This window comes from Martes martes, assembly GCF_963455335.1.
Source record: "Martes martes genome assembly, chromosome: 10".
Classification (NCBI taxonomy): domain Eukaryota; kingdom Metazoa; phylum Chordata; class Mammalia; order Carnivora; family Mustelidae; genus Martes; species Martes martes.
In genome coordinates this window covers 10,229,308-10,369,235 of record NC_137898.1, presented here as the reverse complement: position 1 = coordinate 10,369,235, position 139,928 = coordinate 10,229,308, and the positions used below count along the sequence as shown (strand labels likewise).

The following is a 139,928-nucleotide window of genomic DNA, read 5'->3' as shown; positions in this document are numbered from 1 at the left end:
AGATCCGGGGTCTGCTGGAGGAGCCCGCCTCCCCACAGAGAGAGTTTGGTCGTAACGGCCCCCCGAGGATCTACTCATCACCCACCTCGCTTTGTTTTCTAATGAAAGCACCCTGTCATCCTTCACGTTTCCACTCAGGAAACGGCGACCACGGAACGGAAAAAAATCAAGATCCCATTTCCCTTGATGGATTCATTTCGATACAACTTCACTCAAGAGCTAGCCGCTTCCTGATTTCACATTTCACCATCAAAGACGAGGGCCAGGGCAGGGCCGGGGGAGCGGTCTTAGCGGCAGCATGCCAGGCTGCACGGCGGCTTTCCACCCGGAGAGGGTTTCTGGCAGCTTTGGACCCCAGCAGCCTACAGAAAAGACACACTCTGAAATGTCCCCACTTGAACCACTTGGTTGCTCCCACAGCCAACTGTGGCAACAGCAGACAGAACGAGACAAAGCCAGACTATCTGCACGGATGAAGGAGGCAAGGCCCAGAGAGGGTAGTCCTGTGACCACAGTCACACAGCAAGGCTCTAGCAGCCAGTCTCTTCACCCTGGCTTGGGCATGTCACCCCTGCAGCATGCACTGCTTCAGCCTACTTGATGTAGGGATGTCCCGACCCCTGTCCCCAAGGTGGGGACCAAGGGGTCACATCAGAGGCTCATGCAACCCCAGAACCAGGATTGTAACAAGGTGGTGATCTGCTATGACCCTGATGGACAAGAGGACATGCCCTCCACAGAGGAGGGGAGGGACAAGGATTGGGGGTGCTGGGTCCTCCCCAGAGGTTTTCCAGAGCAACTGCTTGGTCCTTGGTAGACGACCGTGCGTGGCTATGAGGCCGTCCACGGATGAGGTGACCATGCACCTCGAGTCCAGACCTGGCTAATGTCCACTGAAGAAGGAGGATTCATTCGTTTTTTGGGCAAACTTTGCGCCGGGCTCATGCCAGGCTCTGTGGATACAACGTTGAAAGCGACACTGTATCTAGGTCTTTGCATTGCTTAGAGCAAAATCATTGACACCAAATAAAATCAGTGTTCACCCACCGGAAAGCAACACAGCGACACGGTAGCACAAACCAGCGTGGAACTCAAAACCACGGATGAACTCCTCTGGTTCCACCGGCAGGACGCTCCAGCAGAGGCAAAGCTCATCGTTAGTGATGGAAGTCGGGACAGGGCTGTGCTCTTGGTGGGAGGGGGCTACGGTGGGCAAGAGGCACCGAGCAGCCTCCCAGGAGGGACGGAAACACTCCCGAGTGGGGCAGTGGGACCATGGATGCGTGTGCGTGTGCATGTGTGAGTTGTGTATGTGTGTGTTACGTCCCACTCTAAGCTTTCTTTAAAATCGTTAACAGTGTCTGTTCACCCATCTGTTTCAGAGCAAACCCTATATATGCTACATGCTTGATCAAAAGATGAAAAGGCTCAGCCAGAGACAGTTTGGCTGAGTCTGGGTCCTTCCTGTGAAACAGGGCACCAAGGACTCTGCAACCCCATTTGCGTGTCCCAGCGATCACCGCACACAGCTCTCCTGCGCCTGTGGCGGAGCAAGGCTGGCCATCTGGCCACAGAGACGCAGTGAACACAAGGCCACTTCCCATGGCTGATGCTCGGAACCTGCTTTCTGAGCTCCAGGGAGGTGACCAGAGCCTCGTGCGGCCCAGATGGCACCTGCTGGGAGCCGGGCCCCACGCGTCTTGGATCAATGACAGACACGGTGTGGAGGCCCCGGGCTCCAGACTGACCTAGTTCTGGAGCAAGCTGGGTCTGGCATGATTGTCCTCCAAACCTTTTTCCTCCATTCAGTGGGGGTGGAGGGAGCCCGAAATAGCAAAGCCCTCCACAACCCACGCAGAGACAGCAGGTGCCTGCGAAAGGAGAAGTGGTGGGTGGGAAGCGGCTCGTGGGCCAAGAAGGCTCCAGGTGGGACTTCGGGCTCTGGTCGGCGGGGCCGAGAAAGGCCGGGCCCCGACTTCACATGACCGCTTTCCCCGCCCCCCCGCATCCGCAGCGATGACAACAGTGTGTCCCCCCCATGGACCTCTTTGAGGCCCCAGACTCATATCCCCACTTCCCACTGCCCACTCGGCTACCCCACTTGGATGCTTCGCGGCATCTCAAGCATTGTAGGTCCGAAAGCAAACCCCAGAGAGGCCCCGTCTCGGGACAGGGCTCCTCTGGTCTTCTAGGAACCCTGGCCAAAAACCACAGTGTCATTCCTGGCTACTTCTTCTCTCACCTCCCACACACGAGCCACCCAGACATCCTGCTTCTTCCACGTTCAACAAGTAGCCAAACTCTGACCACTCCCATCACTGCCATGGCAACCGGGCTGGTCCGAGCCACCATCACGTCTCAGCTCCTAGCTGGGTCCCCGCTTCCTGCCCTTACTCCCTTCGGGGCATTTGCCGCATGGCTCCCCGAATGATCCTGTACCAAGGCCCCATTAAGTCTCCAATCTCACGCCTGCTCCACCCCTGCTCACACTGTTTCTACCACACTGCCTTCCTGCCATCAAACCCTAGATAACTGCTGCCTCAGTGCCTTTGCACTGCCCAATCCCTCTGCCTGGAAAGTTCTTCCCCCCAGGATCCACAGGACTCCCTCTCTCGTCTTAGGTGTGCCGCCCTCCCAATTCCGCTCTGCAGTATTCATCACCAACGGACACATAACGTTTTCATTTATTTTGTGTGTTGTCTGTCTCCCCAAATGAGAATGTTGGAAGCACGAGGGCAGGGGTGCCTTTGTTCCATTTTGTTCTTGGCTGTATCCCCAACCCCAACAATAGTGTCTAGCCCGCAGGAGGCACTCTTGTTGGAAAACTTGTTGGATAAATGAAGGAATCCAGGCTCGGCGACCTCCCTCTGGGGCCACAGCTTCGGCTGCAGGGGCTTCCCTTCCCCCTGGCCCCTCACTACCCACACTTGGGGCAGGGCGGTGGTGTGCTGTGTGTCTCCAGCAGGTTCCCGTGTCCCCTCGGGTCCCATGGCTCGCCCCACTGCCCTCATTCAACCTCCAAGATGCCCCTTGCCTCCTGGTGCCCCTCACATCTGTCCTGCCTTTTGCAAGTTACAAAGAGCTCTGGGTGTCAGCAGAACGCACGCATGAAGCCCGAGCGAGATTCCAGCATCCCTGTCGCTAGACCAGGAGGCCCAAGCAAAGAAGGCCCAACAACACACATCGGAGAAGGTAGGAGGACCCCTCATGCCGACCCCCAGCTGAGCCCTCACTCGGTCGCCCTGTCTGTGCCCCCTGCTTCCTCCAGAACAGCAAAGGCAAACAGCCGGGGAGACCAGAGGCCATGCAGGGCAGAGGACAGGCAAAGCAGCTCTGGCCACAGAACAAGTCAGCCAGAAACCTGCGAGGGGGTTCCAGAAGGAAGGAGGGGGCTCAAGCAGGCCTGGGGGACACCAGGGAACTGGTTTCCCCCCAACCTAAAGCAGACGCTGATCCAGGCATGGGAAGCCACACCCCGGCCTTTTTTTAAATGTGCATCCTTGTGACCCTATAACCCCACAGCTAGAGATTTGTCACAAGGCTGTCACCGGGTGGCTGTGTACAGGGTGTCCGTTCTAGCAGTGCTGGAAGGACCAAACAATGACCGTCTGGGTGTCGGTGGCAGGGGCCCGGGACCCATACATCAGGACTTCCCGGAAGCCATGTCCTAACTCGGGGAGGCGGCCGTGACATGAAGCTCGAAGCCATGTGCTGTGTGAGCCCATCCTTGTTGTCTCAAAGGGTGAGAACATCTGCACAGAAAAGTGTCTAGAAAGATCACAGTGGTGGTCCCTAGTTAGTGAGCCCAGGGGGAAACCTACTTTTTTAAAAAAAATTATTTTCCGTATCCTATGAATAATTTGCAATTAACATCTATCAATATTCTTAGTAAATAAGACATAAAACGTGCATCCATTTTAGGGAAAAAAACACTAAACACTCCGAAGGCTTTCCCAAGGGCCCAGCGTCGCCCCTGCCGCCCACCCCTCCAGAGTAATCAAGGCAGAGAGCCCCCGGCCCCCGGGCCCGGCCTCTCCTCCCCTGTGGCGTCAAGCCCCCGTGTGGGACTGGAGAGGGGGAAGCAGAGAGTGAAGAACCACTTCCTGCGGAGCTGGCGGGGGTGGCCGCTCGGGGGGAGGAGAGTGGCCCACCTTAGTGAGAACCAGAGGCTCGCTTAGCAAATGGGGGCCACCCTGATTATGGAGCAGCGCAGCCCTTGCGGGGGCCTGGGCCCGCCACAGGCCAGCCCGGTCACAGACCAGGTGGGCCAGACCGTACTCGGGGCCCTGTTGTAGGGAATACGGTCCGAAGTAAGAGTGAGCACCAGGCCACAGACCGTGGAATCCCCCACGGGTCTCCCGAGCCACTCCTACATCAGAGCCTCCGGTGGGATCCCATCCAGCTCCAAGGAACACCTGGGCTTGTCCCCAGCAGCCTCGGGGGGGAGCTGACCCCACCCTTACTTCTGCCACGAAGGGAAAGGTATTCATCCTGGTTGGATCAGAACTGGTGAATTTGACCGTGTTCTGCCCATCTCGGTAGCTGGGGTGCCCAACACAGGCCAGCGGCTTGGTGCGCGCTTATCAGCAAGAGTGTGAATGAAGGTATGAATGAAGGTATGAATGAATGGAGGGAGCCATTCACAAAGATAAGCCAGAGCACCGCTTTGAAAATCAACATCTCCGTTCATGAGCTTCTCCGGGTTGGAAGCGCATCTACATCCTGAGGGGAAAAAGCTGTTTTGAAAGACAGAGAGAAGTAAGAACCCAGACCTGGAGTCATGGGGCCCCCCAGTTACAGAGATGGGGCGGAGGACTTTACCTACCCCACTGTGGAGGGGGAGGGGGAGTCAACTTCTGGGAAGAAGTGGGGCCTCACCTGGGGCAGTCCCCCAGGAGGGAAGTGACAATGACAGGCTGGGCCTCAGCTTCCTGCCTTTTGCGGGCGAGGGCCAGTCCACACGGTGCAGGATAACTAGGCCCAGGCCTCCTTCTCCGTAGGCGTCCACCCACCCGATGAAGACTCCGGGCTCTTCAGCCCAGACTTGGGGGTGGGGGCTGTCAAGCTTCCTGGGGATCTTCGCCTGGGGTGGAAGGGGACATAAAGCCCAGGTGGTCTTTCCCTGCGGAGGCTCAGATGCCGGCGGGGGATCCAGAATGACCAGCTCTGGTGGCCCTTCTGCCCCGAGGGAGACGTGCCCAGGTCAGGATCCCCACCGGGATCAGCAGCTGGCACCCCAGAGCCTGTGGAGAGTTTTCTAGATAAAAGTCAGGGCTTCCCAAGAGGCCTGAGTCAGGGGCATGTGGGATCTGCTGGCCCGTGGGGGCAACTCCCACTAACACCCGTCCCTGCTCCCGTTGGCTCACAGCGTCTCTGCCTTCCCGGCCTGGAGGGAGGGTGCAGGGCTGCGGCCGCCTTGCACTGAGGGAGGATTGTGCCCTCAAGCCCCCAGGGCCCTGAGGGAGAGAGGATCAACCACAAGGCACCCATAGAGCCTTCCGGAATCCTCCTGGCTCCAACTCGCTGTGGGACTTTGGGCAGGTCCCTTCCCCTCTCTGGACCTTGTTTTCCTGTTCAACACGATCAAGAGTTGGGGCTTTGAGTTTTCTATCCAACCCTGACATGCTCTGCGTGGCCAAGCCTGGACACATTCTGACTAAGTCAAAGAAAAACAACCACTCGCAAGCTAGCTGGTTACCAAAAGAAGAGAGATGCCCCAAAATGGTGGGCAGAAATGGTGTCCGGAAATTTAGATACAGGAACCATTGCTAATCATTTCACCTGAAATTTCACTAAAGATAGTGAACATTTGTGCCACGGGCAAAACATTGCCAAGGATGTTGTCGTTGGCCTGTGGACAATGACGGCTCCCTCCAACTGCGTACTTATTTTTTATTCTTTTATTGACTTTTGTCCATGAATCTAGAACAATTAATTGGGACATCGGACCATAATTTCGTATACATGCTGAATCTCCCCTTACATGAAAAGCCCTTGGAGCATCAGGCTTTTGTCCCCTCTCTGTACCCCAGTACCCAGCACGGTGTTTCAGCTCCATAATGCCGGTATTACTGTTACTTTCAATTATAGAACCTAAAGGACACTTCACGTCTGATCCAGTCTTCTCTCTACAAATGAGGAAACTGAGGCCTGGTGTATAAATTTCACTTAATCTAACAACAGAGCCTCAGCTGGGCAAGTTGTACATTGTTATCACGCCAATTCTACTGCAAATCCATCTGTACATTCATTGAGATTTAATCCTAGTGGGATTTCAAGGGTGGGAGACTTGACAAATTTACCTGAAAATGAGTGAGAATAAAGAAATGTTTGAGAAGAAGAATAATGTCCTTCCACCTATCAAGAGAATAGTTAAGTCTACAGATTTATAGGAACTGAAACTGTGTGTATCATTTTGGGGAATAGGTTAATTTACGGGAAATAAGAAAGAATCAAAAAAAAAAAACCCTAAATTTATAAGGAAATTCAATAGTGTAGTAGTGTTTCTTTTTTTTTTTTTAAAGATTTTATTTATTTATTCAACAGAGAGAGATCACAAGTAGGCAGAGAGGCAGGCAGAGAGGCAGGCAGAGAGAGAGGGGGAAGCAGGCTCCCCGCTGAGCAGAGAGCCTGATGTGGGGCTCGATCCCAGAACCCCGAGATTGTGACCCAAGCCAAAGGCAGAGGCTTTAACCCACTGAGCCACCCAGGCGCCCCTGTGGTAGTGTTTCTAATCAGAAGGGGGGAAACATGCAGTTTTCAAATAGCAGTGTTGAAGCAAATGCTTTCCTTTGGGGAGAAAAAAAATTAAAATGTAAAAACTTTAAAGATAATTTTAAATAATTAAAATGGGCCACATCTCACACTCAGACTCAAAAACCAGGCAGGGGGGTTAAAGGTGTCTGTGTAATAAAACAAAATAGCAAAAGTACTAAGAGGAAATATAGAGGAAAGTTTCTATATTTTCAGTGTGAAAAAGCTCTTTCTAAGCCTGATATAAAAACCAGACACCGTAAAGAGAAAGAAAAAGGATTCTGATCACAGACAAATTTAAAACTTATGAATAGTGAAAGATACCATAAAAAGAAATTGTCGGAAACAAAAGAGCAGGCTGGGACAAAATACTTGCAACATGTGTAATAGACAAAGAATTCACATCCATTCCATGAAAGAGCTTCTATGAATCAATAAGGACGAGACAGACAATCCGGAAGAAAACCAGGCAAAGAATAGGTAAATAACCAATGAAGAAATATAAATGTCCACAAAGCATATGAAAAAGGGTTCACCTTCCCTGATAATTAAAGAAATTAAATTTAAAACACAATAAGATGTTTTACACTCATCATAGTGGTCAAAGGTGAAACTACCAACAGCACCCAGAATTGAGGACATCGGGGGCATGGAGAGTTCCTATCTGGACAGTGATCCTGTCCACCCGTTCAGCTGTCTTAGAAGAACCATTTGGCATCGCCTTCCAAAACTGTAAATGCTTCTGGGCACAAAGAAACACCACCTCTGGAAACACATCCTAAAAGATAACTAAACACACCTGCCTAAAGGCACATTTGCTGTGCTCTCCTTGTGACAAGGAACCAGATACATGTTGACAAAGAGAAGGATAAGAGAAATCATGGCACATTTGTATCGTGGGTGATGGGTAGGTGTTACAAAGAATGACATAATCCCTGTGTCCTGCCGTGAAAAGTCACAATTCACGGTGGGCGGGGGGGGGGGGGGGGGGGAGGGTAGCAATTTTAGAGTAAGAAGTAGATTATGATCCCATTTTGTAGAATAAATTTGTGTTGAGGCTCTTTGTTTCAGTGATACATGTGACTTTGTACATATGTATACTGTGTGTGTGTGTGAGAGAGAGAGAGAGAGAGAAAGAAATTAACAGCAAAACTGTACTCACAAGCACCCCACCTCTCCACACACTCAAAGTCGCTCTTAGTTTTATTTTAGAGATGAGAAAACAGCCCTGGGCTATGTCAATTGCGGGAGACACTCACATGCTCTGAATGTGGAGAAGGAACTCAGTCTCGCCTTGCCCAAACCAAAACCCAGGGAGGACCCTTCCCCACCGCAGCCCTCTAGTCCTGGACCAGAGCGTGGCCCCATGGCTGTGGGAGTCAATACTAGCACGTTGTAGCTGTATTTAATACTTAACATTTCTGATCGTTCATATACTGGAGTCAGTACTTGGTATAGAAATGCTAAGAAGCAGGAAATTAAAAAAAATACCGACCACCAGTAATTACTATTAATATTTTGGAGCATTTCTTCCAATATTTTCACCACCTTTTTAAAACTGAGTTGATGGGGTGCCTGGGTGGCTCCGTGGGTTAAAGCCTCTGCCTTTGGCTCAGGTCATGATCCCAGGGTCCTGGGGTCGAGCCCCGCATCGGGCTCTCTGCTCAGTGGGGAGCCTGCTTCCTCCTCTCTCTGCCTGCTTCTCTGCCTACTTGTGATCTCTGTCTGTCAAATAAATAAAATCTTTTAAAAATAAATAAATAAATAAAACGGAGTTGATCGTCCATTGTAGGTGTGATTTTTATCTTTCCTGGAAAATAACACTGTATCAGAAGCATTTTCTTATTCATTAACACCTTCACAAACATCACAATTTTAAAAACATATCGATGTTTTAAGTAGTGGTATTTTATTCATGATTCAATTTCACCCGGCTTACCTACGACCCCCCACCTAACCTAACCCACAGGCACCAAAGCGTCCCATCTGAGATAAAATGTATTGAACATATATTCTACCCTGGGCGCAGAGATGACTAAAACATGCCATACCACATAACACACAGCAAAATTATTCTGGGTGGATTAAAGAACTAAAGGGGAAAAAAAATCACAGAAAGACTCGAATAAACTTGATGAGAGAATTTATCAAACCTTTGTGAGGGGGAGGACTTTCTAAGCCTAAAGCGATGGGAGAAACCACAAAAGAGAAGATCACGAGATCTGGTTACCTAATTTTGATACTCTGTAAACAACATGAACACAAAAGTAAAGGTCAAGTAGCAACCTGGGGAAATTATCTGCAACAAATACAATAAGAGATTAATAGCTGTAATATAAGATTAAGAGCTGTACTATATAAAGAGCTCATACAAATCAATACAAAACACCCACTGAGACTGCGGAATATAATTGAGGAAAGGTTTAGACCTGTGCTATATCCAATATGGGAGCCAATAGCCACAAGTGGTCATTTAAATTTATATTTATAAATTTAGATTTAAATTAAATCCTTAAACAAAATTAAATCTATATTTAGATTAAGTTAAATTGAAAATTCAGTTTCTCAGTCAAGCTAGCCACATCTCAAGTCTCAAGAACCACATTTGGCTAGTGGCTACTCTATTGGACACTATAGATACAGATCATTTCTATCCTCATTAAAAGTTTGAGTGCAAAGCGCTTGAACAATTCACAAAAGAAGATATACAAGTGGCTAAAAAGCACATTTAAAAATTCAACTCCATTAGGAATAAAAGGAATGCAGATTAAACAAAAGACATAGTTTATATCCATCTATCCAGGAGTAAAGTGAACACTGCTAATTCAAGAACAGAGTTACCAGCCATTTGTAACATAATTGGGCATAGAAATTAAGATCAACAAAAACCCTCGGCCTGGTAATTGAGTTCCTGGAAATATATCCTAAAAAAAAAAAAAAATGAAATACAGAACAGTTTTATGCAGCAAGTTAATTATCTCTGGGCTCTATATAAATTCAGAAAAAGAACCCAACCTAAAAGTCCAGCCCCTGGGGAGTGGTTACACCCACTGAAGAACCCCCACTCGATGAACTGATCAATCACCAATAAAAATCAGCTTTTTCTGAGAGGGTCTGATGACTTGGGAACTACTTAAGATACAAGATTTAAAAAAAAAAATTCAAAACTAGTCAGGTAGGATAATATAGACTCTAAACATACGGGGATGATATATGCACAAAATGCTGACAGAGGTCAGAAATAAACATCACAGTTGCAATGAGGTCCTGCATATTTTTATGTTGTTCAGAAATTTCTGAATTGTCACTGATGATCATTTGCTGCTTTTCTATGAAACTAGAAACCTTATTAAAAATTCAGAGGAACAGGGCACCTGGATGGCTCAGTGAGTTAAAGCCTCTGCCTTCAGCTCAGGTCGTGATCTCAGGGTCCTGGGATCGAGCCCCGCATCGGGCTCTCTGCTCGGCGGGGAGCCTGCTTCCCTTCCTCTCTCTGCCTGCCTCTCCGCCTGCTTGTGATCTCTCTCTCTCTCTGTGTCAAGTAAATAAACAAATCTTAAAAAAAAAAAAAAAATCAGAGGAGGAGGCATAATGGAGTGATTAAGAACACGTACCTCGGGGCAGGAGGTCTCGCTCTCCAGCCTCAGACAAGGTCACCTCAGTTTCCTCCTCTGAAATGAACAACAACCCCTGTCTCAAAAGGTCACGAGAACACTAAGCGAGCTGTTGCCTGCAAAGGGCTGGGCAACATCAGCATACAATAGAGCGTACAAGCCGCTATTTTTATTAACATGGGAAATGGTTATTCACACTATTGCAGGACAGACCAGGACCCAGAATCCTTTATATAACACCCTCGCAACTGCAGAAACAGGCGCTTTTGGCATATGCTCTAAAAAATGTTTGAAAAGCTGATTAGGAGCAATTCTAAACGCAGTGATCACTTCAGGGTCGCGGGATTATGAGTTTCCTTTCTTTGCTAAAGAAACGAGAAAATCTCCTTTTTCCGTGCTTCCCCAATTTTCTTCAGTGAGCAAGCAAACTTTACAATAATACAAAAGCTTTCAAAACAAAGAGCTGACACTGAAATACGTTAAGTTTAACTGGCTGTGCCCGGGAGGTCAGATTTAAGCCTGTGTCTCCGGGTGATGGGGTTCAGGGAGGTGATTTAAATTCATGTGTCTACTGATTGGGTCTTAATTTTTCTTATCTCACACACACACACACACACACACACACACACACACACACACACACAAACACAAAAAGGTAATTAAAAAGAAAAGCAGGCTCCCTGACACCGACTGGGGAAGGAAACTGAGTCAGACAGAGACAGGAGCTGAGGGGGTGGCGCTGAGTGTTAGGAGGACAGGTCACAGGGGCTGCTGGGCCCCAGGCGGGGGCTGGACCCTGTCCTCCCATCTACCCTGGAACATAGCACAGCTGCAAACACACCCAGGAGATGAGGCCAGCTAACCAGGACTGGGAAGGGTCCCTTTTTTATCTCCCAACTCCCCACGAGACATCTGTGAGTTTTTTCACCACGGGAGCGAATAGGTAAAGAATGTATGTATCAGGGTCCATGTAGCTGATAAGAGATGATTTCATTTCTGTCCCTTAGCGTTGTTCCCCTAAGCTCCTGGGAGTGGCTGTCCCTACCCGGGCCCCGGGACCCCTCCAGAGCTCAGCCCAGTCATTCCAAGCCTGGCCAAACCCACAGGTCACAGAGAAGCAAAAAAACAAAAACAAAAAACAACAACCCCCCACCTTTTAACTTCTAAAAGGGCCATGATGGGAAGGGACATGAGCCCCTTGTCCCCCCATGGGGTTTGGCCCCCCCATCTCTACCAGGCAGAGCTCTGTTGTGTGATTCCAGCTCCCGATCCCCGAGCTCCCCCAGATCCCACAGGGCATCGGACAAGGTAGGGGAAGATTGTTTGTCAACCAGGAGCGCAGAGCGCTGGGCTCAGCCCCGGACCTGCTCAGTCTGCGCGCTGCTGAGGCACTGAAGGTAGAATTTTGCTTGAACAAGTGGGCTGCCCTTGGGTGTGTGAGAAGCCCGTGCTGGTGCAGGAGGAGGTCACAAAAATGCAAGGCAGCAGCTGGGTTTTGTGGGACTCTCAGGGGCTCCGGGGCCAGACAACAGCACCGAAGCCCGGTCATCGATCCATCCACACTGGGCAGGGACCACAAAGCAGAGACAAGATCCCAGGCTGCTTGCAGAGCTGTGGTGAGCAGCAAATGGATGGAAAGTACTAGTAAATACAAACTCCCTCGGCCCCCCCGGGTCTCTTGTTGCCATGGCGACGTGGAAGGCAGACAGGTTGGGAAATGTTGGAACGAAAGGACCCTGGACTCAGAAGAAGTCCCAGCCACCATTCCGGACAGGCGGGGGCCACCTGTGCTGGCCACCTGACCGTGGGGGCCTCAGTTTCCCTCTCTGTGCACCCGGGTTCATTTCACTTCCAGGCCCAGAACAGTGCTAAAGGCTCCTCGGGGCCAGATTCAGGGAGGGGACGGAAGTGCACGCGAGCTGAGCCGTAATCTGGGGCGGAACAACTGATGCCCCCAGAGCCCGGCAATAGAGACAAAAAGCACGAAGCCTGCGCCCCCGGCAGTGGTTTGCCAAGTGAGGAGAAGGCACATTGTCTGCGGCAAAACCCAGCAAACCAACAAAGCACGAAACCACACTTCCATAGTGCACGCCTGGTCCTGCACCAGAGACGCTGGGACCCCGTGAGGTGCGAGGGAGGCACGAAGGCCCAAGGGATGGCCCTTTCCCCTGGAAAAAAACAAAACAAAACAAAACAAAAACCACGCACGAATAACACCCATGACATTGGGCAGCTCGTGGAACCCTGAAGTGCAAACGTGGACCCAGTGGTCAGGACCCCCGCCCACCCTGGGCTCGGGGCACCCTAGACAATCTCCCCAGCCTGGGGCAGCCCCCCCCAAGAGGAGGCAGACACCAAGCTGGAGGCCGGGAAGCTCTCTGTGATGTGCAAAGCTGAGAGCTTCTTCTCCAGCTCTGGGCCCTGACCTCCCAGACTGGTTCATCCCTCTCCCAGGACCCCCAAACCCTGGGGCAGAAAAAGGGGGTTCCTCAGTTGGCCGCCCAAAACCCCCCTTTAGATTCTCTTACAACTAGAAATCAGTGGGTAACCGGACCCCCAAAAGCTCAGGCTGAAAGACCCCACCTGCAGAGACGGCAGCCCTGTGCCCTGCCCCATTTTAGACCTCGACACGATGGGGAAGCCCCTCTGATTCCTGGCACCCCCCTTCCTACCCCCCCAGCCTGCAGCCTCCCTCTTCAGGGACCCAGGCACCAGACACAGGAGGACACGCAGCTGACAATGGACCCCTTGGGAAAAATCCTTCATTCGTGTTTTAAATATGCCCTTGTCTCCACCTGCTAGGATCCGGATTTGACCCGGAACCCCGCAGTCCATCCTGCGGCCACACTGACTGTGTGTTTAGCAGAGCCTGGGGAGAAGTGAGCTCTCGGGCTCACAGATTTGTAGATGTTTGGCTTTTCTTTCCAGTCCCCTCATCAGAGAGGGGAAGTCGGAAGGGAGCTGAGAGGAGAGAAGCTGGAGGGTGATGAGGCAGGCCACACCTCGCTGCAGAAGGGAAACCAAGGAGGGCTTCCTGGGGGACGAAGCCTTGGCCCCAGGCCCGGCTGAAAGTGGGGACTTTCAGAGGGGAGAAGTGGGGGCAGGACCAGCTCCGACTTCCTTCCGCCCCCCACACTCCTTCCCACGCACCGCCCAGACCTCACCCCTGGGTGCACTGCCCCAGCACTGGGCCCAGCCCTACCTCCCCAGAGCCTGTCTCATCAGGCGCGTAGGCCCGCCCTGCACATCGATCAGTCCAACCTCACGGGGGCACAGAGGGCAGCCGTGCCCATGCCCGTCCTGAGCCGCCCTCCTTAGCGGGCTGGGCCTGGGGAGTGCTGGGGGCCAGGAGCCGGTCTGGCCTTGACTCATTTAATCCTCATGACAATCCAGAAAATACTTTTCTTTTTCTCAGCTTACTGAGTTTACTCTGCAGGCAGAACTTTCCAGGTAATAAAAAAGGGGCTCTAGAAGCTCGTTTAACCCCTACCCCCCACCAGACAGGCCACCCTAGACTCAATCTGTCTTAGGGTTCTCTGCTGACCCTCATGCCCCAGGCTTTCCACCCTGGCCCTATCCTGCAGGCGGTGGGATGCAGGAGCCTTGGACTCTCACCTGGCTGGACCCTTCTCATGCTGTGTCCCGAGGCATCCCCCCCACCTCACTGGGCCCCCACGTCACTGTGTTTCAGGCCCCAAGCCCCGGTGTGGGCTAGCTCCTAAAAGCAGGGCTCCCCTAGAGGACAAGGCCCAGTATAACAGAGAAGGGAGTGTCCCCCTGGGCCCTGAGTCCCCGTTGGCTCCTTCCGGGACCCTGTGACTCTGGGTGAGTCACTTTACCCCTCTGAAATACAGGGCAAACGCAACGTGCGCCGCCTTCTTCCCAGGGTGGTTATGAGATCCGACAACAATGAATGTGAAAGTTCAAGGCTCTGCTCAGTGAGGGCGGCAGGTAGGCGTTGTCGGTCCTGGTGACCACAGCCCTCCCGGGGAGGGGGCAGGGACCCCCCCCCCCATTTTGCAAATGAAATGAAGTCAGGCTCAAAGGAAGGTAGCTTCTCACTCCAAAAAGCCAGGGGCTTGGTTTGGTTTTAGATCCTTCTCAGAAAGCAATTGGAACCCTCTCCCCCCAGGCCACAGGGGTCTCCCTGGCCTCGTAAGCACCCCTCCCCCTCCACCGAGATGTACCAGGCCTCTGGGAGGAGGTACAGATAGCCAAGGATTTAGGGGCAGGAGGTCTGAGCTCAGGTCCGGGCTCTGTTTCCTTTTCCCCACGTGCTGGTGGAGTCACTTCATTTGGCCTCCCCTTCCTCATTTATAGCCCGGACACCAGACACCCGCCACCCGACAGGGCTGCGAGGCGCTGCTGGGAAAAGCGCTTCATAAAGTACAATGCCACAAGACAAGCAGCATGATGGTCCCAACCGCTCACCACGCTGGCCACCTCAAGGCCAGCCTGCGCTCCGGAAAACACCGGTTCTATAATTGTGGGTTTGTGTGTTTCACACCCTGCTTGGTCTCTGGCTACTTGGAGAAAGTCCTGTATACTGTGTGGTGTGCAGGTATCTGGGTGGGGCAGGACAGCTTCACACTTTGCACAACCCCAGTGACCGTCGCAGGAGAAGGGGTAAAATTGTGACCGCAGCAGGCCGTGGAATATTAGATGGCAAGGAAGAAGACCCAGCCCCCACCGTACGCCGTAACACGAATGAAATCTTCTGGCACGGTGTTGGCTAAAATAACGCCAGAGGCGAGAAAAAGTACAAACTGTGTGATACCAGTTAGATAAAGTTCAAGAAAGGGCAAAAGCAATCTGCGATGTTGGAAGTCCGGCTGGTGGCAACCTGGGGAACAGGTGGTGAGGGGCTGGGAGGATGCCCAGGAGAGGGGCTTCTGGGGGCTGGTTACATGGCTTTGTCCGATTTGTGAAGTCATGGAAGCTATACGTGCCCTTTTCTGTGTGTCTCCTTTATTTAAATAAAATATTTTCTAAATTTGGCATCAGGGGCCAAGATCCAGCTCTAGTATTTGCATATTGTGTGACCTCCAGCCAGTGAAACTCTCTCCACTCTGACTTCTGCAAAATGGGGATAACTGGTTTCTGCTTCTAAGGGTCCTAAATGTCAACTATTTAAATTCCACCTTCATATTGACCTTATCCCAGCACCAAGTATTAGTATTTTCCCTTTAAATCAACTTAACAGTGTTTGCTAAATAACGTAAAAATGAAATTTTATATTGCTCTCAAAAATCATTTTGGTATGGTAATTATCTACCTTCTAATATATTCAATTGACCTATGTTAAATACATAATTATTAAGATAAAAATGGTCATCTGTGGGCCACCTCAAATTATCCTCCACTTCAGTGATGGCTGCATATTCACACTGGGAAGAACCAAGATAATGAGTTACTCAGAGCTCCTAGCACTGTGAGGGCCCTTAGCAAGTGGTACCCATCATTACCACCATCATCACCATCATGACCAACATCACCAACACCATCCCCATCATCACCAACATCTTCATCATCATCACCATCATCATCACCCTCATCATTATCATCACCATCATCATCACCATCATCACCAACATCCTCACCATCATCACCAACATCACCAACACCATCCCCATCATACCAACATCTTCATCATCATCATCACCATCATCATCACCCTCATCATTATCATCACCATCATCATCCCCATCATCACCAACATCTTCACCATCATCACCAACATCACCAACTCCATCACCATCTTCACCATTATCACCATCATCATCACCCACCTCATCACCATCATCACCATCATCATCACCAATATCATGACCAATAACATCACCAGCATCATCACCAACATCACCAACTCTATCACCAACATCACCAATTCCATCACTGTCATCACCAGCATCACCAACATCATCACCAACATTATGACCATCATCATCTTCACCATTGTCATCATTGTTATTGACAGTATTACCACCATCATCATCATCACCATCACCATCATCATTATCACCACACACAGAATCAGTAAATACTTGTTTCCATCCATCTCATGGAGCCAACTCAACATGGCCCTGACCTCAGCAGAGCTTAAAGAACTCAGGACGGTTCTGGGACTGCTCAGATGGACACCCAGGTAAGGGCTCCATGTGGGTACACACTGGACAGAGAACACTAGGCTATACCCTCCCACTCTCTGTGCCAGGCCAGAGCCAGTCTCTCTCCAGAGGCCTGTGTTGGCCTGTCTCTTCCTGCAGGCCAAGGCTGACTGCACCTGGGCCTGACCCCTCATCCCTCAGAGCTTCACTCTCTCATCTCTACAACACGGCCAGGCCTCCCAACCTCCACCAGATGGGCCCAGATCATTAGACACACAGGAGTCATCATAGGAGAGCTCTGAACATTCAGTAAATCATAAAAAATGTGCCAATATTATTTGACATTCATCCTCTGGGGTGTGCCTGGGCTCTTCCTACAGACTGTTAGGAGGTACCAAGAGCGCCTACGTGCAGAGCAGGAAAACCCTACACCTGAAAGTGCTTGTCTACCTATCTGGTAGGGTGCGACCCCTGTTAATTAATGCAGTCAATGAGCATTTATTAGAACTAAGCTGGGGGTGAAGGGGGTCACTAATTCAATTTTATATGAAGGCTTTTGGTACTTAAAATGGCCATAATCAAAGGGAGGAAAAGTAAAACAAGATGAAATCAGAGAAGAAGACAAATCATAAGAGACTCTTAACTCTAGGAAACACACAGGGTTGCTGGAGGAGAGGCGGGTGGGGGATGGGCATTAAGGAGGGCATGTGATGTAATGAACGCTGGGCGTCGTATGCAACTGATGAACCACTGACTTCCAGCTCTGAAACTAATAATGTGCGATATGTGAATTAATGAAATTTAAACAAAATTAAATAAATAAATTAAATTAAATGTCTATAATCTTTGATTCAAATAATTCTACTTAAAGGAAGGAAGGAAGGAAGGATATTTTTTAAAGATGCTTGTTCAGGGGCGCCTGGGTGGCTCAGTGGGTTAAAGCCTCTGCTTTCAGCTCAGGTCATGATCCCGGGGTCCTGGGATTGAGCCCCACATCGGGTTCTCTGCTCAGAGGGGAGCCTGCTTCCCCCTCTCTCTCTGCCTGCCTCTCTGCCTACTTGTAATCTCTGTCAAATAAATAAATAAAATCTTTAAAAAACAAAAAAGATGCTTGTTCAGGGGTGCCTGGGTGGCTCAGTGGGTTAAAACTTCTGCTTTCAGCTCAGGTCATGATCCCAGGGTCCTGGGATCAAGCCCCACATCAGACTCTGTACTCAGCGGGGAGCCTGCTTCCCCCCCACCCGCCTGCCTCTCTGCCTACTTGTGATCTCTCTCTGTCAAATAAATTAATAAAATCTTTTAAAAAAAAAAAAGATGCTTGTGTAGAAATATTCATCATGGATTTATTTTTAATAATAGAAAAAAAAGTAAACAATACAAATGTCCAGTTAATAGGCATTAGTTAAACAAGCATCAGGACTTTTATACGTTGGCTATTATAGAACATTTTAAAAAATCAGGGTATATAAGTATATGACATGAGAAGACATTCAAAATATACTATAAGAGAAAAAAGCAGGTTACAAATATATACATATATTTGTGTATATATATGTATCTTATACATATATATCTTTGTGTGTATATATCTTAAAATATACCTATATACATCTTATATATATAAACTTTCATCATATATGTGATACTAATCTTAAAACAAAGTATATTTATTATAATTATAAACAGAAAAAATAATATAAATCTATGCTCTAGTACATTAACAGTGGTCATATTGAACAGTAAAATTTCAGGTGGTTTTATTTTTTTCTTTATACTCTATTTACCTGCTGATTTTTCCCAATAAACACACATTTTTATTCTTAAGGAAAACAGAAAATGATATTAAAATGTGATCTGTGATACATAACCACACATGGGACTTCATTCTTTAAAAACTTTTCTGCAAATCCCTTTTACATTATTTTTTTAATTTGTCATAAAATCGTAATATACATTCTTTGAAAACAGCTAAACAATACAGAAGTGCATAAAATAAAAACGAAAGCCCAGCCCAGCCTTTCCCCCATCTCTACCGAATCCCGTCCCCGACCATTAATTACTCCGTTATCATAATTTGGATGAACATCCTACAAAACATTTTCCTGTTCGTACAGAAACCTTTGTCCAGCTGTTCAGTTCACTTGTATTTTTATTTTATGAAAGTAAGATTGCAGTTTGCACATTGTGAGCCTTTTCCCTGAGCAGAAGGGCCATTTCTCCGAGTGGGTACACTGTGATCTACATCCTCTTCCTTGATGGCTGCATCCTACTCCAGAGTGGACTTGGAAGGAATTTACTTGCCCTCTGCCCTGCTTTCCCCTGTTTTCATTATCCCTAAGTGACCTAAACCCTCTTATGTATATTGCCTTCCCCCCAGGGGGAGAGAAAGGAGAGCTTTCTGAAAGTAACACTGTGTATGAGGGTTTGGAGTTTTTTTAATGTTGTGGCTTTTGATACTCTTTCCCCCAAAAAAAAGGCCGTATCGATTTTTTAGATTCCTTGAAATAAGATCTCAAGTCTTAACTCACAGATTAAGAAATCTTGGGGACCATCTGGTGCAGCGCCTTTATTTCATAAATAAATTGAGGCCTGGGGGAAACACTCCACCCCAGACACAGAGCCAGTGAGGGACTGAGTCAGGACTAACCCCCAGGCCCCCCCAACTTCTCAACTCTTCTCACTTGTAGTTACAGTTATTGTGCTAACATGACCCAGAAGCCTTTGCCCTCAGCCTGAAAAGCAGATCCTTTTGCCAAACTGGCAAACTCCGACTTGCCCTTCAGGCCTCATTCTGGATGTCACTCCCTCCAGGAAGCCTTCCTTGACTTTCCCAGAGGCTGAATTGGACCTATCTCCTCCTCCATGCGCCATCAGAAGGGAGTGTCTGAGAGCAGAGGCTGTGGGCCAAGGACACACAGCTGGCCTGTCGGTCCCCCACACCCCCACAATCTACTGTAACACAGTGAGACCCTCCAAAGCCAGGGGAGGTCCCAGCCCAAGATGCCAGAGAGGCTGTGCCTGGGAAGGGTGGCCCACAGCCCAGGAGACATGGGAGTCCAGGCCAAACCTCACTGCCAGTTGGCTGCGTGCCTTGGGGAATTCACCATGCCTCTCTGATCCTCAATTACTTCATCTGAAAAATGGGCTTGGTTAACACTTGTCCTACTCTCTCTGCTAGGCGGCCTTATTTTCTCAATCCGAACTCGTGCCCCACGATGCAACAAGTCCGGTCTTATTTTCAGGAGCAACGGAAGAGAAACCGTGAACGCTGAGTCCTTGACATATGTGATTCACACCCACCGTGGGCCAGGGGCTGGGGACGTGTTTCTTACACACCCGCCGTGGGGAAGCCTGCTGCAGGTCCGGGGGTGTGGGGCAGGGGCCGGGGTGAAAGCCCAGGTCAGTCCGTTCAAGGGCATCTGCTGGGCCTCCGTGCACACAGCCCCAGTGAGGAAGTGGGAAGAGGTCCTGGGGCTGGCTGGTGTAGACCTCAGCCGATGGGCCCTCACACTCAGGGACGTGCACCAGGGTTTATACACCCTTCCTGTCATTGTGATGGGAACCGGGGCTCATTCCCTACTCCTTCTTACAAAGGAAGTCTCCAAAAGGGAAAACAACTTGCCCAAGGTCACCAAGTCAGAGGGGAAAGCCAGCTTCCAAATCCCTAAACCCCTCAACTCCCCACCCCCTGAAATGTTCACCACAATATAATCAAGGTTCCCAGAAGCCTTCTTAGACATCAGGAGTGCGTTTTGCTCTTTACACATTTTATTCCGCTTCATCTTCAAAACATCACGATTTATAGATAAGGAGTCTCGGGAACTTGCTTGAGTCATGGCCCCAAGATTTCACCACCGGGGTGTGAGGCCAGTATTAGCAGAGAGCCCAACCGGGCTCCCAGGTGGGGCTGGGAGAGATGTGGGGTCGGTTAAGCATCTGCCTTCGGCCCGGGTCACAGTACCCGGGTCCTGGGATGGAGCCCCACATCGCGCTCCCTGCTCAGTGGAGAGCCTGCTTCTCCCTCTGCCTGCTGTCCCACCCACCCCCCACCCCGCTGCTTTGTGAGCTCACCCACGGCGCGCTCTCTCTCTCTCTCTGACAAATAAATGAATAAAATCTTAAAGAAAAAAAAAAAAAAAAGACTGGGGGAAAGGCGCCCTGACCTGTCCCTGCAGGCTGGACAGGGCCTTGAGGGCAGCCCCACCTACCTGGGACAGGGGGAAATGCACACACCGAGCCACCTCACAGAGCCAGCACACCCCTATCCGCACAACCTCCCGTCCTCAGCCCTCGGCCCTTTACCGAAAGCCCAGCACTTGACACCCTTTCACACAAAAGAAAGAGTCAGACCTTTCAGGTCCCAGAACAGAAAACGGACTGATGCAACCCCAGAGGGTTCCTACCATAAGAGAATGGGCCTTGGGATCATCCAACCCCATATTTTGCAGACAAGTCATCTAGAGGCCCTGAGCATCCACCTGGCCATCTGGGGCCAAGCTGGGGTTCATGTGCAGGTGCCTGCCTGGGCCAGAGCCCCTCCACCATGCCTGCGTGCCCCTCAACTGTCCATCCAGAACCAGAATCCTATCCTATCCTGTCCCACTTTCTCCCTCCTCCCCCCAGCCCACTCCCACCAATGATCTGATTGAGCGGGAACACAGCTGGGGGAAGGATGCACTTCCTGATATGGAGGGGGGGCGGGGTGCTTCTGCAAAGCTTGCTCCCCACAGCGGGCCCCCCTCTCCAAGGTTCTCAAGGATTCAGGTCACTGAGTCATTTAACAAATACTCACAGAGCGGAGGCCTCTCCTCCGGCCACCAGACCATCCCCCAGATTCATTCATTCATTCGACAAACACTGAGGACCTACTAGGCACCAGTCACATTTCTGGGCCTCCTTCCCCTCCTCCCTGCCTCCCAGTGCTCAACTCCTCCCCTTCCCCCTGCATCTGTCCCCGTGGCCCCTTAGCGCTGGCAAGAGGGCAACTTCTGGGGACGCTGGGGAGTCACAGAGCCCAGAGGGGCTGACTGACCAGCAGACAGATGCACGCACACCCCGGGGTTACCTGGTGTGGGCCCAGGGCAGCGCAGGCAGGTGCCTCTCTCACAGAGGCCAAGAAGGTACTGAGGCCCGGGCCCTGGGGGTGGCTCACCCCCTCCCTGCCCCCCACCTCTGGCCCCACGGCTGCTGGGCTGCTTGGAAAACCCAACCCCGGCCCAGCTGACTTCCTCTTGTGTCATGGAAAGTGTGGTGATGAGAACAGGAAACTCCGGCCTGGGATCCGGGGTCTGAGCTGGGGACAGCGAGCCTGGAGGTGGGAGGGGTAACTCAAGGGGGATGGGACCGGGAGGAAGGGCTGGATGAGGCCAAAGAGGGAGCCCACCAGGTCCGGGGAGTGGGGAAGCCCTGGGTGGAGGTGCCCTTCCAGTGGGAAGGGGCAGGGACCAAGCCCCCAGACCCTGAGCTGCCTTCAGTTTTCCAAAGACAAAAAGAAAGGATTGGAACCCCCACCCTTGCTGGTGAGAAAGACTCGAGATCACATAAAAAGCCAAATTTTCTGTTTGTTTTCTTTGCTTTGGGTTCGTGGGGGCGGGGGGAGTGGCAGGGAGAGAGAGTAACCTGCGTTCAAGTCTTCGTTTTGGCCTCCAGAGGCCCAGTGCATTGCTTTCTGAGCATCAGTGTCTTCATGGACATGGAAAACCACCCTCTGCCTGCCATGGTTGGGAAAAATAAAAGAGGCCACACCCCGGGCTCATCGAGGTGCTCGGTAAAACGCCTTCTCCCTTTCACAGCACAGCTCTCTAAACCAAGTGTGAACCGGGCCTGTGAAGGGCCACTTGCTACGTGGGGCTCGTGGGACCAATACACACTTGCTGAACACTGAGACTGTAAGAGAAAAATCATCCAGAGGGGTCCTTGGAGTGTAAGCAGAATGGGGCCCATGTCTGTCTTCATCTCAGCATCCCTGGCGGTTAGCATGGGGCAAAATTCCTTTGAATGAATGAATGAGTGAATTAATTTCTCTGGGATTCCAGGGTGCCTGGGTGGCTCAGTGGGTTAAGCGTTGGCCTCCTAATTGTGGCTCAGGTCGTAATCTCAGAGCTGGGCATGGAGCCTGCTCAAGATTCTCTCTCTCCCTCTCCCTCGTTCTGCCCCTCCTCACCCCTGTTCAAACGCATGTGTGCTCTCTCTAAAAAAAAAAAAAAAGAAAGAAAAAAAAAAGTTAAAGTCTGGGATTTTCAGGGTCTGAAGACAGGAGGACGGGTGTGAGGGCAAAGGGTCTGGAGGGCAGGCTGCTCTCTCTAAAAAAAAAAAAAAGAAAGAAAGAAAAAAAAAGTTAAAGTCTGGGATTTTCAGGGTCTGAAGACAGGAGGATGGGTGTGAGGGCAAAGGGTCTGGAGGGCGGGCTGATGCTAACGCTGTGTCCTGATCCTACGAGGTGGTCACTGCTCACTGCGCCCCTAATCACAGCTGTCACAAGGTCCTTGGTCTTTGATCCGGCCTCCAGTCTTGCATTCTGGTGAGCGGATGCAAGCACCTGGAGCCCCCCAAGGGAAGATGGGGTGGGGTGGAATGCTGGGGAGCCAGGTGCTCAGGGAAGGCTGGGCCCAGGAGCCAGAGCTGCTGCAGAGGGTCAGAAGGGTGTGGCTGGGAAGCCTTCACACTCGTTTCAGATTTCACACTTGCTCACAGTCAGCTCGGTGTCTCTGAACCATTGTGTGCCTCTTGGTGTGGCTCACATTATGAGAAGCCCCAAGGAGCCCAGGTCAGGGTCTGCCCCATCCTGGAGAGCAGAGGGACCAAACCTGGCCCGGGGCCCAGGGGCTGAAGCCCTTCCCCCGCGCTAGGTACCACCGCCCCCCAGCTAATTTGCAGAAACCCAGCCACCCTGCTCTTCCTCAACAGGCCAGAGGTTGACTCCAGCCCTTGCGGGAGCGACACTGCATGGAGATCACACATGCTGACATAGAAATCATGCAGACCGACAAGGAGATCACACACACACACACACACACACACACACACACACACACATGCCCAGCATTCATGGAGGAGCCCTCTTCCGTGCTCTATGGTAAAATACCACCACCTGGGGCTTCACCTCAAATTCCTACCTCATTCCCGCAAAAAGGAGACAGAGGGTTTCATCTGGTGTTTTCACCACTGTGCCTTTGGCAAGAACTGGTGTGGCACCCCCACGCCGACTTGTCCCCTGCTAGCACAGCTCAGTGCCATTTCAGTGAGACCCCTGCCTGGGGAGCTTGTCGCCTGCCCCCCGACCCCCTCAGAACCACCCTCAGGGAGGCCAGGTCTCCTCCCTCTCGGCAGCCGGGCCCAGAGCTGCCCCACGCTGCGGCGCCGTCCCAGCGTGGTGTGGTCGGGGCCACTGCCCCAGCCTGGGCACTTCAGGCAGGAAGCTGTCAGAGGCCAGGGCCGCCATTCGAACAGGAGCAGATGGTTTTACCGGGAGGAAGTTGACAGTTCAACTTCAAACACGGGTGACGCAGGTCTCGCACTGCCTGCTTCCCTGTCACACCCCTGCCCGCGCCTGCCCACCCCACCCCCTCCTCCCCGAGAGGGAGACCCAGGACGAGACGCCTTTCACCCACGGGTGCCGAGCTTGCCAGGGCTGAGGCAGGAGGAGGCCGCGCCCATGGGGTTCCAGCAGCCGTCGCCGGCCGCCCTGTACCTGCTGGGGGTGCTGGGTGAGTACCGAGGCACGTACCGAGCTCCTGGGACTCGGGGTGCAAGGGGGGAGATGCCAGTTCTTAACTTGGTCTGATGCAGGCGCACATGTCCCGTCTCTGGAGCATCAGGGAGGGTTGGGGCCACCTTGCCTGTCTCCCCACGATCCCTTTACCACCTGTCCCAGCTCAGCTTCATTCTTGCACTGTGGAGGGTCTTCCTGCACCCTTCCAGGTGGGACCCAGGCAAAATCAGACTCTCAGCCCCCATCCAGCCCCCCCTCGCCCACCTTGAGTGTCCGGACTTGACCTAGATACACCCAGACCCAGGGCACCCCTGGTCTCCTGGGCGGTTCTGATGGCACTCTGAGCACAGTGGGCCGCCGCAGGGTGGGGGCTGCCTCTGAGAAGGCAGCTGCGCGTGTGTCAAAGATGCTCCCCTAGTTCCAAGTCCCCCTGACTCTGTCCCAGAGGAGCCGCAGCCCGGTGGGCCAGCCAGGCTGTGAGCGCACAACTGGGTCTGCTCTCACTCCAGGCCCAGGGCAGGGGCTGCAGAACATGGGCCCTCTGAGAAGCTTGGCTGGGGGTCAGGCTACAGGTGGGCAAGCCTGGGGCCTCCTGTTTGCTGGGAGGGAGTCATGGGAAGCTGGCGGGCTCCCCACTTATGACATGCTGGGGGTGAACTGGATGAGGTCTGACCACTTCGCAAGGGTTTGGAGGGTACTGTGGGGCGAGAGAGATGCTGACCTCAGGCCAGGTGGGAACAGGGGGGCTATGGCTTCCTGGTTTGGAGGAAAAGGACCTGGGGGCCACTGGCTGCCTGATCAGAGAGCCTCAGTCCCTCCTAGACAGGTTGGTGAGTAGGGTGAGTAGGTACGAGCGTGTGTGTGTGTGTGTGTGTGTGTGTGTGTGAACGCAGGTTTGCCATCCACCGTGCCTCTGTGATGATGCCCAGGTGCACATGCGTTCACACAGCTCTTCTTGCATGAACCGCAAGACACACAAAATGCCTTCTGTCCCCAGAGCAGAGGCCCAGAGATGGGACCCTCCTGAGGAGGTGCTGCGGCCTCCTTGGCCCTGGGGATTCCTCAGACGGGGGCCTTGACGCCGCCGGGGCAGGGCGGCTGGCCAGGCTCCCAGCTGGGGATGGGCACGGGGTCCTGCTCCCTGGGCCTCCCATCTGAAGCCCATCATGGGCCAGGCTCCCCGCAGGATCGGGCAGCTCCCAGAGGCCAGCAGAGCCCAGGGTCAGGGAGACCGGGAGGCAGCACCTTCCCCGGGAGTGCGGGAACCATCTAGAACCCCAGGAGCTCATGCTTTCCGGTGCGTTTGTGTGAACTGGTGGATTGTAAACACTCCCATCGCTCTGTGGCCCCCAGCTTTCAAAATGCCTTTAAAGCCATTTTCTTCTGTAAGCTTCACAAGAGCCTAGGAGGGAGGCGGGCCCAGTGTCCCCCATTTTATAGTCGGGAAACCGGAGTTCTAGAAAAGCCGAGAAGCCAAGCTCAGGCTCTGCCGCTAGGGAGCACCAGGGTCGACCCCCGCCCAGCACCCCTGCTCTCTTGGAGGCCCCCTGTCACCCTAAGAGCTCAGACACACCAAAGCCATTCCCACAAGTAGGAAAAGGGCTTCGGGTCACAACTACCTTGTGCAGAAATGTCCCCACCAAGGGCAGGGGATGATGAGGGCAGGGGACGCTGAGGGCCAGGGCTGGGGCTGGGCGCCAACAGCACGCACACCCTTTGAGCCATTCCAGGAAGAGACACCTGGCCACTGGAGCCCCAGAGATGCTGTGTCTCCTGGCTGGCCATCAGGGCTGTGACTTGGGGACCTTTGGGGCACAAAGATGCTTATGATGCACCTGGGGTGGTAGTGACATCTGGTCCCCTCTGTCACTGCCTTTAGCCCCGACCTGCCTGGGACTCACCTGCCGGGGTGGGGGTTGGGGGGTACAGGCAGCCCTGAGGGTCATGCCCGTCCACCAGGACTGCAGAAACCAGCACTGGGGCAAAGCCATGGGCTCTGCGGTTTAGATTCTGGTCTGCCGCTTGCCAGCTGGGTGACCTTGGACCATTCTGTAAGGCTCAGTTTCCTCCTCTGCAAAATGGAAATAATAAGAGTACATATCTCGTAGGGTTATATATAGGCTCTGAGAAGGAATGTCAGTTCGAGTGCCCAGTAAACATCGATGGTCCCAGTTATTATTACCATCATTGTCACCAGGGTCCGGGTCAGCAGGGAACAAGTCGGGTAGGACGTGGTGGGGAGTCTAGCCAGATGCCAGCCTGGCCATCGAGCCTTCTCTTTCCCAGTCCTCTTCCCCGAGGGCCTCTCTGAGGTGGTGGCGTCTTTTGGGAGACACCGAGGCAGGAAGGAGCCAGGCAGAGAAAAGGGAGACGCGTCCCTTTGGCAAGGGCAAACGCAGCAGGTAGGACAGGGCCAAGAAGGGCTGGGCACCCACAGGAGACGGGGGCCTCGGGGGCCCTAGCTTCGGGCAGTCTACCCCGGCCCGCTGTCCCAGCATGCAGAAGCTGAGGCCCTTGCTGGCTCTAGGTGAAAAGAATCCAGCACCCAGCAGCCCAAGCTCCCCACACCCAGTGGGGAATAAAGGAACCTGGGGGCCCCGGGGCCAGCACTGGCCCTTCCGGGCACTCTGTCCAGCTCCAACACTCCAGCAGGGTGTTCCCCACAGAGACCAAGGAGGGGTTTCAACCCCCTGATGGAACTGATTGAACACTAGTCTGTATGTGTGCATGTGTGTGGGTACAGGTGTGAGCCCATGTGTGCATGCTGTGTGCGTGTGTGCCACGTGTCTGTGAGCCCGTGCATAGGGGCTGTGTGGGGCTTGGAGTCATGCAGACTGGGGCATGATTTCTGTAGGGCCCCTCACAAATGACAAGAATGCTTCTCAGAATCTCAGCCTTCTCATCTATAAAATGGGGATGACCAGGGCACTCAGTTTCAAGGTCAATGCAATTGTAAATCTGGTTCATTCGCGCATTCCAACAGCAAGCCTTTATTGAGCACCTACTATGTGCCAGCCACTATTCTAAGCGCTGGGGACACGACTGAACCTTCGAAATCCCCACCCTGGCAGATCCAACGTAAGAGTCTAGATGTGATGGGGAGACAGTGACGGCATGGGTGCTGGGAGGTCATGAGTGGGGTGGGGCTGGGGGGTTGGCAGTGTCAGGTGCCATGCTTACCCAGGGAGGGTGCAGGGGGTCTCACGAGAAGATAATGTTTGGGCATCGGCTTATAGGAAGGGAGCGAGCATGCCGTGTGGGCCCTGGCAGGACAGTAGATGGTCCCCTATACCTTTCCAGGTCCACACACCCTCATTCCGGATCTCGGGCAAGACGTGTTTGGGAATTTTCCAGTATGGGTCATACTGCACGTGTGCTATGTGCTCATCACCCACCAATGAGGTCTCCAGCAACACCCACTAACTGAACGCATTCCCAGTCAGTGGAATGTGAACTCACACCCTAAGAGAGACTCGTAAAGCCTGCAAACACCCTCCCAGCAAGTGCACTAGAAAAGATTTCTGGTTTGGGGTTCTGAGTGGCAGATGAGGAACTGTAGCCCCAGATCACTTCCTCGGTCCATACTACCATCACCATCATCACGTCCGGTTCCCACGGGAACCCTGAAACTCCCTTTTCCCTTGGGGCTCAGCTGGGACAGATGTGGTGGGAACAGGATAGGCAATTGGTGGTGATTGGCAGAAGCAAAAAGGGTTCTGGGCCCCCACAGACACCCATGGAGACACCCAGGGTGAGCCCTTCCCTCCTTGGCCTCAGTTTCCCCTATCTGTACCCTGGGGCGAGCTGGCTCCAGGGTCTCCCAGTGGCAGATTCCCTTAGGGCCCTGTAAAGTGATGGTGATGGGGTTTCGTGTCCTGACGCTACCATCAGCAAGCTGTGTGACCTTGGCCAAGTCACTCAGCCTCTCTGAACCTCAGTTTACTGATCTGAAAATGAGAATGAGCATGGGCCCTTCCTCACAGGGCTGTGGATGGAAAAAAAACTTTGGGATATGTGAAGTTCTGAACAAAACGGAGGGCTCGTCCCTGTCACAGTGGAGATACATATGTGGCATGAAATTCATGCAAATTCGATCGGACGCAGCAGGCCACCAGCGAGAGAGTGATCACAGCGTAGACTGTGACGGCCATCGTGCTTGTGATGGGCTCACATCCTCAGGTTGGCGTAGGCCCCGCAAACGGGATTAGAGGCCCGAATCTGCCATTCCTTCCGCAGGCGCCAGTCCCCAGGCTTCTCCCAGCATAAGCTCGGTGGGACTCTCTGTATGTCTTGCCCATAAAGAGACTCCTGACCAAAAACCAGCCTGTACCTCTGGTGCTCCACTGAGAAGCAGAATTTGGGGACTTCGTGATCTTTGTTTCCCTCAAGCTTGATACGGACGTGGGGTAGACCCCGCTCTGCTGACTGGTGTCGTTTCAGAAAAGGGGCTTTCTGATCTCCCAAGTCAGCCTCTCATCAGACGATGGAAGGAAGAAAAATCAGAACTCCCCCAAAAGGCAGTCCGATGTGGGGTGTTCGCTGTGAATTGATGAGACGTTTGCAGATTATTAGATGGACTTATTGTTGGAAAAATAGAACATCTGACTTCCAAACCAGGCTAAGTCCTTCTGTTTCCTGATCTGGGAGACTTGGGTGATGGCAGCCCCCTTCAGTAAGGCTGTCGGGAGTGGGGTCTCCCACACAGAAGGCTCGCCCTGGGGTCTGCACCAAATAGGAGTGCCGTGAGTGTTCACTCTCACTGTTCCCATCAGTCGCATCCCAGCTCCCGCCAGGACCCCGCCGCCTTGCCTCTGCTTCCCAGCACGTGGCCACTGCAAAGGATGTGCGCGGGTCCCAGCAGGGTCTGGGAGCGAGCCCGGGGCCGGCCAGCCTGGACCAAGCTCTAGCTCTACCGAGTCCCGCAAAGGGGAACCGCTAACAGGGAACATTCGCCAACAATTCCCAAACCCAAACGACGTCTGCGGATCTCTGGAAAACGCCTTTGGTGCAAATCCTGACCTGAACGAACAGCAGGCTATTTATAACCCCGCGCCTCCCACATCATGCGAAAATCCATATGTTCCGCTGCAGAATCCATCACAAGTTGGAAGCTGGAGCTCCAGACACGGGGGGACCGTGGGGTGCCTCAGAGGTGCTGGCCAGCTCTCCCGGGCTTTCTCAGCCCTGAACGCGGCCTGGGCTCGGCCACTCCAAGCCCGACATCAGGGGGCTCCAAAGGGGGGCGGGCAGGGGAGAAAAAGGCCCTTTGGAGGATTCGCATTCCTGGCCCCAGCTGCTCAGCTGCAGCCCTGGCTGGCGGATTAGGAAATGGCCAGGGCATCCGAGCCTCGCGTCCCTCATGGGCCCCGGGGTCTCCGGGCTTCTGTTGACAGCTCCGGTAGCCGCAGAGCCATGGGCCTCAGCCACACACGGGGCTGGCTAAGCCACAGCCCCGGACGGGCCCAGAGAGAACCTGAGCCTGTCTGCAGGGCTCCAGGGAAGGAGGCTACTGGTCACACCCCTGTGAGGAGCCTCTAAGAGAATGAAAATAGGTCTTGGACAATGAAAACCTGAGCATGTCTCTGTACGGACAGAAAGAAGAAGCGTCCAGAAGGCTCCGGGTCAGTCACACAGCTCACCGCCCACTTCTGTCCAGTCCCTGCCAGCCACTGAGATACATCAGGACCTGAAGGTTATAGATCAGAGAAGTCTGAATGGAGAGGAAGCCGAGGATGGTGGCATCTAACGTCCTCATTTTACAGATGAGGAAACCAAGCCCAGAGAGGTTGAGTGACTTGCCAAGATCACAGAGCAAGTTCGTGGAAAAGGCTCCCGATGGCATGTTTCACTAACGGAACGGAATTCCAAGTTCACTCCCGATCATCAGGTCCGTACGCCGTGAACATGCCAGGAGCTGGGGAAGGGACGGGAGGCAGCTTGACCCAGCAGTCACGAGCACAGAGTCGGGGACAGATGTCTTGGCTTTGAGTCCCAGCCCCAGCAGTGACCTGCTGCGTAGCAAGTTAGTTATTTTTCCGCCACTTCTTCAACTATAAAATGGAGATTAAAATAATAGTGCCTACTGGGGTGCCTGGGTGGTTCAGTCAGTTAAGTATCGGGCTCTCGGTTTCAGCCAGGTTGTGATGTCAGGGTCGGGTGTTGGAGCCCCACATCAGGCTCCGTGCTGGATAGGGAGTCTGCTTGAGGATTCTCTCTCCCTCTCCAGCTGCCCCTCCCCTCACTAGCACATGCTCTCTCCTCCCTCTCTAAAATAAATAAATCTTAAAAAAAACAACTATAGTACCAACTTCATAGAGCTGTGGTAAGGTTTGAGAGAGTTAACATATATAAATGCCTGGTAACTGTGAACTCTAACAGTGTTTCCGGTGGTGATGATGATGATGGTGAGGCTGATGGTGATGGTGATGGTGATGGGTGTGATGGTGATAGCGGTGTTGTTGTTGAAGGTTAACAGTCATCATGATGGTGGTGATGGTGAGGCTGATGGCGGTAGTGATGGTGATGGTGATGGTGACAGTGATGGTGATAGTGATGGTGATGATGGTGATGATGGTAAAGTTGATAGTGGTCGTGGTGATGGTAATGATGCCGATAGTAGTGACAGTGAGGCTGATGGAGGTAGTGATGGTGACAGTGATGGTGATAGTGATGATGATGGTGATGGTACTCATGGTGATTGTGGTGACAGTGACAGTGATGGTGAAGGAGGGACAATCCAGAAAATGCTGCTCTACCGAGAACATCAGGCACCCAGAGGGAGCCAAAGCCCTGGGATTCCTAGACTCCCTTCCTCAAAGAGCATTTTGGGGATATTACTTGGTTCTCCAGCTTGTTCAGTCTTTCCCAAGAATGTTCTCTGAAGGAGGCATAGGTCATCCTGTGTGAGATCTGCGAGAACAGTCTGGTCCAGTCCCTGTCCCCAAGGGCTCCAATGTCTGGGGGCTCAAGCCCCTCAGGGTCAGGGTCTAGGCTGTGTTCATCTCTGCACCCCCAACTTGGCACTCTGGAGGCACAACTAGGTGGCAGTGGCATGGTTTTGGAAGGCAGACTCACGGTTTGAATCCAGGCCCTGGCAGGTGCTCACAGTGCCCGCCTGACGGGGCATTCTCCCTCTCCCAACACCGACACCATGAATATATTCAACTCACATCATGGAGCCATGTGAAGAGTAACAATGATATCTGTTAGAAGCAACCCTGAGTGCTGAGTACACAGTAGGTGCTCAATTATTGGTAGCTGCTATTAAGAATGAATGCTGACTGGGGAATATGAAGGTCTCGAGTGGGAAGCAGGAGTGGTGAGCCCTCTTGTCTGGTTCTCCATGCACCTCAGGCCAGCAAAACTCCCTAACTATCCTCCCCGTGCCTGCCCCAGGCCCCAAGGGCTCCAGCACCCCCAGCTCTGAGCACCAGATGCGGAAACCTCACAGTGCGATGCGGGCGTTATTACCGGGAGCCTTGGCTGGGAGGAGAGGGCCAGCTGGCTGGGGCCTGTCTTCCCTTACAATTCTACCACCAGCTCCAGAACACTCAGGGAAAAACAGGCATTTTAAAACACACTTTTTTTTTTTTTTTTTAAACACACGGCAACAGTTTCTCCAAAGCTATTTCAAGGGAACCATTTACTTCCTAAAGTCGTCACCCTGACTGTTCCGGCTCTCAGCTACGAAGCCAGCCCAGGGGTCAGACAGAAGGAAATCAGAGGCCCGACTTTAAGGCTGACAGAGCTGAGCGGCAAACATGGAGGGGAGCTCTGAGGCCACACAAGTGCACCCCCCCAGGTCCACCCAAATCCAACCTCCGCCCCAGCCACAGATGAGCACTGTGCCGCCTGGCTGTGTTACCTCGGCGCCCCGCCCCCCCATCTCCGAGCTGACTTCCTCCTCCAGAAGCTGAGCCATTGAAGATACATTGCTGTCATGCCCATCCTGCCGCCAGGATGCTAGAAAATAGCAAATGATGCTGGGGGCTCCCATTCTCGGTCATTCCTCTGGTTCTCTCCAGCTGTGAAGTTCAAGCTCTCTTAGACTGAAAGCAGTGCTCACGAGGGTTTCACACTGCAGCCGGATGCACAGAAAGGGATCCCTTATCCTCACAACCAACCGTGTATTCTAACATTCTCTCTTCCTAGTCTATGCACCAGAGGAAAATCCATTTTACTGATGTTTATATAAAAAGTAAAGCTTTAAAATGGGGAAAACATGGATAGTTGCAACCCACTGAGCTGGTCTCATGACCCACCTAGGGGTTCTGATGTGTAGTATGGAACTCGGAACCCCATACCAGGGGGGTGCAGAAGAGGCCACTACTCAGGCTGTGGGCAGGTGTGAGGTGGGGTGGGGGGCAAGAGGGAGGCTCCACTTCCTGACCCTCCTTTCTCCTTTCCGCAGTCACTTCCTGCCTCGGGGGGCCCTACCGGGAGAACTCAGGTAAGGAAGAGCCATACAGAGGCCTGGACCAGGGACTGATGGGGGCAGCTATGATTCCATCGGGCTGTAGGGGCACCTGCCAGAGTGAACCCCACCCCCACAGAGCGAGAGAGCACCCCAGCACACACAGATATGGACACCCACACAAGCATACACATTTAGATGCCCGTGTGCCTACAGGTGCCCTCAATGGCCATAAAGTGCCACCTGAATGCTAGTTCTTGGGATAATCATTACTGGGACCCACTCATCATGCACAGAAAACATACTGACCCTCAACGCACCCTGCTCAGTCCTGTTTCCTACTTGGTCCTGCCAGATCTCCCCAATCAAAGGCATTTGCAGCTGACGCTGTGGAGAGGGGCTGCTCCAGACTGTAAAGTATGTGGAATGCCCTGCCTTCAAGGTCAGACTTGAAGAGGCTAGTGTTTCCCAAACAGGGCTCCTGGGATGCGCTGGATAAAAGCTAGGCGACACTGGAGACGTCCCTCACTGGAGAATGACTCCGTATGCCGGCCTGGAAAAGGCTCTGAGAAGTCCTGCAGTGAAAAAAACCTGTTCAGTACTTTTTAACTCAGCCGTTCTCAGACTCATTTCACCCCAGACCTCATTCTTTCACATCTCCTGAGATAACATCATGCTGAATGTGTTTTGGGAGACATGTGCTGGAGGGTCTCATGAAGCCACGTGCAACCAGAAGGAGCTGTAGAGGCCTTAGCAGGCCCCTGTCCAGGACCTGGAGCCCTGCGGTGGCATTCTAGCTCTGAGCTCTAGCAAGTGCTTTGTCCATTCTAAGCCCCAATTTCCCCACCTATAAAATGGGGAGAACATCCGCTCCCTGGGGAGAATTCGGTGAGTCTGCTCCCTGGGGGAAAGGGGCAGAACATCCTGCCAATGTCAGGAGTTGGACAAGCCCCCTTTGTCTCAAACTAGTCCAGTGACCTTGCCAAGCCCTAGCCCTGTGCTCTGGGCTCAAGCCCAGAAAAAGGTAGCCTGCCTAGAAGTTTCCAACCAGGGAAAAACCTCCACCTCCCAATCACTTGGAAAAACCTTTTACATTAAAAGAAAGAAAGAAAGAAAGGGAGGAAGGAAGGAAGGAAGGAAGGAAGGAAGAAAAAAAGAAAGAAAGAAATCAATCATAAACAGGTAATACAGCTGCCTGGCCCAAATCTTTAAAAATATAAAAAGACCTGCAGTGACACATCTCATTTCCATTTCTGTCCCCCATCAGCCCAGTCCTTCCCCACCCTAACACCCCAGGTAACAACCACATGGATTCCTATCTTTTCTCTCCTCCTAGAATCTATGCAGGTGCAAATATATATATCCTTCTTTTTTATTTCACGGAGCTTTATAAAATCACCCTAGTCCCATTCCTACCCACAATCCAATAATTCCACTCCTCGGTATTTACCCAAGAGAAATGGAACACGTGCCCACACAGACAGACATCGGCTCAGGAACGTCCCACACGGCTTTGTTCACAGCAGCCGAACAGTGGCTAGATAAACAAATCGTGGCACAGCCACACAGCGAGACCTCATTCTGCAACAAGAGGGAACGTGGTGGGTGCAACGATGCAGAGAAACTCCGGATGCCGAAGGAAGGGGGTCCGACGAGAAAAACAGGACAACAGAAACACAAACACGCTGCACGATTTGCGTGATTCCCCGTACATAACATTGGAGAGGAGGCAAAACGCGTCTCTAGTGACAGAAAGCAGATCCGTGGGCGCCTGAGGCTAGATGCAGGGGAATCGGCCACACCTGGGCACGAGGGAACATTCCAGGTGACAGACATGTCTACCTCTCGAGTGTGGCAGTAGTTCCAGACGTGCATGCGTTCGTCAAGTTCCCCTGAACAACTCTCACGTGCACACATTTCACTGGGTCTAAATCGTACTTCAACGACAGCCGTTTGAGAAATCAGAGAGAGAAAAATAGAACAGGCACCAGGCCCTATTTCTAATGAAGCAGAGTTTGCAGCGTGGGGCGATCCTGTTGGACAGTGGGGTCCTGAGTAACCCCTTGCCCGCTGCTCTGAGTTCCCCTCTGCTCTGAGGTCTCCAGTCCCAGCCCCAGCCCCAGGGGACCAGCTTTGGGGGACTGCTTGGGTGTCTGGGAAGCCCCCACTCCTCGCCGTGTCCCCACGGACAAAGCTCTCGGGAGCCAGGCAGGCGGCCCCCGGGATGGAAGGCAGCCTGGCTGGGTAGGAGCCTGGTGGGGAGAGGGCAGAGGAGGGTTCCCACGGAGGGGACCCCCCAAACACACACCTCTTTGACCCCCAGGAACCATGGTGAGACTGACAGGCTCCAACTCGCCGTGCCAGGGCCAGCTGGAGGTCTTCCTCAGGTCCGCATGGCGCACAGTGTCTCGGTGGAGCTGGAACCAGGGTACGAACCGCAGGGAGGACTACATGCAGGCCTCAGAACTCTGCCGGAGCCTGGCTTGCGGGAAGGCCTTGGTCTTGGACCACCTCCCTGACTTCAACAATCCCCAGTACCTGGTCACCTGCTACGGACGCCTGGGGTCCTTCTCCAACTGCAGCCACAGTGAGGCCAGCCAGAGGAGCTCTCTGAGCCTGATCTGCCAAGGTGGGTGACTAGCGGGCCACACGGGTCCCCTGGGCCTGAGCACCAGCCCTGGGGGAGGCTGCCCAGGGCCTGGGATCTGGGGCCCAAGCCGGCAGGTGGAAGGGGGGTCCTAATGTACAACAACGACCCCCCCAGACACATAAACTGGTGGGAAACTGGAGGGGAAAGGCTGAGCGGGGGCTGGAAGAGATCGAAAACCTGGTTCTGCCATTGCTAACGTTAGCGCCTCCTCTTAACCCTTACTTGCCAGCGGTAAAATGAGCCGGCACTGCGCCCCCCCCACAGGATGCTTAGAGACAACGTGTGGGTCAAGTGGGCCTAATGGGGCAAGTGGCACTTACATCATGAGTTCTAGGTCTTTCTCCAAATCATCCAGTACCCCCAGCCCTCCCCAGACCCCACCTTCTTTCCCTCCAACTTCCAGTCCTCCCTCCTGGGGCTCCTGCCCCTCCCTCATCGGAGTATCTGTTGCAGAGCCTCAGAAGACACCACCTCCACCCACGAGCCCCCCACCCACCACCACTCCAGAGCCCACAGGTAAGAGAATTCGGAGGTTCCCGGGGGCAGGGTGCGGGATTTAGCCAATAAGAACATGGGATGCCCCGTTGCATTGGAATTTCAGGTGAACGTGACAAAGTTTAGTGTAAGTAGGTCCTGGGCAACATTTGGGAGCTCACCACCCCCCACAGAGGTCGGCCAGTCTCTCCTTCGACCTCGTGTTGGAGCTGAAAAGCCAGCAGCAAGCAAGCCCCCCCATCCCCACAGCCGGCTGGGCGACACTCAGACCCGCTCCCCGCTTCGTCCCTCCACAGCTCCTCCCAGGCTGCAGCTGGTGGCCGGGCCCCGGGGCCTGCGGTGCGCCGGCGTGGTGGAGTTCTACTACGGCAGCCTGGGGGGGGCCGTCAGCTACCAGGAGCAGGACCAGGACCGGACCCAGGACCTGAAGAACCGCATCTGCGCCGCCCTCCACTGTGGCTCCTTCCTGAAGCACCTGCCAGAGGCCGAGACAACCAGGACCCAAGATCCGGGGGAGAGCAAGGCCTTGCCGATTCGATGGGAGATCCAGAACGCCAGCTGTGTGTCCCTGGAGCAGTGCTTCAGGAAAGTCCCGCCCTATGAGGGTGGCCAAGCTCTGGCCCTTGTCTGTTCTGGTGAGTGAGACCCCGTGAGGACCCAAGGGGCACCCCAGATCGTCCATCATCACCTGTTCCCGGAAACCCCTGCATGGAGCACAGGGCACTGGGCACCGAGGAGAACGGGAGGGAAAGAGAGGGCGAGGCTACGCTCCCACCCAATGCCCTGGAAATCTCCGCAGAGTAACACAGAACGAGCTCAAACGCACAGGTTGCCGCTCGGGAAGGTGGGATCAGCCAGGACTTCCAGGACGAGGCAAGGTCTCCTCGGGGGTTTGGAAGGAGGAGAGGAGCAGGGGTTTGTTTGCTGGAACAGAGGAGAGAAGGCTTTTTAGGTGGGAATTGTGACTCGTGCCAAGGATCGAAGCAGATGGTGCACTGAGAGGGGACCAGCCTTCCAGGAGGGGAGTTTGTAAATCCCAGAGACAGATGGGGCCGGAGCAGGGGTGACAAATAGATCTCCCCAGCACAGCAGGCAGAAGGAGCCCAGAGCAGGTCCCCACAGAGCTCCCCGCAGACGCTCCTGCACAATGACAAGAAGACTGATGAATCTGGGTGTGGCTGAGGGGAGGAGACCCAAAAGGATGGTCTTAGGGACCCCAAAACCAGGATCGCTGGGAAAACAGAGGAGGAAAAGGCCACAGATCAGAGTAAGAACAATCATAGCATGCCTTGGGAGGGAGTGGGTCCCCATCACCAGTCCGGACTATAAGAAGTCAGACTTCCCGAGCACTTCCTTGGTGCTAGAGACCTTCCCAGGACGGCCGTTCATTTTCACAACAACCTGAGGAGGCGGGTGCTATTATTATCCCCACTTTACAGATAGGGAAGCTGAGGCTCAGAGAGGTTAAATTTCTTGCCCAATATCACAGAGCATTAGCAGGGATTTCCACTCGAGCAGCGTCACTCCCGAGCCTGCTGTCCAAGCCTCCGCTACCAAAAGCACCAGCTATGTCAGCCTGGTTAGGAATGCAGGTGCTCAGGCCCTGAATCCGATTTGCATCTCGGCAAGGTCCTAGGGGGGTGTGTGCACATTTCTGGAAGCCTTGCTCTGGACCACTGGGCTTTCCCGCTAGCACACCGGTCCTCACTCCTCAACCCCGCCCAGCCCCTGGATACCTGGTGTGGATTAGGGAGACACCGAGACACCGGCCCCTCCAGGTAGAATCAGGCCCCCAGGGTCTCTCCCCCTGACCCACCTTGCCCTCCTGCCATCTACAACCTGCAAAACCAGATGGGGAGGTCTTGCCTATGAAATTCTGTTCTAAGTAGAACATTTACTAGGGCCTTTTAGACGGATGTTGCTATGGAAACTGGCCAAGCTGGTGTGAGCACGGCTCACTCTAACCTGAGCACAGGTGTGCCTCAGCTCTGGAGCCCAGGCCCCACCCCGACAAACAGAAATGGATTCAGTCCTTTCATGAAAGCCACCCCGGAGGCTGGACAGAAGGATTCCTGGGTTCTGTCCCACCCCTGAACTGCCAGGACCCAGAGGAGGAAGTGTTTCCCATCCCTGGGCCTCAGTTTCTCCTTTCTGAAAAGCCCTCCCGTCTCCCAAGCAGCAGCAGGAGAAGGAGAGGACAGTTCTCAGAGGGACGTGGACCCAGGGGCAGCCTGCTTCTCATTGCTCTTCTCTTACCCTCCCCTGCCTGGAGGCCAACTCCCTCCCGTGGCTGCCACGGGCATCGCCACTCGGCCAGCTTCTTCCCTGAAAGCACCCATGATGTCACATCTCAGGATAGCTACCAGCAGCTGCCCACACATACCAGGGAAAGAGCTTCTGGGGGGAAATGCTAGAAGATGTGAGAAGGAGGGAAGAACAGAAAGGAAGGTGATCCCAGCACCCCCCCCCCCACTAGCTGGGCTCTGCCAGGGCCCCCTCTTGGCCAGCGACACATGGCTCCAGTGGTCAGGCACATAGACTAGGGACCAAGGGAGCTCCTTCCAAACCTGCCACCTGCCCTCCTTTGCTTCTCCTCTCCAGATTTCCAGCCCAAGGTGCAGAGCCGCCTGGTGGGGGGCAGCAGTCTGTGTGAGGGCACCGTGCAGGTGCGCCAGGGCAAGCAATGGGAAGTCCTGTGTGACGTCCCCTGGGCCAAGGGCACCGCACGGTGGGAAGAGGTGTGCCAGGAGCAGCAGTGCGGCAAAGTCAAGTCCTACCGGGTGCTGGATGCCGCCGAGAAGACCTCCCATGGCCTCTCCTGTCCCCAGGAGAAGCTGTCCCAGTGCCACCAGCTTCAAGAGAAAAAAACCCGCTGCAGGAGGGTGTTTGTCACATGTGAGTTGGCCACAGCCCCGGGGGCAGAGGGACATTCTGGATTTTCCCTCTAGGACCTAATCAGTGAACGTGTTTCTGAAGGACAGGCTCAAGGACTAGACAGAGAGCTGCGGAGCCTTAGAAAAGGAAGGAAAGGTGGCAAACTGGGGGGTGGGGGCGACGGGGCTGGCAATGGTGCTCAGACAGCAATGAACATGAGCCATAAAGAGGAGACTGGCCGTAATGGATGAGAGAGCTCTCAGTCTATCTTCTAGTCTTCCAGGATGTTAGATAGAAAAGCAAGAGAGAAATGGTAATGGAATAGCGCATAAAAGAGGGATGGATGGACAGACGGACGGATGGATGGCTATTAGCATATGATGGCAAGGTGATCGCTTATAAGCAACTGGCAAAGGGTAGAACGTTAAATAGTTGTAACAAGAGTGGCCAGTGACAGCTGGGTGATGAATTGTTGGATGACAGGTAGTAGACAGATGGATGGGTAGCAGAGAATTGGAGAGAGGCGTGGAGAGGCGGGTGTATGACTGCCTTCTGCCCACGCTGGTGAATGACTGCAAGGAGCGGGGAGGAGGAGGGGAACAGGGGAAGCCAGGCAGCCGGCCAGCAGCCTCCCTCTGAGCAGGCAGTTCCGATGCCCCGGGCAGGACCGCCCTGACCTCTCTGCCTCCCCCAGGCCAGGACCCAAACCCGGCAGGCCTGGGCGCAGGCACCGTGGTGAGCATCGTCCTGGCCCTTGTGCTCCTGGCAGTGCTGCTGGTGGTGTGCGGCCCTCACGCCTACAGGAAGCTGGTGAAGAAATGTAGGTGCGGGTGCCCCAAACCCTCTGCCTTTCAAGCCCTTGGAAGGGGACCCGGGAGGGGCGGAGGAGGGCACCTCTGCTTTGCCACCCGGCCCCGCCCCTCTCCCGCCCTCACGAAACGAAAGAGAAAGTCAGGAACATGGTAAGCGCTGATTGGTCCACACGACGCACCCCCCGCCCCCGGCCAAGGAGAGGGCGTGGCCATTTTCAACCAGGGGCCCTCCCCCAGCCTCCGGACCTGGCTCCACCCCCTAGCAACTGCGCAAGATGCTGATGGAGCCACATCCTTTCTGAGCCTCTGTTTCTTCATCTGCTTAATGGGCGATTGCACACCTTGTGAATATAAGGGGCTGGTATCCTTGCCTTGCAGAACTCTGGAAAGAACTATTCAGAGACAGGAGTGGATTAGAGGGGCTGAAAAGAGAAGGCCTGGAGATGGGCAGCGTCGGCCAGGTCCCTAGCGCTAGGCTCTATTCTAATGCCCCGTGGTCATTTCTTCTGAAGAGGCAGCCCCCTCAACACGCTCCTTTAGCTCTAGGTGGGTCCAGTTACCCTCTGAGCAAATCAGAAAACTGAGACCCCGAAAGGCTTCAGGGGGTGAAGTCCAGCAGTCCCTCCTTCAGCTGCACCTGCCGCCTCCTGCCTCCTTTCCCCCAGCATCTCCCCATCCTTCCCTCCCATGATGGCTGCCCACTCTCGTCCTCATGCGCCTTTCCTGTCTCCTAGTCCGCCAGAAGAAACAGCGCCAGTGGATTGGCCCCACAGGAATGAACCAGAACAGTAAGTGTCCTGGGAGGCAAGGTCCTCCCTCAGCTGCAACTACTTGAGGCCTCTAACCACCCCATACTCATCTAAGGTGGGACTGTGGTCAACAGATGTTAACAGGTGGTATCCATGGTCACATAGATTTAGAAATCAGTGAGTTAAGCAACATTAGACTTGGTTCTGTATTTCAGGACTTATTGGAACCTCAATGGGCATTTTTGCAAGATGCGTCCCACTTCCCACTCCACATTCTTCCTTTCCTTTTGCTAGGCAGGATGTGTTATGAGGTCTCTTACAATATAAAGCCCCTTAGCTCCAGGAGAGGAGGGATGATATCGCCCTATCACTTGTGTGCCAGTCCCCTGCTTCATAAATGCTTGATGAATGACTGATCGGCGGGAAGACCACCCCACCAGACTGCTAGCCAACCCCAAGCTGCTCTAAAAGTCTGGCCCCTGCAAGAATGAACCTTCCCAGGGAGAAAGGAGTAGAGGGACGCATTGAAGAAGCTGTGGGTGCCCTTGCCTCTCCCCTATCCCACGGTGGGAAATTCTAAGCCCCTACCAGGAAGGAGGAGGAGGAACAGACCAGGGAGGCTAACGACACTGTCCCCTGCCTCTGCTCAGTGTCCTTCCATCGCAACCACACGGCGACCGTCCGGTCCCAGGTTGAGAACGCCACCGTCTCGCATGTGGAGAATGAATACAGTCAGCCGCCCAGGAACTCCCAGGTCTCTGCTTATGCAGGTAAGCAGCTATCTCCCTTTGCTTCCGGGGAGGAGGCCAGCTGCAGCACAGGTCACGTGATCACTGGAGAAGGGATGCCTTGGGGGAGAAGGAGCTCTCACTGCCCTTTGACAGCTGTCCCAGAGGGGTATGGAAGGGATCCAGCCTTCACCGTCCTGGGCTTGCCTCCCCCACCCCCAACCCCGAGACTGTTAGTCACTCAGCTCGGGAGAAGCGTACGCTGGGACACCATTAGCCACACCACTGTTGCGACCTAACAGGCCAGTGTCTCCGCAGGGCCCTGTGGGCCGGATGGTAAATGAGGCCCCTTGGAGTCCTTCCAGGCAGCACAGAGCTGGCGGGGGCCTGCGGAAGCCCTGTACTGAGTGCTCCCTATCTGGCACGAACAGTTAAGCCCCAGGGAGCCTGGAGTTCGGTATCATTAGTGAACACCACTGATTTGATCAGAACAGATACCAGACTATCAAGCCATCAGCTGGTAAAGCCCCTGTGATCTGCAGGCCCCCTGGGCTCTGAGGGGCTCTCTCTGGATCGCCTGGTGGGGTACGCCTGCTGCAAAAGCTCTCTTTCCTTTCTGCAGCTCTGGAAGGGGCCCTGCGTCGTGTTTCCACCCAGCCCGATAACTCGTCCGACAGTGACTACGACCTGCACGGGACTCAGAGGCTGTGAAAGGTGAGCCCGGCTGCCTGGCCCCCGGGACCCCTGAACGGCCCTGCGGAGAAGCACCAGCTCCTTGGGTCCTCGCCTCCTGCCCAACCAGAGGCTCGAGGCCGATCCCCCACCTCCGTGGACCATCTCCGGGGTGTGAGGCTTCCTCCTCTGACCTGTTTCCTTCTCTCCCCACAGAACCAGGCACCAGGCACGAAACATCAAGAGCCAGACCTATCTCCTGAGGACAGTCTGCATCCGCTGCCTGGAAATGATTTCTGCCCCAGCTAGAACATGGACAGAGACAAGGGAACCTTCAGATATGTCCCCTGTCCCTGCCGCTGCGGGTGTCAGATCCCAGCCCAGGGAAGACTCCCAACACAGCTGGGCTGTCCCTCCCCATGTGGGAGCCATGACAGGGACAGCCCAGAAACAAGACCTTCCCCAAGCAGACATGTGGGGGGCAGCACCCGGAGGACCTGGCTCTCTCCTCAGACTCTGATCCCAGCAAGCAAGGAAGCTCCGCTGTGGGGTGTGGGGTGGGGCGGGCAGGGGGGGCTCAGTTCTCCAGGGTTTTTTTTAATATGTTCTTTGTAAATAACACTTTTTCTACTTCCTGTGAGCTAAAGGGCCTCCTCTCCTCAGTCCAGGGTCCAGCGCCGGGACCCCTCTCGGGACAGCGGGACAGCTGTCGTAGTCAGGGGGGCTGCACACCTCAGACAGAGCACCTCAACCTGGCAGGCAGCTGCCACCTGACATGGAGCCCCATTTTCACCCTCCGTGAGCCCCCCAGCCCCTCGCCCCAAGACGCCTTCCCAAGCAGAGAGCACTAGATCTCCGGGACCACTGGCTGCCAAGCCCAAGGGTGCCGTGCCAGCCCAGGGCCTGGAGAGGGCACCTCGTAAATCCCAGCCCAGGTGGGGTTTTGTTTCACACAGCAGTTTAAAATTCAAAGCTAAAGAGGTTTCAGCCCATCACAGCTAACTTCTAAGCTGAGAGTCAGAGACCGGGGCTGGACGTTTCTGGAAGTTAAATCATTCACTCCCTCAACGGAAGCAGTCTCTGCTGGTCAGAGCGTCCAGACACACACGACAGCCCGAGGTGCCCGGGTTTCCTTAGCGAGGAGAGGAGAACGAGCAAGAGGGATACATCTCTCTGGGGGCTTGAAGATCTAGAACAGACTGAGGCCGGGCCAGGCCCCACTAAGCCCCCGGGCACCAGTCCTAGGGAGGCATCTTGGGTCTGGGGCTTCCTCCACACACTCTGCCACTGTTTCCACCGGGAGCAACCGCTCTTCACAGCCCGAGTCACAGAAGCCAACATGGGAAGTTACTAGAAGGATGTGGGGGAGAATCAGGGGATCCGGGGGCACAATATTGCCCAAAGGTTCTGGTCAGCCCTCCGCCCACACCTTCCAACCAGGTCTCAGGTCTGCCCTGACCATGCTAGGGATCCAGAAACAGGGGCACCCGTTCACCTTCCTACACTTCGCAGGGGTGAGGGGTTCCTCAAAAGGGAACTAAGAAGTGGCTTTTAGGGAGAGTTGTCAGGGAGCAAGAATTCTGGTCCCCTCAGAGGTCCTTCGAGCTGGACTGAGAATCACGGTGATGTGAGACAGAGTCACAGGAGAAAACCGAATTTAGTAGGAGCGCGGATGGGGAATCCACACAGACACGGAAACTGCAAAGACAGGCCGAATGAGGTCTGTGCGTCGTTTTTGAACAAAGGAGAAGGGGTAGGGCTGTGGGACTGCAAAGGAAAGGAATGTTCCTCACGGGACCATAAGAAGACCAGATGTTTGGTAATTAGATGTTTGCCCTGCCGCACAGATGGGCCACTCAGATAAAATTTATCTCTGGCAATAACACTTATTCTGGAAAGACCTCCAATTTAGATTCTTCTATGCAGTTAAAGGAGGGGCAACAGTTTCTCATGAGCCCTCAGACTCTTGTTTGCCCTCTGCTCAGACGAGCCGGCCAGCCAAGCGGCCCATCTTGGCAAGGCACAACCTCGGTTCCTACAGGGCAGACGCCCAACATCGCCTACCAGCACCTTTCTCCATAAAAGCTCTCTGCTCTCCAGCTCGGTCACCGTGCACGGTCTCAACACAACCATGACCTACTTAACTCCCCCTCCCAAAAAGGAGCTGCGCTGGGGTGTAAGTCCCTTTAGAAAACTGTTTTCCAAGCCGTGGCAGGCCTGGGTGGGGCACCCCACAAAGATGCGTTTGGTTAACAGTTGAGTAAGAACCGTCTCGGCCTTGGAGTTGCCTTTGGTCAGGCTCAGGCCTTGGCGGGAAGACTCAGCCCAGAGGCCCCGGGAGGGGGCTGCTCCCCCAGCGAGCCACTCACAGGCTGCCTCCCTCCCTGCAGAGGAGGCTGTGCTGGGGCCTGGGCCCCCTCAGGTCCACCCTCTTGCCTTCCAGCAGAGCGGGGGCCGGCCGCCCCTGAGCCGGAGATGGTAGAGCTCACTGTGTGCCCCCCCACGCTGGCCCGTTTGCCTGCATTACGTGACCTGCCCGACCGTCAGGGGCATGTGAGCGTGCAGCCTGATTTAGGCGCATTCTCCTGCTGAGTTAAGGAGACCGAGGACCCAGAGGGGAAGCTCGCTCTGAGTAACCAGGGACAAGCCTAGCTTTGAAGTCGTCATGCTGCTCGGATCTGGAAATCCTGAATGGGACCAACATGACAGCCAAAGGGACATCTCCAGCGGCCTCACCCCAGCTAACTTGGCAAAGTGTCCTTCCCACTAAGCTAGGAACGTGAACTTGGCGCTTGGGGCACGTCCTTGGGCAGCTGGCTCCACAGCAAGGGGCCCACTGCGGTCTGGGGGAAGGTGCCCAGTGACCTCATGTGGCAGATGCAAGGCAGGGAGAGGTATGGGGAGGGCCTGGGGAGAGGGGAGAGCAAGGCGCAGCAGGGGTGCCCATGCACGGGTGACCAGCCAAAGCCCTCTCCATCAAGCCCTCTCGGAGAAAGTGCTTCTTCTCACCAGCCCCTCCGTGCCCCCTGCCCCGCTGCCATCACTCTGTGACCGGAGGCGAAGCCAGGGACTAGTCTGTGTTGCCGGAGTGCGATTTTTCAGCTTCCTCCGACAAAGCCAAACCGGCTTCTAACTCTCCCTGGTGTCCTGTTTCCTTAACCCAGACGCATGCCAGGGGCCACCAGAGTTCAGGAGGGGGCACAAGGCGGTAAAAATGTGACTAAAGCCCAGGGATTCTCAACACGGGCTTAGATTCCGCAAGCTTTCTTCAGGGCCGTGGCCTCTTCTGACACCACAAAGGCCTGGCGGGGTGGTGGAGCAGGTGGGACAGCCACAGGGGCCGGACCCGCCCCCACCCCAGGCTGTGCGACCGGGTCCCTGACCCCGCAATCCTGCCGTCTCCTCCCTGCTTAAAGCTGGGGATCAAAAGGCTATGGAAAGGCCCCAGTGAGATGCTGCATGCACGTCGGCGATCCCCTCACATGTTCAGTACTGGCAGTCCACAGGCAGCCTGTCCCTGTCACCTTGCCAGGGAGGAATGGCAGAAGGGCTGGCTGGAGGGTCCATCAGAAGCCCCGTCTCCCGACAGCCCCAAAGCTGCCCTTCCCGCCGAAAGCAGAAGACGCCCTCCCAAACCTCATGGTAGAACCAGCTGAGCTCAGGGTGGGCTGGGGAGGGGGCAGGTTGGGCAGCGGCCATAGAGCACTTGGCTCACACCCGGCTTCGTGGCCCACTGCCCCTCTCTGGCCCTTTAGACCGGCTGACGGCAGGTGGCAGGAATGCAGCGCCGCCCCAGCTAGGCTGGGCCCCGCACGCCCCCTGGTGGCGGCCTGGGGCCTGGCAGGGCCCAAGCTTGGCCCAGGAAGAGGCAAATCCGCAGGGCGGGGGGGGGGGGGGGGGGGGGGGGCTAAGATGGAAAACCAAAGTGTGGGAGAAGAAAGGAAAAGGCCACGGAGAGCCCCGCCCCGGGGCAGAGGGGTAGGGCCGGCAGCCACTCAAGAGAGGATATCCAGGTAGATGAGGCTTTGTAGACATGACCGAAGAGGCCTTTCAGCAGAGCCTGATCCTGACTCCCACCACCCCCCACCAGCACCCACTCCGGTCCCCCAACCCTCCCCCACCCCAGCAGCCACAGCTGCACTTCGCAAGCCCACCGGAGCGGCCACACCATGTGTAACTCATCAAAGTTTATTATGGCAATGAATTCTACAAACACCAGCGATCGTTCACCCGGTCTGGAAGATCTCGAACCAGCAGAGTCCATTAGTGATTTCTCTTTATAAATAACTTACGAGAAGCAAGCACAATTGGCAAGCAACCGAGGGCGCGGGCGGAGCGTGTCCTGGAGGACGCCCGCTGATGGCTCGAGGCCGGGGGCAGGGCCAGGGGCAGGCACCAGAAGGTCGAGTTTCCCCGCAGGCCCCCAGCACCCCGGGCCCGCCAGACGCTGGGTCCTCAAGTAGTGGACATTGCAAGGCACGTGTGACTTCCTAGCTGATAGCAGCTCCGGAGTCTGCCCTTGAGACCCGGTTCATATCCGGAACAATCAAGTTAATGCTTCGTTCATCACATCCCTTTGGTCTACTGCCTTCATTATTACTGAACGTGCTTAAAACCCCCAGCTGCCGGGGGCCGCGAGTGGCACGGAGTCACAGTCCCTGCCCTGTACATTCCGAAGACAAGAGAAAAGCCAAGAAACGGACTCCGTCCGACAGAGCGATGATGTCTGAGAAAGCACCAGGTGGGAAGTCACTGTTGGGCGTCCTCTGATGTCTGTCTGAGGAGGGGTGCTGGGGCAGGGGGAGCGATGCCAGGGAGCCAGAGGATGGAGATGAATGGGGGCAGGGGGGGAGATGGGGGGCTGCTGTGGATGAGATTCAAGGCACTAGAGGAGTGGATGGCTGGGAGGCAGGGAATCCCAGGAGTCAACCCGAAGTGGAGGGCCCCAGAGAAGAGGGTGACCGGGAGGTGACCCGACCCTCCATTCCTAAATGAGTCCGGCATGACCACTATCTCCTGGGCCAGAGCTGCTCCCTCCCATCCAGGCAAGGCGACCCCTTGGATTCTCCAACCAGTGCGAGCAAGGTCTGGGGTCCGCCTTCACAATCCCCAGCGTTCTCGCTGCCCTGGCTCCACCGCCACCGTTCAGACGAGCTCACAGGACACGCTTCTCTGACACGGGCCTAGCAGAGTTCAATTATGGCTTTATGGGACTTAAAAGTCAGCAAGTCCTCTTCCTAACTGCACTCTCCCCCAATCCAACCCCAAACATGGTCCGTGGGGCAGGCCATCCTTGAAAGGACCAGTAGACACAGAGTGGCATCCCAGGCCGTGGGCACCGGGCTGAACCTGCCAAATCCCAGGAGAGAGGGAGGGGGCGAGCAGGGGCCAGAGACCAGCCCCCGCCTCACTGAGATCACCGCATTTGGTTCCAGTGTCCGCAAGCGCAGGCACAAGTATGTGTCCTCAAACACGTGCTCCTACTCGCTCACACGGACACTCAAGAAGAGGTACCGAACTCCCCGCCCGGCTAGCACCAGAAGACCTAAGCCAGTCACTAAAAGGAGGCGCTCCCTTCCCCCAACCCCTGCCCCCCGCCCTGGGAGGCCAGGGCACCGGGGCAGCCGAGCCAGTCACACTGCCTGATGTTTTCCAGGCCTTCACGCTCCCAACCAGGTCCCCCCAAGGCCCCCGTGTGCTGACACAAGTCCTCTTCCAATTTAACCTCGAATCTCAGTGGCGGGTGGGCCGAAGGCTGTGGGACGGGTCAGAGGAGAGAAGGGCCAAGGGCCAGAATGCTGTCTAATACCCAGGCCAGGTAGGACCCTGAGGTGGTGGAAACCCATAGGGAGGTGCAGGCCCAGGGGGGTAGGGTGGCTGAGGGGGGCCTGAGGGCTGGGGCTGACCTGGGAAGCTCGGGAGCGGGGGCTGCGTTGGGTAGGGAGGTCTTCCTCCTGGTGAGAGGTAGGGGGCCTGTTGAGGATAACCAGGACTGGGGGCCCGGCTCCCTGCCAAGGGGTACCCGGGGCCAGAGGCAGCAGTGGGGGCCACGGGATAGCCTGGCCGGGGAGGTGTGCTCCGCTGTGGGGACCAGGAGTAGCCCGCGGCACCCCGGGGTCCCGGGTGGGCTGCCGGGTAAGGGGGACCCAAAGGCCCCCCGTAGGGAAAGGAGGGCTGGGACACCACAGGGAAGGGGGCTGGCTGGAGCGGGCCCTGGGCGGTGGGGCCCGTGGGAATGCCAGGGGACGGGCTGTAGGGCAAAGGGTAAGGAGGCACTACTGAAGGTGGCGGGGACGGCTCTTTGGCCACAGGGGGTGTTGCCGGAGGGGCCGGGCGAGGCGGGGGCGGCGGGCGTGGAGGAGGGGCGTCACCAGCCGGCTCCTGGGAAACTCTGGGCTTCCTCATCACATCCTGGAGCTTCTCCACGCGCACCCTTCGCAGATGGGACAGCATCCTCATGGAGGAAAAGTTCTCCAAAAATGTTTCCAAGGGCACCTCGCCCTCCAGGAACTTCTCGGCCATGGCCTAGAAGATAGAAGGTCTGGTGACAATAGGGGACTGCCTGGGATCCGGGCTGCCCGTGCTCAGCCCTCCCCCTCAGCCCGCTGCAGGGGCTCCCCTGCCTTCTCTGGTCCCCACCGGGGACTTTCTCCTTATGTCCCTTCTCACCGCTGACACGTTCTACCTGCACTCGCTGGGGTCTTCCGTCTCCCTCACCAGAACGGCCACTCCTGGAGGACAGGGGCTGTGCTGGCCACTGCTGTCCCCCACCCCGGCACCGTGCCAGGCTCACGGCGGCTCCCACATGTCCGAATAAATGGACGAACACTAGCTCCTCGGCTGCTCGTGCAGGGGGGCCCCGCACTGGAAGGCCCTGGCGGCTTCTTCCACCCAGAGCGCGGAGAACTGGAGGGAGCCCGTCCACCCGCAGACTGAAGACATGGCCAGAGGGAGGCAGCCGGGGCGGGGCTGGGGGCCGAGAGGGCCTCCCCCGGACTAATGGTGTCACCCACCTCTGCCATCGGCTAACTCCCCTCGTCCCAGCTCGGCAGACATCCAGGGCTCCTTCCAAAGGGCTCCCGCTCCAGGGCCTGACCCCACCCACGGAAGAAGGCGCAACCACGGCTGCCTTACCTCAGACTCTTCTTCGATCTTCATGCCTTCGATCTGCAGGAGGTCTAACAAGGTCTCTGGCTGCAGCGCCGAAGAAAATTTCTCTGGAAGGGAGGCAGAAAGATCGACATCCTACAAGCGCCTTTCGATTCCACGTTAGGGGCTGAGCTTCCGGCAAAGGCCCTCGGAGCGTCCTCTGTGTGCTCAGAGGCCGAGCCATGGCTCCAGGGGGGTCTGGTGCGGAGCCCCGTGGAGCCCAGTTCTCTGAGGTCACCTTCCTGAGCAGAGAGGGGCTCTCTCTCTCTCTCTCTCTCTCCCCCAGACCTCGGCCAGCCAGCCTTCCCAATGCCAGCAGGATGAAGGACTCGCGCGTCCGAGCCCACCAAGCAGCCCCAACCCTGTGCTGCCGCGCAGCGGGGGAGGCGAGGCTCCCGCACTGTCTCTTCGGGGCAGAGACCACGACAGCGCTCCCCGCTGCCGCCCCCAGCACTTCACAGACAGCAGGTCCCAGGACACAGAGAGCCCAGGCAGCGCCTCAGGGCACAGAGGCCGAGCTGGCGGTGTCGCCCAGCGACAGCACGGGAGGCAGGCTCACGCCGCCAATCCCAAATCTAGCCCCGGAAGCCTGGCCTCGTTCCTCTCTCTGAGCCTCATTCTTCTCATCTATGAACCGAGAAAAACAGGACCCTCCCTTCCGGGCTGTTGCGAAAAAACGAACGTAAAGCACTCAGCACGGGGCCAGCACGGGCTCTCCCTCACGGCTGGTGGCCCTCTCCTGTCCCCGGGAAGGGAGAGGGAACCCATCCTTCCGCACCATTCCGGGAGCTCTTCCCAGGCCAACCTCGAACGGGGCCCCCAAGTTAACAGAGGAGCGCCCCAGACCAGACTCCCAGGCCGCCCCTACCCAGCTTCGCCTTCTGCTCCTGACACCGCTCCACGAGCTTCCGGAGCTCCTGGTACTTGTCCGAGAGGTTGGAGCGGCTGATCTCCAGGGGGCCTTGGAACTCCAGGTTCCGCTCCGCCAGGCTCCGGTTGGTGGCCAGTGCCATCTCCCGCTCCAGCTGCAGGTCCTGGACCTGGAAGAACAGGACACTGACCGTGAGAACCGTCACCACTGTCACCCCCACCCCACGCAGCAGGCTACACCCAGGGCCTCTGGGACTCATTGACCCCGATGGGAGAAGAGGGTAATACCCGCAACTAGGGCCCGAGGGACCTGGGTTCAAACCCTGAGCCACACGCTCTGAGCCGGGCGACTCACTGAACCCCTAACCCAACACCCCAGGCCATGGACACGGCCGGGACGCGGCTGAAGGTCAGCAGCTTGCCCAAGGTCACGGGAGGAGGAGTCAGGCCCACCGCAGCCCTGCAGAGCTCCAGCAAGCCGGGGGACCACTAATGTGAACGACTCAGAGGCTTTCCAGGAAGGAAGGGACCAAAATCCCAAACTACTTATCCCCGAGATTCTGAGGCGAGAGGCCTACTCTGACGTGCACTGAGATGGCCTGAGTCAGAGCACAACGCTGAGTCCGGGGAGACTTGTCCTTGCTTCGTAGGCCACACGTAGGTCCTGCAGAGAAGCTGCGCAGGTGAGCTAACAGCAGGGCCCCCAAGAACTGGAGGAGCGTCACAGCCAGCAGGAGGCCCCCACCAACACGGGCGACTTGAAGCCCGTATGCCAACCTCTGCCCCTGGCCGTGTCCCCCGAGAGCATGTCCCCAGGCAAAGCAGCACCTTCCCCTCAGTCAGGTCCCTTGCGACCATTAGCAGGTGAGGTGATAGCCCCAGGAGCCCTCCCCAGACCTGCTCCGGCCTGCAGCTCCAACCTCGTGCCCAGGAGTCGTCTACCGAGGGGGGTGGACAGTCGGACCTACCACCCCGAGACCGTGACTATGCACCACCGAGAGCCCCATGTGGCACAAGAAGAGAGCGCTCAGCGCCCAGAAGAGGCTGAGGGCACGGCCACGCACGAGCACCTGCCAGGCTAGGGCCGCCATGGTCAGCACGTGATGAAGGGACCGGCTCAGCCCCCCCACCCCCGGCCAGGGGTGTCCCCATAGCCTGCCCTCCTGCTGCTCCCTAGCCATGGAGCCTCGAGCTCCGAGCTCTGGGGCAGGCCTGGAGCCTGCTCGTCTTGCTCCATACCTCCCTCCCCTCCACAGGGCGCCTGCTGGGGCCCAGGGATCGGGGTGGGGGGGGCCCAGCGGCCCTCCTGGGTGTCCACCGTCTTCTCCCTGGGTCTCAACCAATAACTCAAGCTGTGTCACTCAGCCCTGTGTCTTGCCTTGCACATTCCTGCCTGTTCTCCCACATCCTCCCCCAGAACCCTCTCCGTCGGGGTTCACTATGACGCCCTCCACCAGTCCCTGAGGTGAGGGCAATACTTAGACAGTTCCGCTACCCCGCCCAAAAGAGCTCGCCGGCCTGCCTGGACCCCCCACCCAGTCACTGCCCTCTGTGGAGAGAGGCCCCCTACCAGCCAGCTTTCTTTTCTCCAAGCACGTCCACACCGCACACTGACCAGCTCCCCTCTCTCTGCACGGCCGCGTGGCGATGTATAAAACTGGCTTCCACACACCATGGTGGAAACCTCACCCGCGGGGATTTGCAAATCTAAGGAGCTCGCCCTACTTTGCTTCCCCTCGATCCCAGGGGTGTTCTTGCCCTCCAAGAACTCCAATCGACTGGTCGGGCTGGCTGCACGCCACAAAATTCGAGTCGCCTTCAGCCCCAGGGGTTGTCTGCGCTTAGGTTTCCGGCCATCCCGTGCTTTGGCATCAAGTCTACAGCCGCTCGGCTTGGAAGTCAATTAATTACACTTATGTCAAGGCTCACTTCGCCAAGTTACACGTCCTTCAGAGCAGGCCTTGGAATTCCCAGAACGCCATGCTCACGGCAGAGTCAAGAAACACTCGGTGCTTCATTCACGACAGACAAACGGAGGATGACGGAGTCCAGCTCGGTGCTGGCTGGGCCAGACCGTGGCCGGGTCACGGACTGAATGACCACTGAGGCAGGCTTGGGGCTCAACCAGCTCGGGCTTGGCTTCCGGTCCTCGCTGAGCGAGGCTCAAGGCAGCAGAATGTGCCACACCGAGTCCCCCGACCTGTCCTCCCAGCTTGCCCCCTACTTCATCCCTGCCCCCTACTCTACCCCCCTTCCCCCCCAGCAAAGATTGCTCACTTGGTTAGTGGGGCAGCTGGGGGCAGCCAGAGCACAAGGTAGGAAGGGGCAAGGGAACACAGCCTCACGGGGCATCCCTTACAGAAAGCAGGGAGAAGCCGGAGGGGGTGGCTTCCCTTGTGTTGAGAACACACCATGAACCCCCAGCAGAGACACACCACACCTGTTCATCAGTGAAAATAAAAATCTATTCCGAACGCTAATCCGATGAGCTTGGCATCGCTTGTGCTTATGTCTGTCCCCAGCATGAGGGGCACCAGGGCTGGCTTCCAGAGCTGGGGACAGACAGCAATTACTGAAGGCGGGACTGTGGGTATACCCAGCTCTTGGCCACATCCAGCCATCTGACCTCGCAGGGGTCACAGGGTCAAGGAGACAGGAAGGCAGGGAAGGCCTTTATGAAGCATAAAGCTCTACACACTCAGGGTTATTTTATTCCCATGGGGACTGGGATGGGCTGAGACGGTCAGGTGCCAGTGATTACAGGAAATGGGATCAAAGAGGAGATGAGCCCATACCCCAGGCCCAGGACGGCTCCTCCCAGAGATGAAGGGCCAGACAAGGCCCCTGGGGAAAGGCAGCCACAAAACAGTACTGGTACTTTCAGAAACCACCTCAGGGTCAGGCTGGAACAATAGTGGGGACTCACAGAGGGGCCCTGGACACCCCAGAACTTCTGGAAAGCCCAGAAACTGGATTCAGATCTCGGGGACTTCTCTGGCTTGGTCCAAACCGGGGGAAGGACACAGAACAGGTAGGAGAACACGGCCCCAACTCCCACTGCGCCGGTGTCCTGAAGCAGGGCCGCAGTCCCTCGGGCCCCGTGACAGCCTTGCTCTACCTCGGGGGCCTCCTGGGCAAGCCGGTTAATGGCCTCCGGGTCATTCTGCATCTCCTCCAGCTCCTCCAAGGTCTTGTCTTTCAGAGTCTCCATCTTCCCTGTGAACACAGAACGGAGGGAGAGACCACACTGCAGTTTCCCATGATGCTTCCCCTCAGCAGGAAGCCTCAGGGAGGGGCGAGGGTCCCACCAAGCACATCCCGGCCACCGGGCCATCCCCTGTCCCCGGGAGACCAAGGAGCCACTCCTTCTACCAAACCAAGAGCAGCAGGATAGGGGAAAGCCCTCGGCAGCCAGAGGCAACACCATGACTCCTTGGGGTACTAGATAAAGCTGTCCAAGGAGCACCCAGGAAAGGGCAGGAGGAGAAGCCAGGCCATCGGAGACAGAGACCAAGTTGGGTCCAGGGCCGCCTGTGGGCCCCGATGCCAGCAGGCCCTCTTGGAAGCGTCTATTTCTTTTTTTTTTTTTTAACATTTTATTTATTTATTAGATAGAGAGAGAGAGATCACAAGTAGGCAGAGAGAGAGGTGGAAGCAGGTTCCCCACTGAGCAGAGAGCCCGATGTAGGGCTCGATCCCAGGACCCTAGGATCATGACCTGAGCCGAAGGCAGAGGCTTAACCCACTGAGCCACCCAGGTGCCCCGGACGCGTCTATTTCTGCCTGAAACACACCCGGACCCTCACGCGCGGGGGCTGTGCGGCTTTAGCATCCCAGGCTCAAGGGCATCGCTGCCTGTTCTGCTTCGTGCCCCAACCCCCTGGGCTTTCCCTTGACTGTGCTCGGTGACCGCCGTCCTCTCCACACGGCAAAGAAAACCGACCGATCCCAACAGAACAGCCACTGTGACAGAAGAGCTGGTTTCAGCGGCCCTCCCCCCTCCTCTGTCACTCTGCCAAGAGGGACATCAACAGTCTGTGTGACAGACAGAGGGGTCACAGCCGAGCCCTGGGAGGGAGCCCCGGGGACGAAGGGAAAGCAGCACAGATACGCCGAGGCCACTCTTCCTTTCTGCTGACTGGATCTTCTGCCATCTTCGTCCTTATAGCCCTGATGTCGATCTTCCTCATTTACAAGAGTGATGTTCATTTTCAAAAGATTCCAGGTTCCAAAGAGACCGAGACCAGGAGGCCCCCGTCCTCCCTGGCACCGGTGCTCAGCCTGCAGGAGCCCACGCTGCCCGGCACTCTGGAATCAAGGACCAACGTGACACCTGTGTGGCCAGAGGGGACCTCCGGGTCCTAGCTTCCCCATCTGGAACGGAAGGCGATGGCCTCTCCGAGGTCATCGGAAAGAGGAAAGGAGAAACTGACCAACAGTGACAGCCTCCCGTTGGCCAACCAAGTGCTGGTTTACTTCTCTCCTGCAGGCATAGCTGTGAACGGTGCCCCCTTCTCATGCTCAAAACTAGTTTCGACAACAAATTATAAGGTCACCCCACTGAGAAAGGGCTAGCCAAACAGAGCGGCCACCACCATCTCTGATCTCCTAAAGGCTCCATGTGGTCCCCAAGCCCTAAGGCAAGGCATGGTGAATTTTGCTCACGCGGTCTCTCCTAATCGCGGGGGGAGGGGACAGGCAACTGTACCTTTACAGGTGGGCATCAGAAAGGTTAGTAAGCGGCAGAGTGAAAATCCAGACCTCCTTTCTGTCCCCATCTTACCCTGCTGCTCCAAAAACCCTTGGTCTGAAAGCTAGAGCAGGGGAACGGCCGGCTGAACAGGCCCCGGGAAGGAGAACTCTGGGGGCACACTGCTTCCCACCCTGCAGACCGAGGGAGTCCGCCAGGAACCAGACCAGCAGGGCAAAAGTGGACAAGTGGAGCAGCACTCTGGAGACAGGCCTGGTCCGAGTCCCGGCCCTGCCCTTCCTAGCCAAGGGTCTGCCTACAGCTGGGACCTCCCTGAGCCTCGGGTTCTCCATCAGCAAAATGGGCTGGCGTAAGGTTCGCAGACACTGTGCGGGCTTAGAACAAACGCTGGTGGAGGACTCCGACACCACAGAAATCACGTGTCACTACGGCCGACGGTGTGGCCCGGATCCCACGCCAATCCAGGCTCCATCACAGAACCCGGTGTCCACGGGCTCCCACAGTCGGGGCTGAGTGCAGACAGCTCAGAAGCTCAGGCCCGGGCAGCTGGCTGACCACACACACCCCGAGCGGTCGGCAGGGTGTCTATGGAGGCCCCGGCAGGTGCACTCCGACACACAGAGCACCTGTCCCCTAGCCTCCTCCCACAGTGGGTGTCACCGTCCGGGCTCGGTAAGTCCCACACAAGGAAGCAGAGCCTCAAGCGGCAGATCACACACGTTCTGGTCTCAGGACACTTTTCACCCCTAACAGTACTGAGGAAGCCGCAGAGGTTTCCCTCTTGCGGATTTTAGTATTAGTAGTGGCCGTCTTAAATACTAAAAGTGAAAAATTTTTTAAATTTATTTTGAGTGTCCCTAGCAGCTTTCACTGGACTAGCCTGGAACTGGAAACAACCCAAATGATCTCCAATTAGCCAAGAGACTTTTAAGGGGCGCTCTGGCTGTACAGTAACACGCGGCTCTCCGGTAAAAAGGGAGAAATCGATGTCTGTGACTTGAATGGATCTCAAGGGACTTTTTCTGAGTGAAAAGTCATTTATAGAACATTCTGCTTATATAACATAGGATTCTTTTTATACAACCTTCTTAAGATGAGAAGGTTTTCAAGATGGAAAACATGCTCGTGGTTGCCAGGGGGAAAAATTGTTAAAATACAAGACCACGCAAGCACCCATATGCCGGAAGCCACCAGAAGGATGACATGATCGCATTCCGTGTCCCCTCTGAAAACCACTGTATATTCATGCAGGAGACACAGTAAAAAGCAAAATAATGCCTTAGGTTATGAGAATCATTCTGATCTCACAGACAGCCTGAAAGGGTCTCAAAGAACCCTCCCCAAGGGCCCCCCAGGAACACACTTTGAGAACCGCTGGCCTCAAGGTTAGGAGAATGAACTCTGCAGCCAGACGGCCTGGGTCTGAATCCCTCCCTGTCATTTATTGTTTGACCTCTTCGTGCCTGGGTTCCTCTGTCAGAACCGCCGTGGCTGGAAGGCAGCGAGCACCGAGTAAGTACCTGCATCACAAGGACCCTCGCCACCAGCTTATGTGGCGAGTACTGCCACCGTGACCTGACCTCGCGGAGGCCTGGACAGGGGAAGTCCCTTGCCCGAGGTCATGCAGCTGGGCAGTGGCAGGGCCCTCCCCGTGGGGGCTTCGCACCATGCCCCTCGAAATTGCCAGAGTCCCGAGTCCTCCTCCAGACCCAGAACTCTCCAGGACTCCTTGTGTGACTTTTAACTAAGTTTTCATTTTAACTAAGCTACCCAGGGCCAAACTCATGTGGCATCTGTGGCCTTTCCTTCCCCTTTGTCCAGCACTCTGACAGAGGAAAAGCGAAGACGGCGGAGAGGAAGGGGTCCGTCGAGCAGTCCGTGCAGAGGAAGGATGCAAAGGCAGGGCTCGATCCCGTGTTGTCTCTCCGGAGCGACCTCTGTCGGGACCCTGGACACACGTCCCTCGGGTGCTTGTGCCTTGCCTCGTGTAGGCAGAGTGTGACCGGGCATGGGATGGAACTGAAGCTCCAGATTTGCAACCCCATAGCAGGGGGCCAGGCAAGGCAGTGTAGACACCGCAGCGTCAGACCAACCAGCAGAACGTCGAGGCTACAGCTCCTGAGAAGACACCCCAAGCTCTGGCCAGTTCCGTGGGGAGCTCCGTAGAGAGCACGCCTGCGACACTGTGAGGCTTCTATAGGCCAGGAGACCCACGCTCCCCAGGACCCAAGTCAGGGGAAGTCCAAGGGGAGGGTCTGTACTGGGCTTGAGGCCCAGGGGGCACTGGGGGCACTGGGGGCACTGGGAGCTGCCTGACCAGAAGGCAGTGACGCAGAACCCACCCTTCAGCCAACCGAGAAGACTGGCTTCCTTGACAGGCTCATCCTTCCCCAGCCACTTTCTTTCTCTTTCCCCCCAGAAAAGGGAAATACTTTCATTAGAGGAAAGTCACCAGAACAAAAACTTTGTAAAACATTCAAGCATTCTGTACCACTCTGAACTATTTCCTCACTGGGGCTTCCCGAGGCTGTCACTGGCATCTCTGTGAGCCAGCGTGTGTGTCCATCCTGGGACCAGCAGGGCGGGTGCATGTGCGCGTGCAATGGACGTCTGTGGAAGCAAGTCCCCTCCCCAGGTCACACGAAGAGGGGCCCAATGTCACTAGAACTGGCGTGGGGCTGCCGCTGCTTTCACGAGGGGTGGGATGGCAACAGCACCAAGCATGTAACTTAAAAGCAAAGCTTGGCAGTAAGTGACTGCAGACATTTAGCTAGAAAGGGGACTTCGCTGGGTTAAAGAATGGTGGCCAATCAAGAAATGAGAGATAATTCTGGGGCACACTGAAGTGTGAAGCCCCTCCACCCACCACCCCAAATGACAGTCTTCCTCTCCAGTCTAAAGCCCCACGCCTGGTTCTGTTTGATGACCTTGAAATCCCAGAGACACGAAAACCCTGGAACTTCCAGCTTATGATCCGAATAATCACTGTCTTTCAGCCGGCGAGAATTCTTCCCAAAGTGGCAACAGATGAAGCACACAGCTCTCCTCCTGAGATCTTCCTCTCCCACCACACGTCCCTGGTCGGGGAATCCCATCCCCAGCGGCATGCTCCGAGCTGAGGTCACCCCTGCTTGCACTTGGAAGATCAAAGGGATGGGAGAATGTTCTAGCTCCTGTCTGTGATGACTCTCTCTGCCACTCCCTGACTGGGAAAAGATGACTGCCCCCACATGCAGAAAAGAAACATCTCCTGTGATAATCCCCATTCACAGCAGACTTCACAACAGGCCACACACAGTTTAAATGCCTGGAGAACTTCAGGTCTGAAACACCTCCATTTCACCATAGGTCAATCCCCGTTAGCTGGAACTCCCAAGGGCAGCCTGGGTCTTCTGGCATCCCAGAGGCGACAGGAAGTGAGCCTCGGCACACGGCAAGCAGGAGCAGCCGCAGCGGCACAGGGGCCACGGCACTTCCAACTCCACCTTCTCTGGTCCCTAACTCAACATCCCGACATCCCTCCCGCTTCTACCATGCCCATTCCACAGGTGGTGACACTGAGGCCAAGTGGCATATAGCTTGCCTGTGCTCACAGAAGAAGGGACACCTGGCCTGGGAGCCTGACCCTGGCCTGCTGCTCCTTCCACCAGGCTCCCCACCTCCCCTGTGCCCGGGCCTCCTCACACCACCTCAAGGTCACAGCAGGCACGTGTAAGAGCCACGCATCCCCACTTCTTCCAGAAGAAGCTGTGTGCTCGGGAGTCCACACCCAAATGTGCCACACATTGCTTTCAGGGACTGGACTTTCCTTACCTGTGAAATGGGTATAAACAGTCCCTGCCAGTCACATGGCTCCTTTCTTCTGAGATCAAAGCCCTTTGCAAACCCCCCCATTAATTTATATAATTGCTCCAGGAACTAAAGCAAACAGAAGGCTTAATTACCTCTATCTCAGAGATGAAATGAAACCCAGAAACAAATAATAAGGGTATTGCCCAAGGTCCTGTAAGCTGCTGGGGTCAGACCACTGGAGGTCCAAGTCCCCTTCCGTGTTTTAACAGCATGGGTGTCTTTGCCCCACCGGCTCTGCCCATCGCAGGAGAGCCATGAAGACAGTTTATTTACAAGGTTGTCCAAACTGCAGAGCTTCCAATCCCGCGCAAGCCCACTGATCACCCAGGTCCATCTTTGGTCCCTGCCTACAGGACGGAGGTGGCTCACATCCTCACCCTCTGACAACAGTTCCGGGCCTGGGCTTTACTGGGGCATCGCCCAACCCTGGAAGTGACCGATGTCTTTCCTTCCAAAGTCACAGAAACCTCTCCTGATCCTCAGGGACTCCCAGTGAGGCTGAACGCAGCACACCCCTCCCTGAGTTTGTAATTCAGAAAAGGAGGGAGAGCACAGGACACTCTGCCCGAGGCCCACAGAGCAGGCACCCCTGAAGCCTGGGCACCCGCTGCCAGCAGTGTCCGCCTCCCAGTCACCCGATGTGCCAGAAAAATCCAAACCAGCACTTCTCAAAATGGCCACAACTGCCAGGGATGTCACCATACAGAGAACTGAGACATGACTGAGAAGTTACCTGGGGACCCACGGCCCAGGGGCTCTGTCTCTGGAGGGATTGACAAGTACAGTGACCAGGCCCCTCAGCACCCCAGGCCCTGACTTGGACCCCCTTCTGCTCACCCATGTGCCCAGGAGGATGCTGCGTACTTCTCAGGTGCTGTCTGGAAACCGCTGCTTGGGGAAGGGGACAGGAGAGAAGACAACAAGCCCCTTGGAGGCAGGGAGATCGTCTTGGTCCCCTCTGTCCTCCCAGTACCTGGCCCAGCCTCTGGCACGCTGACAGCTCAAAGCAGTGCTTGCAGGAAGATGGACCGAGGCAAGGAGGGACCGAGGCGGGAAGGGAGACCAAGGCAGGGAGGGAGAAAACAGGTCCGTCGGCTGGCAGACCGGTCAGGCGCAGCGCGAGGCCGCAGGAACAGGGCTCCTCCCCCTTCTTCACGCCGTCCTCCATTTCTCCATGCCTTCCCGGAGCCTTACTGCATGCCAAGAAGTGCACCAGACCCCATCAAAGCAGGCAGGATGCAGGCGGGCGGAGGGCTGTGAATAAACGCCAAGTTCTCACGGCGCGCCAGGCACAAGCCGAACATGTAAACACTGATGCTAAGTCCCCCAACTCAATTCCGTGCTAAACTCCAAAAACATCACCAGCACTCACAGCGAGGGCAGGTGCGAAGGGATGGGACACAGGTGGGGGCCGGAGGAGCAAGGAGCAGGGTGGCAGAGGTTCTGAGGGCTGGGGCATGAGAAGCCTGCCAGGCCTCCCTGGAGGCCCGGGGGGTACGGGGGAGCGGGGCGCTGCTGCTCCTGCAGGGACAGGAGTCACGGGCCACGGGCAGGTGACAGCAGGACCCCAGGAGGAGCGGCTGCAGACCCACACGGCCTGGAGATGGGGAGCGGGAGGCCACTGAGGCAGGCAGGCGGCTACACAGCCCTCACGGGTACAGCGAGACAACTCCTCTTCTGGGGGGTGATACCATCGACGCAAAGGAGAGCAGACAGGGAACAAAGTGGGAAAGGCGACGCGTGCGCTAATCTGTGTTCCCTCCGCAGGAAGAGAAAATCGCAGTTTCCCTGCCAACAAGCCAGGAAGGAAAACAACTTTCTTCTTCTTCGGGCTCCTCTGCAGCTTTCCCTACAGCAGAGGTCATGAACCCGGCCATCTACAAGGGCCAGGCCGGCCAAGGCGAAGGCCAAGCCACTAGGTAGGGAGGGTGTCCCTCTGGAAAGCTGGGGGGCGGCTCAGCCCAGCTCAGGCACTCCCTAGGGGCAGGAGGGCAGCCGGGCTTGGCCAGACCTGCCGGGTCTCCCAGGGAAGCGAAAACTCCAGATCCAGGTGACACCTCTCCACTTTTAAATTTCAGTAGCCAATTAAAACATTGTAAAACAACAGCAACAGGCAGGGTGTGGCTTGTCAACACCGCTCCCTCCAGGACAGACACGTGCCTGCCCCAGGACAGATTCCATAGGAAAGAAGTGGGGTCCGGGGCGAGGTGACAAAGACCCTTCCCAGGCATGCTGGAGCCCACCTCCTGCCACCACGCTCTGCGTCTGGGGGCTGACCAAGCCGGAGCAACACCAAGCAGAACCAAAGGCAGCCTTGGGGGTGCGGTCCCTGGGCCTCTCGGGCGCGTGCTTCCACAGAGAGGGAAGTCCCAGGCCACTGGCCCTGCAGCTCACGGTCTCAACTTCCTTCTGTCACTTGCTATCTTGACTCAGTCCATCTCACATGCCTGGAGCGTGGGGAACAGGATCGAGTGAGGAGAGCAGACCCAAAGGCGATCCACTACACCCCAGGGGCCTTAGGCCAGAGGCAGTGCCCTTTCCCACCACTCCCTGGGGTGGGCCGGGGGGGACCAAGAATGGAGCTGTGGACGGGGGATGCTGGGAAGGGTTCAAACTTTGGGCCTCCTTCCAGATCTGTCTTTAATGGGGAGGGAGGAGGGGAAAGTAAGGTCTGGATGGCGCCTGCCCAATGTGGGTCTTTGCCAGGGCTGTTTAGCTCAAAAACAAACAGCTTCAATGGGTATTAGTTCCTTTACAAGGATAAACTTAAAAAGTGAAGACAGAAAGCAAAATGCAGACTTTTCTAAGCTCAGATCCGAATAAAGTGTGTCAGCCTTGGAGATGGCTGGCGATGCCCAGGGCCCCTTGCCTCTGTCTGAACGACCAATGCCAGCTCTCCCCCGACAGGACGTAGAGAGAAGCACGGAATGTGGACTGATGCCCAGGGTTTGTGCTTTGGCTCCACAACCCTTTAGCTGTGTGACCTTGACCAGGTCTCTTTACCTCAGTTTCCTTATCTGGAAAATGGGCACCACGACGGTAATCCCACCTTAGGGGTTGTGCACCTCAGAAGAGCAAACTGCCCTGGAGAGGGCTTGGCAACCTCCTGAGCACTGAACAAATATTAATTACTCTGCCTCTTGGGGGTCATGCAATGATCAGGGGTAACTCTTGATACCCTTAGGGCTCGATATTGAGTCAAGCAAATGTGACCGCTACTACTGATTCAGAAGATGGAACTGGGACTGAGCAGGGTGCCTCTGTTTCCCCAGCTCCCCCGGCAGACAAAGCACAGTACCAATCACTCCTCTCCTCACCGTTAGGAGACCGTGCTGACCCGCCAGCTACTCCAAGCCCAAAATCACACAGGGAGAGTTGCAAAGGCTTTGGGCTTCTTGTAAATTTCCCACATCCACTTACGGCAGCATAAACAGTTCCCATAGCAACCCGCACAGTTCAGTATGCCTGAGTTATAGAGACCTGGCCTCATCCCACCCCTCCTGTCCAAAACACCTGCGGTTCCCTTAGAAACCTTCCTATTCCTGCTGCTTAATGAGGACAGATTTGTTGACCTGATCTAGTTTTCTTTCTCTGGAATGATTCTAGCCGTGCACCCAAGTATCAGACCAGCCGTTCAGTCACCTGACTTCCCACGGAAGTTAATAAAAACAAATCAAACCGTCATGGACTGCTCAGCTGGTCCAAAGCACCATGAACCTGACCTTCCCTTTAATTTGAAAAGTTGCCATGTAAGCACCAGAAGGGAGCTTTCTTAAGTTTTCTCTCTAGGGAATTTCTGGGATTGGGGCAGGGAACTCCTCCCCACCCGCCAATGCTGAACAGTTAAGACAGCAGGAAAGGAAGCGGAAGGAGTTCAGGGCCTAAGAGACAAATATTCCTGGATGGAATCCCAGCTTGACCTTTTACTAGCTCTGTGACCTTGGGCAAATTATTCCATCCTTCTTACTCTGTTTCTCACTGGTAAAATGGAGCTAACACTACCAAGGTCATGGGCTGTCGTAAGGACTTAAAGAGAAGTAAGCGAGATAACCTCTAGAGGGGCTAGAAAAACCACCAAGCGGGCACTAGGTAGCATTAATCCACACACTCACATCTTACCACCATTGCAAAATGCTGCCCGACACCCCGGCCAGGGACCCAGCTAGGCTCGGGAGGGAGGGCAGGTCCTCAGGACAGCAAAGCGTGTGGCTTTCCGAAACAGGCTCCAAAACGATCTGCACAAAGATCCCCAAATACAAGTATGCCAACACACCAAGGGGAGGGGGGGAGACACAACCTCTAAGGACAAGGCTTTTTTGAAAGCAATTGTCATCTTTACATAAATAATTACATAACAACCACATGCTCCTCAGGTCCACTGAATAACTCCATCTGACCGCCCCCCTTCCCCCAGAGGCAAGCCACTAAGCGAGAAGACCCAGGAAGAATGAGCCCCTTTCCTGTGCCGAACACGGGGACACTCAGAGTGGCACCGAGACTTCAGCCAACTGCTTTATCTCCTGGGTGGGCCGCTGGCCAGGCCAGGACGGTCCATCAGCAGAGGACACGAGTGCGGACCCTGAGCCCTAGGGCGCGGCTGGCAGGGCGTGGGGCCCCTGGCTACTCACAGTCCTTGGACGGCCCAGCCCACCCCCTAAAGGGGCCCCTCCCAAGCCTGATGATCATCCTCCCCTCACCTGCGTCTCAGGGGTGGCTCCACTCCACTACTCACCTTTCCCTTCCCCCAGACCACCTGCCCCGCCTGACCCCCATCTCCATCATGCCCTCAGCTTCATGCCCTCACTCCCAATCCTGCAGGCTACCCTGACACCTCTCCTGTCCCATCGCCAGGGTACATCTAGTCATTGTTCCAGCCACCTGTGGAGTCCTTTCTGGAAGCACCGCTTCCAGCTCCCTCGGCCTCCCTGGAAACCGGCCATCTCCTCTCCTTCTCTCATCCCCACCCCTCCGGCTGTCCGGACCTCCACCTCCAATCTCTGTACCCACTCGCCTGGCGTGCCCTGTTATTTTCTGAGTTTTCCAGTTTTCTAAAAGAGTTCTCCTTTAAAATATTACTCCAAACCCCCAGAGAACTGAACAGATGGCAGAGACCAGGCGTGGGGTGGGGAAGGAAGGAAGCCTTCCTCTTCCAGCTCAGTCTCCCCCAAAGCCACCTTCTCAGAACCCCTCCCTCCAGAAGCCCCCCGCCTCGACTCTCTTTCAGCCGTGAGAGCTCACCAGCAGGGCAGAGAGAGACAGCGGGTGCTCCTGGGCACTTCCAGAGCCCTGCGGGGGCCGGCGCAACTCTGGGAGAAAGAGCAAGGGACCCGTCCCGGAGGAGCTGACATCTGAGGGACAGGCAGGTGTTTTCAGGGAAGGCCCAGGGCAGAGCATTCCAGGCGGACAGAAGGCAAGAGCAAAGCCTGGGTGCTACAGCCGGGAACGCCTCGCCGACAGGAGCAAACCAGGCTTTCCCGCCACCACTCGGCTCCCTCCCCAAGCCTCGCTGGGCCACCAGTGAGAAAGAAACGATGACAGTCACACACATCACATGCCGAGCACTTACGATGCACTGAGCCGTGTCCTAGGCGCTCTGTCCACAGCAGCTGGGGTGATCCTCACGCCGGGCCCTCGCAGCTGTGTGGCCTTCGGCTGTCCTCATTTTACGCACGAGAAACCTGGGCCAAACAGAAGACTTGTACGTGACCCCAGTCTCACAACGAAGAAGTGGGAGAGCCTGACTTTCAATGCGGTGGTCTGGCCCCAGGGCCCTGACCCTTCACCGTGGCACTATGCCACCCCCTCAGTCAAGCGCACGCCCATGCAACACAATGCCCAGCTCTGGGGACAAGCTTAGGACGTGGTCGTTCTTGCCGACATCTTTCCATTAGACTTCTAAAGGACAGAGGCTGGCCACACACGACCCCGGGGCTCCGGATCTCCCAGCGCCTCCTTCAGGCCCTGGCCTGCAGGAAAAGAAAGCCCAGTGGCTAAAGGCTCTGGGAGACGGACAGACCCGTGCCCTCGGCCACTACTGCCACTACTCCATCTCTCTGGACCTCGGTTCCTCCTCTGACACGGGCCTGTTTTAGGGATGAAATGCGCATCAGGAAGTCCGATGCCCGGCTCTCAGGCCAGGCTCACCACGGGGTCAGAACTGCCTTCATCACCGCAGCTGAGCTCCCACCCGGCCCACTCCCTCTGCAGAGGCGGAGGACAGAGAACTGGACATTCTTCCAGAGGCAGCGTCAATCAGCGGTGCCACAGAAATCCAGGGGCGGGATGCGAACACAGATCAGTAACGCTCCGCTTCAGTCAATACGATGGCCACGAAACAGGTTATTTAATAAGTAGCCCATTCTTGAAACCTCCTGACAGTAAAACACAAGCGGGACACCTTGCAAAGTCTCTTCCTCCTGTGGCCCCTGGCTCAGCCTAAAAGAAAACCATCCTAAGCTACTCCACACCCAATGGCCACTTTGTTTCTCCTTTGCCCCAACTGTTCAGATGACTCAGAAAGGATCTCGGGCTGCAGCTCTCTGCCTCGGCCCTACCCCCGCCCCACACTTCTGAACCTGCGCAGGGAAAGCTGAGCGCGCAGGTGTGACCACCCCTTTAGGAAGGATCAGGATTAAGGTCAAGGCAAACACCCAGGAGTCTGTATGAGGTCACTCAAGGTCTGTCTGTTCAAAGGCCAGGACAACGAGACCACTGTTCTCACTCATTTGGGACCATCCCAGGCTGGCAGAAGGTGAGGCACCTGTAGACCCTCCCCCTGCCAGTGATGTCTGATGCTATGAACTTCCGAGTCCAGGAGGCAGGCAGGTCCACTGAGGGCAACAGTGGAGCCCCAGAAAAAGAGAAACTAGGCCAGAGCCTCCTCATATCTGCTCTTGACTCAGGCAGGGAACCACGAAGCCCATTATCAAACCCGCAAAGGCCATTATCGAACAGGCAGACTCCCTATCAGCAGCTACACTGGGCTCTGGACTCAGTTTCATTCTCCAGCAAAAGGCCTACTCTGAGCCAGTCTCTCCAGCGGCTGCCTGCCTGGTTCTAACAGACTCCACCCTCTCCAGCCCTATCCCACACACCCCAGGAATCGCTGGAGAACACAGCCAATCAGAGTCCACACATCCCTGCTTAGAACCTTCCATAGCTCCCCAGTGCTTTAGTATTACATTCAAAACCTTGTGCTCCTTGGCTTGGCATACAAGGCCCTGCATCAGCCAACCCCGAACCTCCCTTTTCAGCTAGATCTCCTTCCACACCCTCAGGGACTGCTCACCCCACCCCCACTCTCTTTGCTACCTACTCTTCCCAGAACAAGCAACATGCTTCCAATCACTTGACAAAAATTCCGCCCCCTTCCCGCCAAAAAAGGTCAGTATGACAGAGATCCTGCCCCCCAGTCTTTGCTCTTATCATTCCCTCTGCCTGGAGTTCTTCTTCCTATGCCTTCTCCAGCTAGAAAATGCCTGCCCATCCTTCAAATATCACCTCCTTCTCCCACAGACCTCATCCCACCCTCCCACGATGCTCTGTAAGCAGCACCTAGCATGCAGCACATAGGAACCGGCATGCTTCTCCAGCCAGACTGTGAGCCAGGTCGCTCAGATCTGCACCCCAGCACGAGGTCAATGCCTAGCACACACAAGGCACTCAATGAGTGCTGACTGGACAGAGACACCCACTCTGCGCCAACACAAAGGAACAGGGACCAGATTTCTCTCCTGCCTCAACTAACCTAAAAACCAGACAAAATAAATGGAACAACATTTTTCAGACATTGGACATGAGACATTGCAGGAAAGGGATTCCTGAGAGGCGAGAACAAATGACTGGTCCCCAACACCACCCCCCGACCTGCTCACTGCCCAGAAAGAAGTTCCAGACCATGATACAGGGACAGAGTGCCTAGGAGAAGCCTGACAATCTCGGAGCCCGACAGTCTCCCCGGGTTGGGGAAAGGAAGTTGGGAGTCCTGGGAGGTCAAGGCAGCCAGACTTTACGGAGCCTAGACCAGAAAGGAGACAGCTGCACAAAGAGAGGACTCTGGAAATCTGCAAAGGGTCCCCCTCCATTTTTCAGCTGAGTGCTGAGAGTACAGATCAGGATTAGGGGGAACAATCCTTGGACCACAAACTGAGCCAAGAATAATCTGTATCTCAGCCAAAGTGGAAAAAGACAGTAATCCACAGGGTATCTGGGGAACATTGAAGAAGGTGCTATCTTGTTAGTTGGGAAAAATTAACCCTGGCCTAAAGATTGTTCTGATCCAGGTAACAAAACTTAAGAGCAAGACTTTAAAGAATGAAACTGTTTCCAAGTAACTTGACAGTGTCTCAAAACAACGCCAAGAATATACAGATATACAAAATATCCAGCACCCAACGGGGTAAAATTTGCACCACCTGACATTGATCAAAGATTACCAGACATACAAAGAAGCAAGAAAGTGGAATCCATAACAAGGGAAAAATCAATCAATAGGAACAGACTCAGAAATACAGATAACAGAATTAGCATAAAAGGACATAAAAATGGTCACTACAACCATATCCCACATGTTTGAGAAGCTAAAGCAAAAACTGAGCGTGTTAAGTAGAGACATGGAAAATATAAAAAAGACCCAAATCAAACCCGCAGAGACAGAAACTATAATGTTGAGATAAAAAGCATACTGGATGGAAGTAACAACAGACTAGACACTACAGAAGAAAAGATCTGTGAACTTGAAGAAATAACAATACGAACTACGAACCACGAAGAAAAAAATGAGAAGACCAGGGGAGAAAATAAATAAAGCATCAGAGAGCTGTGGAACAACTTCAGGCATCCTAATACACTTGTAATTGGAGTCCTAAAAGAAGAAAGAGAAAGGAGCATAGAGAAACTATCTGAAGAATTAATGGGCTGAAAATTTTCCATATTTGATGAAAGCTATAAACCCCTAGATCCAAGGAACTCAACTAATCCAAGCACAATAAACATGAAGAAAACTATACCAAAGTACATCACGATGATTAAATTGCTTAAAAGCAGTGATAAAAAAGGGTGCCTGGGTGGCTCAGTTGGTTAAGCAACTGCCTTCAGCTCAGGTCATGATCCCAGGGTCCTGGGATCAAGCCCCATGTCAGGCTCCCTGCTCAGTGAGGGGTCTGCTTTTCCTTCTGCCTCTGCCCACGCCCTGCCACTTGTGCTCTCTCTCACTCACTCTCTCAAATAAATAAACTCTTAAAAAAAAAATAGTGATAAAAGCAGAAAGAGAAAGGACACACTCGAAATAGAACAACAAAAAATAAAAAGGACAACTGATTATTCACATGAAACAATGCAAGCTGGAAGACACTGGAACCACATCTTCAAATGCAGAAATTAAAAGAATCAGCTTAGAATTCTATACTCAGGGAAAACACCTTTCAATAACAAAGGCAAAATAAAGACTTTCTTGGACATCTAAATGCTGAAAGAATTCATCACCTGCAAGAAATATATATATATATTTTAAAGATTTTATTTATTTATTTCACAGATGGAGGTCACAGAGAGGCAAGCAGAGAGAGAGAAGGAAGCAGGCTCCCTGCTGAGCAGAGAGCCCGACGTGGGGCTTGATCCCAGGACCCTGGGATCGTGACCTGAGCCAAAGGCAGAGGCTTTAACCCACTGAGCCACCCAGGCGCCCCTGCAAGAAATATTAAAGGAAGTCCTCAAGTCAGAAAGAACATGAAACGAAATGGATCTACAGAGGAATGAAGAACACCAGAAATGATAAACATGTAGGTAAATATAAAACATTTTCTTTTTGATCTCTTTACATAATAATTGACTGTTTATGGCAGAAATAATAACAATGTATTGTGGGATTTATAACATATGTAGAAGTGAAACATGTGACAAAAGTACAATGTCCATGGGGCGCCTGGGTGGCTCAGTGGGTTAAAGCCTCTGCCTTCGGCTCGGGTCATGATCCCAGGGTCCTGGGATCGAGCCCCGCATCGGGCTCTCTGCTCAGCAGGGAGCCTGCTTCCCCCTCTCTCTCTGCCTGCCTCTCTGCCTACTTGTGACCTCTGTCTGTCAAATAAATAAATAAATAAATAAATAAAAAAAAAAAAAAAAGTACAATGTCCAGGAGAAAAGAAATAAACATATACAAATAATATCATTTGGTGATAAACTGTGACAAGTTAAAGATGCATACTATAAATCTTAAGGCAACTGCTAAAAAAACACAAACAAAAAGAGTTATAGCTAATAAGCCAGCATAGGAAACAAAAGGAAATCATAAAAATTACTCAACCCCAAAGAGATCAGAAAAGAAAAAAAAAAAAAAAAGGAAATGGGAAGAAAGAATATTGGACAAATTGAAAACAAACAGCAAGGTAATAGTTAAGCCCAATAACACTAATAATCATATTAAACATAAATGTTCTAAACATCCCAATTAAAAGGCAGAGATTGTAAAACTGAATTTTACAAAATGCAAAACCTATCTATATGTTGCTTACAAGAACCCATTTAAAGACACACATAATTTAAAAGTAAAAGGATATAAAGAAATACATCAAGCAAATGTTGATTTTTCTAAACACTATCCATTTTCAAACTGTGACAATAATGTCACAGTTATACATTATACAGTTTTACACAGTTACAGTTACACAGTTTTACATTATAATGTAAAATTTACCAAACTATTTTAAAGTGTAAAGTTTTATGGCATTAAATACATTCACACCACTATACAACCATCACCACCAACCACCTCCAGAAATTTTTTATCATCCCAAACTGAAACTCTATACTCACAAAACACTAACTCCCCATTCTTCCTTCCTCAGCCCCTGGCAATCATCATTCTTCTTTCTGACTCTGTGAACTTAACTACTCTAGGAAGCTTACATAAAAGGACTCATGCAATATTTGTCCCTGTGTGATTGGCTTGTTTTGCTTTGCATTATTTCTTCAAGTTTCATCCATGTCGTAGCACACGTCAAAATTTCCTTCCTTTTTAAAGCTAGATAATGTTCTATGGATGTACCACATTTTGTCTGTCCACTCATCTGTCAGTGGACACTTGGGTTGCTTTTACCTTTTGCCTACTGTGAATGCTGCTGCCACGGACACCGGTGTACAAATATATTGGTTGAGTCTCTGCTTATACTTCTTTAGGGCATATACCCATAACTGGAATGGCTAGATCATATGTTAATTATATATTTAATTTCTTGAGGGATTGCCATACCGTTTTCCACAGCAGTTGTGCATCTGACATTCCCACCAGCAATAATAAGGGTTCCAATCTCCCTGTATCCTCTTGCCAACACGTCTGAGTTATTTTGATGACTGCCATCTTAACTGGTGTAAAGTGGTATCTCATTGTCATTTGGATTCACATTTCTCTAATGACCAGTGATGCTGAGTATCTTCATGTGCTTATTGGTCATTTGTATATCTTCTTCAGAGAAATGTCTATTCAAGTCCTTTGCCTATTTTAACCAGCCCATTTTCTTTTTTGGTTATTTTGAGTTGTAGTTCTATATACAGCCTGGATATCAATCTAATAATTTTTAAAAGCTGGACTGGCTATATTAATAGGAGATGAAGTAGATTTCATTACCAGGGGTTAAAAGGGTGAATTCATCAAACAAATGACACTCTAAAATGTTTATGTACTTGATAACAGAGCTTCAAAATACATGAAGCAAACACTGATAAAACTACAAGGAGAAATAGACAAATCAGTAATGATAGTCATAAATTTCAATGACCCCTTTTTCACTAATTGATAGAACAAGCAGACAGAAAAGCAGTAAGCAGTTAAGACTTGAACAGCACCACCAACCAACTTAACTGACAATTTATATGACACTCCACTCAACAAACCAGGAAGCACATTTTCCCCAAGTATTCACAGAGCATTTACCAGGAAGACCATATCCTGGGTCACAAAACAACTCTCAGTAAATTAAAACATCTTCAATCATACAGAGTACATCCTTTGTTTACAAAGAAATCAAGTTAGAAATCAGTGTTTACTGGACAGAAAGTATCAGTATGATGCTGACTTTGTGTCTTCTGCTACTTATAATCCTGCCAAGAATGGAATAGATACATTAGCAGTGAGACTAAAAGTTATTTTAATGTCTTCAATGCTAGGCATGCCTGACCTGGGCTATCTGTTTGATAACCTGTTCATGGTTGAGTCTCTCCTTTTCTCCTCTCCTGCCCATCCTAAGCCCCAGGGGCCCCACTTGTCAGCACCAGCTAAATCACGACAAACCTGTTTTGGGGTTTGCTCAAGTCTCTCACAGAAACCAGCCAAGGGGAAGAGAAATGCAGCAGGAGGAGAGACCTGGGAGGTAAACATGCCTAACAAAGCACCCAGATGCTCAGAGACCTCACCTTACAGCGATCTCTGAGTTACAGGGCAACTATCCTGGAACAAACTGGAACCTTATGAAAACTCTAGACCCTAAGCAGAAACTAAGAGAATTTCAGAACAACAGAGATCAAGCAGGATTAAAACAAGGTCTTCAATGACCTGATTATGTCAGCCTGGAAAAACCCTACTGGTACTGGCCAAAAGTATCCAGAAATGCTTCACATGGCTAGTGAGCCTAAGGCCCTTTCAATGGCTGATTTATGCCAGATTAGCAAATTTCACAGCAATAAGTAAACAGAAAACGAGACTCCTTAGAAACAATGTCACTTACAAGTACAGAAAATCTACAAACTCTTTAAGGTGGTGCTTCCCAAATTTGACTTTCAAAAAGAATCACTCAGTGCCTACGTAAAATAAAAAAAATAAAAATAAAAATAAATACTGATTTCTGGGACCCCTCCTGACAATTTCCAGAGGTTTGGCTCCATATTTTTAACATCTATCATAGACAATTCTTCTTCTTTTATTTATTTATTTATTTATTTATTTATTTATTTTAGATTTATTTATCTATTTGAGAGAGAGAGCAAGCGTGCGAGAGGGAAGGGCAAGGTGGGGGGGAGAGAGAGAGAGAATCCTCAAGCAGACTCGCTGACCATGGAGCCCAACACAGCGCTTGATCCCAGGACCCCAAGACCATGACTGGAGCTGAAACGAAGAGCCAGATGCTCAACCAGTGGAGCCACTCAGGCTTTCCTAAGCATCACAGATGATTCTTAAGGTCCAGTAAGAACATTAGCTTTGAGATGAGACTAAGGGGTTAAAAATCCCGACTTGAGGGGCACCTGGGTGGCTCCGTGGGTTAAAGCCTCTGCCTTCGGCTCAGGTCATGATCCCAGGGTCCTGGGATCAAGCCCCACGTCGGGCTCTCTGCTCAGCAGGGAGCCTGCTTCCCCCTCTCTCTCTGCCTGCCTCTCTGTCTACTTGTGATCTCTGTCAAATGAATAAATAAAATCTTAAAAAAAAAAAATCCTGACTTGACACTTCCTGGCCATGTGACCACATTAAGTAACATCTCTGCCACTCCCTTGCCACCTGTAAAATGGGATCACCACCTACCTTGCCATGTTCTCAGAATTCACTATGTTCACAAGACCCCTAAAACAGTGCCAAGAGCACATGGCAGTCAAGCAAGAAGTCAGAGCTACTGCTACCTAAAAACCAGCCAGCAGAAGCCGCCCGGATGAAGAAATCTGAAATGAAATGTTCTACCTAATGGAGATCACAAAGGCACCAAGCCAGTTTCCAAGACAATCGAGGAAAAAAGCCTTTCTGGGCACTATGACCGCCAAGAACAAAAACTCTCACTTCAGCAGCAAGTAGTTCACCCAAGCCCTTCCTCCCACCCAGAACCACAAGGTCCAGGCCTGGGCAGGGCTGCAGCTTTGCACAACAGCCAAATAAAGTCCTTCCTCCCCGACTCCCCCTGTCACCGCCACCTCCAGCTCTAGGGCCGACAGTCCTGAGAGTCCGGTGGCGGCATCCTGGGGACACCAGTAGTAAACAGGACTCCTGGAAAAGAGGCAAGGGGCCAATGAAGAGAGTGGAAAAGGCCTGACTCCGCAGCAGGATTAGTGAGTGAAGGGAAGTGAGTCTGTGAAGTTTCTAGGGCCAAAGGAGACATTTCTAGGGCGGGTGAGGCCAGACACTGTACTGAGAAGGCACTGTCTCAGGGGCTGAAACCCCAAGATGCAGGGTCAACTCTGCCAGTAACTCACAACATAGCCCCAGGTCACGCCTTCTCCCACCCATAAGGTGGGAAGATAAGCACCTTCTTGGCTGCGGGGAAGAAAGGAGGAGAACCAGGCACCCAAGGGAGATACACTGACACACAAACGCCCCGCTGTCCTTTGTACCCAAGAGGAACCGGACATATACTGGCGAGAGATACAAATACATACAGATACACAGACACTCGCACACCCCAATGCCCTTCGCACCCAGCAGGCCCAGGGGTAGGGTTCGGTCAGGACGCTGGGCACTCCTAGTCTGGGTACAGAAAAAAGGAGAACAGAGCCGAGGCTGAAAGCCCCTTTCTTTCATTGTCCTGGGGAAAGGGCACAGGCAGGGAGTCACAGATTAGAGGCCCTGTGACCCTACTCTGCCACCGGCCTCCCCGTGTGGCCTCTGGCTCCCACTCCTAGGGCTGCTTTCCCATCTGTACAATGGGCCAACTGGCTCTAACGTCACTAGAACTGTGCCCAGCAAGATGCTCAAATATGGGGTGGGGGGTGAAGGGGGGGTGGGGGTGGGGTGGGGCGGGGCCCGAGGCCCCACCCGCAGGGGGAAGGGAGGGGAGGGCACTAGGGGCAGGGGCGCCGGCCTCCCTCCCTTCGGCGGCGAGGGGCAGAGGCGCCGGCGGCAGTCACGCGCCCCTCGCACCCAATCACCGGCCTCTGCCAGAATGAGGCGGACAGGCGGGGGCGCGCCGGGAGCCACTGCCAGCGCCACCTCCTTCCCCATCCTCGCCCCTCCCCGGGTCCCGCTCACCTGCCCCTGGCCGCCGCCGCCACCGCCGCCGCCGCCGCCGCCGCCACCGCCGCCGCGGGTTAAACCACGGCCCGCGCCCACACTTCCGGGGCCCACAGGCCCGCCCCCTCCCGCCGGATGTGACTCCGCGCCAACGTCCGGGACTGGGGACGGGGCCCGCGCCGCTCGGCCCGCACCGCGCTGGACGGCCCGCGGGCCCGAGTCACAGCGACACCGCTGCCCCCTGCGCACCCCCCCACTACACACACTCGCAGCACCCCTGGGCCACACCCACGGGAGTCCCCGCGAGACCCTCCCGCCAGCGGCGGACGGACGGCCCCGCCCCCTAAAGGCCTCCGCCCCGCCCCTGGGAGGGGCACCGCCCATTGGGCGGAGACCGACCGCCCTGGCCGAGTGCGCCTGCGCGAACGTCCCGCGGCTTCTCAGGCCGGCGAGCTAGAGGCTGCGCTGTTTTATCCCGCTGGGCGTTGGGGAGACTGCTCAGAGCGGCCCAAAAGGGGCCCGAGAACAAACGAGTGGAATCCCAGCACCTGGGGAACGCCCTAGGTGGTCTGAGCTCAGGCTGAGGATCCTCCACGCCAACATACGCCCATGGCCCTGACACCGTCTGGCCCCAGGACGGGAGTAACCACGGACCTGTGTCCTTCCCTGGCAAAGAGCAGCGCCTGTCAGTCTGGAACTGGCTGGCGGGTTCCTCAGAACAACTCTGCGTAGTTTCCCGAGGCCCTAGACGGCACTTGGAGTCCATCCTGTGTGGGGACTGCGTGACAGACGTCCTTATACATCCTCCCTTGCCCGGAATCACGAGACTGATGACCTGGGAAGAAGGGCCTGTTGCCGGTCAGCGTTCTCTTCCCTGGGCAGCCTGTACTGAACAGCCAGGGGGATCCCAGGCCCTGGTTGGCTTCTCAGGAGGGTCCACGATAGCAGTTTCGTAGAAGTGGGGTCCCACGAGGAGAGCTTTAGACCAAGGAAATCGTAGCACCCAAAACTCGCAATCTTATTAGGTACTGAATTAAGACCCACATTGCTAGTGAAGGAAAGCCAACTCAAACCAGTTTCTGCAGACTGGGAATTATTGGGTCACATAACCACAAAGTCCAGGGGTATTGGTAGCACCAGGCACAGCAGTATTCAAGGCTTCATCCTCCTCATTTGACTCTGCTCTTTTCAAAACTGCTTTCAGCAGATAGTTTCAAAGTTTCTCTTTCTAATTCTGGAGAGAATGGATCTGATTGGCTCTGGTGATCACCACCACCCCTGTTGAGCAGAGCTTCCTCTTTCTTGCCTCTCCTGGCTGCCAGGCAGCCTATGAATTAATGACCAGGTGATCACACTTTGCTCAGAGATCACCCCTAGAGAGCAGAAGGGATCATGAGGAAAGCAGTCTCAGCTACTGACTTATTTGAGGGATATCCTGATTGGGTCTTGCCAACATCTCACTTCGAACATGTCAGAGCGGCTCCTATTGACAGCAGCTGTCAGAAAGTGGGTTGAAACTGTTTTTGATGGGTTGGGTGGGGGGACCATGGCAGATGACCTTCACTTTGTGTCATAAACCTTTTGGGCTATATAAGAGTTAATCTTTTGCATATGTTACTTTGGTGGTTAAAAAAAAAAAAAAAAAGTAGAAAACAGGGACACCTGGGTGGCTCAGTCGGTTGGGCATCTGCCTTCAGCTCACGTCGTGATCCCAGGGTCCTGGGATCGAGTCCCTCATCGGGCTCCCTGCTCGGTGGGGGACGTGCTCTGCCTGCTGCTCCTCCTGCTTGTGCTCTCTCTTTAAAAAAAAAATAATAATAATAGAAAACACAGGGTGCCTGGGTGGCCCAGACAACTGGACATCCAGCTCTTGATTTCAGCTCAGGTCGTGATCTCAGGGTGGTGAGATCTAGCCCTGCATCCTGCCTCAAGCTGAGCAAGGAGCCTGCTTGGGATTCTCTCCCCTCTCCTTCTGCGCACCCCCCCCCCCGCCCCGCCGCTGCCCCGCTCACATGCACATGCATGTACACTCTCTCTCTCTCTTAAAAAAAAAAAAAATTAGAAAATACTACTGATGGAGTAACTTGAGTTTATATTCAACAATCCTTTTGCTCACGGTACTGTGGTGGCAGGTGAAATAAGGGAAAGGCCTGAGCCCTGACACCATGGAGCATCGTGACCCCGCTGGATGCTCGCCTCCAGACTTTCGCAGGAGAGGGAAGTAAACTACCTTGCGTAAGCCACACTTATTTGGGAATTCCTGTCATTCGTGCCCTTTGGGTGTTAGACCCATTTCTGGAAAGCCCCTCTTGTACCCCCAAGGCTGGGGTAAGTGTCCTCTTGTCTGTTCTTCAAACACCCCACACTTTTTCATTTCTTAGCATTTACTACATTTTTGTGTAACTGACCATTCACTCCCCCTGGACAGTGACTTCTAGAAGGACAGGCAGAAACTATTTTATACACCATTTTCTGCAAGTGCTAGAAAACTCCTAAAACAATGACACTAACAACTTGTGAAGGTGACAGACACAATGATTCCACCCAGAGTGTCGAGGAGAAATGACACACTGCTGCATACTTTCCGCATCAAACGGGGCATTGCCAAGTCATCTGGGTTTGGGGGGTGGGGGTGGGGCAGGCCCTTCTGAATAACCAAAGATGGAAAATTAGGGCAAAGGAGGGAGGGAGGGAGGGAGGAAAAAGTGGCAGGAAATTCAAGTCATCTGAAGCAGGTGGCACCGGAAGAGGGTGCTCTTCCTACTTTGTTTCCCCCATTTTCCACTCCAGGCTCTTTTCAGCTCCCTGTGGCCCTAGCCCAACCCCTTTGGTCCTGGTGTCCTATCACTGGCACTTCTGTCCCCTATATCGTGCCTCAGTTATCCCCCACTTCATTCATATTTCAGAATCAGCCTGATAGATGCAAAAGACACACACACAGAGAGAGAGAGAGAGAGAGAGCAAAGAAGACAGCTCCTTATTCTTTTCTCATTCTTTCATTCCACATACATTCACTGCTAAGAACTGCAGATAGAAAGGTGCACAGACGCCATCTCCAGCCTCGGGGAAGTCACATTCTTGGCTGGAATTTGAGAGGACACAGGAGCTCTCCGTTCCCCGGATATCTCAACAAAGTCGAAATATTCATTGTTTCCTCTCTATCCTCTTCTACAAAGTGTTTGTTTGTTTGTTTGTTTGGCTCCTCAGCACTGGATCTTGTTATGCCCATTCATTGTTTGGAGAAGTGATGTCAGCGGAAGTGAGGAGAGCCAGACAGGTCAGAGTTCGGGGTGTAACAAAGAAGATATTTGAGAAGCTGAGGTATTAGGGAGCGAGGGTTTGGGAACTGGATGGAAAAGCAGTTTTTAAAGGACGTTTCACCATGTGGTGCACATGACCCCCAGTTCGGTCTTCAGGAGATCTTCAGTGAAGACTTCATCGTATTTCTTTTCTGGACTTGCATGGCAGGTTGGTCTGGCTGGTTTCTCACTGGGCGCCCCCCTCCCCCTGCCTCTGCACTCAGCACTTCTGCCTGCACGACCCAGAAGGGAATTGTGCCACTGAGGCAGGGGCTGGTAGCTGCCAACAAAGTTATCCATTCTCTGGCTTTCCTTAAAACTAGAGTATATTTTATTTTATAGCAATGTGCCCAGTAGCTAAAAAAAAAAAAAAAAAAAAAACCCACCTGCGTTTCCCAAACTCCTTTGTTGTTGGTTATGACTGGGTGACAAGGGGTGCCTGGATGCCTCAGCTGATTAAGCATCTGACTCTTGATCTCAGCTCAGTTCTTGATCTCAGGATCGAGAGTTCAAGCCCTGTGTTGGGATCCCCCTGGGCATGAAAACTGCTAAAATAAATAAATAAACAAATAAATAAGTGACTTTGTGTTATAAGCAGAAGGATTGAGAAGAGTTACTTGGAAGTCTGCTTTAAAGGAGCTCAATCAGCTGAGAGGTGACTCCTCTTGCCTTCCCTACCTTCTCAACTGTTGCTTCAATTTCAGATGTGATGGCTGGAACTCCTGCAGCTATATTGGACCATGAGGTGACATAGTAGAAACCATTCAGGCTCTGGATGGCCTACCCCCAGACTGGCTTAAGAGGGAGGGGAAAAACTCCAGTTTTATCTTGACATGGTCACTTTAGATCTTTTGTAATGAGTGCCCAAACTGAAACCTGATATGGCTATGGTTAATATGGCACTGCTTTATCATCATTTGGTTGGGTTTGGTAAACGAATTTATATTTTACGAATCTATTTCCTTTATTATTTTATTAAATTTGCACAGAAACCACACACACACATACACACGCAGAGACATACATACTCTTCTGTCAATGCAAAATTGCAATTATACACATACATGGCTTTTTTAAAGTATGGCTTTGGATTCTTTTTTTTCTTTTCATTCTTTGCCCTCGGTTTCCCTACTTATTAACAGCCTGGTGTATGTCCTCTCATATAATCTCATCCAAATCTGAATCTACTGGCAGAAAGAGGCTGAGGGGCAGGGTGGGGAGAAGCAAAGGAAAGTGTAGGCACGTGAATGAAGGTGGAGACCATAATGGCTTGTCATAAAGATTCTAGCTGGATCGCACTTCCCCACCCCCCTCCAGCCCCCGCCCCAGGTTTGCAAGACTGTGGAATTTGCTTTGGCCACTGCACTGTGCACCGAGGTTACTGCAGGTCACTTCCAGGTGGACGCCTTCACAAACCAGAGTCCAGTTTGGCGCCCACCCCCTTCCCTTGCATCGAGAGGGCACATCCATCAGCTTTTCTCCCTGAGTGACTGTGATGAGCAGGGCCCCCTGCTAGCCTATGTCAGATGTGAGGGAGCAATCAATCTTAGTTGTATTGACCCATTGAGATCTGGGGGTTGTACGTCCTCACAGTGTAACAGCTTATCTGCATTGAACTAGGAGAGCATAGCAGGGGATGTTAATTGCCTCCTTCTTTCTTTAGTAATCAAACCCCTAGTCTAGGGCCACCCAGCTAAAGAGTACATTTCCTAGCCTCTCCTTCACCTCAAAGTACTCCTGTGATTCCATGAGAGCCAATGAGATATGAGTGGAAATCATATTTACAACTTCTGGCTATGTCCTTTAGGAAACGGGGTACATCCTGCTTCCCCTTCTCTACTTCCAGGTGGCTGGAATGCAGATGCAATGACAGGAGCTGAAGCCACCACACGAGACCAAGAGACAAATATCCCACATTGAAGATATCAAAGCACCAAGAAGGAATTTGGGTCCCCATCACAAGGGAGTCACTGGAGTAGTACATGAGAGAGAAATGAAATTGTATTTTATTTAAGCCTTGGTTATTTAGGCCTTGGTTACAGAAGGTGAGCCTGTAACCTACTACCCAACCCATGTGCTAGCCTATTTTGACAATTAGACTGTGGAGAATAAAAACCGTATCTCCTGGGGCACCTGGGCGGCTCAGTTTGTTAAGTCTCTGACTCTTGGTTTTGGCCCAGATCATGATCTTGTGAACGTGAGATCAAATCCTGCAGCAGGCTCCACGCTGAGCATGGAGTCAGCTTCAGAATCTCTGGTCCTCCCCCTCCCCCTCTGTTCCTCCCCCCACTAGCTTGCACTCTCTTTCTCTCCCTTTCAAATGAATAAATAAAATCTTTTAGAAACCAAATGTCCTTCCATGGACTTAGGAATGAGTCAAATGAGATTCCTGCCCTCCGGAGCATGTGATCTAGCAGGGGTTTCAGAAAATCAAGCACAGGCAAAGCTATATGGCAGAGAACACTTTAGGGTGCTCTAGGAAGATATAGGAGGGAAACCTTTTTTTTTTTTTTAAGATTTTATTTATTTACTTGATAGACAGAGATTACAAGTAGTTAGAGAGGTAGGCAGGGAGAGAGGAGGAAGCAGGTTCCCTGCTGAGCGGACAGCCCAATGCGGGGCTCAATCCCAGGACCCTGAGACCATGACCCGAGCCAAAGGCAGAGGCTTTCACCCACTGAGCCACCCAGGCGCCCCTAGGAGGGAAACCTAAACAGGCCGAGGTCTCGGTCCATCAGCTGCCTGGAGAAGAAGAAGACCATCTTAGGTCTTCTCAGGTCAGTCTCCCCAGAAATAGCCCAAAAGATGAGGTTTCATGTCGAAGAAATTTATTTCAAAGTTGGTCTCAGAGAAACCACTGAGGGGCAGGGGAAACAGGACGGGGAAGGGACCAAGCCCAGTCTGGCCGTGACTTTGCACAAATCCTAGGGATGGAAGCTCCAGCACGCTCCTGCAGGGAACGAGGTACGTCTGGCCTCAAAAATGCCCAGCCCCAGGCAGGGGACCTGGGCTCTCTCCTCTGAGAGCTGTGCTGTGGCCTCGGGGCCGTTGTAGTCGATCCTCCCAAGGCAGGTCACAGGTGCTACTAGAAACAAAAGCACCACCAAAGCCAGGAGAAATGCCTCCTCAGATAACGTGGATGTGTCCTGCACCCCCTCCGCTCTCGCCAGCATTGGCTCGAGAATCCCACCAAGGCAAAGAGCCTCTTCTAGTCTCGAGAGTGAGCCATTCTGCTGAACTAGGGGGAGCCCTCAGCTGGAGCAGGAGCACCTAGCACCCCGGCATTAAATCCCCCCACACCCCCCCACAGTCACACACACACAAACACACGTGTGTGCACACATTCAGATGCACCCATTTACACACTCTCACAAGCATACTCTCACAAGCACGCATGCACGCACACACACACCAGTTTTTTTAAGAGCAAGGAGGGTGTGGTGTGATTGCCGGTGATGTGGTCAGCAAGACAGGCCAGGCTCAGTCTCCAGCTTGGGCCCCCGACCTTTAAGCTTTGGTGTCCCACCACAGCTCCCCACACTTTTATCCTCACCGGCCTTGGGATGGGCCATGATAAGGCCCCGGGCACACACAGCTCCCCAGGCCCAAGGGCCAGCTGGTGTCAGAATGAAAGGACAGCCTCTCCTGCAGGCAGCCGACCCTAGGCAGACCCCACCAAAGTAGGGTGGGACAGCTTCCGGCCAGAGACCCACAAGGCAAACCCGTTAATCCCAGGCTGGAGAGCCCCCCAGAGCCAACATCTTACAGCTAGGGAGAATCCCACTCGGGCCTCAGACGTGGGCCTCACCGTGCCTCTGAGCTCCAGTAGGTTTTGTCACTCAGTGGTCTTGGTCTGGCATGACCTTGACCGAGTTCTTGCTGTTCTCTGGGCCCTGATTCCTCATCTGTAAAGCCAGAGATGGAACCAGATGGCCCCTCAGTCATGACATTGCACTAAGTGACAGCTCCCTCTTAACCCCTAAATCCCGGACAGGCTTCCCACCCACAGCTGTCTAACATGTATGAATTTAAGTCCAAAATACTTTATGTAATATTCACAGAGCACCCACCAAGGGGGGAAGCATCCTACACATATTAACGCATGAGGTTCTATTAGTATTCCCTCTTTAAAGACGGTGACGGGCACCTGACTCAGTAGAGCAAGGGACTCTGGATCTCAGGGTCCTGAGTTCGAGCCCCACGGTGGGCCTAGAGCCTACTTAAATAAATAAATAATAATAAAGTAAAGATGGTGAACAGGAGGCAGAGAGAGAAAGGAAGTAACTTGTCCAAGTTTGCACAACGAGTCAAGGCCAAGCTAGGACGCAAAGGCAGTCCATCTGGCTTCCCGCACTGGGTTCTTAAGCATTCCGCTCTGCTCCCTCTCCTTTTGTAAACAATGTTACATACTTTCATTTCCTTAACTCAAGCTCAATCTTCCCTCCCTTCCCGGCCACGGAATCCAGTGAGATTTGCAGACTATGGTGGGCTCAGGAACAAACGGGGGTGGGGTCCAGACAACATGGGGGTCACCCGAATAGCCAGAGCTCCCCCAGCTACCGAGGGTGACATGCCCATGCCCTCTGTCTCTGGGCAAGTCACACAGGTGCCCCTCCCAAGTCCAGTCCTCAGGGGTCCCACCAGCTTCTCTGAAAGCCACACGCTCGGCACCCACCTACCCCAATCACTATCCCTCCCTGCAGAGCTGAGCGGGAGGAGAAGCAGCCTTGGCCGTGCATGGCAGCCACCAGCCCCCGTGGCCCCCAGAGAGGGCTTCCCCCTCCTTCCCATCCTGGCAGCTGCTTCTGTGCCCACCTGCCCGCCGGCGGGTGCTCTCATGTAACTTCACCTCCCAAGCCCGGGCTGGGGCGGGAGCTTTCTGCAGAGTGGTTCTACAAACATGGCAAAGCTGTCATTCCTTCTCTCCTGCTGCTGTGAGAACAGGAAGGAAATTAACATTTCCAAATATTACACACAGGCTCCTTTCTGTGGAAAGTGCTTGGCAAATAGTTCAAGTAACAAGGAGAAGTTGATAACAGAAGGTGTGACAAAATGCAAGTTAAATCTGTCCTCCCACAGTTTGAACTTGGTCCTGTTCCACTGTGAAAATTCACCATAGAGTAGGTCTAGTCCCTTGTTTTGGTGAAAACCTTTTAGATTTGAGGTTGTCCTTCCACTTCACAGAAATCTTGATTTTCCAGGGTCAGCAGCCCCCCAGGACGTCTGTGCCCTCTCCCTCTTCCCCAGCACCCCTCCCTCTCTCCCCCTCCCACAACCTGTCCACACGCTCCCCCACCCATTTCCACAGCCGCCCGGCTCTGTCTTATGTACTCCCTTCCTCTCAACCTCTTTCCTCTCTCGCAGCCTTCTCCTAGTCCGTTCTCCTTCATTCTCCATGGTCAGACATCTCACTCGTCTACTCAGCACTCCCCAACACGTGGGGTAAATTCCACACTCTTGAACATAGCATTCAAGGCCCACCCATAACCTGGTCTTTGTTCTCCTTTCCCGAGTGATCCCTTGTGTCATTAGGGCTGTCCTCCTGGATTTTTCCTGTCTTCATTCTAAACGCATGCTGGCTTACACTTCCATGGTCCCTTGAAATTCAGTGTGGCCGTGTGACTTGTTCACACCAATGAAATTTGAGCAGTAGCAACACGTATCACTTCTGGCAAGGGCTGTGACGGCCGTGTGCGAGCTGGCGCATGCCCTCCCCCTCCCCACCCCACCCCCATGGCAACTGGTGGCACTTGCAGATGGTGAAGTCTCCATCGGTCTGTGTCCCCATCGGTCTGTGTCCCCATCGGTCTGTGCACCTCGAATCACAGCCCATGACATATAATGGACACACAGGAAGACCAAGAAAGAAACATTTTTTTTTAAGTGGGGTGTTGATAGTTGCTGCTCATTCTGACCGATCTAATGTGTTCCTTGGGCCTATGACCTTTGCAATCCCACCTTTCCTGGCTACTCACCATCCCTTGGGTTCCCTGGGATGCCCAGGCTGTCCTCTTTGACGGACATTCTCTGCTCCCCATGCCCACTCAGCAAAATCCTCTCATCCACTGGGACTCAGTGCAGTTGCCACCTCTACCAGCAAGGCTTCCTAACTTTCCGCCCAGGGCACCTGAAAGGAAGGAAAAATTCGTCTCTACCCGCGTGGTCTTCTAGCAGGACTAAGAATTCAATGTACATGAGACAGACTAATAGGAGAAAATAAAAACCAAAAGATTTATTATATGCACACAGAGGCCAAATAATGAAATTGAGATCCAAAGAAATGACCACGGCAGGCAGTTTCTATACTTTATAGGCAAAGAGAAAATAAATCTGGGAGGAAGTAACGGGACAAAGAAAACTTAACTTTAAGAGCTTTGCTTAGGAATTCTAAACAGGGGGCACCTGGGTGGCTCAGTCCTTAGCGTCTGCCTTTGGCTCAGGTTGTGATCTCAGGGTCCTGGGATCAAGCCCCACATCAGGCTCCCTGCTCAGCGGGAAGCCTGCTTCTCCCTCTGTCTCTGCCCCCGCTTGTGTTCCTCTCTTGCTCTATCTCTCTCTGTCAAATAAATAAATAAAATCTTTAGGGGGGAAAAAAAGGAATTCTAACCAGAATTTGGGCTGGGGTAACTTAGTAAAAAGTAACAAGGGTCATTAATACAGCCTTCTTGGATCTAAATTCCCCATCTCTGGGGACAAGGATCTCTTTAGCTCCTAGTACAGGGCAGGTACCTTTCACCTTTCACCAGGAAGAGTTATTTTCTGCTTTCATGGGGTCAGGGGAGCGTGTGAATGCCCTTCTTACACAGACCGTCTCTTAAGTAACTTTTATTTAAAATAATCAATATGCCGGGGTACCTGGGTAGCTCAGTGGGTTAAGCCTCTGCCTTCAGCTCAGGTCATGATCTCAGGGTCCTGGGATCGAGCCCCACATCAGGCTCTCTGCTCAGCAGGGAGCCTGCTTCCCTTCCTCTCTCTTTGCCTGCCTCTCTGCCTACTTGTGATCTCTGTCTGTCAAATAAATAAAGTCTTTAAAAAAATAAAAATTAAAAACAATGAAATAAAGAAGAGTCTCTAACATATCTAATAATTATGTCCTCCATCTCCCATCCCCCGCCCCCCCGCTGTTGCTCCCCCACATCATTTCCTGACCGTTCCCTCCCCCACACTGGGCCCAGCACTCTTTGGCAGCAGAGCAGTCAAGAGCATGGAATTTGCAGTCAGGACAACCTGGGTTCAAACCACAGCTCTACTACTCACTACTAGCTGTCTCTCCTCGAGGGAGTACTTGACGCCCCAAACCTCAGTTTCCCCATTTGTAAATTGGGGACAATCTTGACCTCATAGGGTGTCCATGGAAAGCACCTGGGAGAACGTATCCAGCATCTCTGGGGCTTGTTGATTGAGTCAGGCTCTGGGCCTGGGAGACTGGAGGGGCCACGGAAGCCCCCCTGAGGAGGGGGCAGTGAAGACGACAGCTGAGAGGTGGACAAGGAGCCAGCCAGGCAAAGAGCTGGGAGAAGAACATTCCAAACAAGGGAAGTGCAATTACAAAACCCCAAACTAACCAAATCCCATAAATGGCCACTTTTCTGCCTCTAGTCTTCCTCCCACACCTGGACAACCCGCTGCCCACCAGGGGACATGTAGGCCACGCGTCACCCAGCATGACCCCGTCACGCACTCCACTTGCAAGTCACCGGCACTGAGCCATCCCTTCCCTCCCCAGAACCTCTGGGGCTGCTGCAGACCAAGGTAGGAAAATCAGGGCCGTACTGCCAAGTGGGCTCTGGGCCCGGGCTGCGTGGATAAGCTGGCTATCACCGGGGGCCGGGGAGACATCACGGCCACCAGCAAAGACTCTGAGTCGCTCAGTTTGCTTGTCTTCCTGGGCGGAACCTCCAGCGCACCGATAGGGCCAAGAGGAAAGTAAAGGCTCTTGTCTAATCTTGCCCTGTGCGATCATAGGGCTACCACAGGTGGCCGCTCCCTGGGCAGAATCTGGTTCCCCCATCCCTTCTCCAAAGGCGGCCACGGGACAGCAGGACCAGCACCCGACCCTGAGGCCTGCGGGCTGGAACTCAACTCACAAGCCGTTGGGACCGATGTAACGCCCAGCCTGTCCTTACGGGTCCGCCCTTTTCCACATTCCAGACCCACACAGCACAGTCCCCATAAAGCGGGAACAGTGTCATCCCCCATCAGGGCCCTCAAAGCTCCAAGGTCTTTTCCGAGCAACAGGCAAGTCCCTTGAACACAGGCTTGTCGGAGCCTCCTGACTCGTCCACCTAGTCCCTGAAGAGCGCGAAACAGACATTGCGTCGAAGTTGCGGAAGGCTGAGCAGACATGGTTCATTGCTCTAAATCCAGGCCGGTGCCATGCAATCCGTCAGGGGCGGTGTTGCATGCACGAGGAGGGGGGGCCCGCGGGGCTACAGAGGGGGCATGAGTCAGATGCTGTAAACACTGCCTCCTGGTGCCACTCCAGCTGGGGCTGGACCCACTGTGCCTGGCACCTGGGAGAGCCAGCTCCCAGTGCCACTTTCCTGCTGCCCCGAGAGCAGGGCTGGAACCAGAAGCCGACCAGACTCAAGAAGGAAAGGGAAGGACCTCAGCCCTGCACCTGTGGGCCTCTGAGAGTTGCCCACGGAGGTTGGCAGCAGTGAGCCTTCTCTGAGCTGTCCCGGTTCAGCGCTCTCCCAGCCGGAGGGAGGACCAGATGCCTCGAGTCCCAACACTTCACTAATTCACCTTGCAACCTTTTGGTAAGGGACACTGCCCGACCTCCAATTTCTTCCTCCCTAGAATGAAGGGACTGGACTTGTTCCAGGAAAGCAGCTGGTCCAGATGGCGCGCCCATGCTGGTTAGCACGACGAACAGCTGCGGGGACAGGTGGCTCAGGACAGCGAGGCCCCGTCCAGCGCTCAGATGCCCTGGCAGCGTCTGCCCTGACCTGGGGGCAGCAGGTGGCCAACCAGGTGCCCCCACCAGCTGGAGGGCCTCTGGGCCCCCTCCTGCAGAACATTCTGCCCCTCAGAATCTGTGGGCTGAGATCAAGTAGTTAAAAGGCAGATGTTACCGGCTAGAAGATTGTGGATTCTTCAACAGAAACTCGGGTCAGGCTGATGAATCATCTCTCCTAAAGGAATAAATTCCAATAAAAGGATTCTGGGGACAAGACACGACAGGAAGGTCAGCTACCTCGGACAGTATTTCAGATGTTTCGGGTGACCTTACCCTCTTGCTGTCCGGCTTGAGTGGATGCCGACAGCCAAGGAGTGACTGGAGAGCCACGGACGGTGGCCGTCCCTCTTCCCCGTGACTCAGTAGCACGGAGGATGGCTCTTATCACCTCCATCCCAGCAGGGTGGGATGCCACCTCCAGCATTTACTGGGAGACCCAGCGGGGGCTGGACCCCTGGTTGGTACCGTTCCTTCCCCAGGGCTTCTTCCAAATCCCAGTCCCTCCTGGGTCCTGCACAAGCTGACCCCTCTCTGTTACTCCCTCCCCTCCTTCCTTTCCAGGTCTTCCCCCACCCCGCACCTCAACATCTCGGCCCCCTCCCTACCCAGGCCTTTCCCTCACCCTGAAGATGGCACCAAAGAAGAGGGGCCCAGGGAGGGGGGTGCCCAGTTGGGTTTCTCCTAAAAATGTCACCCCTTCCACACCTAGGCCCCAGTGTGTCTCCTCAGAGTCTCCAGCTGGATGGCGGAGCAGCCCCGGGTGGGAGGGACAGGGCAGTTCTCAGGGGAAGAGTTGGAGGGATGAGCCATGAAGGCTCCCAGCGACTCAGTCAGTGAGGTCCCATCCACATCCGCTCTTCTTGGGCCCCTTGGGGTAACACTAAACACAGAAATTTCAAAACGCAAGATTGTCAAACTTTTGATTACATAAAATATTTCAAACGTAACAAAAGTAAGAAAAGGAGAGTGTCGTGAACCCCATAATACCACCACTGGGCATCAAGAATTACAACACTACTTCCTAGCCCAAGCCACCATAATGGAAGACCATATGGACTGGAGGCTGGAAATCCCAGGTCAAGGTGCCGGCCAATTCCATTCCTGGTGAGAGCCGCCTTCTTGGCCTGCGGACAGCCCCCTTCTCACTGTGCCCCACACGGTGGGGGGATTGAGGGAAGCTCTCTGGGTTCTCTTCTTCAAAGGCACTAATGCCATCCCAAGGGCCCACTTTCATGGCCTCAGCTCAACCCAACTCCCCCCCAATCAGCCCACCGCCAAATACCATGGTTTTGGGAGTTGGCTTCAACGTATGAATTTGGAGGGCAGGGAGAGAGACACAACACAGTCCATAGAAACTACACAAATCTTTGTTTTATCTAGACCCTCATTTTTTAAAATGTTGTTATTCATTCACTTTTGATGGTACATTTTAAGGCACAGATTACCATTTATTGTACATCTCCAAGAGGTAAGGATTTTGTAAATATATAAAATATATGTAACCACAATGCTATTGTACCCCAAACAAAATTACCAATAACTTTAATATCATCTAATGTCTGGTCCATGTTCAAATTTCCCTAATTCTCTCAAAATGCCTTTTAATGGTTTATTGAATTGAATTAGGGATCAGGATTTAAAGAATATACACGTGTTGCGTTTGATTGTTATCTCTTAAGACTTTGAATAAGTAATAGTCTTTCCCCTTGTGTTTTTGTTGTTGTTGTTCCAAAAGTGAGGGAGGGAGGGGCACCTGGGTGGCTCAGTGGGTTAAGCATCTGACTCTGGATTTTGGCTCAGGTCATGATGCCAAGGTAATGAGATTAAGGCCAGTGTTGGGCTCCAAGCTCAACTGGGAGTCTGCTTCTCACCCTCTGCTCCTCTCCCTGCTCTCTCTCACTTTCTCTCTAAAGCTTAAAAATAAATATTTAAAAAGGTTTAAGCCGGCGGGGTTGGGGGGGGGTGCTTACTTATCTTATAGAATGTCCCAACTACTGGGTTTACATGATTGCTTCCTTGTTCCTTTATCTACATACTTCCTGAAGCCTGTTGTTACATTCAGACTTAAGTTGAAAAATTTTTATTGGAATACTTCGTAGATAGTTCTAGGGATCTCTTACTACATCATTTCAATAGGCGCATAACTGATAGATATTAGGGTTGATTAGTGGGTCCTGGGGTTTTCCCCTTCACCAGTTGGAATTCCCCCTACGGCTTCCCATCTTGTGGGTCCAATATCCACCGATGCTCTTCCCCTAGATCCCTTGTTTTATTAGGAACTGCGAAGCAGTGATTTCTTCATTCAACCATTCCTTCTGACTTTCCTCTCCAGAATTCTTCAATAAAGAACTTTCCTTCAGCATTATTTGTAGTTACCTGAAATATATCTGAAATATTTGCTCAGACCTGAACAGCATAAATATTGATGATTATTTCCCTTCCTCTATCCGTGATCAGAATAATGAGTTGTATATTTGATGTGATGCTCAAATTGTCCCACTTTGGGCCCCTGGAAGCCTCTTCCTACTGATTCCCGTGCCTTTGGACAGGATTCCAGGGATCTTCTCTGGACCCTTGAAACATCCTGGGCTCCTCCTGGGCATTTCTTGGCGCAGCCCTGGAATCAGCCATCTCTTCAAGAATCCCTGATGCTCCTGTGGTAAATGGTATCTGGAGGCCATAAGCCGGGCCTCAGGGTACTGCCTGTTATCACATATCATGGCTTCTAGGTTTTTCGGCTGCCAGAGCCAAGAGATAGTGTCAACTCGTGAACAACACGGGTCTGAGCTGTGCAGGTCTGTTTAAACACGGAATCTCTGCGGTCTGTCTGGTGCAGGGCTGTCAATTTTTCCCTTCCTCGTGAACTTCTTAATAACATTTTCTTGTCTCTAGCTCACTTTAGTGTAAGAACATAGGACCTAATACACATAACATACAAAATAGTTGTTAATCGACTTTTTATGTTATCAGCAAGCCTTCTGGCCAATGGCAGGCTGTTCGTAGTGAAGTTTTAGGGGAGTCAAAACTTTTATGTGGATTTTCGGCAGCCTGGGGAGAGAGGGTCAGTGCCCCTAAACCTCACGTGATTCACCGGTCAGCTCTACGTATTTTGTTAGAAAGACAAAAATAGTTGGTTAGTACAAATTTAGGTGGGGTTTTACTTTAACTTTCTTGTCATGAATTTCCATCTTTTTTTTCTTCCATGGAAAGCCTTGCATCAGGACAACATTTGCATAATTAGTAACTTACTGTTTTTTTAAAAAAAGATTTTATTTATTTATTTGACACAGAGACAGCGAGAGAGGGAACACAGGCAGGGGGGAGTGGGAGAGGGAGAAACAGGCTTCCTGCTGCAGAATTCGATCCCAGGACCCTGGGATCATGACCCGAGCCAAAGGCAGACACTTAACGACTGAGCCAACCAGGCGCCCCTAACTTACTGGTTTAACCTCTAACTTCAGGGTTTCAAAATAACCGTGGGCGTCTGGGTGGCTCAGTGGGTTAATCCCCTGCCTTGGGCTCAGATCATGATCTCAGCGTCCTGGGATCGAGCCCTGCATTGGGCTCTCTGCTCAGTGGGGAGCCTGCTTCTCCCTCTCCCTTTGCCTGGACTCCCCCTGCTTGTGCTCGCTTGCTCGCTCTCTCTCTGTGTCAAATAAATAAACTTGGCTTTTGCAAATAACGTTGCAGTGCAGAGCTCGTGCATACATCTTTAAAAAAAAAAAAAAGAAAAAAACCACAGGCCCAAAATGGCATCACTTAGGCCAAGTCGCCAGTGGAAACTTTAATACATAATCTAACTGCAGTTTCAACCTCCCCCAGGAAGGTATCTTAACTGGTCAGTCAGGAATTTTCCGACATGCGCCAGTGAGTCGACCAAACGGGCCCTCTCCGTCCCCTCAAGGAAGATGAAACCATCTGTCTGATAAGACTCCTTGGTTACCCCCAAGGGAAAGCAGTCTCACCTGGAAAATCTTCTTCTTTTGCTGGTAACTTTCTTGCCCCACCCTCCTTCCACGAATACTTTCCACATTGTACACATGCCTCAGGAGTTCCCCTCTATTTGCTAGAGGATGCTGCCCGATCCCCGAATTGTCTACAAAAGCCAATTAGAGCTTTAAAATTGATTTGGTTGAATTATTTCACAGGAGTTTCCTATTTTTGTCAAAATGTATCTTTGGGCTAGAATCCTAGAGGTAGAATCGCTACATTAAAAAGGGCGTGTGTGTATGTGTGTGTGTGTGTGTGTGTGTGTGTGTGTGTGTCATTTGCTAGATGCTGTCAAATCCCTTGGACCCCAAAACTAAATTTTAACAACGAAGAGAATGGAGGAGTGAGATGGAGTGCCCCCCCACTCCATATGCCCCCCAGGCCTGGGACCAGGCCAGCCTCCTACTCAATGGTCAGGCCTGGACAGATCTCACAGAGGAACCCCAGAGCCCCCAGTAGTCCTGGAAGGAGCCGTAAAGTGCCATTCTCCTTACTTTGGCTGGAATGATACCAGTTTTATAGGTAGCCCTGTTCATCTCAGGCCAAGCAGAAGTTCTGGATACTCTTTTTTTTTTTTTTTTTTAACCTTCTTTGATTGACCAACTTAAAAATTAAATTATTCCTTTGTGCACTTGGTTTGGCAGACTAAATTGTTCAAGGTATGGATCCCATGGGGAGCTATATGTCAGGTGCTCCGCAAATGGAGGTTACTGGTAAGTCTGTTGGTTGATCTGCCCTTGGTGGTCTTGCTTCACAAACGCAAGGAAAACTCACATGGCTGGGATGCATTCAGTTTCTCATTCATCCAACCAGCATGAACCGGACACCCCCTCAGTCTGCACTCTACTCCCGCCTCTAGGCTGGAAATAAAAACCTGTAGAGCCTACGTGGTGACTGTAGCCCGTAGCTGTTTGAGTTGGCTTATGCTATGTTTTCGGGTCTGTTTTCGTTTTTTTGGTTTTTGGGGTTTTTTTTTAAGGAAGTAGTTGCTTACATTTGAAGATAAGGATTTCACGTAAACATCCAGACTCCTGACATCTCTTGAAAACGTGGCCAGCCTGGCATCGCCAGCCAGGCGTGGCAACTGCTGGAGGGAGCAGGGGAGAGACCGCCTCCTTGTCGTGGGGCACGTGCTGCCCGGTGCCCGTGATGCCCGTCCAGTCCTTCCATTCATCTCCCTCGCCTCCTGGATCATGAGTTTGTGTCCTCGACTGCAAGCTTCCTGAAAGCAAGGACTACTAGTGTTTTGTGGGTTTTTTGTTTTTGTTTTTGTTTTTGGTAATCTCTACACCCAACGTGGGAATCAAACTTACAACCTCCCGAGATCAAGCGTTGCCTGCTCTTCCGACTGAGCCAGCCACGCACCCCAAGGACCACTTGTGTCTTATTTGACTTTGACTTTCTAGCCTCTAACCAAGGCCCCAGCGACAGTGGGTCCCCAATAAGTGTTTGCTGTGTGAATAACAGCTCTCCTGGATGCATGCATTCCATTGCTTCTAACATTAAAATTATGCAGTGGTGACATGCAGAGTGGCATCCTGAGTGCCCCTGGTCTACTATCCCACCACCTAAAGTCACGTGTATGCTCAGTGTCTTCGTGGTGACATTTGACCCGCCCCCACCTTCCTCCTACCAATCTCTCCAAATGAGGATATCAGCGCACACCTCACGGGCCCTGGGGAGACCGCACGAGATCAGGAAAGTCAAGCATAGCACCTGGCACTTATTTTTAGCATGTTATTAGCAGCACCTTTATCTCCAAGATAGGAAGAGTCTCCCCACTCTTTGTTAGAAATTTATGGTTCAGGATTGTTTGTTTGGTTTTTTTTTTTTTCCCCCAGCCAAGCCCCAAGGAAGAGATCACAATAGAAATCTCTGTATTCTGTGAATTTTCTAAATCCCCTCCTCACAAACACTGATGGGGATAGAGATCTTATCCGAGAGGGTCATATGTCTTATCAGGTTCATTTAGCAACCCTCGGGGGCACGACTAAGGCAGAGCACAGCACATATAACAAGCCACTCGTGCTGGCCATTGCATGCTCAGAACCCGAGAAGAAAGCATGAAGTGGTTTGGGGTCCTCGGGCTGGTGGCCCTCTCAGAATGCTTAGTCACGTAAGTACAGGGACTGCAGTTGGCACCAGCTCTCTTTCTGGGCTCTTTCTTGCCTTCTTATTCTCCTGCCCATCCATGGGTAAAGGAGAGAATATGATCATTCCCAGACTGTCTTAAAGTTCAAGTTTCCATTTATTGATCAGTAGCTTACCATGTGCACTGTGAGGTCCAGATGTCTTGAGGCAGGCCTGAAAGGTTGTACAACTCCAGGAGTGCCAGTCATATATCATGAGCTGTGAGAAATGGCACCCCTTGGAATTGTTCAGTGTACAACCTGTGCAACTGTAGGCATGGTCCTGTCTAGGAACAGCATTTCTCCTGCATTTGTTTCTAGGTCTTCTCTTTGCTCTCACTCCATTTTCATATGTATATGTCTCTTTGGATGTCTCTCTGCATGAAAAACTCTATTTTTTCTAGTTTGAGTTCTTGTTACTCTACCCTCTTAATTTCTCTAATTTATTCCCCATCGCCTCACTTCCTTCATAAACTCTCTCTTCTGGTTGAGCCCTGAAAAAAGATCAACAGGGCTACTGGTAGGCCCAGTTTTGCCTCTAACAAGCAGCGTGACCATATCCAAGTCACCGACTCTCTATAAAAAGAGGATGATGATTTCCATCCTGCTTCCCTCCAGGGCTTCTTTGAGAAAGATACAGTAAGACGACAGTGGCAATACTGACGACTGCCATCGTCAAGAGCCAGGTGCATGATAGCCATCATTTTGTTTAACACCCCAAACATTCTATGTGAGGGGGTTATTACCATTCCACCTTTTTGCAGGTGGGGAAACCGAGGCACAGAAAGGCCACACGGCTTATGCGAGATTATGCAACAGAAACCTGTATTCAAACCTAAGTTTATTGCCATAGTCTTTCCATTGTGTTGGGTGGCCTGCCCTGATAAGATGACATCCAAAAATGTTTGGAAAAGGGGTGCCTGGGTGGCTCAGTGGGTTAAAGCCTCTGCCTTCAGGGCACCTGGGTGGCTCAGGGGGTTAAAGCCTCTGCCTTCAGCTCAGGTCATGATCCCCCGGTCCTGGGATCGAGCCCGCAGAGAGCCTGCTTCCTCCTCTCTCTCTGCCTGTCTCTCTGCCTACTTGTGATCTTTGTCAAATAAATAAATAAATATATTTTTTTTAATGTTTGGAAAAAATGCGGTAGGATTACAGCATGAGAAGTAGCAGTTACATTGTAATGAGAGATCGCCACCTCTCATTTGTTTGTCTTTCCCGATGCCGGCTTCAAGAATCCCTCTGACAAGGATCAAGTCCATGCGAGAAAACCTCAGGGAGAAAGACAGACTGCGCGATTACCTTGAGAAGCATCCTTACAACCTGGCCTACAAGTTTGTGGAGTCTGCAGATCTGGACCCGGGGGTATATTACGAACCCATGAGGAACTACCTGGATGTAAGTGTGGCAGGGCAGGGGCAGGGACAGGGGCAGGGACGGCTCTCCAGGGAGCTCCCTAGGGCTCTGGCCAGGGGCTGGAGGTCATCTGGTGGTGCGAGCAGGGATGCTAGGGCTGGGGCTCCTGCAGGGAGAGACGCTGGAAAACCGGGACGGCATCCCCAGAGGAGAAGGCACCCCCACCCTCAACTCCTGGTCTATGGTGACCAGGTCCAGCCCCAAGAATGACTCCGGTGAAAAAGTTATTGAGCGCCTACAGTTATCATTATTGTTAACAAAACTTCCCATCTCTTCTCCAAGAATGCATAGCCCAGCCGGAGAGACTAGCAGAACATAAACAAAGGTCAAGGAAAAGGGCCACCTGCATGGTACTGATGTTATGTTTTGAGATTAAAAGAAGTGACCTGGGGTGACCCAAGAGGGCTGCCTAGAGGAGGAAGCACTCAAGCTAGGCCAAGTGGGTGGAAAGGATTTAGTGAGCTGCAGAGGACACCGAAGAGCTTTTCAAATGGAGGCACTGGCCTGAGTAGAGGCTACGAGGTAGAGTGGTTGAAAGCTGATTTCAGGAGACACGGAACACCTGATGGAGGCAGGCACCTGGGGGTCAGGGAGGACTAGGGCAACCTGCCTGAACCATCCCTTCCCGGTCCCTGCAGCTGGCCTACGTCGGCACCATCAGCATTGGAACGCCCCCACAGGAGTTCAAGGTCATCTTTGACACAGGCTCATCGGACTTGTGGGTGCCCTCCATCTACTGCACCAGCCCTGCCTGCAGTGAGTGTCTTCTCCCCCATCTCGGTCCCCCCCCACCCCGTCCTCTGTCCTTGGCAAGCTGACAGATGTTCACCTCCTGTGTCTGCAGCTAATCACAATGTCTTCAATCCTCTGCTGTCCTCCACCTTCCGGATCTCGGGGCGGCCTATCCACCTCCAGTACGGCTCTGGGAGGATGTCAGGATTTCTTGCTTATGACACCGTTCAGGTAACGTGGAAACCAGAGGCCGAGGAAGGCTGGCCTGGGGAGCAATGAGGGCTAACAGGACCGGATGTAGGGTCAGGTGGGAGCACCTCCCTTTCCCAAAGTCCCCCAGCAGCTGGTTGCCTGCCCTGGGATGCTGGGTCCCTAGGGAGATAGTGACTCCCCCTGACACATGGAATCCTAGAATAGCTAACCCCAAGAGTGGGTCATCATGCAGGCGCGGCTTGGGGGCATGGATTTGCAGCTCCTTTCCCCATGGTTAGCTCAAGGCTGATTTTCCTGCAAACAGGGAGAGGTGTCAGAAAACTGCCCACTTTTTTTTTTTTTTTAAGATTTTATTACTTATTTGACACAGAGAGAAAGCGCACAAGCAGGGAGAGCAGGAGGAAGAAGGAGAGGGAGAAGCAGGGCTCCTGGCTGAGCAGGAGCCCGATGTGGGGCTCCAACACAGGACCCTGGGATCATGACCCGAGCTGAAGGCAGACATCCAACTAACTGAGCCACCCACACGCCCCAACTGCCCACTTTTATATTCTCAGACTGTGCCAGGCATGGTGCTGGGCGTTTTCATTGCCAGAACTTGTTTGATCCTGCACCAGCCTGACGAGGCAGGCACTGTCACTGCCATCACATGGATGGGCAAACCGAGGGAGAGGGAGGACCTTTCCCAAGGTCATGTACCTGCTAACTGGCAGAGCTGGGGTGCGAAGCAGGACTCACACAGATGGGGGATGTTTTGGGGGAACAAGCAGAGCTGATGTGGGGCCTCTGAATGCAGATGGGGGCTCCAGGCACTCAGGCAAAGAAGCAGGGACCACAGAAGGTGGGGGGCTTAAAAAATGGATCCTGACCCTTGGGGGCCTCTGAGACTCCAATAAAAGCTATAAGCTGCCTCCCCTAAAGTGCCTGAACACACACACACACACACACACACACACACACACACACACACCAGCATATTTCCCAGGCAGAATTTTCATAAAAGCTCTGCCAGCACGTGGTACAACAGGCTTCTTCCCTTGGGCAGATGAAGAATCCACATGAATTGCAATGGATTCACTCCACTTCTGTCATCAGACCATAGTCATGCCCAAAAGGAGACTATCCTCCTCTCTGTTCCTTGTATCCTCAAGCAGAAACAATTTGGTCCCACTCTGAGTCTGTTTCCCCACCTGTAAGAGAGGGATGATGCCGGCAGGAGGAGCCGGTGTGGGTTAAAATCCACGGGGTCCCGGCACACAGAACCTGTGTCTCTGTTCTGGCTTGTCATAGCCAGCTGAGGTCCCCGAGGGCACAGCCACACCTCCGTTCTTCTCCGTGCTGTTAGTGGCATCTCCTAGCCCAGCCCCTGCTTTCCAAACCTTTCCCTGGTGACACCCTCTTCTCCCACAGTTCGGGGGCCTCGTTGACGAATCCCAGGCGTTTGGCCTGAGCCTGAGGGAACCCGGCAGGTTCATGGAATATGCAGTCTTTGATGGCATCCTGGGCCTGGGCTACCCCAGCCTCGGCCTCGGTGGGACCACCCCTGTCTTCGACAACTTGTGGAAACAAGGTCTCATTTCTGAGGAGCTCTTCGCCTTCTACTTGAGCAAGTAAGTCTGGGCTGGATGAGTTCTTTGTCCGAATCAGCCATAAGATGCTTCCAGTCACATGAAAAATTGGAAACTACTTGATCTTGAAGTTTCTGGAGAGATAATCTCATCTAGGGAGCAGCAAACTATGGCCGGAGGGGGCCAACTCTGGCCCGCCCCCTGTTTTTGTAAATAAAGTGTTATTGAGAGGTAATTGAGAGCGCTCAATCGTTTCCCTCTGGTCTGTGTCTGTTTCCATCTCGTCTACAACGGCGGCATGAAGCAGTCACAAGAGCTATCCTCAGGCAGCAAAGCCTAAAATCATGGTGATCTGGCCCTTCACAGGAAAACTCGGCTGACCCCTGCAGTCCAAGTCCCTCATTTGACTGATGGGGGAACCGAGGCTCAGAGGGGAGCTTTGCACAAGATTGCCCAGGAAGGCGGCTATCAACGGGCTATAGCAAAGGCCTCTCTGAGCTGAGGCCTCTGGAATGGGAGAGAGGCGGGCTACGGAGCAAAGTCCCAGGCAGAGGGAAAAACCTGTGCCATGGCCAGAAGGAGCACCCGAGGCCCAGCGAGGGAGCCAGTGGGGCTGGAGCACTGGGGAGGAGGGAGTGGAAATGGAGCCTGGCAGGGAGGCAGGGGCAAGGTTCCCCTGGGGTTCTGCGCACCCCCCCCCGCAACATCTTAGCATGCTCCCAAGACCTGCTACATAATTTGCAGGGACAGTGCAAAATGAAAATAGGAGGCCCCTTGTTTTACAAGTATTAGGAATTTCAAAACAGGGACAACAGAGAGGTGGGGCTGTGCAGCCCGCATCCCGTGTGAGCCTAGACACTCGGCTTTGCTGAACGAGGACAGGCCAGACCTCTCTGGCTGACGCGGCCCCTGACCACAGAGCCAAGTGCTCTGATCGCCAAAGGGGACCAGCAGAGGGGGTGGTCAGAGCCAGCCCAGGTTAGAACTCCGCTTCACCCTCCACTAGCCAGGCCTCCGCCCCGCCGTGCCGCAACCTTCCTGTCTGTAGAATGGACAGCAGAGGAGAGCCTACTCTATGGGGCTTTGTGACGTGTGGACAAGTGAGCCATGAGAAGCGCGCCCTTAGACGGTGCCTGGTGTGTTGCTAAGCTTGAAAAACTCTACACCCCCCCCCCAGTTATTCTTCCCTCACAATGAGCCTTTTCCCACGTCCCCCCGCAGAAAGGAGGAAGAGGGCAGCGTGGTGATGTTCGGCGGTGTGGACCACTCCTACTACAGTGGAGACCTCAACTGGGTGCCCGTCTCCAGACCCCTCTACTGGCAGTTAACCATGGACAGGTAAGCCCGGCCCTCTGAGGGCAGCCCCAGGTCATGCCCACACACATGCACACACAAGCACACACACGCACACAGACATACAGACACACACATACATCGCCACAGGTTCTGATAGCCCCGCGCTCCCTGACAAGTTCCAGATACCAGCAGACGAAAGCTTAAAATGCCCTTCGGAAGCTTCCATCGCCCGAGTCCTGCCCCCGGCACCCGCGCTGGGAGCCGGTGGAGAGCAGCCGGTGGTCCCCTTCCTGTCATTCTGAGCACCTGCTCAGAGAACCTCCATCTTCACTACGTGGGCCCCATAATGAGCCAGACACCGGAGAGGGGTCTCTCGTCCCTCCCTCACTTACTGCTTCATTCATTCATTCAACAAAAATATGTCGAGCACCTGCTGTGTGCTGGACACTTGAGGGAGGCCCTAAGGACAGAAACTGCTCCCACAGAGCTCGCCGTCTAGCAGGGCAGATGTCCATGAAACAAGTCAGACAAACAGTGAATTACCACTTTGATACATGCCAGAAATGAGTAAAAGTATGCCGAGGTGACCGAGAGAGGAGGCTGACTGAGTCTGGGGGTAAGGCTTCCCTAGAAATGTGACAGTGAAGCTGGAACCTGGAAGAAGAGGAGAAATTAGCCAGACAAAGGGAGTGAGGATGGTTCTAGAAAGGGGTACCAGCATATGCAAAGGTCCTGAGGCACAAGAGAGCTTGGGACATTCAAGAACTGAAGGAAGTCAAAGGTCAGTATGATCAGAACAAAGGGAAACAGCTGGCAGGCATGTGCTGAAGGACTATTCTGGAGACAGCCAGGGAGAGTGTGGTAGGGACGGGAGCCCCCAGGGTGATCCTGCTACCTGCTTTATCCCCCTGTCTCTCAGCATCTCCATGAACGGGGAGGTTATTGCTTGTGATGGTGGCTGCGAGGCCATTATTGACACCGGAACCTCGTTGCTGATCGGCCCATCTGACACTGTCTTCAACATCCAGAAGATCATTGATGCCAAGCAGTCCTACAGTGGCGAGGTGACGGGTCATGCCGCAGGGACACTCTGGGGCTCTCCAGAGATGGAAGGATCGGCTGGGCCAACCTTCTCTCTCCCTCTTTCTCTGACAGTACATGATTAACTGTGACACCGTCAACACTCTGCCTGACATCGTCTTCACTATCAACGGCATCAACTACCCAGTGCCAGCCAGTGCCTACATCCGGGAGGTAAGGACCAACCCTGGGGTCTGGTCCTCAAATCTGGGACTTGCAGGAATGTGGCATAGCAGCAGGGAGGAAGACGCCCCCTGGAGGCCGAGCCACACCATTGCGGATGCTGCTGGGTGGCCACCAAGGGCCCCCCCGGGGCTGGACAGGCTGCTTAGAGAGGGGCTGAGCACAGTCTTCAGGAGCAGGTCAGGGGGAGGAGAGAAGGAATGGCATTCTCCGCAGAGGGGAACAGCCCAGCCTGAGTCACAGGAAAGACACAGCAGAGTGTGAGGGGAGCCGCAGGCAGCTCTGGTTCCTGGCTGCCCCCCCCCCCCTACTTCTGCAGCTGCTCAGACAGCCACGTGGCTCCCGGGAGAGGAGGGCGAGGGAGCGGAGAAGGGCTGGCGTCGCAGGCGGGCTGCAAGTGAGGGCTCGGGCTGACTGGTGACTTTCCGTCTCCTCCAGGATCACCAGGGCATCTGCTACAGCAACTTTGATGAAGGCAGAGGCGGCCTCTTGCTCTCGGACTCCTGGATTCTGGGTGATGTCTTCCTGAGGCTGTATTTTACCGTCTTCGATCGCGCGAACAACACGATCGGCTTGGCTCCGGCCGTGTAAATGCGGGCGCTGCTTCAGGACGCAGCCACGCCCGCCCCGCACACGCACACGCACGCACCCACCCACACACACAAGCACTCACTCGGGGCTTTCCTGCCCCGGGGCCAGCCGGAGCTCCGTCTGGGGCTCTGTAAAGCCCGCTCTCAGAAGAGAATAAAAGACCTCATTTTCCATAGTACTGACGTGAACGAGCGCCTCTCTTTGGATCGGGGGTGGGGGGTTGCATCGGAATCGGGCAGGACTCCAGAACCGAGCGGGGACCGCCGGCGAGAGGAGCCCAACGCCAGCTGGGGAACTACCGGAAGGCTCCTGGGGACCCGGGATGCAGGAGCCAGACCAGGTCCACAGGGCTCGGTGACCCAGGAAAACAAAACCATCTGCTCATTCTTTCTCTCCCTTCCTCTTCCCCGTCTCTCATCTTTGATCCTCTTCGCCCTGCAAGTTTCTTTTCTACGAGCGCGGAACGACCTCGCGCCTGCCCGCCTCGGGGCTTTCTAGCCTTAAAGGATGCAAAGCGAAAGGAAGAAACCCTGGAGAGCAGCTTAGTACCAGGGAGGCTCTGATTGGTCCATCTCGGGTCATGTGTCCAGCCCTCGACCAACCCTTGCGGGATGGACCTGGGGTACTCTGATTGGCTCTACTTGGTCACGTGGCCTCACTGGGGCTGTGGGCGTGATTGACAGTTTCTGACCCAACCCAAGGGCAGCGTGAGCGGAGGAGGTATAGTCCCTCAAAGAAGGGGCAGACGTGTGTTCTAGACAAGATGGGCAAGTCCGTGACTACGTCCCCAGTAGCCACCACCTCCACGTTCAGAGGCATGGTAAAGGATCGTAAAAATAGATTCTATTCTGCTGACCGCAAAAGGCCGGCTGGCCGTGGCCTTGCGCTGCAGAGGGTCTCTGAGTGAGGCCCTTCAAACTCGGATGGTTCCACTCTGGCCCCCCATGCAAGGCAGGCAGAGGACTCCTGCCACCACCTCGCTGCCACCCACACCTACGGTGTCCTTTCCAGGCCTGCTTCCGAAGTCATGGACCCACGTGGACGCCTGAGCCCTCCCCACCCCCTCGGAAGCCCAGCAGGACCCTTCCCTTGCCCTCTGAGACTGTCCTGGGGAGACTTGACTCCATGTCAAAGGGGACCCAGGTGCACAGAGCCTTCAGCCTCCCAGGGCATGCCAGCCGGAGCCTCCTCCAGGCACACAGCCATCACACCATTTGGCGTGAGCTGCCATGGTCTGGGAAGTTCGGGGTGAAGGCATCACTTCCTACCACCCGGAGACCTCAGGCGGAGGCGCAGGATGGGGGCAGCAGGAGTCATAAAGCAGAGGGAGGGAGGCCCAGACTGAGGAAGGCATCAAAGGTTGAAAACAACATCCTGTCCCAGCCCTTCGTGCTGCCGTTGTTCCAGTGGGACAGACATCAGTGACAGTAATGTTTCTTCCTCCCACATCCTTTCCTTTGCCACACATTTACTGAGCACCTACTATGTGCTGGGCCCTATGGTCGACCCCGGGATAGAAGGCAAAGATAGAGACAAATGAGAACGCCCACCCATGAGGGCTGGTGAGGGAAACCTTAGAGGTGTTAGTAGGAGGCTGGAGGCCTGATGGGCTTTCTCTCGCGGAGCCAGGATAAGGGTTGGGGGGGGTTGGCATTGACCTCAGTCTTGCTGCCTGAGCCAGAAACAGCCCCAAGCCCTGCAGTGACCACCCGTAGGAGATCCGCTGTGTGTCCACAGTTACAGCTCAGTCCCTTCGGGAGGGCAGAGGGTTATGATCTGGTGCAGGGAAGCCAAAAGAGGACTAGATGCAGAGCCGATGGAGGGTAAGGCTGGAATCGGCATCAGCATGGCTTACTGCCATTGCTTCAACCGTAAAAGGCCGGGCTTTGCTCCGCTAGACGAGTCCAAGCTCAGGGCTGGAGCGGGTGCCTTTTAATGAGCTGAACGTTCCTCAAGGCTCTGTATGGGTAGCCTGTGCCACCAACATGGGCATAAATTCTGATCTTCAAAGTGAAAATCCCCTCCTCCCCCCACTCCCCCCAGGCAGCCTCCACTTTGATCCTTTACCAACTGCATCGCCCGGAAGGGACTTACAGAGCCTTTGGTGGGAGAGGATGGAGAGAAAAAGGACAAAGATCGCCCTTGAACACTTCTTGTAAGAATGTAAATTGGTACCATCTTTTTAGAGATGATTTGTCCTTAAAATAAAAGGGGGGAGGGGGTAGCTAAGCGTTATTCTATGAAAGAGAACGGCTTCCGGCAGAGAAAAGACGATGGGTTTGCTGGAACAAATCAATCCAGTCCCTTGGAAAAGCCATCCGGGAACAGACTGTGATGTGCTGACACCTAGTGGCCAAAATGGATATTGCACACGCACTCGTCCCGGTCACTGTCAGACCTGCCTGCCCCCTTGGTTCTGTCTACTTACTTGAATGGCTTTTTGGCAACATGAAACCATTATCACATCCACTCTTTCACCTTTAGAACTGCTAATCCCTGTTCAGGCTTAGACAATATATTCCATATTTTACATATATGTATGTATTTTTATTTTTATTTATATATGACTAAAAATTATGTATTAGCTATGTATATTTTCCCAGGGAAGCTATACTAATAAAAGTTGGAAAGTGACGCATAAAGAAACATGCACCCACGGGGCGCCTGGGTGGCTCAGTCGTTAAGCGTCTGCCTTCACCTCAGGTCATGATCCTGGGGTCCTGATATGGAGTCCCGCTTTGGGCTCCCTGCTCAGCAGGAAGCCTGCCTCTCCCTCTCCCACTCCCCCTGCTTGTGTTCCCTCTCTTGCTCTCTCTCGCTCGCTCTCTCTCTGTGTCAAATAAAAAAATAAAATCTTAAAAAAAAAAAAAAGAAAGAAACATGCAGCCGGAATCGTGGGTCCCTCCCTCCCTTACCGTCTTCAGGTGTGTACTCCACCTCCTGGCGGGGGGCGGGGTGGGGGGGGCTTCACTGGCACCTGTCTCTACAATGTCAACTCTGGCTGACACTCCCTGTCCCCTTCCTTGTCCTCACTTCCCTCCAATATCACCATGTCACACACAATATAACGTATTTATTTCTCTTGTGATTATCTGTCATCTTCCCTGGAGTGGAATTTTGTGAGGGAGGCATTTGGGTCTATCTTGTTCCTTGATAGATCCCCGGTGCCTAAGTTAGGGCCCGGGACATGCGAGATGCTCCATAAATATCCTGGGGATGAATGTTAAAAATGGGAAACCAGTGTTAAGAAAACCACATCGTCGGGTGCCTGGGTGGCTCAGTGGGTTAAGCCTCCGCCTTCGACTCAGGTCATGATCTCAGGGTCCTGGGATCAAGTCCCGCATCAGGCTCGCTGCTCAGCAGGGAGCCTGCTTCCCCGCTCTCTCTGCCTACTTGTCATCTCTCTCTGTGTCAAATAAATAAATAAAATGTTTCAAAAAATAAAAAGAAAAGAACACCACATCGATTCATGCTGAGCACAACTCTGCAAAACCAGGAAGTATGCACGTTGCCAACTGTTACCAGTCTGCTCGGGCTGCCATAACAAATAGCATGGGCTGGGGGTGGGGAGGACTTACACAACAGAAATTCATTTTCTCACAGTCTTAGAGGCTGGAAGTCTGAGGTTAAGGTGGCAGCAGTGTTGTTTCTTCCGAAGCCTCTCTGCTTGGCTTGTAGGTGGCCACCGTCTTCTGGTGTCTTCACACGGTCTTCCCCCTGTGTGTGTCTGTGTCTTAATCTCTTCTTTTTTTTTTTTTTAAGATTTATTTATTTATTTGAGAGAGATAGAGAGCATGAGCAGGGTGAGGGGCAGAGGGAGAGAAAGAGAGGATCCCATGCAGACTCCCCTCTGAGTGTAGTACCCGACAATGGGCTCGATCTCACGACCCATGCGATCATGATCTGAACTGAAATCAAGAGTCGGATGCTACACGGGCTGAGCCACACAGGCGCCCCTGATCCCTTCTTCTTATAAGGACACCGGTCAGATCAGATGAGGGCCACCCATATATCCTGATTTCACCTTTTTTAAAAAGATTTTATTTATTTACTTGACAGAGAGATCACAAGTAGGCAGGGAGACAGGCAGAGAGAGAGGGGGAAGCAGACTCCCCACCAAGTAGAGAGCCCGATTTGGGGCTCAATTCCAGGACCCTGAGATCATGACTTGAGCCGAAGGCAGAGGCTTAACCGACTGACCCCCCAGTCCTGATTTCATCTAAATCACTTCTTTAAGTACTTTGACTCCAAATACAGTCACATTCAATGATTCTGGGGATGAGGACTTCAAACATGTGAAAACACTGGGGGAGGGGGAAATCATTCAGCCCACTACACAGATAAACACAAAAGCTGCTGGGTTGTGTCAAAAAAATACAGGAGTCGGCTGAAAGGGGCTCCAGGGGCCAAGCCCAAAACAATCAAGCATGAAAAGTAAAAAGAAAAATACCAGATTATAACCCACTGAATAAAACAAGAATCTATGAGTCCATACTGATCAATAAATACAAAGAGATAAACGAATGCATAGGGTGAGGGACAGCTCGCCGTCACCATAGGCTGCCAATCAAAAGACGTCAACAAAAATTTTCACTCTGCAGACATCACTTTAATGATCGGTTCAGCCACTAACCTCAAGGGTTGCTTCAACTTGGGTGAAGGTCTCAAGGGGAGCAGCCTATTTGCACAGTCACAAAGCACCTCCCCACAGAACGCCTTAGTAATCCCAGCACCAGAACCACAATGGACGATCTGGACAGCAGGTGCCACCCTTAACCAAGTCACCAAAGTCAGCAGCACCCAGCATGAGACAGATGAACCCCCGGTGCCCCCGTGACATTCCTGAAAAAAAAAAAAAAAAAAAACCAAAAAAAAAACAGAACCTGGATCTAAAAGTAAGACTACCTCAAAGAAACCCAATCCAGGTACATTCTGCCAAACCAGCCCGTGCTCTTCAAAACTGTCCGTGTCAAGAACAACAAAAGGCAGGCCAAGGAGCTGTTCCAGACTGAAGGGACGTGAAGAGACCAGGCAACCAAAAATAAGGCACAGTCTTGGATTGAAGCCTGGGTCAGGAAAAAAAAAAAAATCACTGAAATGGGACAATCTTAGGACAACCGGTGAATTTGAATACACACTGTGTGTCAGGTTGTGTTAGGCTCATGTCAATGTTAAATTTCCTCAATATGATCATTGCATTGTGGTTATGTAAGCCAATGTCTTTGTTCTTTGGAGATATGCACTAAAGATTTAGGAGTGAAGGGTCCTGATGTCTGCAACTGACTCAAATTATTCAAACCAAATTATGCTCCGTGTGTGTGTGTGTGCGCACGCGTGTGTGTAGACAGAGCAAAATGGAAAAACCTCAATATTGGGGGAACCTGGCTGAAGTATATATGGGAACTTGCAGCACTAGCCTGGCAATTTTTCTGGACATCTGAGATATTTTCAAAATAAAAAGCTTCGAAATTTGCAAATGGTTTCATGTTTGGTGCCAGGGGCGAGACAGCTCCAGGGCGGCAGGGGAAGGGATGGTGCCTTACCTGAGCCAGCCCCGGGACAGAGAGAACAGGTAGGGGCTCCACTGCCCACCCACGCAGGCATGCTTCCGGCTGAGAAGGGTGACCGGTGCTGCAGGCATACCAGCAGGGGGATTTTCAAGCCTCCAGGCAGACCCCGAAGCCTCCTCTACCTGTCCTAGTGACCACAAGATCCTTCCAGAGGGTCTGTCGAGATGCCTAGCCATTCACCCAATGTCTACTCTGTGCCAGTTTCAACTGCCTGTAAAAAGTTGATTCCCCCTGGGAATCTTAGGCTACTCTCCTTAAGACAGTTCAAATGCCTCCTCCTCCATGACGACCTCCCAGATGTTCCCTGAAAGTGAGCTCTTTTTTCTAAATGGCCTATAGCACCTTGTCTCTTTTCGGTATCCTGCTCTAGTTAACTATTACGATCATTTTCTGCCTATTATTTTAGTGATTTAAGTCTGGGTCTTATGTCTCCCACTCCGATGTGAACCCAATGGAGGCAAAATTCATGGCTACTTTATCTCCCGCAGGCCTCTTGCCCAGCACGTGGAACGAATGAGGAGATGGACCAGGCAAAGGACTCATGGGGTATCTGGGGGCTCAGGAACCAGTCCAAGGTGGGCAATGCAAAGCAGGAAGGGGGTCTAGAAAGATGGCAGAGGTTTCTCATGCATTCGTGGCCTCACCGCCCACCGCTAGGCCGAGGCACGGAGGCCCGAGCTCTCCCGCTGCAGGTCGCCCGGCTGGATGCTCCGGCTGCTTCAAGAACAGCTTTTCTCATCAGGAGCCGGAGGCCCAGGTCAAGGGTTTTAAATACCCTCTGGCCACTTCCCCAGCTCCCTCCACTGTAACCAAACATGATAAAGTCCCAGGTCAGAAGCCGAGACCCAGGTCACCGCCAGAAAGAACAGGGCCTCGATCAGATCAGATTGGATCAGAGCAGACACAGAGGATCGGGTCCAGAGGTGTGCTCACCAGGGAGCCACGTGGCATTCGGAGGATAAAAGAGTTGGTGCCCTGTGAGGCAGGACTCATTATCAGCAACCTTGACCTCTATCCCCAGCAGGAGTTCACCTCAGGCCACTCCAGCTCCAGCTGGAGGCAGCTCCAGCTCCGGGGAGGCACCCTGAGGTGGAGTGGGGGGGGTGGCGGTGAGGGGCAGAGGGGCTTTCTGAGAACCCCTTCGTCCCTGCTTGGTTATGCTCCAGTTCCCAAGAATTTTCCATACCCTGGTTAACATCTCCATCCTCTGCCAGCACCACCCCCCTAGGTTCCAAACATGCCCTTGTCTGCTTCCAGTTAACCCTTGTTCTGCCCGCTTCCGAACACCTGTCTCCCCCAAGCCCTTCTCTTGTGTTTTACCCAAAGCTGGGCTGGAGGCTCCGGACCAGGCTTCTGCCCTCCAGGGATTCTGCGTGAGCACGTCCCTACGCCCCCCGGAAGCACTGTCTCCTTTCTGCCTCCTGACCGTGCTCGAGAGCCTGGACCACCGCCGTGCCCAGTGCCCACAGACTTAGGGCTGTCAGCGTCCCCATGCTCCAGGCCCCTGCAGGCCAGCGGGCTCCTGCTGTCCTCGACCGACTCACTCACTCATTCGTGCTTTCATTCACTTAATCTATACGGGACGTTGATTCTGCCCCAACTGCCAGGTGGCATCCCAGCTTCTGCTTACATACCTCCCGTGGGGTAGAGCTTGTCACCTCCATGCTGCCTTATCCATAGTCAACAACTCCACCTGCTTGAGCAGAGCTTCTCCCCCTGGCCGGGCCGCAGGGATGAACTGTGGGAGTTCTGTAATTGGGTGTCTGTCTGGGTGTGTGTCTTCCCAGGAAAGTGGCAGGAAATGCTTATAAGGCTGGGCTCAGACTCCAGACAGCCCGGGTTTGAACCTCAGCTCTGCCCCCCCTGCTAGCTGTGAATTTTTGTAACCTTGAACCTGTCACTGAACCTCTCGGCATCCTACCAGTAAGACATGCAGAGCGGGGAGCCCTTACTCATAGGGTTGTTGAGATGAGACTTAATTCCCGTCCCACACTTGCTTTTACACCTGTCAGCCATTATCACACTCATAGGTGTCTATGCCTTACTGTCACTGGCCCTGATCTGCCTATTGGTTCCAGGGGCTGGCCTGGGTGGGAGGGGCTTTGTTCCACCTGCCCCGGGGGAGGTGAAGGGCCCCGGGATGAGTGTCCTATCTCCCATGTGCCATTTGCCAGCCCTCCAAGGTCTGGAAATCAAACCACACCATTTAGAAATTCACTTTCTTTTTTTTTTCTTAAGATTTTATTTATTTATTTGTCAGAAAAAGAGAGAGATTGAGAGAGAGCGCTCACAAGCAGGGAAAGTGGTGGGCTGAGGGAGAAGCAAGGAGCCTGATGGCGGGACTCGATCCCATGACCCCAGGATCCATGACCTGAGGCAGACAACCACCCAGGAGTCCGGAAATTCACGTTCCTTAGTGGATAAGGAGCCAGAATGGACTACCTGCTTTTTCATTTTTTTTTATTGTAAATCATAACCAATATGTAAATAAGCTTCAAGGATAAATACATGATTTAACACATTATCATGAAACACTTAAGTGACCCCATGCAGGCCAAGAAATGGAACACGCCAGCCCCCAGAAGCGTCTCACAGGTCTCCATCCAAGAGAACTTTCACCCCTACTATCCCAAGATTCTCAGGCCCAGCAAGACAGACATAGTCGGCTTCAGACCCTCTGAGCAGAGGAGTCAAGGACTCCAGCTCGGCCTTCCACTGCTCTGCACTCTAGGCAAGCTGCTGAAACTCTCTGAGCCTCAGTTTGCCAGCTATAAATCTGTAAAATGGTGCCATGTAGTCCTGGATCTATCTCCCGGGGGAGATCTCATGCTGGCCTATGGGTACCTGGCCCTACATGGGCAAGTGCTTGGCCCCTGAAGACAATTACTTTTACTAATTTGGGTGGGGACAGCCATCGGGGGGAGATTTCTAGGAGGGCTCTGCTCCCCCAAACTCCAAATCTACGAATGAGATAGAAACCCAAGAGGTAAGGTTGAGAAGACCCTTTGTTTTGTGGGTTTTTCCAAACTGTGTACCTTTGATTCCCAGAGTTTCCATAGGAATGTCTCCACTCTGTTGCCCAGGCAACTCCACTGTTCCCCATTTTCTATAATGGCATCGCATGCATGTAAGAAGTTATGAAGATATTTTGTCCCTAGACAATTAAACGACTGATGTAAAAGTACAAGTTGCAATGCAAGACAAGAAACCCAACTATTTTGGTTTTTTTTACGATTTTATTTATTTATTTGACAGAGAGAAAGAGCACACAAGCAGGGGAGCTGCAGAGGGAGAGGGAGAAGCAGGTTCTCCACTGAGCAGGGAGCCGGATGCAGGACCTGAACCCAGGACCCTGGGATCATGACGAAGCCAAAGGCAGACGCTTAACCAACTGACCTACCCAGCTGCCCGTCTTTTTTAATTAAAAGCAGGCTGCAGGGGCACCTGGGTGGCTCAGTGGGTTAAGCCTCTGCCTTCGGCTCAGGTCATGATCTCAGAGTCCTGGGGTCGAGCCCCGCATCGGGCTCTCTGCTCAGCAGGGAGCCTGCTTCCCCCTCTCTCTCTGCCTGCCTCTCTGCCTACTTGTGATCTCTCTGTCAAATAAATAAAATCTTTAACAAATAAATAAATAAAAACAGTCTGCAAAACAGTGTGTTTTGGACCATCTGGCCCCATTTTTATAAAAAATAAATATATTTATTTGCAACATTAATGCTGAATAGTTCTGGGTGGGGTTGAGTTGCTTTAAAAGTTTTATTTGCCTATTAAGTCATCTACAAGGGACATGTATTATTTGTAGACTTGGGCCCAAAAAATGTTATTATAAATTTAATTTCAAAATCCGTGCCCATCCCGAGAGCAATTCCACAGGTCTGGGACTGGGGAGTGGAAGTGTGTAGTGGGTGTTGTGGGAAGATTGTGTGCTTGGGGCGAGGCCCTGATTGAAAGCCCCTAGGGGACCAGCCGGCCCAACGCCTACCGCACCGGCTCGATAACACTTATCGGGCTTAAATGACCCACTTCGGTCTTGCCAGGACTGGGCTCCTTAGATCTCATTCCATTGTTTGACTTGATATGTTCACGGAACATTTCTGAACACCTGTACCCTTGGCAGGGCGTGCCCTGCCTTGGGGATGCCGTTCCCAGAGCTCCTCAAAGCCAAGTGCCAGGCGGGGCTAATGGCAAAGTACACAGTGTTGTCTAATCTTCCTTCCATGCCAGTCTGGCACGATGAGATTACCTGGCATCCCCCCCCTGGCAGCCACAGAGTGGGTCTGGCTGGCCATCAGACTTGCTCATGGAGGACACGTGGTCCTGGAGTCGGGGGTCCACTTTCCCTCCCAGGAGCTCCCGTGGGGACCGGACAGAGTGGCTTCCCTGAGTGTCCCCGGGATGGAGGCTGTGTCCGTCATGGAACGTCCACCTGACGCTCTAACCTATGGGCGGGAGCCAGATGGGTGTGTGTGGGCACCGAGCCTGGCCCGGGGCAACGGTCTCCCAGGATCAGAACCTCCTGTGACACGGGTTCTTGTCCCTAAAGTGTCACTATTCGGTTATATGAACCCGTGTTGACCACAACCTCCTGGACTCTAGGAATCATGCAGGGATGACAATAATTTTTAAAATTATGTATCTTGGAGCGCTGAGAAAAGCCTGCAGGGCCACGGAAACACAAGCCTTATTGTACAGATGGAGGTCCAGACGTCAGCTCCCTCCTTGTCTGATCGTTCATGTTTCCTGGGCCAAAAACTGCCTTGCAGGGCTCTGGAGAGTCCCCGAGTGGGGACAAGCAGAGGCGGCTATGTGTCTCTTCGTGGAGTTTTCAAGGGGGGTTCTATTGTACTAGTTTCTATGGCTGGTGACAAATTAACACAAATTTAGCAACTAGAAACAACTCACGTTCATTATCTCACAGTTTCTGTGGGTCAAGCATCCAGGCTGTGTAACTGGTCCTCTGTTTCAGTGCCTCCCACAAAGCTGTGGTCAGGGTGTCCGCCAGGGACGTGGTGTCGTCTGGGGTTCACCAGGAGGAGGGTCTGCTTCCCAGCTCCCATGGTTGTCGGCAGGATTTAGCTCCTTGTGGGTTGTCAGACTGGGGGCCTCAGTTCCTTGCTGGCCACTGGCTGGAGACCAGCCCCCATTCTTTACTATTTGGGGCTCTCCATGGGGCACCTTGTCGCATCACAGTGAGCGAGAAAGAACATCTAGACAAAGAGCTTAGTGGCAAGACAGAAGGGACGACCCCACATAACATAATCACAGAAGTGACATCCCATGTGCTGTCATATCCTATTGTTAGAAGCAAGTCACAGGCCCCGCACATGTTCAGGGAGGTGCGGGGAGTACAAGGGGCAAGGATACCAGAGGGCAAAGATAGCTGGGGGTCATCAAAGACTTTTCCGTAAGTAGAAAATTGGTACCACCAGACATTTCAGCCTCCCTCAGGGTGTTAAGATCTCTAATATGGGAAGATTCAGTTATCTTCACCAATCCAAGAGCTTCCCATTAGTGAGATCCAAAGACCTGTCCAGGCAGGAAGGAAAGAGCTCCCCCCAACACACACCACCACCCTCTCTAGACTTGACCACAAACCCCTTGAAGTCTTGGCGTATTTCCATTTTGCTCACGGATGTACCTCCAGCCGCTGAAATGACATGCCTTCCCAGCACGGAACAGGTGCACAATAAAAACGTACTGCACAAATATGTAAATGACTCGTTCAGGTTCTTGCCGGAGGAGCCTTCCTTCTGCTTCCCAAACATATTTCTCCTCGGTCCGAAGTTCCCTGGTACGTCCGACAGACAAGCTGTGCCTCCCAAGAGATCCCCGTCTTCGGATTCTAAACCCTGCAACCCTCTAGCATGCCCCGAGGAGCCCGGACGCTATCAGTCCCTCCCAGGAGGACCTCACTCACCCCACGCTCACCCCCAGGATGAGGTGAGAGAGCCCGCCAGCCAATCTATCATTCTTTGGTTCTGCATCTCCTTTAATGGTATTATAACATCTTACCATGAAATGAATCCTATGTGTCCCCTCCAGGGCACCCCCACAAGCAGAACCTAGCTCCCAGTTTCCCTTCACCCCCTCCCTCTGTGGCTGCCACTGGCTGAACGTGTCCCCCGGTTTGAAGTCAAGTGCATTGCGTCTACTGCCCTCTAAGCGTCTACTGCTCTAGAGGGAAACGTACCTTGCCAAGTGTACGACCTAGAGAGAGAGCATTTCCATCTCCCCAAAGTCAACTTCTTCCCCTGGCCTCTCACCTGTGTTCTGTCCCCATTATTCTGCCTTTTCCAGAAGATGGTGTACGTAGAGTCTTACACAGGTAGCGTCTTGAGTCTGGCTTCTTTCACTCGGCGTGATGCGTGAGACTCAGCCAACAGCTCATTTCTGTCTGCTGCTGAGCGCTCATCTGTCAGGTGGCTCCCCACCATTTCCTGATCCAGGGGATGGCGGAAGGACTTCCAAATTGTTTCCAGTTTTTGACAATTATGAAAAAGAGCTGTTCTAAACATCTGTGCACAGGTCGTTGTGGGGACATATGGTTCTCATTTCTTTTCAGTAAATACCCAAGAGGGGGACGGCTAGGTCAGATGGTAAGTGCACGCTTACTTTCTATGACCCTGCTAAGCCTTTTTGCAGAGGGGCCGGACCTCTCGCACGCCCACCTGCCGTGGCGGCCCCGCTCCCCACCAGCACTTGGGGAGGGACAGTCACTTCCATTTCAGCCCCTGCAAGTGCATGGCAGGTTGGGGCGCCGTCGCATGGGCACCCGTGGCATGGGTGGTGCTGCCGTCGGTTAGGCGTCCAACTCTTGGTTTTGGCTCAGGTCATGATCACAGGGTAGTAGAAACGAGCCTCGAGTCGGGCTCCCCGCTTCGCATGGAAACTGCTTGAGATTCTTTCTCTCTCCCTCTGCTCCTCCCGCTCATGCTCTCTCTCTCTCTCTCTAAAATAAATAAATCTTTAAAAAAATTTTTTTTGGTTTATTAGCACTCCATATTTAATCCTCACAACAATCCCAAGAAAGTGGTGGGATTCTTATCCCCATTTAACAGATGAGGAAACTGAGTCTCAGAGAGACCAGATCCCTAGCCCTAGGTCTTACAGACATTCAGAGGCTGGACTGGGATTCCAGCCCCAGACCCGGGATCCAGAACCCTTCATACGATTCCTCCATGGCCTGAGGTAAGCTCCGGTCTGGGAACTGAGGCAGAAGAAGGCCCCGGGGAGCCACAGAGAGAGGCCTGGGTCCAAGCTCCCTCAGGCAAGTGGCACAACTTCTCTGCGCCTCAGTCTCCTCATCCATCAAATGGGGATCATAGTATTACTTATCATAGTGAACTCAGAGTAAGAGGTCAATAAATCTGAGCTCCCCTGTCTCCTCTACCTGCCGAGGGAGAGGAACACACGGACGATGCCTCTCCAGGTAAATTAGCAGAGTGGCTAATTCTAGAATCAAGGGCCCACTCAGAGTCACATTCCCAAGCTGCTCTTAGCTAAGCCCAGCTTGCCTGGGATTAATCAAAACACAGTGCTGAACACACTGAAGCCATCGCGGAAACGAAAGACAAAACACGCATAATGATCTTCGTGGTTCACTCCCCACAATCCTGAGGCTTCCCGGACTCTCTCTGCTACCACCCACCCACATTTCCCTTCATGTCCGAGTTGAGAAGTAGGCACAAAAGACTCGGTCCTTCTTTTTTTCTTTTTTAAAAAAATTACGATGCACGGTTTCGGATACACATAACAGATTACACAGGGTATAAAGAATAACGATGAGCATCCAGGTACCCACCCCCCAGGGTAAGACCCCAGTTACCTTTGAAGTCCGGATGAGCAGCGCCCCACACACGCCCCGCCCCCAATCCCTCCCGCCCCGTGGCCGCTTTGAGCCAGGGTTTCGGCTGGTGCTCCCAGAACTTAGGCAAGCATCTATAGGACCATCGGCTCCACCATAGAAGGGCTGAGATCAGCCCACAGATCAGAGTGAGAAAAGCTAGGGGTGGGGGGAGAAAAGAGAGAGGAGAGGAAGCGGGTACCAAAACACTTGAAGGTAGAAAACACAGCACAAGGATCCACATTTGGGGTCCAAAGATGTCTTACCCGGGAAGTGTGCAAAGCGAATGTGCTATGTACTCACCACCCCTGGTCCCAACCTTGAACCACACTCCCCACCCCTCCACACTCACCCTGAGGCATGGCACGAAATTTGGAGCTTTCATAGAATCTGTGTCTCCTGATCTGGAAAAACCAGGGATGGCCCAGGGAATCTGATCTCAAAACAAGACCCACAGACAGGGCTTGCTACTACTGACTGGCGCGCTCCCTCGTGCTTATCTCTGTCCCCCACAACTGCTGAATCAAAGTTGTCACTCCACTTTGTCCACTGATGAAGCCCCACAAAGTAGAGAATCTTATAGGTTGATAAGCATCCTCTTCCAAGAAGAGGGTCCTCCTTTTTTTCTTTTTTTTAAGAGGATCCTCTTCTAAGTCATTCACATGCTAGTATGAATTTGCCCAGATAGCTTTGGGCAAATCCACTGTAGCTGATTTGGCCATGTTTTAAGCATGGAGCCCCTGGGAGAGTCAGACCCTGGTGGGGTCTCCAAGGTGGAGGCTTCCAGCAACCTGAGAGGGCAAGAGAAGAGCGGTAGGGAGAGAAAGGGTGCGAAACGAGAAAGACGCAGATTTCAATGACAAACGCAGCCAGGTTCAAGTTTGCTTCCTCCAGCAAAGGCAGTATTCTCCCACTCCCTCCAGCCTCTCCCCTTCCTCTGTGCTGCATGCACCCCTTCCCGAGAGTCAGCTCAACTGCCATGAGAAACCTTAGGCGAGTTTGACACCCAACAATCCCTCAGGAGGACATTGCTGTGTGAAAATGGGTCCTGAGTCCCGAACCACCGACCTAAGAATGAGCTTTGGGGTAGCAGCTACAGGAACATGGACCATCACTGAGTGGGGGGACTGTTCTCACAGGGGTATCCCCCAGGGGCAGATCAGAGTACAACAAGCCCCCTTGATATCTGTTCAGTATTAAGTGCACTTTGGACCAATTTTGTGAAAACGTGCAACTTGTCAAGTTTTAATGAATTCCATTATTTAAGGAATAAGCCGCGGCTCCGTAGCTTGCTCCATCCCCACTGTGGGGTACAGTCACAGTGGAAATCTACCCGATTGGAAACTTCCCGAACGGAGCTGAGGGGCGGGGACAATCTTATCAGGAACTTTTCTGTTTGGGGTTAGGAAAATGGGTGACATTTGGAGGCTGATAAGGCTCAGCCCCAAGCCCTTGGACCGTATATAAGGAGCAGCTCCTGCCTGCTGCTGTACACTTTCCAGCCTTCGACCCTTCTCTGGAGATCGGGAGCCGAGAAGAACCATGAAGTGGCTGCTGCTGATCACTTTGGTGGCACTCTCTGAGTGCGCCATCATCAAGTGAGTCTGGGGGACGCACAGCCCCAGGACCAGCTTCCCAGAGCTGTTCCCTTCTGCTGCCTCTCATGTTCCTTTCTTTTGCCCTCGCATTTTTCTTCCTGCTTCCCTCATCCAACTTGCCTCTCCTCCACCGCCCAGGCCTCCCTTCTTGTCTCCCTCTGCCCTTTTGGGGAAGCAGCACGGCCGACATGGGTCTTGAGTCCTGCCCGGGCTGGGTTCCCAGCTCTAGGACAAAGCCCGGTGACTCTGGGTACCCACTCAACCTCTTTGCGTTAGTGTGCCAAAAAGAGAAGCGTCTCCCCCCCTCAGCTTCTCCCTCCTTCTTCCTCTCTTGGGTCAGCTTCCTTTACCTCCCAAGGCTTCCATGGTACCCCACGAGCAGACTCCTTGCCTAACTACTCTGCCTCCTCCAACCCACCCGTTTGCTCACGCTCTGCCGCAGGGTTCCCCTGGTCAGAAGGAAGTCCTTGAGAAAGACCCTGTTGGACCATGGGCTCCTAGAGGACTTCCTGAAGAACCACAGCCCCAACCCAGCCAGCAAGTACTTCCCCCAGGAGGCCCCCGTGATGGCCACACAGCCCCTGGAGAACTACATGGACGTGAGTGCCCAGGCTGGCCCCAGAGGACAGAGGGGCTCCCAGGGGTCTTGGATGGTGGGCCAGGGCTCCCAGGCAGGATCTCGGAGGCACAGGGCATGCAGGAAAACTCATAGTCAGAGCTGCTGCTCTCGCTGGTTCTGTCGTTCATTCATCTAGTGTTTATGCCCTAGTGCCACTCACAGTCTAGGAGAGAGAGGTTAGCAGGGACCCTCGGAAACCCTGAACAGTGCCACCAGGCCGAGGTGAACAGTAAATGTCTCCTGCTCGGAGGGCATGGCCGGGGCAAACATGACAGAAAAGCCGGGCTTTCCAGGGGACAAGAGAGCATCCCAGGGGGTGACAGCTTGTGCCAGACCCCGTGACACTGGGGAACAGAGTGCATTTGAGGAAAGGAGGCCGGTGTTCAGGGAGAGCAGAGAGCAAGGGAAGGAGGCACGACAAGGCCTGAGGAGTCGGTGGGTGGAGCCGAGTCAGAGTCTACTGTAATTGCCACAGAATTGTCATTTTTTTTAAAGATTTTATTTATTTATTTGACACAGAGAGAGAGATCACAAGTAGGCAGAGAGGCAGGCAGGGAAAGGGGGAAGCAGGCTCCCCGCTGAGCAGAGAGCCCGATGCAGGGCTCGATCCCAGGACCCTGAGATCATGACCTGAGACTAAGGCAGAGGCTTTAACCCACTGAGCCACCCAGGCGCCCGCCACGGAATTGTCTTAACCAGGAGGGTTGACATGACCAGACTGGAGCTTGAGGAAGATCACTATGACTCCCTAGTTTGGGACCCCATGGCCACACCCTGCCCTTTGGTAGATATTAAGTGTCCCTACTGGGAATGTCCCTACTGGGAATGTCCCTACTGGGAATGGCCCTGGGCCAAGGGTAGGAGACCAGGCTGCCTGTCGTTAAGAGCTTTGCCTGTGAAATCTGCCAGGCCTGGCCCCGAGCTCAGCTCTCATGCTTGCGAGCCACCTGACCTTGGGCAAGTCATTTACATTCTCCACTTGCTCGTCTGCAAAACGGAACCACTAAAATCTATCATCGCGGTGTCGTTGCAAGTAACGGAGGCAATAATGCTTTTCAGAGTGCTTAGCACAGGGCCTGGACCTTCGTAAGGGCTTGGTAAAGTCGGCTCACCTGTTCACTTAACAAATTCGTACGGAGCACCTACTGTGTGCACGGAGCTAAGGAAGTGGTGGAGAAGAAGTGACGTTCCCGGAGCTTATAGTCTAGAGGGAAAGACAAGTTAGAGACAGATAAATGTAAGATAATTTCAGAGAATGACAAGGGTCACAAATTAAAAATCGAGTAAGGGGGAGATGAAAGATGGAGGGGGCAAATGCAGATAAAGGAGTCAGGGAGGGCCTCTTGGCAGAGGGGACATTTCACTGGAGCTCTGAATGAGTGATGAGTAGGAGCCAGCCAAGGAAAGATCCAGAATAAACATCTTCCTCACACAAGAAATAGCTAGTGCACAGGCCCTAGGAGGGGAAGGAACTTGTCATCATCCAAGAGTCACAAGACCAGCGGGGCTGGAACAGAGCTGGCGAGGGAGAAAGTGCTGCCACTGAGAATCACAATCCTGACTGTGTCCTTTTGTGCCCCTTCTTGAGCCTGCTACACACACCTAGATTTAAGAATCAGACTTCTCCAGGGGTCTCCTTCGTTAGGTGACTCGCTGATCTCCCCATCAACAATTTACTGAAGAAGCATTTCAGCGTATACTCTGATGGGTGCTGCCAGGTCCCACCCCTTTCCAAGAACGTGCATTCTCTAGGAAAATAAGACTAAGATATACAAGACAAGAGCTGAAGAGGGGACAGTAGATTATCATTGGGTGTTCATGGTGCTTAGAAGAGAACAGTGAGAGGATAACAGGGGAGCAACCAAGGAAGACTTCCAGGAGGAGGGGAGACCGACCGGGCTGGGCCTTGAAGAATGGATGCATTGGGCAGGGAGAGAAGGGCTAAGAGAACAGTGAAGGGAAAGTCTGGAAGGTGGGGTGGAGGCGCCAACCCAGACACAGTCCACAGGGAGGCCGGGCCGTGGAGTCCCAGCGAACGGCGTGCTCAGTGAACTGTGCCGCCCCACCCCGTCCTGACAGATGGAGTACTTCGGCACCATCGGCATCGGCACCCCCCCTCAGGAGTTCACTGTGATCTTCGACACCGGCTCCTCCAACCTCTGGGTGCCCTCCGTCTACTGCTCCAGTCCTGCCTGCTGTGAGTTCGTGGCCCCTCCCCACCTGGGCTTCCCGACACCAACCCGTTGGGGAGCCCAGAACACCCAGGGCTGCAAATAGGTCCATTTTCAAGCTGGGGGGTGGGGGGGGGTGAGTGTCAATCAGGGATTCACGCCACAGGCATTAACTGAGCACCTATTGTGTGCCAAGCACTGGGCTTAGGTGCCCAAGGATTGAGGGGTGAATCACGTATGGTCTCTGCCCTCAGGGACTTCGGCCCACTGGCAGAGAGAAGCATAAAGGTGCTTAGCACTGTGGGTGGCCATGAGGCTGCTCTGCTCAGGGGAGCAATCAGGAAGACTTCCAGGAGGAGGGGAGACCAGGGTGTCCTTGGGGAGCTCTCATCCAGGACAGGGTCCCAACTCGCCCAACTAGACAGAAGTGAAAACTAGGATTCTTAGGCTCTAAAGTTAGGGGGAGAGGTTACTTTTCTCCTCCAAAGCCCACCCAGAAACAAGGCACCCACCCTAGGAAGACCCTTTCAGCCCATGACTCTTGCTCTGCTTTTTGAGTTTGACGTCGTTATTTCTCTCTCTGGCAGCCAACCACAATCGCTTCAACCCTCAGCAGTCCTCCACCTACGAGGGCACCAGCCAGACAGTCTCCATCGCCTACGGTACCGGCAGCATGACAGGCATCCTGGGCTATGACACCGTCCAGGTGAGCCTCTGACAGCCGGCCACCCGCCTAACCCTGAAGCCATCTTCCCAGGACCCTGGGGAGCACAGTGCACCCCCTCCCCCAGAGCGAGCTTATTCAAGCAATGTGGGTCTCAGTGACCACAAAAGTAACCTGAGAAGGATGGGGGAAGCGAAAGTGGCAAAGATGTCACAGACATTTCTAGCTGGGGCAGTGGTGGGTAAGGCCAGGAGCCATTAGCCAACCTCCGCACCCACAAGTTGAATGCTAGGCAGGGGACAGGAGCAGACGGCAAAAAGGCTCAGTTCTCCTTCAGCACATCCTCCCCCTTTTCATACCCCCTCCTGCAGCCCTCCCCGCCCCCCCAGGAGAACTCCACAAGCCCCACCACCCCCACCCGCCGCGGGGTGATGCAGGGGTCAAGGGCTCTGACTTGCCTGGGGTCTGCTTTGCATCCAGTCGTCAGAAACACACACACACACACACTGTAACCATCTGCTCGGCCCCAAATTCTCACTCTTTGTCTCCGACCAAGGCCATCTGGAGATCACTAACAAGCATTCCTGGAACCAGTCCTTCCCCCTTCCTTCCAGCCCGCTGCCCGGGGAGCAGAAGTGGGGATGAAGCCCCAGCGCGCCCCGTCAACACGTGCTGACGGAGAACATCTTGGTTTCCCCCAATTCAGGTTGGAGGCATCTCAGACACCAACCAGATCTTCGGCCTGAGCGAGACGGAGCCCGGCTCCTTCCTGTACTACGCTCCCTTCGACGGCATCCTGGGTCTGGCCTACCCCCAGATTTCATCTTCCGGGGCTACCCCCGTCTTCGACAACATGTGGAACCAGGGGCTGGTTTCCCAGGACCTCTTCTCCGTCTACCTGAGCAGGTAAGTTGGGCGGGGCCGGGGTGGGGGGGTTGGTCACAGCCACCAGGCCCCTCCCCGGCTGTCCTGGGCTGGGTGGGGTGGGCGGGGTCTCAGTCAGCAGGGGATTTGAAAGGTCAAGGTCCGAGTCTCAAGTGGTAAATCTTGGAGACGATGGTGTCAAATCCCTCCCTGACCAACCTCCTTCCTTCATCTTGTTTTACCAGCGTGACTTTTGTCGCCTTGACTTACACAATCAAATGTCATTAGCCATTTGCTCCCAGCACCAGTCCCCTCGTGGCTGGCCCCCACGAGTGGGTTAAGTGAATCCACTTAAAATGGGGGCCAAAATTCCACAGCAAAAAATGAGAATAGGACTTAATGTTTTGAACAAGGGAATTTTAACTGACGAAAGCAAGTTTCTTCTGTTAGTTAACAAAATCCACGTTCCGGTTATGACTATGAATTAATTGGAAGAATGAGTGAAGCATCAGCCAAGGGCTGGTTTGGTTGAGCAAAGGTTTATGCAAGAATATCCGAGGGTGTCATCAGTTTCCTCGAGACACTCGGCCTTCCTCCGACACATCCTGCTCTCTTGAAGCGCTTTGCCCTGCTCGACGTTCTCCCGGAGTGGCTAACTGTTCTGCTGTAACCTCACTGGGTCGCGCTGTACAGTTGGATGTTTGCCGGGAGGCCGGGCGGGGTTAGCGGAGTGGGGCCCAGTTTTATCCGTGGCCAGTACTTCCCTGGTTAATTTCCTATCTTCGCCCACCTTTGCTTCCCTGCCTGACCCCAAACTGCAGAGATTCAGAAAGTGAATGTCCCAGAAACAAGGACTCCTGCAATTTACAACAGGAGCAACCATTCCTCCGTGTCTGCCCTTGGCCACTTAATATTCCAGTCGGCTCGGACACAGAACCTGTCTTTATGGCTACTTCGGTATTTATCTTATTTCTCCGACCGATCAGGGCCTTCTCCATCACAATCACTCTGGACATTTTAGACCAGAAAATTCTTTACTGCTGGGGGGCTGTCCTGTGCATTGCGGGATGGTTAGCAGCTTCCCTGGCCTGTCTACTAGCTTTCAGTAGCACCCCCTTACCGCTTCCGAATCACGACCATCAAAAAACATCCCAGGTGTTGGCAAATTGGAAACCACCCCTGGTTGAGAGCCAGGGAACTACATGATCAAGTCCTGACGAGCGGCCACTGTCACGTATTTGCTTCTTTTGAGGTCCCTGCAGCCATGAGAGCGAACATGGGGTAGAAACCACACACCTTGGAACCAGAAGGACCTAGGCACTCCGTGGTTCCGTGGCCGTGTGACCTTGGGGGAGTTGCCTCATGTCTTTGAGCCTCACCGTAAAGTGGAAATGAAAATTTCCACTGTGTCTGTCATACACTTGGCACAGATCCTGGCACTGGCCAGAGCCCCATCAAGAATAGCTCTTGGGATGCGCATAGTAGATATTCGGGTGAATGAATGAATGAATGAATGAATGAGTTTCTATCTCTCACCCCCACTTTCCATAGCAATGACCAGAGTGGCAGCGTGGTGATGTTTGGTGGCATCGATTCTTCTTACTTCACTGGAAACCTGAACTGGGTGCCTGTTTCTGTCGAGGGTTACTGGCAGATCTCTGTGGACAGGTGAGAGCTCTGTGGATGGCCTATACCCTGCCGTGGGCCCTAGGTCTTCTTTCCATATAGACCTGTATTTAACTAAGCTTTCTAGAATCCCCCTCGAACAGCCAGCACAGGGAAATGTACCCCAGTGGGAGAACGTGTTGGCCAAGCCAGAGAGACCCCAAGAAAGGCATCTCACTGGAAGAGGAAAGGCACTTTCCTTCTGGTCAAACAGGCAGGACAATCTCCCAGCATACGCATCCACACACCCCAGCACCCAGGGGACATTGAACTAGCACACGTCCCTCCCACCCTAGGGTGAAGGGGCTGACTTGTTTCAAGGCATTCCTTTCCACTCTCCCCTTGGGAACCCACCCCTCCCCCAAGCAGCCTCGTTCCCCAGCTGTCTGTCACCCAGCTGGCCTGCTAGGGTGACCAGCCGCCCAGGCTGGCCCAGGAATGAGCTGTTTCCCGGGACACTGACTCACGGTACCAAAACCAGGACGGTCCCGAACAAACTGGCACATACTGGTCACCTTGGGTCTGCCCCAGCCCATCACGTCTTCTGCCTCCTGCCCCTACTCAGTATCTCCATCAGTCCCTGCCTGTGCTGTCCTTCTCCAGCTCTGCTCCTTCTTGGAAGCCTTCCCTGGCACCACCACCCTGTCCCCTGGCCGTGTGTCCTGCTCCTCCTGCTCTAGCGCCATCATAACCCATCTTTCCAGATGATGCACTCGCTGCAGCCTGGAACCATGAGGCTGTCTGGTTGTGCATCTCCCGTGCCTAGCACAGAGCGGGCGTTCCATCGATATTTGTGGAGTAACTGAATGCGTGAAAGCATGAGAGCAGCTGGAATTTTACATATCGGCCCATGGATGGAAGAGGGCCCCTCTGGGGCCACCTGGTTCCTCCTTGGGGAGATACACCCCCCGGGGGCTCAGGAAATGCTTACTTGTGTCTCATCCTCAGTATCACCATGAACGGACAGGCCATCGCTTGCAGTCAGGGCTGCCAGGCCATTGTTGACACAGGCACCTCTCTGCTGACTGGCCCAAGCAATGCCATTGCCAACATCCAGAGCACCATCGGAGCCAGCCAGGACTCATACGGCCAGGTGAGTCCAGCCCTGTTCTAGACCCGAGGGGTGGGTGGGCCATGCAGGAGAAAAGTCCTCCTAACCCTCAATCTTTCCAGATGGTGATCAGCTGCTCAGCCATCAACAACCTGCCCGACATCGTCTTCACCATCAACGGCATCCAGTACCCTCTGCCTCCCAGTGCCTACATCCTGCAGGTAAGGGGCCTTGGGGCCAGTCACCTACGGCCGCCTGCAGCGAACGCGGCTACACGCTCCTCACCCCCCACCACCCGGGCCTTTGCACAAGGGAAAGTGATCTTCCACAGGCTGAAGCTGACATGTGCTCTGGACAGCCTCCAGGGAAAAAGACGACGCTTAAAATAAATGCATGAATGAAAATGGGGGGATGCGGCGCCCCCCAAGGGGAAAAGGGAGGCAAAGGCCGGTGGCAGGAAGAGAGGATTTCCAGTCGGACGCCTGAGTCCAAGCCCTGGGTCTCAGTGACTGGCTCATGATTCCGAGCCGGTTGCAACCTGTCCCGGCACTCGCTGTCCTGGTCTAGAAGCTAAAGATGTCAGCGTTCCCCACCCCCAGAGTGTGGGTGGGGTGATCAAGTGGGCTTGACCACATCGAAGCTACAGAGAGTTGAGCAAATGGAAACCCTACCTTCCGTGGGGTCAGGGTTTGTGATGCTCCTACTATCTCTACCAAGTAACAAATCTTTCCTTGGTAGAGATGAGCCACGGGACTACGCTTCCGGGACTATTAGAATGCCAGGTGAAAAACCAGTTCTGCCCCGAGGGTGGATGTCATTCAGCAAGAAGTATTGATGGCTAGGCTGCCCCCACCCCCAACAGGGATGCTGATTAATTAGGAGGGGGCGTGGCCTAAGCAGTGGAAGGGCGTGGCCTAACGTTCCCCAGGCGGTTCTAATGTACAGCCAAGGTGGTGGCCCCGGTGCCCCTAGGACTCACAGCTGATGTGCTTTGCCCCCGGACGGGGTCAGAATGAGAAAAGGCTGTGTCACCAGGGCTTCCAAAATCCTTCACGGCGGCTGACTTCTCCCCAAACCTCTTAGCTCCGATGCTGATGTCAGGGTCTGTACGTCTGCCAGAAACACTGGATCATGTCTAGTAATCCCTGGAAACCAACAGCAGAGCCAGCAGCTTATACAGGCAGACCCCTGGCCAAGAAGAGCCAGGTCCCGGGACACCAGCCAGGAAATTCCTCCCTTGCGCGTGCCGTGCGGCGGCCCGGGGACCTTGATGCTTCGCCCCCCGCGCCCCGTCACCGGGGAGCCTGTGCCCCGTCTCCAGCTCTCTTCTCCTTCCCTCCAGAACCAGCAGGACTGTGTCAGCGGCTTCCAAGGCATGAACCTCCCCACCGCCTCCGGAGAGCTCTGGATCCTGGGTGACGTCTTCATCCGCCAATACTTCGCGGTCTTCGACAGGGCCAACAACCAGGTCGGCCTGGCTCCCGTGGCCTGAGCCCGCGTCTCTCCCGCCGCGTCCGAGGAAGATCTAGCCTTAGTCGCCCACTCTAGATGTATATAATTCTCCTGACTGTGCTTCCTAGGCGCCTGTGGAGGTGGAATCCTGGCCCCCTTCCCTGTCATACCAATAACGTAGAATAAAAACCCATCCTCCTGAAAAATGTGCTGTGTGTTTCTTCCCACATCGCGAGGATCAGAACACCGGGGCAAAGGGACAAGACGACCATGTCCACTTGGACGACACCAGACAGGGCTACACACCCTGTCATAGAGCCAGGGCCCTTCGTGCTGAAGGGCCCTCAGCACGAGGGGCTGGGGGCATGAGAGAAAGACCGGCACCAGAAATCCCAGGCCCATTGCCTCCTCGGAAAATGGGACACCTAGGTTCTCGGTGAGGGAGTCAACTTCTTTTTCTCCCAAAGGTGGTAGGAGATAGTGAGAAAAGGGAAGAGATCAGGGGGAGGAAGCCTTCCACTGATGGGGATATTCCTAAGCAAGCCAGGCAGGGGCAGGAGGGGTGACCAAGGGTGACACCGTCACATCTACCGGGCTGCTCTCTGGGATGAGCTGGTTGATCCAGACGAACACTGGAAAACCCCTCCAGGCTCTGGGTGCAGGACATTGAACTGATCCAATGGTTTTCCAGCTCCCGGGGTTGGTGGGGGAAGGATGGGGTGGGGGGTTGGGCAGAGTTTGGGAGAAGGCAGTGGGCAGGCCAGTCAGCAAATACACCCTCACTGGCAAACAGACAAAAAAAAAAAAAAAAAAAAAAAGATAGAGAAGCATTTCTCCCAGTGGGTTTGGTAGCAAAACGTGCAGGGAAAAACAAAGTAGCATTCTAGGCTCCGCTTGGAGGTACAGGAGGCTGGTTTCCCAAAGGCTCCCAGGAAGTCATCTGTTTGACCTTGAGCCAGCTCACCTGAGGCCAGTGCCTCTCCTGCTAGCAAGCCTTTTGCAGTCCTGCCCTCCTCGGCTGGACTGTTGGGAAAACTCCCACAGCTGGAGACCTGGATTCCAGACTGAGGGCTGGTGCTGGGCCTCCCTGCGGGGAGGGACTGACTTTGGGGTGTCCAGACCGGGATGGCTTGGGAAACTCTCTTGTCACATCCTCCTCCAGTGTGTTGTTTGTCACTCACAGAAATATAAGATGCTGGGCTCTAGGGTGCCCCGGGTCTCCCCAATGTCCCGGATCCCTTTCCCAGCCCATTTTCCAGAGCTCAACAATCTATTTAAAACAGAAAACCTGATCACATCTCTTCCCTGCCTAGAACCTTTAATTAACGTCTTGCACTTGCACTTGGAAGAAGACAATACATCGTCCAGGCTCGGCATGCTCTGGTCCCCAAGTACCTTCCCTGCCTCACCTTAACCACCCTCCCCATGAGTCCCCACCACCCTGACCTTCTGCCACCTCCACAAATACCCAAACTCCTTCCCTCACTCTGGGCTCTGTACACGTGGTGCCCTTTGCTGGGGATGCTGCTCCCTTTCTCTTGACCAGCGACCACCGAGGCTCCTGCAAACCCCAGCTTACACGCACCTCCCTGCCAAGCCTTCCCTGACCACTGTCTCATGGATCCCAGCCCTCCTATCTGTTGGGGCACTCAGGGTGCAGAAAAGCACTGCATTTCTGCCAGTGCTTGCTTTAGACCCACGAGGGCCAACACGGCTGAAGCCATGGTGTCAAGGGCAGAGCCTGGCACATCGCAGGTGCTCAATCAACACTTGCAGACTGAGTGATGAATTCAAGATGACCTTGAAAGAAAACAACAAGGAAGAGGACCTGCTTTCACTGAGGGCATGCTTCAGACAGCACACGGGTCAGCTCCCACCCCCACTCAGTCCTATCTGGTCCTGAGACAGACAGGTGGACTTCTCAGGTTTCTGGGGAGGAATTTCACACCATCCGGGCCCCTTTGGTGTGTTCGTGTTTCTGGCATTTCCCGAGTACCTCCCATGAGCCAGGCAGCATACTAGGCTCTGGGGATGCGGGCCGTCTTCCTGGACCCTTCCTGCTCTGCTCCTGGGCCCCGCAGCTGCAGCTCAGCCCGTCTCTCCCACCCCTCTTCCGTTTCCTCGCCCTGGGATTCCTGCATCCAGACAGAATCTAAAAAGACTCCCCTTTAAACAGACCGTTTGCCCTGGGAAACCCGGAGCTGACATGTCTGATCTGACTCTTTGTGCTTTGCCCCCCGCCCCCACACCCCGAGATAAGATAGATTCACATTCCTGTTCTATCATCTCAGGCTTCCCTCCCATCATCTTTCTCTGTTCCCTGCAGACCTCGGGGGTCTAAGCACATCTCGATCCATCCCTCCCCTTCACACTTACCCAGGAGTGTATTTTCATCTCCTGGGTCTCCGCTCCACTCATCTGTGGAACCTACACGCCCCCTCCCCCAGACGCGGGGGTCTCACACCGAGCCGGTGAGAGCAGAAACGGGTACGGCCCCTAAGGAACGCTGTTTGGCAATATCTATCAAAATGAGAAACGTGGAGATCTTCTGGCCCAGGAACTTCCCTTCTGGGAATTTAGCTTTAAGACATACACTTGCACACGTGCAGAATGATGTAAGTACAAGGTTATTCTTGGTAGCATCTTTTGCAAAAGCAAGACTGGAAATGACCCAAATGTCCTCCCACGGGGGGGACAGTTCAGCAGACGAGGATGCATGCAAGGAGCTGCTGAGCTGGTGTAAAAAGGTTAAAAATGAATGGGCTCCCCAGGCGCTGGAGAAAGTTTGAGAAATCATGAGGTGAAACACACACACACACACTAACAGGTGACAGCCGGGCTTAGACCATGCTATCTTTGGGTTACAGAGAAAGAAAATAAGATTTGCTTGCACTTATATACGGGAACTGAGAAAGGACACCCAGAATCAGAAACTGTAAAAGGAGGAAGGGGGGAGCTGAGTAGATGTGGGATGGCGGAGACATCACCCTGGACACAATTTTATACATTTTTATATCTGATGATGTGAACATATTACACATTCGAAATAAGGGAGGACACCTGGGGGGCTCAGTAGGGTAAGCCTCTGACTTGGTTTTGGTTCAGGTAGTGATCTCAGGGTCGTGCGATTGAGCCCTACGTCAGGCTCTGCACTCAGTGGGAGTCTGCTTAATTTTCTCTCTCTCTCTCCCCCTCTGCCCCCTCACCCACTCTCACTCTTAAAAAAAAAACACCCACACACAAAAATACAAAACACAGGGCACCTGGGTGGATCAGTCGCTTAAGCATCTGCCCTCATCTCAGGTCACAATCTTGGGGTCCTGGGATGGAGATCCCTGCTCCGTGGAGAGCCTGCTTCTCCCTCTCCCTCTGCCTACCACTCCCCGTGCTTGTCCACTCCCTCTCTGTCTCTGTCAAATAAATGTCTTAAAAAATTATTTTTTAAACTATTCTTTTTTTAAAAAAAAAGCTTTATTTCTTTATTTGACAGAGAGAGACACAGTGAGAGAGGGCGCAGAAGCAGGAGGAGTGGGAGAGGGGGAAGCAGACTCGTCGCTGAGCGGGGGGCCCGATGCGGGGCTCGATCCCAGGACCCTGGGATCTTGACCTGAGCCGAAGACAGACGCTTGATGACTGAGCCACCCAGGCGCCTCCCAAAAATAAATATTTTTTAAAAAGCTAAAGGCAGATATTCTTAAACCTCCGAGTTATCTTAATATTTTTTAAAGATTTTGTTTATTTGACAGACAAATCACAAGTAGGCAGAGAGGCAGGCAGAGAGGGAGGGGAAGGCAGCAGGGAGCCGATGCGGGGCTCGATCCCAGGACCCTGAGATCATGACCTGAGCCGAAGGCAGAGGCTTAACCCACTGAGCCACCCAGGCACCCTTGTTTTTTTTTTTTTTTTAAGATTTTATTTATTTATTTGATAGAGATTACAAGTAGGCAGAGAGGCAGGCAGAGAGAGGAGGAAGCAGGGTTCCCGCTGAGCAGAGAGCCCCATGCAGGGCTCAATCCCAGGACCCTGGGATCATGACCTGAGCCGAAGGCAGAGGCTTAACCCACTGAGCCACCCAGGCGCCCCTGTTAAAATTTTTTAAAAGATTTTACTTATTTATTTGCTAGAGGGAGTGTGCACGCACAAGCAGGGAGCCCGCCGTGGGGCTCAGTTACAAGACCCTGGGATCACGACCTGAGCTGAAGGCAGACACTTAACCGACTGAGCGACCCAGATGCCCCTGAGTTATCCTCATTTGAAGTCTACTATGGTTTATCCTGGAACCTGTTGATCTGAAAACCTCCAAAATCAGGTCTCTTGAACTGGGTCTGATCATTTGGCTCCTTGGGAACCCACAGGTCCGGTGACACTGACACCAAGGACCGGGCTTCGGGCATCCTCTCTTCCGCACCTTCTACTGCTTCTCTGAAGATTCACCAATGTGGAATCCAGGTAAGGGACACTGAAGGGGGGTTCACCCAAAACCAAACACCACCCCACCGCCACCCCACGGAGTTTTGAAGTCTGAGAATTCAGACCAGCTCCTCCCATTCATTAAAAGCAGCCCTCACCCCTCCGGGGTCTTGAAGGCAGTCCTCGGGGCTGCTGGAGCCGGCCAGCCCTGGACAGGGGCCCGAGCATCCTGAGGCTTCTCTCAGGCAGAACATGCTCTTACCAAGTTAGATCCCACTGGGGCCTCCCAACGTGTCATGTCAACACTACCTGTAGGGGGACAGTTCTGAAACCCCTAGGGGTCCTGGGAAGGGACTGTGCTGACCACCGTGTGAGGCAGTGAGAATCCCAGCCAGCCCAGAGGCCCTCTGCAGACAGCTCCCTCACCTCTCCCCCAAGAGCCTGCATGCGGTCAGTGGGAAGGAGGCAGTCTGCGTCCTTGTCCGCAGCCGGCTGGACAGGCTGGAGAACCAGAGAGGGACGGAAGGAGGACAATGCTGAAGTGTGTGCCAGTCTCCCAGAAGGTCTGCAGAAGGACCAGGTGCCCATAACCTACAGCTGTGACCTGCTCTGTAATGCACCGTGGTTGGTTTTCTTCCGTCTCTGTCTCATCGCCCCCTCCCTCGCCGTGCCCCCGGGGTGAACTCCCTGCCAAGCCAATGACCCTTCCCCAAATATTTCTCTCTAGATCTGCTCTTGGGGGGAGCCCAAACCAAAGTGGGATAATCACGTCCTTCTCCACAAACTGTCCCTGAAACTCCACGAGAAGAATCCGAGCAGGTGTGACGCGAAGGGGCAAAAGCCCTTCTCCCAGCTCAGACGTCACAATCCAAGGGACCTCAGGACACTTCTCTGGGCCTCTGCAGTCCTCGCTGTAAATGGAGAGAGGGAGTCCAGAGAAGCTTTTTGTTTTGTTTTGTTTTTAGGCTTGGACCACCTTGGAAAAAACGTTTACAGCTATCCTCTTGCCCTTTGTTTGCTTTTTCCAAACATTCATAAACTCGATTAACTTGGGCTCTATGGGGGGAAAACCAGTATTAAAACCCAAACTGCGCACTTTATTGACCAGTGATGAGAAAACTGACACTCTCAGCCACTACCACGTTGACAGCTGGATTGTTCGAGAAGTGGCGATGTGGAGGCAGCCAGCGTGCTGCATGTTCACCCTGAAATCAGATCCTAGGGGGCATCGCGACGTGGGCCGGTGGCCCCGGGGTGCGAGGACAAACCACGGAGAGGTATGGAACCATTAGTACATGCCACCGTCACAGCTCCGTGTGACATTATCCAGAGGAAGGAGCCGGACCTAAGGTCCCTGGGCGGGTCACAGCTGACCAGAGCATCCCAGACTTCACTCTGCACCCCATGCCTCGGGTCTTACTGGACAAGAAGGTCTCCCTCAAGCCTTGGGTTTCCATGCTCTGAATTAGAAATTCATTATTCCTGCCACCGCGCGGGGATTAGGACCTCACTGCCACACTGGGGTCTGGGTCGGTGCCCCAGATGGCCTTGCAGCCAGCGCCCCCACAGAGGCTCTACCCTGGGACGTGTGCTGAACAGCGGGGCAGAGAAGACCTGTGGGGGAGGGGGGTGTGATGCCCCCCAAATGTGGGTAGGGTCTGTGCCCTGGGGCTTGCAGAATAAAGGGATTTTGGTGACAGCATAGCTCCCTGGCTTCCATCTCCATCCCACCCCCATCAACGACAGCACTGTGCTCTTCCCATCTGTCGTGTGAACTGGGTTCCACTGCCCAGACCTCCCTTCAAGACTGGAGATTTATTCCCCCAGCTGCTGGGAAGGCTGTTGGCTAAGAGCTCTCGGCCATCAGCCCTCTTAGGAAAGGCCTGGGCGGAAGGGAGCCCTGCCAAGGTCACACCCCTTGCCTGGGGCAGCCCAGTTAGAATTACTGGTCAACACGGGGGCACAGAGCCCTGGCTCCTGGCGCCAGCTCAGGACAACTCTGAAGGGCCACCCTAGCCTCAGAGGGGGCTGACTGAGGCTTAGGACTTCTCCCTCACTGCTGTCCTCCCCTCCTCCCGCCTGCCTGCAGGTGCCCCTGCTGAGGGTACCCTGGGGAACCGCAAACTCCCAGCCCATCTCCGCGAGTCTCTCCCCCCCCCGCCCCCCGGGAATCCAATCCGTGGAGCCACCTCCTCCATCCTTTCCCTTTTCACTGGAGGAGCCCCCCAGTGTCAAAGGCAGCAGGTGCTTCCACAAGACACCACCCCACGCCACCCCAGTTGGGTGCCGGTTTTTCTCCGGAGCTGGAGGGTTGAGATGGGGTGCTGGTTTAGCACCCGCGGGCTTGGAGCAACGTTTCCCCACCTTTCCAAAGGCGAGACGTGAGCGAGCAGGGCAGTGTGGGGGAGACTGAAACAGGCTTTAATCAGGAAACCTCAGGGAGGGACACGGGACAGCTGGTGGCCCAGTCCCAGGGGAATCCAGGGCCTTCGCTGACTCCTCTCCTCCAAAGCGGGGAGCTCAGCAGCCTCAACCGTCCTCAAAACACAGGCCGGCAGTGCTGTCCAAGGAGGATACTGACCATGGAGAGTACCGATTGCTGTTCTCACAGGACGTTCCAAATGCTTCTTGGGGACGAGGTTGCGTGGGGTCCTGGGGACTTTCCATCCCTTCAGGAGCCGGAGGTCAGAAGTGAGTGTCCGGGGTCAGTGGCATCATTTGCCCCAGGGCCTCCCTGCCAGGACCCAAGGCCACTGGCCCTTTTCTCTGTCCAGCGTCTCCCAGGCAGGGCCCCCACCTGGAGGCCTGCTTACCCGGTGGACTCGTCCTCCTGTGAGGTCCCTGCAGCAGGCCACTGGGGGCTGGAGCTGGCTGTGGCTATGAGGACCGCAGAGAGTCTGGAGGCGATGGGAGAGGGTCTGCGAGGCCTGAGGAGGGTGGCGGGGGTCTCTGAGGGGCTGGGGGCCATCGTGGAATGGGCCGAAGCTTCAGTCAGGAGGACGGCCGGTGAAGAAGACCTTCTGGCCCCTGTCTGGGCCCCAGAGGTGGAGGCGGACAGTTCTGGAGTCACAGGAGGAGGCCCAGGAGCCCCGGGAGAGGCTGGAGGTAGAGTGGAGGATCCTGGAGGGATCGAAGGCCCCGGTGAGGGCCGGGAGGCCACGGGCTCCCCTGGGAATGTGCCCCCAGGCCCGAAAGGGGGTGAGGGCGGGGCCCAGGCTCCTGAGGGGCTCGTGGGTAAAGTCTGCACATTAGACAGGTTCGTTCTGAGGAGGAGCTTTAGGACATGGGGCACTGGCTTCTGGGGCAACACCGCCGGGGGGCCTGGACAGGAGCTACAGTTCACCGGGGCCTCAGCATCTCCACGGGGACTCCGAGCTGCTTTGCCGACCTCCGAGGACTTCCTCTCCGGGGCATCTAGGGAGAGGTGGAGGAAACAAGATTCCCTGGGGTTCTCCCAGACGGCCACGGCGGCTCTGGGACAAGCTGCACGGGGGAGAGAGACCTCTCATGGCTGCTGAGGACCGGTCGCCCCCACCTCCAGGGTGAGACCAAGAGGGAACCAGGAGCAGAGGGAGGCAGTCCGCCCAAGTCACTCTACCAGGCGTTGGCTGTGTGACCTCGTAGGAGGCGCATAACTCCACTGGGCTTCCGTGTTCCCATCTATAAAATGGGCATCCTAACGACTTACAGCGCCACTCTGAGGACTCAATGAATGGTGCGCGGGAAATCCCAGCCCACACCCCACCGTTAACCCGGACTTCGGCTGACTACCATGTGTCAGGGCGGGAGGCTCACTGATCGTAATAAACGTTCCATTGCGTACAAGCTGCGGAGAGTAGAAGCAGCTCTCCTACCTCGGCTCACTTGTGCGGGGAACCTTAAACTGCTCTAAAAAAATCAAGTCTGTTGAAAAAAATTTTTTTTTAAATCTCAGCCCGGAGCCTGGAATATCATAACGGCTTGATATGTGGGAGGAGAACAAGCAAAGGAAGAGGCTGGGCAAAGAGAACACGGTGCGGAAGAACCACAAGAAGGAGGAGTGTTGGAGAAAGGTACAATCAGGAGACAGATGCGGTCAAGCCCAGAAGACCTGGAATGATTGATTTTATTTTAAAAATCACCCAGAGGATGGTCCCCAACTCTGAACATGCCTGAATGCCCTGGCTTGTACACGGAGTGCGTGAATGGAACAGTATGTGATGTATAGCTCACGAAAACTGTGGCTTTTGTTAATTACCGAAAGGAAACCATTCACATTCTACCGCCACAAAAAGTGGTTTCTCCTTATACGGAGCTCTTGTTAGGAAGAGGCACGAGGCAAACGCAGCCGAAGCAGTATGTTCCAGGAGAAGGGGCCCAGTGCTGCGCCTCACCTCCCTGTGCCTCTGTTTCCCCATCTGGAGGCAGCAGAGCACGGGGGAAGGAATCAGGGAGACCTGGGCTTGAGCCCAGCACCACCAGCTAGAGAGCAGTCTTAAGACAGAAACCTAACTTCACTGGGCCTCCGTTTGCCCATCTGCAAAATGGAGATATAACCACAGCAGCCACATTCCTGGGAGCAAATAAAGGAGGTAACACAGGTCACATGCTCCGGACGCAGCCTGGCTTTTTCGCAAACGCTTAGCCTCAGGACAGCAGGGGGAATAACCATCAGCTTGCCGAGAAGCATGTGGCGGTTTCAGGAAGCAAAATCTACAAATTAAGGGTTCTTAACAACAGGGTCAGAGGGGCTCAGGAGGCTTCCAGCCCCCACCAGTCCTGAGGGCTGCGCTTCTCCAGCCACGGACCCCAAAAGTGACCCTAAATAGAGAGGATCCTCTTCAGATGGCCAACGGAGTTAAACAGGTATTTTATCCAAGAGGAAATCCAGGCCACAAAACAGTAGAAAAATTCACTGTCTTCCTGGAAGTTTAAAAAACATAAAGCAGGGTGTGCCTGGGTGGCTCAGATGGTTAAGCCTCTTCCTTCAGCTCAGGTTATAATCCCAAGGTCCTGGGATCGAGTCCTTCATCAGGCTCCTGAGATCGAGTCCCTTATCAGGCTCCCTGCTCAGCAGGGAGTCTGCTTCTCCCTCTACCCCTCCCTCTGCTTGTGCTCTCTCTCTCAAATAAATAAATAAAACCTTTTTTTAAAAAAGAGGCATAAAGGGGTGCCTGGGTGGCTCAGTGGGTTAAGGCCTCTGCCTTCGGCTCAGGTCATGATCCCAGGGTCCTGGGACGGAGTTCCCCATTGGGCTCTCCGCTCGGCAGGGAGCCTGCCTCCCCCCAACTCTCTCTGCCTGCCTCTCTGCCTACTTGTGATTTCTGGCTGTCCAATAAATAAATAAAATCTTTAAAAAGAAAAAAAAGGATAAAATAGCCACATTTAAGGTACTCTATGGACATGTTAAATCAGAAAAATTCAATTCAAGACACACAGTGCAGAGCTGGTGGGACCAGCTACATCATCATGAGTTTCCTGTTTCTCCAGGACCCCATCAGGTGAGGACTCCTGTCTGGTGACACACTGTCCTGCCCCAGGAGGCCCCACAGGGCTCCCAATGCACCACCACCCAGTACTCCACCTGCTAACCAGGGGGCCCAACCATGTGTCCTTGCCACATGCTGGCTGTGTGACCTCGGGCAAAACGCATTCCCTCTCTGAGCCTGGGTTTTGCACATCCAGCCCTTTACAAGTTCTAGGTTTCTGGGAAGAAGAGCAAAGGGCAGGAAGACAGTGGAGAAGCTTCAGGGCCCAGAGGTCCGCTTACCTGGGCAGGAGGAACAGCAGTCTCCGGGGGGCCCAGAGGGGTCGGAGCAGGCGCGTGGGCAGGGGACCCTCTCACAGCTCACCTCTCCCAGCTGGGGAAGCACAAGGACACACATGAGGAAGCCCAGATCATCTCCCCTCCCGGAACAGCGCCCCCACACGCCTCTTCCACCCACAGAAATGTCCTGGGACGGAGGCTGCTACAGTAGAGCCGCATTAAGGAACCCACAAAGAGGGAGGGTACCACCCAATCCAAAGGTATTCTGGCTGTCATTTAAAGTTGGGAAGGCGGGAGGAAGGTGGGCTTCTGTGCGCTAAGGGGACTCAGCCTTTTGCAAAGGGACAAAAGGCAAGCAGCAGTCCCCAGGCCCAGCTTACCTGGCACGTGCACTGGGTACAGGGCTCATCGTCCAAGGTGAACACCTGGCCATTCACCACCTTCCTTCCCTCGTAGTTGCAATCTGCAGAGGCAGAGGAGACCGGGCCGTGAGAGCCGAGGCCTCCCAGGCGCCTCAGGCGTGGGGCGGTGGCTCCCCCACTCACCTCTGCACACCGGGCAGCACTCCCCGTCGGGGTGGAAAGGGTAGGTGCAGGTGATGGGACAGTCCACAGGGGAGCAGGCCACAGAGCCCAGCTGCGCAACACAGAAAACACACGAGGCCGTTTGTTCTGGGCCACCGCCAGGACCCTCTGGGAGGACAGCCACAGAGCCACCAAGCGCCCATCGGAGCCCCCATGGTGCGGGGACAGGCTCATTCACTCAGAGTCTGTCTTCCTGACAGAGGGCAAGCCCCACAAGGCAGCTCATCTGTCACCAGGCCCCAGCTGAACAAACCCACAAATTACCCAGGGAAGATGAGCACCAAAAACCAAGGAGAGAGGACCTAGAAGCCTGGAGCTCCACAAAGCCCATGAATGAACAGGGCCACTCAGAAGCCGAGATGTTCGCCCCGAGGTCCTCTGATCCCGTGGACCCTGTCCCTTTCCATGCTGTGTCCTCACCCACTGCCATCGATGGGGCTCCCCCTGCATCAAAAGTTTCCTGCAGCACAAGCAGAAAGGCCTGCCCCCTCGCCCCCACCCCCCCCCCCCAATTTCCCAATCTGAATGATCCGAACAGTCCCACGTGCTTTTTCAGACTGAAAGGCAGTCTGGCTTAGAGGCCAAGTGCGCCTCCCGGAGCAGAGACTCAGAACACCAGGATTTGACTCCTGGCACTTCGGCCGACTAGCCGTAGGATCTTGAGGGAAGGATGACTTCGTCTCTCTGTGCCTCATTTTTCTGACCCACAGATGGAGGACACGGTGGCTCCTACCTCATAGGATTCTCCCCACGCTTAACTGAGCTCATGCAGGGGAACGGCCGAGAGCCAGACTGGCCCACGGCAAGAGCACCATAATGGGAGTCTATTAAAGACGGCGGCTCAGCCCTGGGCTTGAGGCCCTCCCCCGAGCCCTCAGGGAACACTCCCACATTACACTATAAGGGGCCCCCAAGATGTCCCCTGGCAAAGGACTTTCATGGGGCATACTTAAAAAGATTTCTCTGGGGGCGCCTGGGTGGCTCAGTGGGTTAAGGCCTCTGCCTTCGGCTCAGGTCATGGTCCCGGAGTCCTGGGATCGAGCCCCGCATCGGCCTCTCTGCTCTGCGGGGAGCCTGCTTCCCTTCCTCTCTCTCTCTGCCTGCCTGTCTGCCTACTTGTGATCTCTGTCAAATAAATAAATAAAATCTTAAAAAAAAAAAAAAAAGATTTCTCTGGCTCTGGGTAAAGATTGACCCTGGGCAGGGCTAGAGGGAGCCAACTTTCACTGTGACCAAGAATGACCTTCCCCATGCAGGGCTCTGGATGGGCCTCCAAGGTTCTGGAACTGGTGTGAGCCCGTGGGGAGGGTCCATAGACAGGAGTCAGGGCCAGGTGGGCCGTACCAGGCAGATGCAGCTCAGACACGGGTCCAGCACAGACGGGAAGGTCTGGTTGTTGTAGAAGATTCTGCCTGTGTAGGTACAGCCTGCCGGAGAGAGCACGGGGGTGAGTGCCCGCTGGGTAGGAGGCCGGTGACCAGGCTCCTGCCAAGGGCGAAGGTCTGAGAGTCTTCTGGGTAACAAAGGTCAGGCCAATTGCCTCCCCAGGCAGTCATCCCTGGGGTTTGGGGAAGAGACAAAACACAGGTCTGGATTGGGTGTTTTTGTTTTTGTTTTCTTTCCACTGGGTTTAGCAGAGGGGTCAGAGTGTCTCCACTTCCAAGGAAGGGAGCATTTCTTGGGCAGGATCTGGCCAGAGGGACTGGCCCAGGCACTACAGCCATCCTCTCTGCTCTTCCCCCCAGCAACCCACTCACCCAGTCCCCACCTTCCAGAACATTCCCCCACACCTCTCCCCTCAGCTTCCCCAAGCCCACTGAGGTCTGATCTGAATGCTGCCACCTTGAGGACATTTATCACATCCTAGGAAGAATGAAAGCAGGTGATAGGACATCAGGGGAATGTTCTAGAACATCAGTATGTTATTTGTTAGATACAGGTACATGTTACAGACTGCAGCCTACAGAGACAGAGATACTTACTTCATTGAAAGAGATCAGAAAAACAAAACCATGAGGCTAAAAGTGGTAAGGGGCCCTTTCTAATTGTTTCTATTTTTGCTGTATGTACTTCAATAAAATGTCACTTTTGAAATCATGGAAAAGGGGAACGTTGCTATAAAAAAGTAAAGCAGGGGCACCTGGGTGGCTCAGTCGGTTCAGTGTCTGCCTTCAGCTCAGGTCATGATCCCAGAGTCCTGGGATCAAGCCCCGCAGTGGGCTCCCTGCTCTGCAGGAGCCTGCTTCTCCCTCTCTCTGCCTGCCTCTCTGCCTACTTGTGATCACTCTCTCTCTCTATCTCTGCCAAATGAATAAATGAAATCTTAAAAAAAGGAAAGAAAGAAAGAAAATGTTAAAAAAAAAAAATAAAGCGGCATTATTAAGTTCTCTCACTGTTCCCTAATTGTTTCACTGGTATGGTTCCTTGGTCACCCCACCCAGGCTGGAAGCTCAGAGAATGTCTGTATCTGCTTCCAGCACCCAGATAAGGCTGGCCTTGGGCAGACAGATTTAGGTCTCTGAAGCCCGGCTTCCTCATCTGTACGGTGGGCTTGCCCCGTGGGGCTGTGGGGATGAAGCCTGTGGGGTCCGAGCTTTGCATGGAGGAGCCTGGTGCAGGGTGAGCCCAGATGTGTGTGGGGCGGGGGGCGGTGTCAGGGATCCCTGCCGAGGGGAGCAGGGGATGCTGCACCGCCCCCCCCCCCCACCCCGCCAGCAGGAAATTACCTGCAGAACAGTCCGGGCAGCACTGTCCTGGGATCCGAATTGGGTGAGGGCAAGAGTCCACACAGTCCGTCCTCTTACAGCTCACTGAACCGTCTGCCTGAAGGAGGGAGAACTTCACCCAGACCCCACCTGTAACCCCGGCCCCGCCTCCCTGCTGCGCTCCAGCCTCCCAGCACCCCCACCCCCACCCCCAAGAAAGGGCTGTGTTGCACACTGGCCGAGGCTTGGCCCAAAGGGCGCCATGATGCCGCTGGGGGGTGACAGGTCCCCCACAAAGAGGGCCGGCTACTGGGGAAAGAGGGTGTGAGCCTTCCACGAGAGCCTCCTTATGCACGGAGAGAGCAGGTCAGAGCGGGGCTCTGGTCTCCGTGGCTTCCTGTCCCTCTCTAGTGGCAGCCAAAGCTCAACACCGGCTCATCCAAATTCTTCTCTCAGCTTTTCCCTGAAACCCTCGCTCACCCCAAACCTATGGAGTACAATAAAATCCTATTTTTATAGAAAACTATTCCACCGGAAATGTCTATTTCAGAAGACAAAAGCACCACATATGGTTTCCTTTTTTTTTTTTTTTTTTTTGTTGGTCTCTAAGACTCTGAATGTTGATGCAGCCTTTGTGCTGCTTTCTCATACTATGAGGGCCCTGGGTCAGTCATAAAGGGGAGAGGGAGCGGATGTGCCCTCCTCCCAACTGTAACTCCGATGAAACGTTTCCAAGTTTTGCAAGGGTCTCGGGGTTTTTCACCAACGGTGCATCGGAGACCCGTGAAGCCTGTGCCTCTCACATGCCAATAGCCAGACGAGTCACCCGGGGGATTAAAATGCAGATTCTGAGCGCAGAGGTGTGATGAGCCCAGAGAGTCTGTGTGTCCAGCAGACACCCCCGGGGGCATGGCCCTGGTTTTGAGAGATAAAGCTCTAAGCTCAGAGCGACTAAAAGCTCTTCTAAAGCAGAAAGGAAAGCCAGCGAGTGCTTAAACAGGGAGCCGAAACCAGGCTGTTCCTTGGTAAGCAGCTGTTTGCCTCTGGGCCCATCGACTCTAAGACCCGTCTCCTGACCCGCTTTGGCCGAGCTGAGGTCACAGCTTTAGGTCCGTAAAGGAAACCCCGCAGTTTCACAGGGAAGACCCGAACCATGGAGCCTCGGGCCATCGCACTCCTTCGGTTATCCGCCCCCAGGGAAATCCTGCTCTTAGGACCCCGACTGCTCCCGGACCAGCGGCTCACACCCCATTCTGTACAAATGGGACCTGCTGGCATAGGAGGGGGACAGCTTCGAGAGCAGCAGGGAGGACCCAGTCAGGACGAAGGGGTTCTGCTCGGGGCGAGGCAGGGACAGCCGGGGGGTTGGGGGAGCAGCTGAAGGCGTGCAGGTTGCCATTCACCTGGCAGATGCATAACTCACAGGGGTCACCCGGAGACCAGATCTGTCCGATCGGAAACTCAACCCCATTGTCGTCGAGAGAGCAGCCTGGCCGGGGGACAATGAGGGAGAAAGCGCGGTTGGGCACAAGTGCTGAGGAGGGTCCCTAATGCCTGCCCAGACTACAGCGCGCCCCCCACCCAAGGACAGACGCTGGGCTTACTCATGCCACACAGACGGTCCCCCAGAGTGTCCATTCTGCCCCCTGCTGGGCCCAGGGGCTGCCTGCAGCTGCTGGCCCAGCTGGGGGCTGGGGCGGGGGGGGGGGGGGGGGAGTTGTTCCCTCCAAACACGTGCCTGTTCCACACAGACAGGCTCACGCAAACAGATGCCGACTTCCGAACCCATAAACGTACACACTCGCACACGGGCCCGCTCGCACAAACACGCACACTCCCAGAGACATACACACGCGGATGGCACTCCCACACACATGGGCACACTCACACATAGACACGCTTCCCGAAACACACACACACGCACACACACGATCTCCGCAGGGGACACGCAGCCTGCCTCTTGGAGGGCATCCAGGCCCCGGGCCGGGCAGAACGCCAGCAAGCAGAGCCGGGGCGCCGCACCTGTCATGGGTGTGGGTTCCCGGCAGGTAAAACAGCACTGTCCAGGGCCCAGCCACCACTCCTCTCGGGGGCAGTCCAGTTCTGGACATGGTGTGAAGGAACATTCCACTTCCCCATTCTAGAAGAGAACCAAGGGCTTAGGCTGTGAGGGCAGCTCCCCAGACCTGGGCCGTCCGAAAGCTAAAGAGGAGCCTGGCAGGCTGCTGTCACCCTCCTAAAAGTGACAAAGAATCTTCAGGGAGCAGAAGGAGTAGGAGTGGGGGTGGGAGGCAGGAGGTTGTGGGGGAAGGCTGGGAGTGTGTTCCGGGATGTCCCAGCTGCTGGGATGGGGGTCCCTGCTGGCCCTGGCTGCACCCCAGCCCCTCATCCCCTCACTTAGCTCTCACTCCAGTCTGCCCTCACCCTGCAGCCAGAGAAAGTTCTCGTGCACCAATGGGATCACACAGCTCCAAACCTAGAACCCATCGGCAGCTCTGCCGAGCCCAGAGCCCTCCGCCTGGCTGGCAAAGCCCCTCGCGACTGAGTCTGAGGCAGAGACTATGGGGCCCCCTCCTCCCCAAAACCCCTTCCCCCAAGTACTGCCCTTGGCTGACAGGGGACGGGCCCTCCAGGTACCTGGATGGTTCCTTCAACCCCCACTCCCCTCCCTGGGAGCAGAGAGAATATAGACAAGTGACTGACATGCAGCTCCCTGGCCCCTGGCCACACCCTTCTCTGCCGTGCAACTCACTCCAGAGCTCCCCCCCGGGGATCAGCCTGAGACCCCGCGGTCACCTGGCTCCTTCCTCCGCCTGTCCCGCTTCCCTGGCTGGCTCCTCCTGCAAATCTTTGGAAAATCCCTTACACAAGAATCCAGCCCCAGGCCCTGCTTCTCAGACCCCAACCCAAGCACACCCCCGTCTGCAGTCTCTTCTGCCTGACTCGTTGCCCACATCCTACACCCCTGCCAGAAGGGACATCTTCAAACCCTGACAACAGGCGTGTGCTCTCGCACCCTGCCAGGCACCCCTGCCTTGGCTCCTCTTCTGGTAAGTCCCTCACCAGGCAGATCTTGGCTTAGTACCCCTCCCTCCAAGAAGCCTGCCCCTCTGGTCAGGAGCCCTTGCCACCACCTGCCCGTGGCCCACCTAGGCTGTGGGCCCCCTGAAGAGGGGACTGGGGCTGTCCTATGCTTAGCTGTGCACCAGTACTCAACATTGCCCCAGGCACACAATAGGTGCTCTATAAATAGCTCCGCTAAAGGGAGAACTGCAAGGGGACGGTGGGAAGGCCTTGGTGAACGCAGGTCCCCGTAATGCCTTTGCTGCCTCCGCGTCCCTTCTGCCATACGGCAGCTCCTATTCTCCAGGTTGAGGCGTGCTCGGGAAGCCCTGCACCCGGCCGTCTCTCCTGCACCCACCTACCTGGCAGACACAGGTGGTACACTCGTCACCACCCCCACTGAACACAGCCCCGTCTGCGTACCACCGGCCGTGGAAATAGCATCTCACTGCGGGGGAGAAAGGGAGAGGCAGCTCAAGGTCTTTGGGCTGGGGCAGCTAAAGAGAAAGCAGAACAGTGGGTCGGGGGGCCCTGGGGAAGCTAACGTCCTCCCACCATGTCCACAGCGTGTGCCCCATTCAAGGAGCCAGTCACTCCCTCCCAAGCCCCCCCCCCCCCACACCGAAACTACACTGCGGCTTGGAAACTGACGCAGGAATGAAACTAAGACCCACATGTAGACTAAGACCCTTAACCAAAAAGGGAGGGGACTCCCGGAATCACCGAAGAGTAACAGAAAAGCAGGAATGAAAAGAGACTGTCCGGGGCGCCTGGGTGGCTCAGTGGGTTAAAGCCTCTGCCTTCGGCTCGAGTCATGATCTCAGGGTCCTGGGATCGGGCCCCACATAGGGCTCTCTGCTCAGCAGGGAGCCTGCTTCCCCCTCTCTCTCTGCCTGTCTCTCTGCCTACTTGTGATCTCTCTCGCTGTCAAATAAATAAATAAAATATTTTAAAAAAAGAAAGAAAGAAAGAAAGAAAAAGAAAAGAGACTGTCCCAGGGGTGCCTGGGTGGCTCAGTCGGTTAGTCTGCCTTCAGCTCAGGTCATGATCCCAGGGTCCTGGGATCGAGTCCCCGCATCAGGTTCCCTGCTCCTTGGGGAGCCTGCTTCTCCCACTCCCTCTGCCTGCTGTTTCCCCCCTGCTTTTGCTCTTTCTGTCAAATAAAGAAAATCTTTAAAAGAAAGAAACAAAGAAGGAAAAGAAAAGAAAAGAAAAAGAGACTGCCCCAGATACCTAAGACAAGGTCCAAGACCAAAGCCATCTCCTGGAGACCAGGAGGAATCACCGAAAGCTTCTTTTTTTTTTTTTTTTTTTTTTTAAGATTTATTTATTTGACAGTGAGAGAAAGACAGCAAGAGCAGGAACACAAGCAGGGGGAGTGGGAGAGGGAAAGCAGGCT

General features: G+C 53.7%; 5 protein-coding genes and 1 long non-coding RNA gene across 11 annotated transcripts in view; 4 read left to right on the top strand and 2 right to left on the bottom strand.

Moving 5' to 3' along the window:
* Nucleotides 1-24,051: 24,051 nt before the first annotated feature.
* On the top strand, nt 24,052-42,221 carry CD5 (CD5 molecule). 2 transcript variants are annotated; one of them, XM_080815190.1, is made up of 11 exons: nt 24,052-24,180; nt 32,596-32,634; nt 34,922-35,227; nt 35,702-35,764; nt 36,040-36,378; nt 38,345-38,638; nt 39,312-39,437; nt 40,164-40,217; nt 40,829-40,948; nt 41,529-41,620; nt 41,795-42,221. In XM_080815190.1, exons 1-10 carry the CDS (start codon nt 24,129-24,131, stop codon nt 41,615-41,617), a joined length of 1,482 nt encoding a protein of 493 aa, XP_080671316.1. In that variant the 5' UTR covers nt 24,052-24,128; the 3' UTR covers nt 41,618-41,620; nt 41,795-42,221. The 2 variants fall into 2 exon arrangements, with proteins under 2 accessions (XP_080671316.1, XP_080671315.1); XM_080815189.1 differs by having other exon boundaries at nt 40,760-40,948.
* A 3,531-nt stretch (nt 42,222-45,752) lies between these two features.
* VPS37C (VPS37C subunit of ESCRT-I) lies at nt 45,753-73,780 on the bottom strand. Of its 4 annotated transcripts, none has more exons than XM_080815776.1 (6): nt 73,732-73,780; nt 63,727-63,838; nt 52,716-52,813; nt 49,596-49,767; nt 48,713-48,795; nt 45,753-48,103 (listed from the first exon to the last, which is right to left on the bottom strand). In XM_080815776.1, exons 3-6 carry the CDS (start codon nt 52,806-52,808, stop codon nt 47,381-47,383), a joined length of 1,071 nt encoding a protein of 356 aa, XP_080671902.1. In that variant the 5' UTR covers nt 52,809-52,813; nt 63,727-63,838; nt 73,732-73,780; the 3' UTR covers nt 45,753-47,380. The 4 variants fall into 4 exon arrangements, with proteins under 4 accessions (XP_080671902.1, XP_080671905.1, XP_080671904.1 ...); XM_080815779.1 differs by lacking the exon at nt 73,732-73,780 and adding an exon at nt 73,096-73,174; XM_080815778.1 differs by lacking the exon at nt 73,732-73,780 and adding an exon at nt 50,176-50,261 and having other exon boundaries at nt 63,727-63,750.
* A 2,577-nt stretch (nt 73,781-76,357) lies between these two features.
* On the top strand, nt 76,358-78,504 carry LOC308351705. Its single transcript, XR_013967599.1, has 2 exons — nt 76,358-76,545; nt 78,223-78,504. It is a non-coding gene; the product is annotated as an uncharacterized lncRNA (long non-coding RNA).
* A 12,887-nt stretch (nt 78,505-91,391) lies between these two features.
* On the top strand, nt 91,392-98,527 carry LOC308351940 (pepsin F-like; the record flags this gene model as incomplete). Its single annotated transcript, XM_080817888.1, has 9 exons — nt 91,392-91,444; nt 92,687-92,849; nt 93,506-93,623; nt 93,712-93,830; nt 95,220-95,419; nt 96,599-96,715; nt 97,593-97,737; nt 97,829-97,927; nt 98,375-98,527. The coding sequence occupies 9 exons, from the start codon at nt 91,392-91,394 to the stop codon at nt 98,525-98,527; spliced, it is 1,167 nt and encodes a 388-aa protein (XP_080674014.1).
* Nucleotides 98,528-113,479: 14,952 nt separating this feature from the next.
* LOC308351425 (pepsin A) lies at nt 113,480-122,061 on the top strand (the record flags this gene model as incomplete). The annotated part of the gene is made up of 9 exons (XM_080817064.1): nt 113,480-113,535; nt 113,978-114,134; nt 116,234-116,351; nt 116,913-117,031; nt 117,696-117,895; nt 119,405-119,521; nt 120,467-120,611; nt 120,692-120,790; nt 121,912-122,061. 9 exons carry the CDS (start codon nt 113,480-113,482, stop codon nt 122,059-122,061), a joined length of 1,161 nt encoding a protein of 386 aa, XP_080673190.1.
* Nucleotides 122,062-128,829: 6,768 nt separating this feature from the next.
* VWCE (von Willebrand factor C and EGF domains) overlaps nt 128,830-139,928 on the bottom strand; it is a 25,099-nt gene continuing 14,000 nt past the window's right edge. Inside the window, exons 12-21 of one of the 2 annotated variants that reach the window (XM_080817783.1) lie at nt 138,892-138,977; nt 137,489-137,606; nt 136,870-136,955; nt 135,488-135,584; nt 134,106-134,188; nt 132,723-132,813; nt 132,558-132,640; nt 132,181-132,271; nt 129,245-129,845; nt 128,830-129,100 (exon numbers count right to left, since the gene is read on the bottom strand). In XM_080817783.1, coding sequence (XP_080673909.1) covers nt 129,037-129,100; nt 129,245-129,845; nt 132,181-132,271; nt 132,558-132,640; nt 132,723-132,813; nt 134,106-134,188; nt 135,488-135,584; nt 136,870-136,955; nt 137,489-137,606; nt 138,892-138,977 — 1,400 coding nt within the window. In that variant the 3' untranslated portion in view covers nt 128,830-129,036. The remainder of the gene's footprint in view (nt 129,101-129,244; nt 129,846-132,180; nt 132,272-132,557; nt 132,641-132,722; nt 132,814-134,105; nt 134,189-135,487; nt 135,585-136,869; nt 136,956-137,488; nt 137,607-138,891; nt 138,978-139,928) is intronic. The other variant, XM_080817784.1, reaches the window with a different exon arrangement.

What these genes read in the sequence shown, in the direction of transcription:
- CD5 (XM_080815189.1), top strand. Translation starts at nt 24,129, where the DNA reads ATGGGGTTCCAGCAGCCGTCGCCGGCCGCCCTGTACCTGCTGGGGGTG. An exon ending in GTACCTGCTGGGGGTGCTGG is followed by an intron (nt 24,181 to 32,595) that starts GTGAGTACCGAG and finishes TCCTTTCCGCAG; the next exon opens with TCACTTCCTGCCTCGGGGGG. An exon ending in TCTGAGCCTGATCTGCCAAG is followed by an intron (nt 35,228 to 35,701) that starts GTGGGTGACTAG and finishes TATCTGTTGCAG; the next exon opens with AGCCTCAGAAGACACCACCT.
- VPS37C (XM_080815776.1), bottom strand. Translation starts at nt 52,808, where the DNA reads ATGGAGACTCTGAAAGACAAGACCTTGGAGGAGCTGGAGGAGATGCAG. An exon ending in GGAGCAGAAGGCGAAGCTGG is followed by an intron (nt 48,796 to 49,595) that starts GTAGGGGCGGCC and finishes CCTCCCTTCCAG; the next exon opens with AGAAATTTTCTTCGGCGCTG. An exon ending in AGATCGAAGAAGAGTCTGAG is followed by an intron (nt 48,104 to 48,712) that starts GTAAGGCAGCCG and finishes TCTATCTTCTAG; the next exon opens with GCCATGGCCGAGAAGTTCCT.